We start from the raw sequence: 144,179 nt of genomic DNA on the forward strand, positions 1-144,179 counted from the left end.
GAATGATGGAGGCATGACTGCTTGGCTCTGGAGTCAAAACGCAAGTGTTCTTTATTCATTGCTCTCCAGTATATTGTTCCAACGCATTTACATTTGATACATCACTGTACATCACGTTTACAAAACATGTCCCGGTGACTTTCCGGTGTCGTTTACATTTGCATCGCTGATATCGTGTGATAAGGTGAAGATAAATGACAGGGGGAGCGGAAAGGAAGTGGGAACAGAAAGTGGCTGTCAGCGTATCAGAAAATCTTGATGAGAGAAAGAAACCAGAGAACGATAAGAACTTGGCTGTGGAAGGGTGGCGGTGAGATGTATGACTTCAGTGGCGTAACTACGGGGGGGGGGGGGGGGGCACGTGCCCCCCCCCCCCCCCATCCGCTGGTTGAAAAAAAAAAATTACCAAAATGGTAATTTAAAGGTTAGTTAACTGCTTGTGAAATCGACATGAAAGTGTGATCAAGAAATAAGATATTTTTCTAAGATTTCTTTTAACCATAATCAAAGGAGGTATAGTGTCAAACATTGTTCAAAAAGCCCGGAGCCGACAAAAGATTGTGATTCAGCGTGATTCCTGGTTGGCATTCTGAATATAAGCAGGATTTAAGCAGTGTACTCAGAACATCCGAACGGCAAAGAATCGCTGCAATGTTGCGCAATGTGATGTAGAATGTACACCTTTGTACCTTACACTTCGTTATACAAATATATCAAAGCTAGATCATTGACTTTGCAGTGTTGCTTTACATACTAGTCTATATTAAGATGCCTTGCATTGCCAATAATATTTAAAGGACAACTTCACCCTCATAGACATGTGGGTTGAGTGAATGCAGCAATATTAGTAGAACACATCAATGAGAGTTTGAGGAAAATCGGACAATCCGTTCAAAAGTTATGAATTGTTGAAGTTTCTGCTCAGTCACGGCTGGATGAGAAGACTACTATAGCTTGTGATGTCATATGAGTACAACTATATAAAGAAAGTATAAAGAAAATTCAAGATATTTTCACTTTTCTCACATAATAAATGAACACTCGACTTCTCTCTTTCAGAAGTCAGGGGGAGTAATATTACCCCTAACATAAGTCAGTAACAAGTCGAAGAAATGTGCACTTTATTTAAAAAGTCAAGTTTTGTTAAATTCTCTTTTTATTTTCCGTATATCGTTGTACGCATGTGACATCATACACTGTAGTAGTCCTCTCTTCCAGCAGTGATTGCACAGATATTTTTAAAATTCATAACTTTTGAACGGATTGTCAGATTTTCCCCAAACTTTCACTGATGTGTTCTACTAATATTGTTGCCTTCACTCAATCCACATGTATATGAAGGTGAACTTGTCCTTTAAGACTTGACCTGGGCTATTTCCTAGCTCTTCCATGTATACATAAAAACCCACACACAAACACAAACAATGTAGGGGATGCTCTAAAGTGCAGATTTTGGACATCCTTCCCCCTCTTGATCACTTCGACGCCCCCTCACTGGTCATACCTCCCCCAATCATGAACATAAACATCAGCATTTTTATGGAGTGAAACATGTGACGCTCGTCCGAGTGACGATCGGTGACGAGATAAATTCTCGTTTTTGTGAAAATTTGCAGCACACTTCTGGTCATCTTTAGCCAGTTTACTATGTAAATACACCTTTGAGGAGAGCTACATGGTACTTGGATGGGATATACAGAACATTTTGATTGTAATTCTGAGCCAATGAAGTGTCGCCTGATGACCACACTACTGACCAAGTCACTGGTTAGTCCCACATATACGTGCTGTGATTTCAAACGCTGCCCTTCAACATACAACAGTATATGCTCCGAATTTTTCCGTAAGTGAACATTACCTGTCTTGTTCTGAAATGTTTCCTGCATTCATTATCATATAATGAGCAAGTAACTATGATTCTCATCTAATGGAACAGTTTTTGGAATGCATCGGTATCAGTATATCTATTAATTGTGGATTCGACGCTCTCTATGCCTAGATGGCGGACATTATGCTGTATGATATAGTATCGTCTTCATCACGGAAAATCTCATCAGGGTGGATGTTTACCCTCCGACTACCCTCATCTCTACCCGTGCTAACATACTGCCACCATTCTGATTGAAGATTTCTACTTGTTTCACCATAATCCAAAATGGCGTCCAAAACCAAGATGAACACCGAAGCCACCGTCGTTCAAGCTATTCAAGACTATCTGAAAAGCGATGCCTTTTTCAATGCCATTGGAATGGCCGTAGAAAAAGCTGTCGACAAGCATGTCAATCAACTCATCGAGCGACTGACCAGCCTGGAAAAAAGTAACTCTGAAATAAAGGAAAGATTAGACCACAATGACGCCGTATCACTGCAGCTGGAAACGGATTTGCGTCAAAGAGAAAAGGAGCTTCATGAATTAAAGCACTCCCTAGCGACTCAGGCCACCTCCATTGACAACCTGAAGAGAGCTATGAATGAAGCAGACCAGTACTCGCGTCGGAATTGTCTGAAATTCTATGGAGTAAAAGAATCTGCCGGTGAAAGGACTGATGAAGTCATCTGCCAGATTGTCTCCCAGCAACTTCAAGTACCCCTCACACTGGATGACATCGAACGGTCACACCGCGTTGCTTCAAGGAAACCAGGCATGACGAATGGTTCCTCCGCTACCACTGCTACTGTTGCCACTGCGCAGACTCAGAACAGCGAACTAGGAAAGCGACCGAGAGCGATCATTGTCAGATTCTGTTCCTACCGTAAGCGGAGTGCAGTGCTACACGCTCGTAGGAAATTGATTTTAAGGCTCCGGCATGGCAATTGATGAGGCACTAACTTCCACCAATGAGGATCTTCTCTGGGCGGCGAAACACCACGATAAAGTCAAAGAAGCGTGGTCGATCGACGGCAGAATCTGTGTATTGCTGCCAGCGTCTGGCGGAAAAACGATCAAACGTATAATCAGAGGTCGAGATGAACTGAATAAACTGTGAACACTTACTGATGTTGCATTCCAATTTACTGTATACTTTTTTCTGGAATATAAGAGACATATTGCGTTCCTTTTTTTTTTCTTTCTTCATACTTACCGTACTCAACTCAATGCTCATATATACCCTTATTGATATTGCACTTCTTTTGTGTATCAATGATTTTTTCCCCTCGTGATTTCTTACTGCTTGTATTTCTTTTTATATTCGTGTCAACCCATTTTGTGTCTAATTGTTCGTGGTACTGATTTATGTCATCATACGACAGATGTATTCTATGTGGAAGGCAAAATAGTGTTACATTAAATGTCAATAATTCTGAGTGCAATGATTGCAGATATGATAATATCGATAATGTGAGGAGTCTTCAGGATGAATCTGTCAATGAAGCTACATATCTCTTGCCAGATGAATATAATAACATATCTTTCACCACTGGTAAATCACTTACATTGGTTCATTTTAATTGCAGAAGTCTTAAAAAGAATTTTCATAAGTTTGAAACAATAATTTTATCCGCGAAAAATAAATTCTCTGTTATTGCTCTTTCCGAAACGTGGTTAACAGAAGATGAAGTGATGCCTTTGGATGGGTACTCATACGTGGGTAGCGAGAGAAGGGAGAAACGAAGTGGTGGCGTTGGTTTTTATGTAAGTAATGAAGTAAAGTTTGTAATACGTAAAGATCTTGATGTATTTAATGACAGTATTGAATCAAGTTTTATAGAAATCCGTACAAAATATAAAAATGTTATACTTGCCGCTATTTATAGACCACCTTCTCAATCTATTGCTGAATTTTTACGATATCTGGAGAACTCATTAAGCAAAGTGTGTGATGAGCAGAGAGACTGTATTTTATCCGGTGATTTTAATATTGATTTACTGAATGTTACGTTATGCTCAGATGTTGATAAATATGTTGATGTTTTGAAGACGTACTCATTTAGTCCATTGATACTTAAACCAACTAGAGTAACTGAATATTCAAGTTCACTGATTGATAATATTTTTGTAAATAGACCTGAAATAGTCAAAAGGGCAGGGATTATAGTTACAGATGTAAGCGACCATTTGCCTGTATTTTGTCATTATGATTTCGGTAATATTGAAAGTTCTGAAAAGATTTATAAACGCAATATTTGTGATAATAATATGATGCAATTTTGTGAAAAGTTAAATGAGATTGATTGGAATAATGATGTAATACAGGGGAATGTTGATGATCAATTTGATAAATTTATGAAAGTGGTAACTCAATTTTATAATCAGTGTTTTCCATTTATCGAAAGTAAACGGAAGTGTAATCAATATAAAAAACCATGGTTTGATAATACTCTTAGGAAAATGTGTAATAAGAAAAATGTATTGTATTCGAAGTATTTAAAGAACCCAACAGAGTATCGAAAGGCTGTTTATATTGCATGTAGAAATAAAGTTAATGCTGAGTTACGTCAAAAGAAGCGAAATTATTATTATAATAAATTTAAGAATGTTCATAATGATATTAAAGGTACGTGGAAAATTATAAACAGGCTTCTTTGTAAGGTGAGGGAAAAAGTGCAATATCGCATTTTGCAACCGAACAGGCAATTTCTGTATGATCAATATGCCATTGCTGATACATTTAATGTATTTTTTAGTAATATAGGTTCAAAAATTGTAGATCCAGTTCCATCTACCTCTTCACATTTTACGAAATTTTTATCAACAAGTAATAATCCTCACTCTATGTTTTTAAGGCCTATACAAGTATGTGATATTGTCGAAATTGTACAAAATTTAAAAACAGGTAAAAGTCCTGGATATGATGATATTGATAGTTATGTTATAAAGAAGAGTATTATTTTATTTGTAAATCCCCTGTGCAATATGTTTAATACATCTTTAAAGGATGGTGTGTTTCCAAAGTGTTTAAAGATAGCAAACCTTATTCCTGTCCACAAAGGAGGTGATAAAGATCTTTTAACAAATTATAGACCTATTTCTCTTTTATCTGTTTTCTCGAAGATATTTGAAAGGTTGATATATAATCAGCTGATGAAATTTTTACTTGAAAGAGATATTTTATATTCGAAACAATTTGGTTTCAGAAAAGGATATTCTTCATACATGGCTTTAATGGAATTAAATAATATAATAGCACAGTCTTTTGAAAATAAGAAGTTTTTGATTGGATTATTTTTAGATTTGTCTAAAGCTTTTGATTGTATGGACCATAGTATTCTTATCAAAAAGATGGAAATATATGGTATCAGAGGTACTGCATTGAATTTGTTTCGGAGTTATTTATGTGATAGAGTGCAATATGTGTCCATAAATGGTATATCGTCTACATATCGTTGTGTAAATATTGGTGTTCCTCAGGGATCTGTTTTAGGGCCTTTATTATTCCTTATATATGTTAATGATTTGCATTTTTCAAGTAAGTTACTTCACACTATTGCTTTTGCAGATGACACTAGTTTATTCTTGTCTGGTAATGATATGAATGTTCTTTGTTCAACTTTTAATCATGAACTTTGTTTAGTTAATGATTGGTTTCAAGCAAATAGACTTAAATTAAACGTGGATAAAACATGTTGTATGCTTTTTAAGCCTAGAAACAAATATATTGTAAATGAAGTTGATATATGTATTGATAATTGTAAGATTTCTTTTGTTAAGTCAGTGAAATTCTTGGGTGTAGTAATTGATGAAAAATTAATGTGGAAGGAACATATTGATATGGTTTGTGTGAAGATAAGGAAAACAATCGGTGTTATGAATAGGCTAAAACATATTTTACCGTTCAACATACTTATTAGACTTTATCAAACCTTGATCTTGCCGCACCTTACCTACTGCAATATCATTTGGGGGAACAGTGCAATATGCCATTTGAATCGAATTTTAGTTCTTCAGAAGCGTGCAATAAGAATCATAACGAACTCGAAACCATATTCGCATTCCAGTCATCTGTTTGAAAAATTAAATTTTCTGAAAATATTTGATATTAATAAGTCCCAAACTGTCTGTTTTATGTATCTGTTTAGAAATAATATGTTGCCATGTTTTTATGATTTTGATTTTGTAAAGAATAATGAAGTAAGTAGATATCGTACAAGACGGGGGGAAGATTATAGATTGCCCAATTTCAAGTATGAGTTCTCACGATCCACAATAATATATATTGGCCCTAAGATGTGGAACAGTCTCCCAAATGATATTAAGCATGCAGTGTGTCTCTATATCTGCATTCAAGAGAAAATATAAAGAATATGTCGTAAATTCATATACGTGCAATAATGCCTTCCTGTAATAATTTCCTTTATGCTAATATATGTACATATCAGTAGTTTTCGTTTTGTCTTGTTTTGATTTGTTTTGATTTGTTTTGTTCTTCTTTTTTTGGTATTGTGTCATAATTGTTGCTGTTTACTAGGGAGAAGCCTTGACAGGTCAATGGCCTTTGCTTCTTCCTCCACACCCTGTATTGCATATTATGATTGACATGTTGTCCTGTATTGTTCATTCTCTTTTTTTTTTTAACCAGTTGTGCAAGTTGTGGAAATAAATGAAATGAAATGAAATAAACCGACACCCTTGACTACCAGTGGCGGATCCGGGGGCGCACCGGGCGCCCCCCTCCCCTTAATTTCCAAAGCGAAAAATTATAGCTACAAACGGCAGTTTTTGGACTGTAAAATGTCGAAATTTTCAAGCAAGCTCGCTCCGCTCGCTCGCATTAAATCACTATGCCATTCCCCTAATGTTGCTGCCATCAATTGCCAGCAGTTGAGCCCGATGCGCCCCCCTTAATTTCCAAAGCGAAAAAGTATAACTATACAAACGGCAGTTTGGGGACTTTAAGATGTCAAAATTTTTAGGCTCGCTCGCTCCGCTCGCTCGCGTTAAATCGTTATGCCATTCTCCTGATGTTACTGCCAGTAATTGCCAGCAGTTGCGCCCGGTGCGCCCCCCCCCCCTTAATTTCCATAGTGAAAAAATATAGCTACGAACGACAGTTTTTGGACTGTAAAATGCAAAAATTTTCAAGCTCGCTCTCTCGCATTTTATTGTTGTGCCATATTCTCCTAATGTTGCTGCCAGTAATTGACAGCAGTTGCCCCCGTAAAAGATATAGTTACAAACGGCAGTTTTCGGACTGTAAAATGTCAAAAATTTAAAGCTCGCTCGCTTCGCTCGTTCGCATCTAATTGCTATGCAATTCTCCTGATGTTGCTGCCAGTAATTTGTCGTTATACACCGTCATTTCGTAATCCATGTAAGGAAAACTTACAATGTTGCTCAATGACTGTGCGGTGGAATGTATCACATTCCGTTATGTAATGTAGTCCCCATTAAGTTTGCAGACTGACAGCGTGCGCACACACACATACACACGCACGCACGCACAAGCATACACACCCTCAAAATTACTTTTCCACGAGGTGCCCCCCCCCCCAATGTTTTGACCCACGGTACGCCACTGATGACTATGGAATGAATGAGATATGCTGTTCACTGCTACACCATATATACATAATATTTCTTGTGCAGACACAATAGGGGGGCGCACCGGGCCCCCCCCCCCCCCTTAATTTCCAAAGCGAAAAAGTATAGCTATACAAACGGCAGTTTTTTTACTTTAAAATGTCAAAATTTTTAGGCTCGCTCGTTCCCTCGCTCGCATTAAATCGTTATGCCATTCTCCTGATGTTACCGCCAGCAATTGCCAGCAGTTGAGCCCGATGCGCCCCCCTTAATTTCCAAAGCGAAAAAGTGTAGCTATACAAACGGCAGTTTCGGGACTTTAAAATGTCAAAATTTTTAGGCTCTCTCGCATTAAATCGTTATGCCATTCTCCTGATGTTACTGCCAGTAATTGTCAGCAGTTGCGCCCGGTGCGCCCCCCCCCCCCCCTTAATTTCCACAGCGAAAAAAAATATAGCTACGAACGACAGTTTTAAAAGATATAGCTACAAACGGCAGTTTTTGGACTGTAAAATGTCAAAAATTTAAAGCTCGCTCGTTTCGCTCGTTCGCATCTAATTGTTATGCAATTCTCCTGATGTTGCTGCCAGTAATTTGTCGTTATACACCGTCATTTCATAATCCATGTAAGGAAAACTTACAATGTTGCTCAATGACTGTGCGGTGGAGTGTATCACATTCCGTTATGTAGTGTAGTGCCCATTAAGTTTGCAGACTGACAGCGTGCGCCACACACATACACAGGCACGCACAAGCATACACACCCTCAAAATTACTTTTCCACGAGGTGCCCCCCCCCCCCCCCCAATGTCTTGACCCACGGTGCGCCACTGATGACTATGGAATGACTACACCATATGTACATAATATTTCTTGTGCAGACACAATAGGGGGGTGCACCGGCCCCCCCCCCTTAATTTCCAAATTAAAAAAATATAGCTACAAACTGCAGTTTTGGGACTGTAAAATGTCAAAATTTGTAAGCATGCTCGCTCCGCTCGCTCGCATTTAATCACTATACTATTCTCCTAATGTTGCTGCCAGCAATGGCCAGAAGTTGCGCCCGGTGCGCCCCCTCTTAATTTCCAAAGCGAAAAAGTATAGCTACAAACGGCAGTTTTGGGACTGTAAAATGTCAAAATTTTGAAGCTCACTCGCTTCGCTCGTTCGCATTTAATCGTTATGCCATTCTCCTGATGTTACTGCCAGTAATTGCCAGCAGTTGCGCCCGGTGCGCCCCCTCTTAATTTCCAAAGCGAAAAAATATAGCTACAAACGGCAGTTTTTGGACTGTAAAATGTCAAAAGTTTCATGCTCGATCGCATTTAATTGTATTGCCATTCTCCTGATGTTGCTGCCAGTAATTGCAAGCAGTTGCGCCCGGTGCGCCCCCCCCCCTTAATTTCCAAAGCGAAAAGATATAGCTGCAAACGGCAGTTTGGGACTGTAAACTGTCAAAATTTTTAAGCTCGCTCGCTTCCCTCGCTCGCATTTAATCATTATGCCATTCTCCTGATGTTGCTGCCAGTAATTGCCAGCAGTTGCGCCCCGTGCGCCATGCACCCCCCATTTATTTTCAATTGAAAAAATATAGCTACAAATTGCAGTTTGGGGACTGTAAAATGTCAAAACATTTCAAGCTCGCTTGCTCCGCTCGCTCGCATTTAATCGTTATGCCACTCTCTTGATGTTGCTGCCAGTAATTGCCAGCAGTTGCGCCCGGTGCGCCCCCCTTAATTTCCAAAGCGAAAAGATATAGCTACAAACTGCAGTTTTGGGACTGTAAAATGTCAAAATTTTCAAGCTCGCTCGCTTAGCTCGCTCGCATTGAATCGTCATGCCATTCTCCTGATGTTGCTGCCGGGTTATTGCCAGCAGTTGCGCCCGGTGCGCGCTCCTTAATTTCCAAAGCGAAAAAATATAGCTACAAACGGCAGTTTGGGGACTGTAAAATGTCAAAATTTTCACGCTCGCTCGCATTTAATCGTTATGCCATTCTTCTGATGTTGCTGCCAGTAATTGCCAGCAGTTGCGCCCGGTGCGCCGCCCCCCCCCCCCCCCTTAATTTCCAAAGCGAAAAGATATAGCTACAAACGGCAGTTTTGGGACTGTAAAATGTCACAATTTTCAAGCTCAAAATCGCTATGCCATTCTCCTGATGTTGCTGCCAGTAATTGCCAGCAGTTGCGCCCGGTGCGCGCCCCTTAATTTCCAAAGCGAAAAGATATAGCTACAAACGGCAGTTTTTGGACTGTAAAATGTCAAAAATTTAAAGCTCGCTCGTTTCGCTCGTTCGCATCTAATTGTTATGCAATTCTCCTGATGTTGCTGCCAGTAATTTGTCGTTATACACCGTCATTTCATAATCCATGTAAGGAAAACTTACAATGTTGCTCAATGACTGTGCGGTGGAATGTATCACATTCCGTTATGTAATGTAGTCCCCATTAAGTTTGCAGACTGACAGCGTGCGCACACACACATACACAGGCACGCACAAGCATACACACCCTCAAAATTACTTTTCCACGAAGTGCCCCCCCCCCCCCAATGTCTTGACCCACGGTGCGCCACTGATGACTATGGAATGAATGAGACATGCTGTTCACTGCTACACCATATGTACATAACATTTCTTGTGCAGACACAATAGGGGGCGCACCGGCCCCCCCCCCCCCCTTAATTTCCAAATTAAAAAAATATAGCTACAAACTGCAGTTTTTGGACTGTAAAATGTCAAAATTAGTAAGCATGCTCGCTCCGCTCGCTCGCATTTAATCGCTATACCATTCTCCTAATGTTGCTGCCAGCAATGGCCAGAAGTTGCGCCCGGTGCGCCCCCTCTTAATTTCCAAAGCGAAAAAGTATAGCTACAAACGGCAGTTTTGGGACTGTAAAATGTCAAAAGTTTCATGCTCGATCGCATTTAATTGTAATGCTATTCTCCTTAATTTCCAAAGCGAAAAAATATAGCTACAAACGGCAGTTTGGGGACTGTAAAATGTCAAAATTTTCACGCTCGCTCGCATTTAATCGTTATGCCATTCTCCTGATGTTGCTGCCAGTAATTGCCAGCAGTTGTGCCCGGTGCGCCCCCCCCCCCCCCTTAATTTCCAAAGCGAAAAGATATAGCTACAAACGGCAGTTTTGGGACTGTAAAATGTCACAATTTTCAAGCTCAAAATCGCTATGCCATTCTCCTGATGTTACTGCCAGTAATTGCCAACAGTTGCGCCCGGTGCGCGCCCCTTAATTTCCAAAGCGAAAAAATATAGCTACAAACGGCAGTTTGGGGACTGTAAAATGTCAAAATTTTCACGCTCGCTCGCATTTAATCGTTATGCCATTCTCCTGATGTTGCTGCCAGTAATTGCCAGCAGTTGCGCCCGGTGCGCCCCCCCCCCCTTAATTTCCAAAGCGAAAAGATATAGCTACAAACGGCAGTTTTGGGACTGTAATATGTCACAATTTTCAAGCTCAAAATCGCTATGCCATTCTCCTGATGTTGCTGCCAGTAATTGCCAGCAGTTGCGCCCGGTGCGCGCCCCTTAATTTCCAAAGCGAAAAAATATAGCTACAAACGGCAGTTTGGGGACTGTAAAATGTCAAAATTTTCACGCTCGCTCGCATTTAATCATTATGCCATTCTCCTGATGTTGCTGCCAGTAATGGCCACCAGTTGCGCCCGGTGCGCACCTCCCCCCTTAATTTCCAAAGCGAAAAGATATAGCTACAAACGGCAGTTTTGGGACTGTAAAATGTCAAAATTTTCAAGCTCGCTCGCATTTAATTGTTATGCAATTCTCCGGATGTTGCTGCCAGTAATTTGTCGTTTCACACCGTCATTCCATAATCCATGTAAGGGAAACTTACAATGTTGCTCAATAACTTCGCTGTGGAATGAATCGCATTCCGTTATGTATTGTAGGCTGACAGCGCACGCACACACGCGCACACACACATACACACGCACGCACGCACGCACAAGCATACACACCCTCAAAATTACTTTTCCACGAGGTGCCCCCCCCCATGTCTTGACCCACGGTATACGCCACTGTTACAGTTCAAATACCCTTCGCCATTGACAGTGACCACTGACCATGGAAGCCTACCATTTAAATACCCTTAACCATTGGCAATTATCTTTCACTACCATTCAATTCGTGTTGACGATTTTTCCAGGGGCGGCCGCACAGAAACGTTGTTAGCGCTAACAGCGCACTAACAGCACTGATAGCGACGATTTGGCCGCACAGAAGCATGCAGGCCGTGTCACACCAGCCTTGCGTGCGACTTGCAAAGAACAATTTTGACTACCCGGAGGTCCCCGTAGATATCCGCACATGACAGTACCTAGCATGTATCTCAAAAGTAGTCGCCCGGAGGTGCGCACGCATATTTTTTTACCCGCGCAACCGTGTTTAGGCCCTGTCACACCTTTCCGGGCAAGCTACTCGGGCTTGTTACGTGTAGAGATTTTCTAGCATACCGGACATGAATTCCTGAGGGCGGAAAAGGATTTGTGCGAGTCAGCGCATGTGTCTTACTTGCTGGACGCGTTATACTTGCGAGTATACTGTGTGACCTTTGTACCAGTCACGTGGGGGCTGACAACTTAGTGAAGGAATTCCTCTAATGGAATGGCTGAAATCTCACAGAATTTCATTATCTTGGCTGCATACGGGACTGCGAAGTACCTGCGTGGGAATTGCCTGGGAAGTACTGCCGCTAAGGGTCTCCTACTGGCGTTCTGCGTGGACCTCTACGGGCATTCCCGCGACTCACCCGGAAAAAGTCTTGGTCATGCTCAAAACTTGGCTGCGGTTAAATCGGACTTGCCTGAGCACCTCCGGGCAACTACGCGCTACATAGATACTGTCAGGTGCGGACCAACTGCGGAGAGCTCCTTGGAGTAAATTTGTTTCCCCGCAAGTCAAGCCGCAGAAGTTCCCCCGTACGGTATGACAAGGCATGAATGAAAATTGCAAACATTCTTGTTCGCCCGCTGAAAATCTTCTACGTGCTGGAAACTACCTCCTCGCCACAAGCCCGCGTTATGGTGTGACACGGCCTTTAGTCAAATTCACTAACAGCGCTGTTAGCCTAACAGCGCGAGGCCGCACAGAAGCTAACAACAGTGGTGCTGTTTTATCAACTCACGAACAGTGCCAGGGGCACCGATAGTGACAATGTTAAGCCCCTTTTACACTTTCACGGATACCATCACGGATGACCACGGATCGTCGATCCTGGATCATCCGTACTGTTTCCGGCATGACCGTGTTGACTCCGTGAAGTCATCCGGCATTATCCTTGACCTACCGGCACGTCCGCGGGAAAAATTAAGCTTGCTTAATTTTTCATCCCGGACATCACGGATGAAAATCAATACGAGCTCTTCCTTGTTGGCACCGTCTACTCCGTGTTGCCGCCGTATTCCTTCCTTGTATGCACCGGCTATTCCGTGTTGCCTCCGTACTCATTCCGGTACATCCGTGAAGACATCGGGACGTCGGTATTAGCATCGGCTCCATCCGGGATGAGAAATTCGTGTATTTTGCCAAATACAAGCTCATAAAGTCCATGAAATTTGCTCACATCTTCCCCCATCAGTACAGCCAGCAACACCTCATACTGTTCGAACAATTGTAGCCTGAGAAGCTTCAGTGACCCACACACATTTCCTTGATAGTTTGTTGTTGTTGTTGTTGTTGTTGTTGTGTGTGTGTGTGTGTGTGTGTGTTTTTTTTTTTTTTTTTTTGCTTTGTTTATGTCATGATGTTCCCGCAAAATGAGAGTTTGCAAGAAGAGATTTGCCTGATGTCGACAAGCCCAGGCTTAAGTAGGCTGCTGTAGATTTTCTGGTGTGCTTGTTATTAGCTCTGGAGGCATGTTGCCCGAGAATGATAAAGTATCAAAAGCAAAAGTAAATGTCATATGTCAACATTTTAGGGACATCCGTGTAAAGATCGCGAAGGGACCCAGTTGCATTCGTGCTCTTCCTTGATATCCGTGTTGGCTCCGTATCGTTTCCGCTGTGGTCCGCGTTCGTTCCTTGTCTGTCCGCTTCGGCACCGTACTTGTCCGTGTAGCCTCCGTACCTGTCCGTGTAGACATCCAGTTGGGATCGTATTCACACCGGTATGGAGAGGAAAATCAATATTTTGCATGCCGGAACATCACGGATGACGATCCGTGGTCATCCATGAAGCAATCCGTGAAAGTGTAAAAGGGGCTTTAGTGAATATTAAATTTCTTGCGTGGGCCGTAACTTCAGTTGTCTCCTTTTTTATACCATTTGGACATACTTCAAAATAGATCGACCTAGACCTAATTAAGAATATGGCGGGTAGTGGGCGACTTAGATTTTGCTGTGAAAATTTTTCGTGAAATTCTCTTTATATTTTCCTTATATCGTTCTACGCATATCATACACTGCAGCAGTCTTCTCATCCAGCAGTGACTTCAAAAACTTGAAAAAAAAAATCATAACTTTTAAACCGTTTTTCTGATTTTCCCCAAACTTTCACAGATCATATCAATGTGTTCTACTAATATTGCTGCATTCACTCAACCCACATTTGTAGGTGGACTTGTCCTCCAATAGTGAAATAGGCTACATACCCATTAAAGCCAATGATGATGAACTTTATTATTACAACTATTGTATACATAAATATGTAACTAGAAATGCCGCTATGGCGACTGGTTGCCTCTGCCATTATGCATGATTCTCCCAATTATAGGTCTGTCTAAAGTACGTCTTGACAAAGTAAGATGGCAGTTTCACATAAGTGGTAAAGAAATAAAATGACATGTTTGTCACGTATATGTTGAGTGTCTTTCTTTTCTTTGAAATGAGTTTCATTTGAACAAATGTCTAACCATCTGTGTAACATCATTGCACAATGCTTCCTTACAAGCGTTGTGCCTTATAAAACTGTAGTAGGCCCACTCCACGTAACATTAATCCTTCGTCAGTGTAATCTGGAGCTTTTTGGGGGGCGTTGGTATACGACGTTAAGATTACAGGTACGAGTTTTTGGGGGTTCTTTTTCGTGTGATATAGGTTTATTGGTGTTGTATTATATTCGTATACAAGGTAGGGCCTCATCCACTTCAAGCTCCGGTTATGACTGTCCCCTGGGGTATTGATTTCTCCTTTGTTCACACATGAACACAGTATGCCTAAACATAATTTGTTACTTTGTTTTATACGTTATTAGAAATTGATGTTGTTATAATATTGAGAAATTCTTGTATCGATTTGTATGTTCTACTCTCCTTTTTTTTACATACTGTTCATCACTTTGTTTCCATTTGTTATTGTATCTGGAGAAAGGAAATGCGTAGATAAAACCAAACCACACCAAACCAAATCAACTCTCTTCGCTTTATTCTGCACAATTATGAACAATGCAAGTACAGCTCTGCAGGGCTGGTGGAAGCGGGGGGGGGGGCTTTTTTTTGCACCACAAGGACTACATAGGAGTGGGGCCGACGGTTACAGCTCGTTATTCCGAAGGTTCGATATTCCGAAGGCTCTTTATTCCTAAGATTCGTTATTCCGAAGGTTCGTTGTTCCGAATTTCATTTTCGGATTGGCCAATCTTCGAAATAACGAACTTTCGGAATAACGCCACAAATTTCCGGATTAACGAACCTGTAGGTATAGGGAATTTGCGTGTTTCGGATTAACGACCCTTCGGAATAGCGAACCTTCGGAATAACGAACAGCACCCAGGGCCGACATAGGGTGTCACCATTTTCGGCCCCGGTCACCCCGGGAGTGACGCTAGAAAAAAAAGGAAAAGGGAATGAAACCTTTGAGTGCGGTAAGGCCTTTGTTTTTGCCCTGAAGACCTTTTTTTTTTTCTTTTGTTTTAGTTTGTTTTTGTTTTTGGTTTTTTTTTTTTTTTTTTTTGCCTTTCAGCAGAAGAAACCCGGAAGTGGAATGAGAAAGATGCGCTGAAGACCTATATATTTTTTTAATCATTTTTATTATTTTTTTTTTTTTTTGCTTGTCAGCTGAAGAAACTCGGAAGTGGCAGCCGATGTGCGCTGAAGTCATTTTTGTTTTGTTTTGTTTTATTTTTGTTAGCTCATGAACCCCCCCCCCCCCCCCCCCCACTTTTGAAAACGTGGCGCCGGTGTCACAGGCGATCCGTTCCGGCCAGTCGATAAGTTCCGCCGGAACTTATCGGCGGACTGTGGCCGGTATATAAGATCCCCCAGATCGAATCGGCGGGATTTTTGCCTCACCGCCGATAAGATCCCCCACAGCCGATTCGTTCCGGGTCTCTACCGTACAATGTTTACAAAGTGGTAATGGGGAAACACCCCTTCAGTAAAATGTACTCTTCCAGTCTCCCTCTACAGCCAATGAACTTCTCCAAATCTCTCTGACCAGCCAACCGAACAAAGTTGCCAATTTGAAACCCGGACACCTTAAGCGATTCCTTTTTTCCCCCTCCCTTATCTCTTTCGTCGTCATGGTGGCCATGGTACCGTCACAGAACTCTGCTCTGTAGAGTTCTGCACGATGTGACGTTGGACATGCCAACCTCTCTCTGATTTGAATCATTTTGAACAGAATAACCGAATGAGTAACTGTAATTGGGATGTTCGGCATGCTTCATGTTAACTATTGTAATACAAGGAGCTTCATATTAAACATACTGTGAGCTCAAATAGTCCACCTTCATTTTAAAGGGATAGTACAGTTTTGGTTGAGATGAGAAATAGGCTTTCGAATTTTTGCAAGATACCAAGAAAACACTTATGATATAGCACAGAGCATACCATTTTAAGAGGAATTCAAAGTTTATTTGATGAAAATCGGGTTTGGAATATTAACTGAAACATCCAAAAACAAAGTAAAACAAAGCGATCGTTACAAAGTGTGGGTCCCACACTTTATTAGAATCGTTCTTTTTTGGATATCTCAGCCATTTCAAAACCAATTTTTATCAAATAAACGTTGAATTCCTCATAAAATCGCATGCTCTTTCATATTTCATATGAGATTTCTCATTATCTCACCTAAAAATGTTAGAAACCTGAAATTAGGTCTCAACCAGTTACTGTACGATCCCTTTAATGTCTATTTTCAGGGCACAGAGTCTAATCATTTTAGTTATTTTAGATATAACGACCAATATGATCGCCAACGTCATACATGCATGTTCGTTTGGTTCATTATTTTTTCAGTTGTAACAACTAAAAATGACGCGATGAATTTTGTTTTTGTGTGTTAAGTTGTCTTTATTATATGTTGTGTCCGTGTGTATGTGCATATGAATGTGTGTGTGTGTGTTTTTCTCTCTCTCTATTGGGGAGGCGGTCTATCTATACACAGAGATTACTTCAAACAGGAAAGGTATTCTAAAGAGATACAGTATAGTTTTGGTTGAGATGGGCGATTGAAAATTTAACGTTTTGCAAGATAATTAGAAAGCACATTTGAAATAGAGAGCGTACGATTCTAAGAGAAATTGAAAGTGCATTATACGAAATCGGTTTGGACTGAAAAAAAGACATGTGTAGTGGGCAGATAAGGTGGGTCCATCCTTTAATTAGGGTCTCTTTGTTTATACAATGCGTATCAAAAAAAAAAACGCAACAAGATTTGATTTCAAATTTGTGAAAATTGTGTTAACTTTACACCAAAGTGAGTAGCAACATCTTAAAACCATATGATACTCCTCTTCAAAATGATATTTATGCATACACGGTCATGGATGGCTAAGTAATCATTCTTTTTAGACAATGGGTAAATTGGACTATGACGCGATGGCATACGGGAGAAGGCCTTGGAGTGGTTCAGGAGAACCGAAAAAAGTACAAGAAGGTATATAGGAAATGTGTGTGGTTGGTCGGGCGGTCGGGCGGTTCGTTGCAAAGTCTACGTCGCGAACTTTTCTACAGCTCTGAATTAATTCTGATGAAATCTTGGGTATATGGTGATATTGAGTGAATATCTTTATAAGTTGAATTGAGTTCAAATTTGGTGATGATGAAAGTGAGGTGTAGATTTGTAGGATATATGTTTCTCGTGTGTGTTTGATAGAGAAAGCATTGTTATGGTAATTTAATTTTTTCATTTTTTTTAAATATATTGGGATATGTAGGTGATATAATTGCTTGGTGTATAACGATGATGTATATGAAAGGATATTATCAAATAAATTTATGAGTGGAATACTTATATGAAAGTGATATAAGCCCAAATCAACTATTCTTAAAAATAGCCCTTTATATTCGGCATCGAGATTATTCAATACATTACCAACAGAAACAAGATCCTTAACTTCAATTACTGCATTTTCAAGAGCAATTTCGCACATTTCCTTTGCTAATCATTCTACCTGATTATATTAAATTTATCAAAGTACTCAATGTTTATGTAATTACTATCTCCCAATAACTTGTCACATGTTTGATTTTCCTTTTTTTTTGTCTGTCCTTACACAGTGTATACTCAGTGACTTTTTTCTTTGATTTTTTTTTGTGGCGTTCGTTTGTAATGATTATTTTGTGTTTTTTTTTTATGTGCATTCTCTTCATTGTATGATTTCTATGTTTTGTAATCATTTCACGGCCTTGCTGAAAAACAGCTTATAGCTGATAGCAGGCCTTTTTTTGTATTTCTGGATTTTATTGATCAGATCAAAAAACTTTTTCATAAGTCATATGACACATACATTTTTGACATCACAAAACAAAACATTTGATAGCAGTGAATGATAGTGAAATTACCAGGCGTCTGATCCTTTTTTGGACTATAATCTCTAACACACGTTAACACCAATAACTCTAGAATCGTATACACAGAAAACGAGGGAAAAGAAAAAAAAAGGCTTTTTACCGTGGTTAAATAAATAAATTCAATTCAGTTCAATTCAATTCAATTCGTATACAGCTGTATATCAATAGTTTTTGTATACATGTAGTTGTAAATGTCGGGTTAATGTATTCTTATTATGGTGCATACGTTAATGTATGTTAATGTGAGTGAGTTTCATTTTGTACTCTATGACATGTCTGATTGTGGTGTACCTGTGATGTATTGAATGTAAATTTTGTTGCGATATCCAATGTATAAAGAATTTCCAGAGTGGACAATTTAAGTAATCAATCAATAAATCTCCTCTTCCGTTTATCCTGTTCAGCGTGTAGGCATTCTCTCTCTCTCTCTCTCCTTCCTTTAATTTTGTTTTTGCTCTAATCCTTTCATTCGTATATTCCCCTCAGTTTAGTCATGTCACGTTGTTGTGTCTCTGTTGTTTCTTTCATTTTGTCTTATTTTTTGCATTATGCATAATTACGCACTTGTAATTATAATAAGTATTTTTGAAGATATTTTAGAGTGGCCTAAAATCTACAACCAACGCTTTTTAGTGGACCTCTTAGTTCTCATTTTTACCCTGCAAACATAACTTTGTAATTCCAGTATGTGTGCATATCTTTATTTGTTAATTACCATTGAATGTCATACTTTGTAATGTATACTTGCTTATGTTTGCATTTTTAATTTACTTTGTGTTATGTTTTGTTGAAAGAAAAATGAGAATAAAATAGATAAATGAAATGAAATCCAAATGCATAGCTCCATTTTAGTCCCCTGCATACACGGCATACACATTAACAATTTGTTTGCAGACTATTAGACCAACATTCTTTTTTTGTTTTGAAGTACAGCTGAATAATAATTTTCTTATCAGAACAAAGCTCACCGAAAAAAAAAAAAACATGTTTATCCTTGCTGTACCCTACCAGCAAAACCTCCCTCTCTCTTCCTTCCCACTTCAAGCAGTCTCTTATAAATGTAGGACCTATAACTGTAGTATTATCATGCTCTTTCGTTGAACTGTTCTTTGAAGTTTTGTCTATAAATAAAGGCTAATCGTACACTGTCTGCGCAACGGCTCCAGATGATCGACTCGTACGTATTTGTGCATGCTATTTAGCTAATACATTGTAGGCCCTACAGTAATTCATTTCTTCGCGCCACTTGTACGAGGTTATAATATGATTCATTTAAAGGGAAATTATCAGAACGTAAAAATAGGTTTGTCCTTAATATCATTTAAAAAATGAAGAAATAGCTTTCTTAGATTTTTTTTGGTTTGGTATCAGCATCCACAATACACAGATATTATTTTGTTTTTAATGAGGCCTACTCGCACAACCCGGATAGGATCGGCGGTTGCGGAACGTTTATGCGTACTGCCTATTGTGCGGTATATTCGTTCCGCGGAACTAATCGACTGGATTCGGCCAGTATATCGGTTCCCCCGGAACCCGGAACGGATCGACTGTGACACCGGCCATGCTCTCAAGAAGGCGACAATGAACGAATAACATAATACACGTCACTCACGAAGACAACGATGCACTGCGTTGTGCTACCGCTGCATCAACAAGATGCATCAATCTATAAATAGATCATTACGCACAAATCGCATAGATTTTGCCTAACTCTATGGCTCAAATCCACTAACAGCACCGTAACAGCGCACGTGTCTTACAGCGCTCTAACAGCGCTTTCTGTGCGGTCATTTTCCCCGTGCTGTTAGTGGCTGGATTTATTAGTGACTTGATAGCGCTAACAAACCTCCCACTACAGTCAGACCGCAGCACGTATGCCAATGAGCCGATCCGGCAAGATTTATTCAGCACTCTCGTTGACGATCTTTGCGTTCGAAAGGTGTCTCGTCGTGCGAGATTTTGCGAGAGTTTGACAGGGCTATGGTTTTCACAGTGGAGCGACTTGTACATACATTCATCATGGCTTCAAGTCACGGTAAATTGTTCTGCAGACTCTGATCTTTATTTTGATACTAAATTGCGTATAACATCGGATCTTATCATAACGATATAATCAGTTGAATTTGCGTAAATTTTACCTGCTTTTCACGGAAGATTTTGTCGTCTAAAGTTCGTTTTTGGTTCCTGACCGGTTTAAGAAACTGTTGTTTCTGATTTTGGCTTTTCGTAGAGAGGAAACTTAGATACTCATCATATATTGGAGTCAGGGAGATGCAAGCATGATTTATACTAGTTTTTCTGTTTTGAAATGTCCGTAAAATTCACTCCTAAGCCTGAAGTATGCTCCAAACAAAGTGTACAGTGGCGCGAAAGAGCTCTCTGATTGGACAGTGCTTGCATTCAGCACTTGAACTTGGCTTGAACTACACGCGTGCCAAGAAACCGCAAGTGGCATCAAACCGTTATGTAGCAGCGTAATGACGTAATGCAAGCACTGAATGCAAGCGCTGTCCAATAAGAGAGCTTACTCTTGAGATTGCACGGTTTCAAGCTGATCAGCACTGACATCGATGTATATTTTACTGGTTCCTGACCGGTTTAAGCAACAAATTGTCAAGATGTTTACATGTATAGAAAGATTGAGAGATAGACTACCAATTTCTTTTTTATAATGCATTTTCATTGAGACGCAAAGTGAATTCGGTATTCTTTTGACGTCTTGAACGTGTACTGCACGAATTACTTGTTTCATCACTTTTCAAGCTCAAATTACGCTATGATACTTTTCATTTACAATAATTTGAGTAACATGTGACGATAGTTTACATATTTTCCTTGAATTTGCTACCAAATTTGTGAATATAAGGTGTATTTTTGTTGCCGAAAGCCAAAGGACAAAATCCCCTTCCGCAGCTCATTACGTATGCAAGCCTAGAGCGGGCTTGCAAACGAATTGAATAAATACGAGCGAATTATCGGGTGCTGCGGTCTAACTGACTAACAGCGTTTCTGTGCGGCCGGTACAGGCCTATCACGTCTCAACGAATTTAAGTTACTCTCAGTTACTCTCACAGACACATGGCTGAGGTGGTTTCTCGGCACTACTAGTTGGTTTGTAGTGCTTTTGTCACCCCAAATATACACAACTCTGTTCTATACAAATACATTTGTGCATCGCCTAAAATTGTATTTCTGAAGTGTGTACCAAACGATTTGCTTATTTCGATAAAAAGCTCACCAGTATCTCTCTCTCTTACTTTCGTTTTTTTATAAAACCTGCATGAGGTCACCGTAAGGTTGTGTGGTACATGCCAACATGCCTGAAAAAGGCGTAATTCCAGTATTTGAAACGGACAACCTAATTATGCATCCTCAGTATGGAAAACGAAATCATTTTTCGGTCGCATGTCGCAATCCAAAAGGCGCTGTTGCGGCACAAATTGTTGCCCCTTCACAATTTGTCGCTGCTCGTGCAGTTCCCAATTTTTTACCTCAATGGCGGCAATTTGTGCAGGTAAAATGAAACGTAGCTGCACAAATTGTCGTCGGTCGTTGTCTTCAAGCTGCAGAAGATAATGCTAAGATGCACTACGGATTGTGTGGTTTGGGTGGTTGTTCCTGCGTTATGCTTGGTTGGGGCGGGTATGACTGGTAAATGTGATGTGTAAGTATGTGTGTATGGGGGGGGGGAGGAGGCTGCATGGTATGTGTTGTCTATGGTGTGTAGGTGCGTATATGTGACGTGTGCATTCGTGTGCGCTTAGCTGTGTGTGTGTGTGTGTTTGGAGTATGATAATATGTGTGGAATCTGTGTGCATGTGTGGCGGTTGATGCTAACCTGGCCTAAACACAAACACACGCACAAGCACACACACACACACACACACACACACACAGGCACACATCCACACCCGTCCCTCAATTGACATGAGCTCTGACAATTGTGCTTATTTTTTGTCGGAAGTAATCAGTTTGTGCATGTGTGTTTCATGTTTTTATATTGAACCAGGAATAGGCAGATCCGCTGAAGCAAATAAACGTTGATTAATGTGTATTAGTTTGGTGTTTTTTTGTGTGTGTTATTTTATTTTGTATGAGTTCCTTTTCAATGTTGGAAGACCGTTTAAAAGTCAGATGAATTACTTTCCGAAGCAAGGCAGTTTGCAGGGAGTATGGCATGCTCGAACTCCTGAAGTGTTGTAGTAATGTTATAGTGCTTCTGGGCAACGAGGCAGCAACAGGAATGCGCGATTACGGGAAACATGTTGTTTTATAACTCTTATTTTTCCTTCAAACGACACGACGATGACAAAAATTTGAACATTCATGAACTATACGGGAGACTTGGATCTTAGTCAATACCTTCCTATGTATGTCCCTCTTCTCAGAAGGCGGGTGTCAGGAAAGGAATATATTTGTTCATTTGTGCATAGTAAAAGAAGACATATGATGTCTTGACTTTGTAGAAAACTTTATTAGATCAATGCCTCCTCCATCGAGCTGGATATTATCCAGACAAGAAGTATAAAAGCAACTTAGTTAATTGGATTCAGTTATGCCGTGTTACATCATTGTGTTAGGTTCAGGCAAGCTCATCGGACTGTGAGGTTAGGTTTTATTAGGTTAATGAGATACAGAAACAGTGGGGATGATAGCATGGGCTAGGCGAGTCTAGAAATAGTTTGTTTTGTAAAGTGAATTTTTCTGGCATACTTTTGTCTGGGTCTTATGATAATTGACCTTGGTAGGGCAGGGTAAATAATTGTATCGGCTGTTGGGAACAAGAGATTGAGAAATATTTTAGCTAGCACGTCACATACATCAATCTACGTCGTAGCTCGAAACGGGTTCCAGCCGACGTCGGCGAGCATGACTGTTTAAAAGGCCAAGGGAGCTAGAGTGAACGTCTAGCTGAGGGCCAAGTCTACGGGGGGTCAACCAAAGAACAAGCCGAGTACTGTAATCAAGGAAGCAGCTAGACAGCCAAGGCATTGGAAGACACCAGCGCTGAGGGGAACCTTGCTCAAGAACTCGGACATCCAAGAAGTCAAAGTTATGTAACTATTTATTTTGTGAATTTGTTGTTTCAATATCCGACTATGTCGTAGTTCAAATCAACATTGTTAACACAACCAATGAATGCTGATTCAACTTAATTTGACCTGTCTCGATCTGCATGTTTTTTCTAAGTCAAGTGTATTTATAGCTAAATTAAAAAAAAGTCGCTCATGTTACAGCGGGTTAACCTTGACTCTGACTGTCTGTTCTCTTTCCCTCTCTCCCTCTCTCTCTCTCTCTCTCTCTCTTTCTCTGTCAGTTCCAAATATGTCACTGTTATAAAAATATGTGTCGATTTAAACAGGGAAAAGTGTATGAAATCGATGGAATTTAGGGCAATTAAGTTCTAGCCAAATTACACTCTTCAGCTTGTTCACTCATTGATCATGGTTTCAGCAAGTATTTACCTCTCATTATAACCATACATCTCACGAAAATTTCAAAATAACTTCCCAACTTATACTGATGTTGATAAGAACTATTATTATTCTCCTGGTACAATAGTATTTGCTGCTCATCAGCGTCAGTGGGTGATGTAAAGCAAATCTCAGCGTTTTCTATATATTTTCTCAGATTAAATTTTTACTCCTCTGGTTCATCTCTCCCAGCGCAACAAACATCACGTAAAATATGTAAAATGTGATATACAAATTAAGAAAAGCGCATACCAAAGACGAACAAAATATTATAAAAGTGATCAATGATAATTAGTGTATTTGGGAGTTAGTTCTATATATTTTGAGTAATGTAACCTGCCAAAGTATGTTTGTAAAACTGTTGGAAAAAATGAATGGTATATAAGATATATGAGAACCTTACGTTGGGAGAACTGAAAACTGTACAAACAGCGGGAAGTATTTAGAGTGTTCTCAATCAAAACGTAAGAAAAAATTGTATTTGAGGACAATAAGACACGTCCACCTTCATTTACATGTGGCTTGGGTGAATGCAACAATATTAGTAGAACACATCAGTGAAAGTTGGGGAAAATCGGACAATCCGTTCAAAAGTTACGAACTTTTAAAGTATCTGCGCATTCACTGCTGGATGAGAAGACTACTGCAGTGTATGATGTCATATGCGTACAACGATATATAGAAAATAAAAAGAGAATTTCACAAAATTTCACTTTTTGAATAAAGTGCACATTTCTTCGACTTGTTACTGACATATGTTAAAGCTAATTCACATCTTCAATGGTTCTGTTAAACGGTAAAGGATATCATGTGTCTTTTGCACGTACCCTGGTACTTCCTGCTAATTCTTCTTTCTATCAGTACTTCTTTTCCAGATTTCTCTTACTCTATTCTACAAATTCTGTTGTTCTCGGGTACTTGTGTGACTCTGGTTCCTTAGCTTTCCTTGTTATTCTGTTATTCCTTTTCCATGCTGGTGATATTGCTAATTGCGTGGTCAAATGATTTTAACCTGTTCGGTTGATTGTTTATGGAACCACTGATGAGGTGCACTGGTTCTCGTTCAATATTCTGTTTTGTCAATTCCAATAGCCCACCTGTTTTGATAGATTTGAATTTGAACCCGGAAAGTTTGTTATGATATTTATATTGCACAAATGCCTTTTATGATAATTATGTTGCATGTGTGCCCGCACGTGTGTAGTTCTTTGGAAGCTCTCAACCCTTTTCTTCTATTTTCTGTTTTCCTCTCTTTCTCTCTCTCTCTCTCTCTCTCTCTCTTTCTTTCCTCTCTTGGTTCCTACTAGTGGGCGCACATGCAGTGTGATACATGTATAATGGCGATTATTTATTGAGATAATCACTGTGATATTTGTATATTTTTTTATGAGACAGTCTATCAATGATATGAATGCAATTTCATTCATTCATGCGTAATAAAATGTGCCTTATTATTGTTTTTCACCGTTGCACTATAAGGCTGTCTTGTGAATGACATTGGAATATTATTCATTCATGCATTTCAACTGCATGTACATTGCATACTGCATTCATTGTGAGTTTTGATAAACATCTCTCTTGAGAGGCCTACTCCTTTCTTCCCTTTCCCCATTTCTCTTCTTTCCCTCGGATCCTGTGCTCTCTTCTTCATAATTCCTGCTTTTTCTGGGCACTCTTTGAGTGTAATTAATGCAATATTATTATCATAGGATAACACTGTTGTATTGACAGGTTTTAAAAGACAGCTCACCATGTATAAGTGTGGAATTCTATGTGCTTTTATCGATATGAATCATTATACAAGTTATTTACAGCCCTTTGTGAATTGACTAATGGAATCTTGATATATGTATTTATGTAAAGCATATCACATTGTATGTGTGCCCACATAGGCAGCTTTTCCTGGAAATCCCTCCCCCCTCCCGTCTATCTTCTGCTTCTTTCCCTCTATCTTTTCTCTTTTGCTTCCTGGGCACACATGGACTGTGATTTACATTTACATTACGCAGCATTCATTGTTGCACTCTGTTATTTTATTGGAATAATCACGGAACGTTTTCGCATACGTGTGCATGCATATTTGCATAACAACACTGTATTACAATGTGTGCCCATAGAGACAGCTGTTCTATGGAACCCTCTCCATCCTTTTCCACCTCTATCCTTTCCTTCTTATTCCTGCTCTTCTTGGGCTGCGTTTATCAACCCCTTTTCTCGGCAGAAACAGGTTATCCAAACAGCTTTCAAGGAATTTCTACGAGTTGATAAACGCAAAGCTGTTTTTAAAGCCCTTTAGGAAAGCCTTTTACGAAAGGGTGCGTTTATCAACTCTCCTTTCTCGGCAGAAACAGGTTATCCAAACAGCTTTCAAGGAATTTTCACGAGTTGATAAACGCAAAGCTGTTTTGAAAGCCCTTTAGGAAAGCCTTTTCGAAAGTCCCAAATTTGTGACGATCCAAACAGGTTTCCTAAACAGGTTATCAGAAACCTGTTTGTAAAAGCCTTTCGAAGTTGATAAACGCAAAGCTGTTTTGAAAGCCCTTTAGGTCGCCCTACTGCGGTTACGCAACCATGCGTTTCCGGTTTCTGAAAAGACGCGCGCCACGTAAAGTGCACGCGAGTACGTGTACACAGGTGTATACATACAGCTGTGTGTAATGCACGCATATGCTTGGAACAAGGAGGTGTTTCACCAACAAAGTTTGAGAAATAGAGTAACAACAGTCTCATTCCCTTCGATCCCATGTCTCATGCCGCCACTCAGAAATATTTGAAGTATATGCTAAACTGGAGCTGTCTCACAGATAGGAAGACAATTGATTCATGTGGCATTGTATCATGACTCGTCACTCTCAAAGGAAAACAAGCGGTACATTAATAGTACAGGCAGTCAGGGCTTCGGAAAGGGCTCTCGAAAGGGCTATGGAAAGAGCTTTCAAAAGGGCTATCGAAAGGGCTATCGAAAGCCGTTTAAACAGGGGAAAGTTGATAAACGCAGCCTTGGGCACACATGTGACGTGTGATCCCTGGGTTTCTGTATAATGTACATTATGTACATCACACATGTTTCACTCCCAACATATTTTTAGGGCCTGTGCAATTTTGTATTTATGACTTTGCATTTTTGATATATATTTGTCATAGTCAGACGTCAGCATGTTGAAAAGATTCAATGCATCAATAGTATATTCTAATGTTCTATTTTTATAGTCTTAAACATACCTCTTCATTTCATTAGTATTTCAGTTTAATCAGTTACGATATATCGTTTGATGATGTATCGAATTGTTAATTATCAGTCATTTTTTTTATATGTGATGTGTTTGTTATTCTTGTCGTGTTATGCTCTGTTATCTTGCCAGTGGAGGAAGATTTTCTGTATTTTTTAAATCAGACAATAAATGATTGAATTGAATTGAATTAATATTATTCCCCCTGCCTTTTGAAAGAGAGAAGTCAAGCGTTCTTTTGTTATGCGAGAAAAGTGAAAATAATTATGTTGAATTTTCTTTGTTGTTTCTTTATATCGTTGTACACATGTGACATCACAAACTATAGTATTCTTCTCATCCAGCCTTGAGTGAAAAGAAACTTCAAAAATTCATAACTTTTGAACGGATTGTCCGATTTTCCTCAAACTCTCACTGATGTGTTCTACTAATTTTGTTGCATTCACTCAACCCATATGTCTATGAAGGTGAACTTGTCCTTTAATGGAAAAAGAATAAGAAATATGATATTTGAGGACAATGTTAATTGCTTAATTGTTATATCGGTCACCTCTTTTTTTCCGCGTCTGCGTTTTCATTGTGTACTTAGTCTATGAAGATGTACCGAAGGGGAAAGGTGTGGAAGGGGAATCCCACCCTATAGGGGTATCGCACCCGAGGGAGCTTTTGCATCCTTACAGCTGAAATTCAGCGATTTGGTACACACTTTAGGGAAAAATATTCAGAAAATTCTCGGTCAAAACTTAAGAAAAAATTCATATTTGAGGACAATGTGAATAGTTTATGTGTTGTATCTGTCACCTCCTTTTCTGCGTGTGCGTCTTCACTGTTCATGAAGTCTGTGGAGATGGACCGAGCGGACGGAGGGTGTGGGACAGGGTCCTGGATGGGGTATCCCACCCAGCTCGAGGGGAGGTTTTGCATTTTTGTTAATGTGATATTCAATAATCTAGTGCAGGCTTTTAGGGAATACAAGTGAAATTTGAAATAAAAAAATCATGCAAAAACATGTATATTCAGGACAATGTAAATTGCTAAGCCGTGATATTTTGCGTTTGCATATTTTCACTGCGTACAAAGTTTATGGAAGTGGAAATGGGAGTGTGGGAAGTTTAGCATTTTCAGAATTGAAATTCAACGATGTGATGCACACTATTTTATTTTCACTAAAAGTAAAAAATATAGATATTGATGGACAATTTAAATGCCTTATTTGTGGAATCCGTCACGTCATGTCCCACTACTTACCTGTGTTATAAGTCTATGGTGGTGCACAACGCTCACAGGCATTGGCAAAATAATTATATTCATTACAATTATATAAGTTTTACAGGATTCGGAAAATAGTAACATCAATCACAATATCCTAGGCTAATTGTGACCCTTTTAATTAAATATACATTCATATTCAGTGTCTCTCTTTAGTAACATCTCTTAAAGTGTAGCATGGCGCTGTGGCATAGTGGATACGACTCCCCACTGGATGAGCGTTCGTTTTATCACAATCAGTGGAAATTACCTTTGCTTGATGAGACTTTCGCCTGCTGGCTCTGCAGGTTTCTTCAGATCGAGCGCTGCGAGAAGGACTTCCCACGGGCCGACGTAGCTGGCGCACGCCGATCTGAGAGAACGGGATCGTATATTGAGGAAAGTGAGTATTGCCCCGGGTCTCGATTAAGGTTTTCCCTTGTTGTTTGCGAATGTGAATGGCTTCCCTTATCCAGCGTGAGGTTTTCCCAGAGTCTCTAGCTAGGATGGAACACATCTTCCAGTTGATGTGGTGGTTTTCACTGGCCACATGGTCGCTGATGGCCGACTTGTCAATGTGGGAGGTGGATTCCTTTCTTTTCCCTCTCGTGAAGTAGGATGCACTAACTGTGTCCACCTCTTGTTTGTGTTCATTTTTCCTGGTACCGAATTTCCTGGCTGTTTCTTCAATATAGCTTCTTTTGCAGTTCCCACGTGGAATCTGGTGTAAACGTATACCCCCGCTTGGTCATCGATGGATCTTTTGTCTTTTGGGTGTACTAAGATGTTCCTGAGTTTCTTATGAGGCCTAAATGCTGTGTAGATGTCGTATTTCTGGTAAATTCTTTGCAAGGATTCCGGGGTACCCTTAACATATGGGATGGTTACCAGCTTCCTCCTCTGATTGGTTGGTTTGGTCTGTGAGTTCTTCTTGGTTTGATTTTTCCCCCTTTTTTCTTTTGGTTTTCGTGAAGGACCAGCCAGGGTATCCACATTTCCTGAGAGAGGACTGGATGTATCCTTCCTCCGCCTTCAGGTCTGTCTCCTCAGTGACTATGCAGTGTGCTGAGTGTGCTGAAGACCCCTAATTTTTTGGTGGAGTGGATGGTGTGATTGGAAGTTCAGGTACTGTGCCGTGTGTGTCTGTTTCCTGTAGACGACCATCTTGGTTGTGCCATCCGATCTTTTTGTGATCTTGGTGTCCAGGAAAGGAATGGAGTTATCAACCTCTAGCTCATGAGTGAATTTGATACTGCCTGTGTCATCAACTTTGTCCAAGCGCGCCTTGAGTCTGTCGGCTGTGTCCGCTTTTACGATGGCAAAGATGTCATCTACATACCGTTTCCAAACTCTAGATTTGATGTCGTCATGAGCAGAGGCGATGGCTTCCTCTTCCAAGTATTCCATGTAGATGTTTGCAACGATGGGTGACACAGGGCTGCCCATAGCAGCTCCGTATTTCTGGCGGTATATCTTGTCGTCAAAACTGAAGTAAGTGGTCGACAAGATAAATTCGAGGAGCTTTATGATGTCGTCCACTGTGAGATTGGTCCTTTTGCGTAGTTCAGAGTCTTTCTGAAGTCTGTCCGTCACGATCTGGATGGATTGGTCAATTGGGGTGTTGGTGAAAAGGCTCACGACGTCGAACGAGACCAGAACTTCATGGTCCTCGGCGTGCGCCAGCTACGTCGGCCCGTGGGAAGTTCTTCTCACAGCGCTCGATCTGAAGAAACCTGCAGAGCCAGCAGGCGAAAGTCTTATCAAGCAAAGGTAATTTCCACTGATTGTGATAAAACGAACGCTCATCCAGTTGATTTTCCAATCAGATGAATCTGTTTAGCGACTCCCCACTCTCTATCCGAGAACCCGACTTCAATTCCCGCCCAGTGCTTACGTCCTTGGACGTGATGTTTTAAATTTACCCACCATGTCCAAGGTGCATAAATTAGTACCTGGCAGCGCTAGGGTGATAATAATAGCAGGGCCCTCTGGTAGAGCAGTGGCAACACTGAAGAGGCTACCCTGGATAAAAAAGACATTAGCATTATCATTATTATTGTTATTATCTTTACTATGGTAATATCTATGTAAGAAACTGCAATGTTTGCATAGGACCTCGATGTGTAAAACAGCTGTTATCTGATCGTTTTAACCCTGTATAAATATGTTCAAATAAATGAATGAATAAGTTAGCAAATTAGAAGAAATGTAATAATAATAATGATAATAAGGTCTTCTTTATCAAGGGTAGCCTCTCCAGTACTGCCATTGCTCAACCAGAGGGCCCTGCCATTATCATTACCCGAGCGTTGCCAGGTACCCATTTATACAACTGGATCGAGAGGGACATAGTGGTAAAAAATCACTGGCGGGAATCAAACTCGGGTCCTCCGATTGGGAGTCAAGTGTCTTATCCACTATGTAACAGCGCCCTCATCATATCATTGAATTTCCCATGTCAGTTGACTTGCACAAAAACTTTTATTTTCAACTATCAAGTTTCCATTTTCCACTGGAATGGAAAAACTGCGTCAACTGCTGGGAGGCTGTAATATCCTGTAATGATTTCATGACCTTTAACGGGGGTGAAAACTGTTAATAGTCAGGCTCCACGCCAATATTATACCTCATTGTCAAGTCAACCATAGAAATAGTTCCGTCTATACGAGATGAATCAAAGCACTGATTGATGCATACAATTTTTCGAAAATGACAACTTATCTTCCCACCTTTCTTAAAAATGTTTTGAACGAAATCGATTTTTTTCCCACACACTTTCAAACGGTAACCTGTGGGGAATAATTCTAACTCCATTACTTGTGTAATGACTGTACTTTTTGAGACACTGTTAAACGTTCAATCAATATTGAATATAATTTTGATAATAATATCCATGTGGAAATAGGCAAGTTGCATCACTAAAATTACATTATAAAACTCCACTGGAAACATTGTGTAAGAGGCTCCTAAATGTTGAAACTTCTAGTCTTTTGATAGAACTGTGATAATCCGAAATGGACCTTGACTTTTCTCCCTAGAGGAACTTTCTGTCTGATTTATCCAAACTTGAACCAAATCTGTAACGCTCTTTTCTTTCTACTCGGATAATTTATCGTTTCTAATAACACTGTTGATACTGCGAAATCGTGTTACCCTTTCACATGGATGTGTGTAGTGTTACGATGTAAAAGAAAGGAGAGGTATACCGTATGCAGACAGCATGAAGCAGCGCAGAAGTGGAAAATTTGATACCAGTACCGCTCTACACCTAAGTTTAGGTTTTTAAACCAAGCACCACCGCCCCCCCCCCATGTATGTACATATGAATTATGAGTGTATGCGCAAGAAGTCTCCATGAGTTGGTCACAAACATCCTGCCTATTGCAGTTGATTTATAGCAATTCGTAGAGATCACGTATGTTCATCATCTCGTGCGTGAGGACGCTGCCTCGACTGCTCAATCCTCTTCATCATGTCAGAAATTAGAGCAAGGGCGAACTTATTGACGCAAAATGATGTTTCTCCCTACTGGCATGTGTTATTGTAAGCGACTTAATTAAATACACGATTCAGAAATGTACATCTAAACTGACACATTGCCCTTATAAACAGTGGAAAAGATTACCCTCTAGAGACACTTTTCCTGAACCTCTACGTGTCCTTGTCCCTCCATTTCGCCATCTCCCTCTTCTTCCGCACCCCATTTCTTTCTCATTCTCATTCTTTCTTTTTCCGTCGTGTTAAACTTCAGTCTCTTTTCAAGATAATTCAGAATATGAAAAATAAATTCAATCAAGATATATAGAATGTTAGAATCTAATCGTACCATTTTTATTTTCGAAATAGCGATGAACACGGTTTCATTCACAAATGCTTGTAAAACAATACACTAACGTCATCAGCTTACAACTACAACATATTTTTGTTCGTTTTTTCGAAAATTCATCAACTCTTAAGCATTTCCTCTTACAAATTTATCATTATTTACTCATTAGAGTTTTCAACAATTTGAGGTGAAGGGAATAATTCATTCTTCTGTAAGTTATATGAAACCTGGATTTTTTAACGGATACTTGTGTGCAAGATAACAAGAAGAATGTGAAAACCTTGTCTTTACCACCTTATTTACTTTGAGATTGACACTGTGACTGACCGATAGTCCACAGAGACAGTTCATTTCTTCCAAATATATTGCTACTACGGTAGCAATTTTTTCGCAAACAATATGATTTTACATGACAAGTCGTCAGATCCAGAGTACTATTACGTATTATCCGGGTAAGAGTTTATGATGATTTAGAACTTGTTACGAGATTGTCCTGTAGTTTTTTTACCGAGCATGTTCAGATTTTTTTTTTATTTGTGGAGTTCCATATGAAATACAAAATCTGGCCCGTAAAATAATGAAATCTTTCGTCATTTAACTAATAATTTTGTTTCTAAAACTATATCTCACATTCCCTAAACATCTTTTTTAATTATCTCCTAACTTTTCACACGAAGTTGCCTAGAGGGAAAAAAAAAGTCAGAAAGCGAATTCAAAAGATGATTTCAGAAAATGAAATGAACGAGACTCATTACGATACCATCTGCAATTGAAGAGTACAAATGCCATGAGCGCACGTGCAAGGTGAACTTGTATCTGACAGTCTAAAAGCACAAACGTAGGAAACAAACAGGATTTATTCGAATAACTTGACTTCCATGATATAACAAAGAGACTGGCTCTTTGCAGCAGAAGTAGTGCGGTACCTCAGCTAGATAAATGGACATCTTTCTTCCTTAGACGGCACCTTACTTTTTGTCGTCGGCAGTGGACGCAGCTTCTTTTTCTGGGTGAGGCAAGTGATATGGATTTGGCACGGCCTTTATTCCACAGTCGATGATGCGGACAGGCTGCAGCGGGAATCCAACGTCGTCTGTCTCGATCTCTGCAATTTGTTCCACTGTTTCCTGGAAAGAGGATGACAGATACAGAATAGACCAATCAATTTGACTATTCCGCGTGCGCTTATGGCGCACCGTTTGACCAATAATGCCGATAAAACACTGTTTATCGACGATAAACAGTGTTTATCGAGCGAAAAACACTGTTTATCAAGTGTTAAACAGTGTTAATCGAGAAAAACTATGTTTATCGACCGATAAACAGAGTTTTTCGTGACAAACACTGTTTATTGACGATAAACACTGTTTATCAAGTGATAAGCAGTGTTTATCAAGATGAAACTCTGTTTATCAACTGATAAACAGAGTTTTTCTCGATAAACACTGTTTATCGGCGATAAACAGTGTTTATCGAGAAAAGTCTGTTCATCGACTGATAAACAGAGTTTTTCGCGATAAACACTGTTTATCGAGTGATAAACTCTGTTTATCAACTGATAAACAGAGTTTTTCTCGATAAACACTGTTTATCGGCGATAAGGGAATCGAGCGAAAAACTGTGCTTATCAAGTGATAAACAGTGTTAATCGAGAAAACACTGTTTTTCGACAATAAACACTGTTTATCGCCGATAAACAGTGTTTATCGAGAAAAATACTGTTTATCGAGAAAAATACTGTTTATCGAGAAAAACAGAGTTTACCGACCGATAAACAGAGTTTTTCGTGATAAACACTGTTTATCGAGTGATAAACTCTGTTTATCAACTGATAAACAGAGTTTTTCGTGATGAACACTGTTTATCGGCGATAATCAATAAACACTGTTTATCACGAAAAACTCTGTTTATCGGTCGATAAACAGAGTTTTCTCGATAAACACTGTTTATCACTTGATTAACAGTGTTTTTCGCTCGATAAACAGAGTTTATCAGCATTACTGGTCGAACGGCGCGCCGTTTGACCAATAATGCCGATAAACACTGTTTATCGCCGAAAAACACTGTTTATCGGCGATAAACAGTGTTTATCGAGCGAAAAACAGTTTTTCGTGAATAAACACTGTGTTCGACAATACACTTACGCCGATAAACAGTGTTTATCGAGAAAAACACTGTTTATCAAGTGATAAACAGTGTTTATCGAGAAAAACTCAGGTTTATCGACCGATAAACAGAGTTTTTCGTGATAAATACTGTTTATCAAAAAACTAGTAAAAAAAACAGTGTTTTTCGCTCGATAAACACTGTTTATCGCGGCTTTATTGGTCAAACGGCGCGCCATATGCGCTGCCTGCTTTGTCACTGGAAGATTCTGAGACGTTGATGAGAGAAGTGCATGAACTTCATAAACACTTGGCATCTATGCATGAATAAACCAATCGAAGGACTTTATTTCTCTGGACTGATAATTGAATTAAAATGATGATAAAAATACATTAATTAAATCGTACATTCATTAAATCGTACGTTCATTGAATCGTACACCATATTCAATGTGATTAAGACTATATGCTCAGTCAAATTTTGCCAGCAAGAGTTCCTCAAAAAATGCACAGTCCCCTAAAAAGATTTATGAAGTGCTGATCTAGACTGCGAATGTTGCAGAAAAGAATGCAAATGAATTTCTAACAGAAGTACTTTGTTTTAACAAAAGTTCTTTTTTGTGTGTTTGTTAGCTGTGCACGTGTACTGCTATTTCATATCATTCCTTTGTCACACATTGACATAAACATTTTGTATGAGAGATTACTGACGATAGATAACTTAGATATGATTAAAGACTGTCTTTCAAAAAGGTGCTAAATCCATTTTTCATCAAATTATACACTTTTCTTGACAGAATGACAGAAATGTATTGAATTTAAGCTCACCTGAGCCAAAGGCTCAAGTTAGCTATTACGATCATCGTCTTGAAAACCTCATGAAGGATTTTCACCAAACTTGGCAGGCAGCATCCCTAGGGGGGTGAGGATCTCTTGTTTTACACCATACACCATACCCCCCTCCCCTCCCCCCCCCCCCCCCCAAGGGAATCTTTAAAAATCTTCTTCTCTAGAACCGGGAAGTGATGTAGCTTAGTTGATACTATACTCCGCCTTTGTATATTTGTATTCTTATCTTCCTTCCTATAATCTTTTTTTTTTCTCTGTCTCCCCTCATCTGCGATCTTCCACTAGCTTCCATTGTGACGTGTGCTCCCCTGCTTTTTTAGTGTTAATTTTGTGCGCTTTATTTTGTGCGCTTCTTGTATTTTCTCTGCCTTCTTAGTTTTCGTAAGGCCTTTTCACACGTACCGAGTTGCTTAATTACAAACTTAATTAAAAACTTGTGTGCAATTAAGTTTCAAATCACCGACCGTGGGTTGAAACTTAATTGTAACCTAAGTTTCAAATCACCCTCCGCGATTCCAGTTTCCATTCACAGGGCAGATTTGCTTGATTACAAACTTGATTTGCGTTGCTTAATTACCATTTTTTTTTTAATTAAGCGAACTCGGTACGTGTGAATGCCCGGTATGTACGGATATTACTATGGACGCGCTACCACTGACGACGCATCTTTTATTTTGATTTACACCATCTTCAAAATAAAATCTGCCATTGACTCGACAAAGCGATACGGGCGAAAATTTGTTAAAACAACATCTTTCACGGAGTTTCCTTAATTATTTCTGTTGTGAACTAATATCTTCGTAGACTTTGAGCAGAAACCTTGTGCTGCTATTCATTCGCATATGGCACACAATCAATCACCTCAAGATCTGCGTGATTATGATCCACCAAGGTGACACTGACGAAATCCGCAAACTTCGCGAGGAACAGGTTATCAATAGCCTTGAATGTCTGCAACCCAATGGACTGAATGTTTCATTTCATTCTTTCCCCGTTTAGCTATAATTAGGTGATCCGAGTATCCTCTCGGATCACCTTCTGTATCTGTACTGAATCTTTCTTCTTTCTTTGTTTCTTTCTTTATTTCTCCTCAAAAGTTGTGCAGAGGTTAGCTCAGAAAGTGCATTGCCTCTCAATGTCAAACTTATACCATATATGTATCATGTCGCAAAGACGACAGCACAAGTAAAATCATAGTGATCAGTCGACCGTGACGTCACTATGACGTCATTATATGAAAACACATTTTCATGCATATCTCATTAATGGAATGGAATATTTCAATGAAATTTACGTCACATATATTTCAAGTCAAGCGAATTCTACTCATATTCTCAAAATTTATTTTTATCTCAAAACGCGCGCGTACGCGCGCGTTGAAATATTTGTATGCTCAAATCGAGCTCAAAATTTTTTGCACACGTTTCAGACCATTTGGAGCATTTTTTGAAAAATTGAAAAAATTGGACGGACGCGTACGCGCGCACACATATTCGCACGCACAGCTAATATGAAATAGAAATTTTCAATTTTTTTCACACGGATCAGATGTCCGAAATGTCAAGGAATATTTCTACCAAGTTTCAAGTCGATCCGATTCAATATGACGTCATACGGGCCCGTCAAAGTTGAAATTCCGCGCGCGCGTCAATGGCGCTATACAGTGCAACTATGCCAAAAAAAACGCCAATTTTAAACCCGATTTTACTCGTCAGGATGGACGGTGACCCCCCATTTTCTTTACATATTCTAAAAGCTGATGAGTTGTACATGTCATTTCATGGGTTGGCAATGCTGGAAAAATGATTAAAAGATATCAAATTTCTTAATAAAGTAAAAAAAGTAAATTTTCAAAATGACGTCATCAAATTTCAAGTTTACTCGAGCGTATCTCACTTATCCTTTGCCAATTTTCATCTAAATTTCTATATGTTGTAGCTTATGAAATGCTCTTTCATAAATGTAATTACATATTTTTGATTAGATGACGACATCACCTCGAAAAAATGGATTGAAGGTAACCTTGTCAAATTTGACCAGTTTACGTGTAATCTCTATGGGAGTGCAATTTTTATGGAAATGAAAATTGACATGACTATCTTTATCGAGCACTAGCTCACTTATGCTTCTGTGAATTTCTCTAAGATTTTAATATGTTGTAGCTGAGACGTAGGGCTATCGTAAGTGTGCCCTTTGTTTTTTCATACGTTGTCGGGATCACGTAAAAAAACTTGGTTGAAATTACAGCTTATCTTCGATGTATTGTAATATTTCTTTCTTTTTACAACTTTATGTGCAATAACTCAAGAAAAACATACCCTATCACCACCATATTTTGCACATGTTTAGTTCATGTCACGAACATTATTTCATAAAATAACAACTACTTAATCAGACGCCATCTTGGGTATGTAAATTAGGGTCAAAGGTCGTAGATGTTTCATCCTGTATCTTGGTGAATACATGTCCTATCTTTCCCATATTTTGCACACGTAAAGACCATGTTACAGGAATCATTTCATAAAATAACTACTTTTTGCTCAGATGCCATCTTGTCTGTGCAAAGTGGGGTCAAAGGTCATATGTACTTCTTTTTCTATCTTCGCTATGACGTATTATCTCTATGGGAGGGAATTTTTTAGATGTGAAAATTGACATGACTCTCTTTATCGAGCACTATCTTACTTATGCTTCGGTGAATTTCTCTCAGATTTTAATATGTTGTAGCTGAGACTTTGCACTATCAGGACTCGAATCATTGATTAAAAAAAATCGGATCACCTTAATTTGTCAGTGATGACAAATTACAATCTCTAGTTCGTCTATAGTCCCTCTTTTTGTCTCTTTTACTTCTTCTCCCTTTCTCTGCCTCTGTGTATTTCTATTGTTATCTTCGTTCCTATTTTCTCTTTTTTCCTCCCTCCCCCTCTTCTGCGATCTTGCACCATCTTGGATTGTTTTCCCTTGCTTTCTTAGTGTTCTTTGTGATGTCTTATTTCGTGCGCTTCCTGTATTTTCCCTACCCTCTTAGTATTCTTTGTGACGTCCTATATTGTGCGCTACTTGTGTGTGTAAGTATTTTATTATGGAAGCGCTACCACTGACGACGCATATTTTATTTGGATTTACACCATCTTCAAAATAAAGCTTGCCATTGACTTGACAAAGCCCTAAATTCGTTAAAACAATGTCTTTCACGGAGTTTCCTTAATTACTACTGTCGTGAATTACTATCTTCTTTGACTCCGAGCAGAAACGGCTTGCTGTTATATACACTCAGCCAAAAAAAAAAAGTAAACACTTTTTCCAGTTAATATTTTTCATAGAAGATTTTGATGAAAATTATTGTGACATATACAATATTAAAGATGATTTAATTGGCTATCGACCTGGGGCGGCCGCACAGAAACGTTGTTAGCGCTAACAGCGCACTAACAGCACTGATAGCGACGATTTGGCCGCACAGAAGCGTGCTGTTAGTCAAATTCACTAACAGCGCTGTTAGCCTAACATCGCGAGGCCGCACAGAAGCTAACAAAAGTTCTTTTAACAACTCACTAACAGTGCCAGGGGCACCGATAGTGACAATGTTAGTGAATAATTTCTTGCGTTCCCTATAACTTCAGTTGTCTCCTTTTTTGTACCATGTAGATATACTTAAAAATAGATCGACCTAGACTTAAGAATGTGGCGGGTAGTGGGCGACTTAGATTTTGCTGATGACGACACAAGGAGACCAAGATACGATCCTTTTCAAAAAGAATGTAAAAGTGACCTTTTCCAGGAAATATCGGTTTTCCAAAGGTCTGCTTTTTGACATTGTAGGTCTTGCTCGGGAAAGAACACTACGGTGAGTGAGTAGGTACCCGTGCTGTTTTTACCGTATCATACCCTAAATACAATCATTGCAACTTAAAGGACAAGACCATCTTCATAAAAATGCGGATTGAGTGAATGCAGCAAGAGGATACATCAGTGAAAGTTTGAAGAAAATCGAACGATCCGTTCAAATGTTGTGAATTTTTTAAGTTTCTGCTTAGTCACTGCTGGATGTCACATGTTAACACGGTGAAGTGGTCCCACCTCACATCCAACTGGACCCCATAGAAGACCAACTTAACGTAGCTGAATATGGGCTATCCAGACATCTTCTCAGATGGAAATGAACAAACAAAAATGTGTAGAACGGTATAAAGAAAATATAAAGAAAATTCAACATATTTTCACTTTTCTCGCAAAATAAAAGAACACTTGACTTTCCTCTTTCAGAAGGCAGGGGATTATTTTTTATTAAGCATTATACCCTTAACATACGTCAGTGACAAGTCGAGGAAATTTCGTGAAATTCTCTTTATATTTTACTTATATCGTCCTACGCATTGTTTTATACACTGTTGCAGTCTTCTTATCCAGCAGTGACTTCAAAAACTTCAAAAATTAATAACTTTATTCTGCGCCATTATGATCAATTCAAATACAGCTCTGCAGGGCCGTTGGAAACGGGGGGGGGGGGGGGTTGCACCCGTAGGACGACATAAGGAGTAGGGTCTATATGGGGTGTCACCACTTTGAGCACGGTAAGGTCTTTGTGTTTGCCCTGAAAACCTTTTTTTTTTTTCTTATTTTTTTGCTTGTCAGCCGAAGAAACCGGGAAGTGGAATGAGAAAGCTGCGCTGAAGACCTTTTTTTTTCTTTGCTTGACAGCTGAAGAAATTAGGAAGTGGCACCCGATGTTGCGCTGAAGTCCTTTTTGTTTTGTTTTGTTTTGTTTTGTTTTATTTTATTTTTTGTTAGCTCATGAAAGCCAGAATTGGGCCCCTCCCCTAGCCCACTTTTGAAAACGTGGCGCCGACTACGAAATTATTTTCCCCACATAAGTTCCGGACCCCAAGTCTACATTATATGAATATTCATATGACTTGTGTCTTCAAAATAAGAGTACGCATGCGCGTGGACTGTTTTTTATATCGCGGCGAGCTAGGAAAAGAGAAAATGAATAAAATGTCGACCTCCAACATTGTGTTGTGCTCGCATTCACAATCAGAGGCAGATCCTGAACAATTACGCTGGTTAGAGGTAAGTAAAAAAACAAACAAGCTTAAAATTACTCTTGAAATCAAAGATAGGCCTTATCGTCATCAAAGTGACTAGATCTAACGTTAGGTCTATATGGACTCAAAAACTTACTCAATTGTTCTTGATCAATAATGGATGCGAAATGCGTGTGAAACTTTTGTATCATTGCTTTTTGCACACACAACGTGCGCATGCACTAGTACTTTTTTGGTAGTTACTTGTTACTTGTTGCAGTAATCCCATTCGCAGCTCCAAGGAAGCTATACCGGGATGCAAATCGTGTCATGTGCCAGTGGAGGTGCCAAAGTGACAAGGTTGTGTGTGTCTCATGTACAATAAAAGCGAGAGTGTCCGTGCAAGTTAAAACATTGGTCCCTTTCTACAGCATGTGGGACCCAGCAGGAGGTTGCATCTTGTTGATGAAGGGCAGTGCAACCTCTCCGAACATGGCTGGGTTTGGAGTGAGTACCACAGATCCTGGTAAATTATTCCATAGTCGAATTGACCTTGGGAAAGTTGCAAATTTGAATGTGTCTATTGTAGCTTTGGGTATGACATATTTGGCTGGGTGGTCATGTCTTCCGAAGTAGGTTGCTGGTATGATTCCCTGAGGAAAAGGCATGCAAACGAGTTGATGATGTATTCGATGGAAAAGAGAGCACTAGGAAAGGAGCCGGCGAGAATAGAGGCTGTCCCATCCTAGGGCTGAAACCAAGGTTGAGGAGGATGTTGTTCTCCTGTAGTCAAAGTAAACGAACCGAGCCGCTGATCTTTGTACCTGCTCGAGTAAGTTAACAGCTGTGACAGTGTGAGGGTTCCATGCCTCTGAAGCGTACTCCAGTTGAGGACGGACTAACGCAGTGTAGGCTCTGGATTTAACCTCTTTAGAGCATGGTGACAGAGTTCTGCGAACGAGGCCAAGTGTACGACTTGCCTTATTCCTGATGTTCTGGCAATGTTGATTCCATCGCAGGTCTGTAGTCACTGTCACTCCTATGTGTAGTAGTAGTACTGTTTGTAGTATGGGGGATTAGTATTATTAATATTATTAACGTCGGGTTAAGTTCTTTCTAGATGTTCTATTTTCTACAAGAGATAATAGCGGGGGTAAATTACAGAATACCGGCAACCAATCACGGAGAGCGCAAATCGCTCTGAAAAGAGCGTAATCACGCTTGCCGATAGCAACCATCAAGAATATTAATCCGATCTGCAATACGGTCCGTGATTCGGCTGACGACGATTGCATTTGTTTACGTGTGCTTTCTTTGGTCTGTGCGGTGAGAGTGTGGTATTCCTACGTGGTTTTCGGGGGTTTCGGGGGTGTACCCCAATAGCGATAATAATGTAGTTCTAGATCCTGACGATGCTCGTCTAGACTAGCCGTTAAAATTTACCCGAATTTACGATGTATACTCACGTTTTTAGGAGTTGAGGATAGTCAGTATCCTAGAAATCGATAGAAATTTAGAGATTAGAAAACAATCACTTATCTAATTGCTGGTGCTAGCTTACAGTAGAGCTTACGCACTGTGTGGTTGCGCTTGACAGCCCACCATGTTGACTCTATGCAGTCAATATATACAACAGTAGGCCCTACACATAACGGGTGCTGTTCGTTATTCCGAAGGTTCGCTATTCCGAAGGCTTGTTATTCCGAAGGTTCGTTAATCCGAAACACACAAATTCCCTATACCTAGAGGTTCGTTAATCCGAACATTTGTGGCGTTATTCCGAAGGTTCGTTATTCCGAAGATTTGTTAATCCGAAAATGAAATTCGGAATAACGAACCTTCGGAATGACGAATCTTCGGACTGAAGAGCCTTCGGAATAACGAACCTTCGCGTAACAAGCTGTAACCCACATAACAGCCTATGCGTACGTGTGGCAGTGGTAGCGCGTATTGAGTCTGCAGAACGCGCGCATGTTTACTAGTACAGTGTACAGTAGGTATAGCAGTTGAGTCGATAAGTATAATATAGTCATATTCATGTGTAGGTTTGGATAAGTAACCGCTGTGAAAAGTGCTTTACTTTGCTAAAGAGTGAAATACTAGGTGACTTTTGGAGGTTCCTCATTGATTCAATCGTCCTCATGAGAGGATAACTTGTATACAATGAAAGTCTTTGTTTCTCAAATGTGTCAAATGTAGCCTACATTAAATGCAAGGATGCACACTGTCAGCTGATTACTGACTGTTTGCAAATGATAAATTGCATACATTGTATAATTATATGCTTATTTTCTCTTTCATGATGATGGTGGTGATGGTAGTGGTGATGATAATGCTGATGACATTGATGTTGATGATTGTTCTAGTGGTGAGGAATCATGATTATTATAATGATCGTGATGATGTTCTATGTTAATGTTGATGTTCTGTGTTAATATTGATGTTCTATGTTAATGTTGATTTTGATGGTTTTTATGTCGATGGTCGTGTTGATGATGATGCTAATTATGATGGCAATGATGCTGGTGCTTCTATATGACTATGATGAATGATGTGGATTATAATGATGATGACTATGATACATTATTCTAATGATCTTTATGATGATATTGTTTGGCATCTTGTCTTCTTCTTCTTCTGATTAAGTCTGCCTCCTTCAATAGACTGAAGATTCTTGCAGACTGGTGCTATTTACATGATAATACAATTTATTTACAGATATTTACAAGCACATAGAAAATTTGACGAAAATACTAGCCACTGTGATCAACCGTTAGACGGTTTCGAAATGATCCCACAGATGGCGCTGAAACAATTTCTGACGACAGGGAATTCCAGTTCCTTACAGTTCTTGGGAAGAACGAATGGCGATGCGATTCAGTTCTCGAATATGGTACCTGGTAGGAGTGTGGTTGCGAGGCTCTCGTTAACTGAGTAGCCTGTTTGATGATATAGTCCTGTGCTGAAAGAGGAGTGAGATTATTGTGTATTTTGTACATCATAATTAGCCTGTCATTTTCTCTGCGCTGTTCCAGAGTGGTCCAATTAAGTTCTTGTAGCATTTTGGTGACACTCGAGGTGTTATGGTAGCGATTTAAAGTGAATCGCGCAGCTCTTCTCTGGACCATTTCCACTTGGTGGATTGGGTTCTTGGTAGATGGGTCCCAAACTGTGGAAGCATACTCAACAATTGGTCGAACCAACGTTTTGTAAGCTGTGGCTTTAACATCAGATTTTATGCGGAGATTGCGTTTTAGAAATGCAAGCACGTTATTGGCTTTATTGACAGTATTGTTAATGTGTTGGGTCCACTTCAAATCAGAAGTGATGGTTACACCCAAGTACTTCACGGATTCAACAGATTCAAGAGGGGCGTTATTTAGATGATACACGTGTTGCACCTTACTTCTTTTCCTGGATATTGTCAAAACCTTACACTTATCTGTGTTCAAATCCATCATCCATTTTTTCGCCCAGTCACCAATTTTGTTTAGGTCCTCTTGAAGATTTTGCGTATGATGTTGATTGTCGATGGTCATGTAAGAAATTGCATCATCGGCAAAAAGGCGAACCTTTGACGCGAGACCATCGGGCAAGTCATTGATGTAAAGTAGAAAGAGCAAGGCCCAAGAACCGACCCCTGAGGCACTCCAGATCCTACCGCTACTGAAGAAGATTTAATACCATCCAAAACAACCCTCTGACTTCTTCCATTGAGAAAACTTTGAATCCATTTCAGACTGATACCATAGTAGTCCAGTTTACGTACACTGTAAAAACATCGGTGTTAGATTTAACACCCGTGGTGTTAAATCTAACACCGATCAAACTTCAATAAAGGACCACACCCACAGGTGTTGAAAATGCACTGTGATGGTGTTGAAAAGTGTTCACCTGACACTTCGTGGTGTTAATTTGACACTGTACCTGGTGTTATTTTGACACTGTACTCTGACATGGTGTTGATTTGATATTTGTTGGTGTTAATATCTAACACCCGTCCAGCTTCAATAAGAGACCACACCAGCTGGTGTTACTGTGGTGTAAATTTATTTTCACATCAAAAATCTAGTATTTTAATGTTTCTTGAGTTTACATTTCAACAAGAAGTGCAGTTACTAAGAAACTCTTCCAGTTTAAAATTTGGAAATGACACCCGGAGGTGTTAATTTAACACCAGAAATGAGCACCGAAAATTTAACACCAGCTCGGTGTTCACTATTTAACACCGGACTTTTTGCAGTGTAAAAGCCGCTCATGCCCAACCTTGTCAAAAGCTTTTGAAAAATCCATGACTATAACATCCGTTTGACGTCCTGCATCCAAGTTCCTATGTAAATCGCTTGTGAAACCAAGTAATTGTTGTTCACATGACATGTTCTTACGGAAGCCATATTGCAGGGGAAAAATGATGTTATTTTCGTCCCCGTGCTTCATAATTTTGCTGGCTAAAACGTGCTCCATTAGTTTACAGCAAATATATGTCAGCGAAATGGGGCGAATGATGAATTATCAGTCATGATCTTCGTAATCACAATCTATTACAACCTATAACAATCGTCCAAATCAACTTAAAGCCACTGGTTAACATTGTGGATGATCGATTTAAAAGATTCTAAAACTGAGCTGCCTGACCTATCTAATTATGTTCAGAAGGATTAAAAAACAACCAAGAATGCAAAAATAATGAAAGTAACTCATTAACTATCAAAATATTTATGAAAATTGTATTTAGTATCGCCTACTATAATAATTCCAGCACAGTAGTCTATGGAGGTTATGTTTCAAGTTTTCGCTTTTTTGAAGCACTAAATGATAACTTTGAAGCATATTTTTACAGCTCAATTTTAGCACCCTATGCAATATTCTGATAGCACTGAGGACCATGCAGCTCAATTTTTTTTTTAATGAGCACAATATTAACCAATGCCTTTAATATCAATGTCATGCACATCATCACTGCTACCACCCACCATCACCAAAACGTCAATGTCTTATGAGTTGTCAATACCAAAAATGCCAGTGGCATACTGATTAAATCTAACAAGCTTTAAAAACTTAGGAAAAAATCACTCCTGAATTACCCTTTACTAAAATTAGTTCGACAGCGAGCGACAAGATGAACTCTGATTGATGGTATGCATCTTTGCCTGTACTCATGCGTATACTCTTATTCATTTTCTCTTTTCCTCGCCGCAATAAAAAAAGTCCACGCGCATGCGTACTCTTAATCCGAAGACGTAAGTCATGAATATTCATATCATGTAGACTTGGGGTCCGGAACTTATGTGGGAAAAATAAAGACGCGCGCCGGCCATGCTCTAAAGAAGGCGACAATGAACGGATAATATCGAACTGTGTACAGATATGAATACACGCCACTCACGAAGACAACAATGCACTGCGTAGTGCTGCCGCTGCATCAACAAGATGCATCAATCTATAAATAGACCATTACGCAAAAATCGCATAGATCAATGGCTCAAATCCACTGACAGCACCGTAAGAGCGCACGTGTCTAACAGCGCTCTAACAGCGCTTTCTGTGCGGTCATTTTGATCGAGCTGTTAGTGGCTGATTTGTTAGTGACTTGATAGCGCTAACAAACCTCCCACTAACAGCGTTTCTGTGCGGCCGGTACTGGTAGGGTTATAAAAGGGGAAACCTCACGCATGAGTGAACACCTTTGGTTTTGTCTTCCAAGGTAGAAAAGTAAAAACTGCAAAAATTGACATATTGAAATTTATTTGCAAATGCCCTCCAAGATAGCAATAATAACAAAAGACCAATTTAACGCAATGAGAATAGCCGAAATAGGTTTCCGTTCTCTCGTTTTTCTTTATATTCTAAAACAAATACAAAGTGGTGAAACTGAATGTGGAAAATAAGAATTTTCTATCACTTCACACGTTAAATAACATAGGAAGTAATCCGGAAAGGTGATAAAATCGACAGAATTTCTTCATTTCACCTTTAATCAAGGAATTTAAGAATGCATGAGACAAATTCAAGAACCAAATGTTATTTCAAATTTTCTTAATTTGGAATAACGTTTCAAATGTAACCTTCTTTGTTACCATTACTTTTTTTCTTATGTCTTTTCACTATGGATTTGACTGAAGATTCTTCACTTTCCTCCATTACTTTTTGCCTTTCTTTATCTTTGGAGGGTTACAGAGACATTATAGAGATCATAGGTTGATGTTTGTGAATCAATTTGGAATTTTATTATTTTGAATTTGTCTTTTGTTGTCATTGTTATATGGAAGAGCATACACACTTCAATAACAACTTATCCATTTTTGCAATTTTTACTTTTGTGCCTTGGAAGAGAAAAACAAATGTGTTCAATCATGCGTAAAGTTTCCCTTTTAATTGACCTGCTAGGTTGATAGCCAATCAAATTACCTTTAACATGGTATATAAAACACCGTTATTAGCCAAGTGGTCTATGAGAAACATGAACTTGAAAAAGTGTTTACTTTCTTTCTTTCTTTCTTTTTTATATAGTATAGTAGTATGGCTTTGCTTCGCGAACGAATATGAAAGGAAGTCCACGTCTGCTGCAGGCGCGAGAGTGACTGATGAGTCCGATGCGGGACAGGCAGGCGCGGTTGCAGCTGTTGCACGGTGTCACATGGGCGGACTTAAATGATAACTCGATCACACTCGTGCCGTTCACTTTTATGTACACTTTATTAAAACAATTTGTGAAGTATTTACAAAACCGAAATCAAGGGGTTGTGACCAACATAAAATACAAAGCCAAAATTCTGTGTGAGATTAATTAAATTACAACACCACCTATGTTCCACAACTGTGTGAACGGGACCTTGGCTTGGTCCGGTTTCACCTGTGATTTCGACTTATCACCTTTTTCCGAATAATTTTAACGACATCACTAGCAATTCACTATCACTATCAATATCACTATCAGACACAGCACTATCATATTCACATCACCGTAGTGCTGATCCTGAGGTGACCAGCCTCCACGCACGACGGTTTCCCGCGGTTATAGTATTCGTCTTCTACTACACTGCTTCCGTTAACATCAGGGTTCTGTACTAACCCACAATTATTATTGATTATGGAAGTACCAATATTCGAACTGTGTTCACATTACATTCACCTCGGAATATCAAACCACATCTTCACAGCATTCTAAATCAAGTCTATGGGGTGGCATACACTCCCGCAGTTCATCTTTCACCTGAGTCGTCAATTTAATGGTCAACATTTTTTCACTTCCAGCACATAACCTCGTGGGTAGACCGTCCGTGGATTTCGAAGTTGAGGTGGAACGCACTCTCCCTGCATGGTCCAGCTCCAAAATGTCGCGAGGGACCCGCGTTCCATACAGTTACTGGCGTCCAAAGGTTCTCCCTAGTAAGGGGCGTACACAGTCGCTCTGCGGGGAATGCGTCTGCCTGGGAGTAGACTCGGCCTCGGCGCCATCAATGACCGGTGTAATTATGACCAAAACGCCTCTTCGCCCTGTCTGCTGTAAAGTTGCAAAAAGGCTGTTGGAGTACGGCTTCTGGCCGCAAACAAAATTGAGCTCTGATTAAACTGTATCAAGGCTGAAGGTATAAGGTGGACGGCTCCTGGCCGCAAACGAAATAGACCTCCGGTTAAAATATCGTGCCAACTGGCGCCTGGGTGTGACTGGTGGATTTCCTGCCACGGAGCTAAAATGAGTGTCCTCCCGACGAAATCAAAATGGTATCTGCCAGGGCCGGCGCAGTGTTTTCAAAAGTCCGATTTCCGGGTGTTATAAAAAAAAGGTCTTCAGAGAAAACACTTAACCTTACCGCCGCCATACTTCAAGATCTCTATCTATTTCTATTTTAGTGCCACTTACGTACTTCCGGGTTGAAAAAAAAAGTGTGGGGGCCCAAAGTGATGACACCTTATGTATTCCTTTGTATGGTGCACAAAAAGTGTGGGGGCCCGAGCCCCCACGGCCCCCACGGCTTCGCCGCCCCTGTCTGCAACGAAAGGATCCAACTCTCTACAGTAAAATACCTACTAAGCTACGGCACTCCTTTTCGAGGCATTTTAAGTATTTGATACAATTAAAGGGACTTGAAATGAAAAACATCTGCAACACACTCCCGGTACTGTAGCTAATTTCTGTCTTTTCTTTATTTACCTAGCTTAGAATTAACATGCAAAAAAAAATAAACTGATGGTCTCAGTCATCGATGGCGCGGCTCGCATAACATTGACACCCGTCTTAACACTCTTTCTCCCTCTCTCTCTCGCTTTCTCTCTCTTTCTCTCACTCTCACTCTTTGTCTCATTATCCCTGCACATAAGAATGATTGCCTAGTTGAATGACCGATATAGATAACATATATGAAATAGCGTGGAAATGCATTTTCAATGTGAAACACGGGAAAATCGGTTGGTTGGTGTTGGGTGCCGAGTTTTTCCTCTGTTTTTTTTTCTATGTCCAGCATTGTTCTGACGTTCCAGCATGCTAACTTGAGTTTGTGTACACCTTTTGAAGGAGGTGAGACCCTCTTATTCTATTTTGTTCTACCGCTTGGAAGATGCCCGTTGGCCGCGGTAAGCCAACCAGGTCAGAGGAGACGAGCTTTGGTTGGGCCATCTTTTCTAGGCCCCTCTCCATGTGGAGCAAGCAGTGCTCTCCCTAAGTCTGCCAGTGACATATTTCACCTGCCGTTTTCGCCCCTTTCCCATCGCTGCAGGACTTGAAGGTGGAGGAGGACGTGGACACGTCCTCGGGCTGCGCAAAGGAGCTTTTAAGTGAAGTACAGTGTGGGCGGTACTGTCCCCACTCATAGACAGACTAAGTTGCAATGAGACTCGGCTGGAGTGCCCGCCCTTTACAGTGATGTTGCCATGTAGACGCAATGTAGTCACGGCACGCACAAGGAGGACAGCATTGACAGGTTTATTCCGTAACAACGGTGTTCAATTGGAGCGTCATATCCCTTTGTTTTATCTCAGCAATGATGAGATACCGAATAACTGTACTTATTAGCGTACCATAAGTTAAAAAATAATAGATAAAATCAGGAACCATTTAAAGAACGCTCACACAATTGAGCTGTTTCATGACTTACACTGATGGAGACTGTAGTATACAGTAATCATCAATAAGAGGAAGTCGGTTTCAGAATTCCAGTTGTGGAGCGGGTGAAATTATCAATTAAAAAAGCCACAATACAGTGTCTCACTGCATTCTAATCGGATTTAAACATGCAAGTATAATATTGATTGCATAGTGCCAACCGTTAATGATAATGACAGTGTGAAGCCATCTTTCTTATTATAGAATAGAACAAAATCTGAGTAAACTCATTGTAAAACTAGAAATGTCGCTATGGCGACTGGTATGCCTCCGCCATAATGCATGATTCTCCTAATAGGTCTATAGTACATGTGGACAATGTGTGATTACATTTTCACAAAATTGGCAAAATATTAAAATGACATGTTTGTCACAAATGTATTGAATGTTTACCTTCCTTGACCTATGTTTAATTGGATGAATTGGAGAGCATGTACTTGGGGATTTAAGAACTTTAACTTGACTTTGACCATTTCATAAGTTTATGCACTGAGTAATTTTCAAGGTATGGAGAAAAAGTGCAATTTCTGTATTGAACAGTAATTTGTTATCATTTTCATCTGGCCTTTGATTTATAAGAGAAGCACTGTCAGGCAGAACATACATAAATTCAGCATGTACTAAGTTTCAAGATAACTTGAGCCACTTCCGAGATATGGAGAAAAAAGTAAGTTCAGCACTTTCACTTGATCTTTGACCTTTTGACCTTTGACCTTCTTGGCAAAAAAAAAATCCCAGAGAATCTCTATTGGGTTAGACATGCATACATCAAGTTTAAAAAAAAAAATATCCTGCTGGCATTGCATAAATATAAGGAAAATAGTAAGATTTTGAAGTATTGCCCTTGACCTTTGACCCCTGACCTTTGACCCCATGAACCCTAAATTCCCTAGATAACCACTGCCAGTCAGTAGATGCATATACACTATGTTCCATGAAGATACCTTGAACAATTTCCAAGATACAGAGAAAAAAGTGAAATTTTAACATTTTACTTGACCTTTTGACCTTTGACCTTTTGACCTCATGACCCCAAACTTTCACCAGAGAATCTTAATTGGGTAGTACATGTATACACTAAGTTTCAAGAAAATATCTTCAGGCATTGCATAGATATGGGGGAAATTATAAAATTTTAAGCATTTGACCTTGACCTTTTGACCTTTGACCTTGAGCATGTGCACCCAAAAGTTGATAGGCACAACTTCACCCCCTAATACACATACATGCCAAGTTTCATTAGGATACCTCAAAAGGTTTTGGTAGTTACCCTGTCCACAAAATTCATTACGGACGGACGGAAGGACGGACGGAAGGACGGACGGACGGACGGACGGACAACCCGAAAACATAATGCCTCCGGCACCACTTCGTGGCGGAGGCATAAAAAATTGAGACATTTAATTGTAACTTTTACTTATAAAATAATGATAATATGATATAATCTTAAACAGAATAGCCCAATAATTTCTCTTAACATCAGTGTAAGCGTAAACTATTATCAATTAGAGAGATATTTTGAAAAATATCTTAAAATCCGCGCCATGACTAATTCCTCTCTTTATAAAGGAAGAACGAGTAACCGTTTAGAATGGATAAATCCCTGTTTAACCCTTCCCCTTTAAAAACTTTTACTCTTAACGATTACCCGTAACTCGGCGAGTTTTCTTTCCTCTGCTGATTTGTAACCTCCCCCGAAGATGCACACTCTGACATCCGTCAGTGACTGGGGAGGTGGAAGTGTTTGGCAACAGGAAGGTCGGTCCGTTTTTTTCAAGATGGACGATTTGTGATTATCAAAGCACATCCGGAATTTGGTGCTTGTCTCACCGACATAGACAGCGCGAGGGCATTATGCACAGATCAGACAATACAGCAAAATACTGGAATCGCAGGTAAGTCTCTGTGGACCGAGGGTGAAATTATTGGAGATTTTAACCGTGGTGTCAGCTTAATAAGGTGTTTACTAATTTTTGCACCTAGGCTTAGCACATGGTGTGTTACCACTCGGTAGTAAGGGTGTTAGTCCGGGAGCCAGCGGGGGTCAGCCTAGCTGAAAAGGTTACCAATTTTTATGTGTATAGCAATTTAGTACATATGCCCCTGAGTATGGAAATGCACGTCTGGCTGGTCATCGGTGGTGGGTGTGGCCAGGAGAGCCACAAAAAGGACCCCCCAAAATTAGGCTAGCCTAGCTGGAAAAGTAACCCCATGAAAACAACTGGAACTTGTTCGTTACACTTACAGGATAGATGAATGACCATTGCCAGACGTTTTAAGTGGTGGGGGGTAGCCGCCAGACGCTCTTAAAGGCCCAACTCCAGCTAGGCTAGCCTAGCTGAAAAAGTAACCTCATGAAAACCACTGGAACTTGTTCGTTACACTTACAGGATAAATGAATGACCATTGCCAGACGTTTTAAGTGGTGGGGGGTACCCGCCAGACGCCCTTAAAGACCCAAATTTTTCCAGCTAGGCTAGCCTAGCTGAAAAAGTAACCTCATGAAACCCACTGGAACTTGTTCGTTACACTTACAGGATAAATGAATGACCATTGCCAGACGTTTTAAGTGGTGGGGGGTAGCCGCCAGACGCCTTTAAAGACCCAAATTTTTCCAGCTAGGCTAGCCTAGCTGAAAAAGTAACCTCATGAAACCCACTGGAACTTGTTCGTTACACTTACAGGATAAATGAATGACCATTGCCAGACGTTTTAAGTGGTGGGGGGTAGCCGCCAGACGCCCTTATAGACCAAACTTTTTCCAGCTAGGCTTGCCTAGCTGAACAAGTAACCTTGTGAAACCCACTGGAACTTGTTCTTTACACTTACAGGATATATGCATGACCGTTGCCAGACGTTTTAAATGGTGGTGGTGGGGGGGGGGGGGTAGCCACCAGACGCCCTCGAAGACCCAATTTTACCAGCTAGACTAGCCTATATATAGCTGGAAAAATAACCTCCTGAAACCCACTGGAACTTGTTCTTGTGATACACTCAAAGGATAATTGAATGATTGTTGCCGGACAATAGCCGCCAGACGCCCCAAAGACCAAACTCTTACCAGCTAGGCTATAGCCTAGCTGAAAATTAGGAAAGTAACCCCATGAAACCCACTGGAACTTGTTCTTACACTTACAGAATAAATGCATGACTGTTGCCAGACGTTTTAAATGGTGGTGGTGGTGGGGGGGGGGGGGGGGGGGTAGCCGCCAGACGCCCTCGAAGACCCAATTTTACCAGCTAGACTAGCCTATATATAGCTGGAAAAATAACCTCCTGAAACCCACTGGAACTTGTTCTTGTGATACACTCAAAGGATAATTGAATGATTGTTGCCAGACAATAGCCGCCAGACGCCCCAAAGACCAAACTCTTACCAGCTAGGCTATAGCCTAGCTGAAAATTAGGAAAGTAACCCCATGAAACCCACTGGAACTTGTTCTTACACTTACAGAATAAATGCATGACCGTTGCCAGACGCTTTAAGTGGTGGGGCGTAGCCCCCAGACGCTCTCAAAGACCCAATTTTACCAGCTATAAGGTTCACATATTTCAGAAATGATAGCAGTGTAATTCCATAACAATACCGCTTGCTTGCGAGTTCACCTGTCTATAATCTATGCATGCCTTATTCTTTTGTTCTGCTTCCTTGAGCCCCAACTCATGCATTCTTATGGCGACTCTCCCATGTCATCATCCTTGTTCATTGCAATTTGTTCTATTTTTTGAACATATTCTTATTCTTCATCCCAATCATCACAAATTCTGAAACTCTGTCCTCAGTATAACTAATTCATAGTTGTACAAATGTAAAAATCTGAGAATCACCCGGAGGTCTCCTTTAATGGGGGAGTTTCTTGAGCGCAAAGGGAAACATGCTTTGAAATATCAATAGGGCAAGTGTTGAGACGAAATACTGTAGAAATATGAGAATATACAGTGCTGTGGTTTTTGTAGAAGAAATAGGGTGTCTGTATTTGTCCTCAGTGATAACCAAAAAACTTATTTGGGAAGGATAATAGACATCAAAAAAAGAATTGCCCAATCAAACATGTCAGGATTTTTCTCAAACATCAGTGTTCTCATTTTCTTTGCAGTGTAAAACAAAAATAAAAAACAAAAAACAAAAAAATCAGGGCCGGGTACAGTATCCGGATGGAAATTGGTGGGATGGGCGTAAACCCGCGGGTATTATAACATACTGACGTGAAAAAAAAAAACAAAACCAAAAACTACTTTCTTTCTGTGTCCTGGGGAGAAATATTCATCAATTGCATTTTGGAAATGTTGAAAATCACAACTTTTGATAAAATTGTGTCCTACAGTATCTCTTCTTATATGAAGGCTTTTTTTAAAAATTAACTTTCCTCTATGACCATGATAAAACAAACATCTGATGATTAAAACAAAAGACAATCAAAATTGGCAAATGAACTCTTTGGACATTAGCAAAACCCATTAACAGTTTTTGCAAACACTTTATACAATTGTCTAATACTCCATCAAGCTCATAAAAAAATACAATTCTACTGCAACAAGAAATCCATTCAGTAAGACTCGTCCTCGGTGTACAAAGCTTAAAATGCCAACTTTTTTGAAAATAATGCCCCAGCTCTTAAATTTACTTTAAAAAGGGGAAGTAAAGCTCAACACCTTTGGCCTATGACTTTTTAGGTACCGTATCACCTTACGGTTGAGGAGATGGGTAAAGAAAAATTATTAACAAAATAAAACTTATAGGAACATGCTTCACATGACCTCATCGTTTTCTTCTCTTAAGAAAGAAACGAAATCTGAAAATTGTTCAAGAGTGTTTTTGAACATAGTACATTGCAAAAGCAGAAAAAATCAGTGTTTTTAAGAAACATAACTCACAACAACAAGGAATTCCTGTCGTGTCTAGTATTGCACGTTTTTGGTTTGGAGGGTTTTGGATGCTAATATTTCAAGACAAGTTTATGCTCCGGCACTTCAATGAACTTAAATGTAAAGTAATGATCAACCTCTCTTGCCAATAAACTCAACATTTGCTGTTCTTCAGTAAAGCATATGACAGAAACATATGAGAAACATGTCTAAAATTCATATGAATAAGCTCACAGCAACAACAAAAATATTATGTTATCTATAAACTAATACTGCATGTACTTAGTTTCGAGGGATTAAGATGCAAAATGTTATGACAAAAGCCCCTACGTGGCTACCAGCAATTAAACATCCTTCAAATTCTTTAGCAAATGAGCTCATGTGTACCATCTTCTTGTTGAGAAGACGAAGATGAGTAATGATAAAATAACCAAACTATCAACTTTCCTTAACATGTTTTACATGAAATCATTATTGCCTTCTCGTAACGAAATTGAAAAAACCAGAACATCTGAAATTGTTCAAAATCACTTCGTGATAACGATAAAAGCAAAGGAAACTTAGTATTTGTAACCACTATGACACGTGTCTACAGATCTGTCATGCTCATAAGAAACGTAACTCACAGGAATATAATTTTATACAGTGAGTACTTGGTTTGGAGGACATTTAGATGCCAACTTTTCAAGAATAATACACCAGCACTGACATTAACTGGTGAAAAAAAAGGAATGCTCAGCTTCTTTATCCAATTAGCTCATAGGTAATTCCTTGTAGTTGAAAAAAACAACGAGTACACATAAAGATATAGACTTCCCGTAACATGTATCACAGGTCATGATCTCCACATTTGCTCCTCTTAACTTAAAAGAAATAAATACATATTTAAATTTGTTTTAAATGACCTTTAAACAATCTGAAGAAAAAAATTATGTGTCTGCAAAGGCTTGACACGTGTCTAATACTGGGTCACGCTCATATTAAACGTAGCTCACAGGAACAAGGAATTCACGTGTGTATAAAATAATACTGCAGAGAGGGTGCAAAGTTGAACCCTTTATTGAGGGTGCGAAAATGTTCCCTTGGGTACATCTTTCCACCCACACTAAGTGGTGCTAGATTGCACCTCTTCTTGAGGGTGCATCTTTCCACCCACACTAAGTGGTGCTAAGTTGCACCTTTCTTGAGGGTGCGATCTTGCACCCTTTACCTTTCGGCGCACCTTTGCACCCCGTGTAGCCTTTACATCTTGGTGCAACTTTACATCCTTTCGTGAGGGTGCAAAGAAACACCCAAAGTTCCAAGATTGTGCCTTGTTTTGAGGGTGCAATCTTGGAACTTTGGGTGCTACTTTGTACCCGCAAGAAAGGATGAAAGTTACACCCTCGGGAGCAACTTTGCCCCCTTGAAAAAGGCGCAACCTCGTACCTTTAGGTGCAACTTTATGCCCGAAGGATGCAAGAATGTACCCTCTCTTGAGGGTGCAATCTTGTGCCTTATTGGTATGATGTTGCACCTATGTGGTGCTTATTTGCTCCATGACTGCTGCAAAATTGCTCCTTTAAAGGAGCAAGTCAGTGTCACTGCCCGCTCCTTTATAGGGGCAATATTGCCCATCATCTCAAGGTGCAACTTAGCATCACATAATCGGGTACGATTTAGTTCCTTAACTACTCTAAACCTTGAATAGTGCGAACTGATGTAAGCCTATTTGCTCAGTATATAACTTATGTTGTTGTTGCACTCTGCAAAGTAAATAGGATTAGTGTTACTTGGATCTTGTGAATCATGAAATGTGTGTGCGTGTGGAATTTGTGAGTTGTGAAAATGTTAATGTAAAAGTTAACTTAGTTGTGTTTGAATAATATACTGAAACCAAAAATTTACCCAATTACCTTTTCAATAAGGTGAGCACTATATCTATCAAACAGTTAACCTTCTCGGCAAGAGTATACATCTGCATGAATTAAAAGGAAGAGGTGAAAATATGATATGCAGTTGTCTGGATACGTTTTATTCAAATCGTCCTTGAATGCGTACTTATTCACATAATCTATAAGAATAACATATGCTTCTTACCAGTACTCAAAGCCTCTAAAACAAGAGCATGCTTCTTACACTTCTAAAGTATACACCATATCTTAAAAACAAAATGTAAGAGGATTTAAGAAGCTGTTTGTATGCATTCAAACGAATCCATATTTCTATCTGAAATCTAAAACGTGTCTTGTAAAAGGGGAATTCGTTTTATAATGACGATGCCAATTGTCTTAAAGTCCTTATCACGACATGTCTTGGAGTTCACGCTTATTGAAAACATGAGATTCTTGGCACGTATCACTATGATTTAAAGAGTTAACTGAGATACGCATACCGTATACGGGCATTTCGATGAAAACATTTAAATGCAAGGTACTGTAAATAATATGAAAATCAAACTTGATACGGCAACCAATAGAGACTATGGAGGACTGCAGTTATAATTGTGTTCAGATATTGTTTTGGGTGATACACGCATGCCGACTGATTTGGGATCAATCCGAGTCCCTCGAGCTGAGATTCCGGAACTGCAATGAGCAAACCATCATTATGCATAACAAAGTGACTGAGAATAATGTATGCACCAGTTTCTGTTTCGTTGTTCTATACACAGAAAGTTGTTTCGTTTTCCAATCCTGTGCAGGCACACAGATTTACAGAATTCAATCATATTTGGCTATAACGCCATGGTCGCGTGCAAAATTAATGCAGCTTATCTAACTTAACCTGTCGTTACTGAATAGGGGACTACTGTATATTCAATTTATACATTATTAATCGGATGATAGAACCTGTCAAAGAGTAAATTGCGGATATCATATATATACCATTGTCAAATTCACTTTCTGTTCTATACATAGTATCAATGGAATGTTATGAACCACTTCAGCATTACCAATCATTATCATAATTATTTCCCTGAAACGGCTGCATTTGTATGAGCGGGAAGAGTGTTGATTCATACATAGCAAGAGTCGTGACTACAAAACTAAATACAAGTATTATACAAGGTTTTAGGACACTTTGAATCATGCCCCCCCCCAAAAAAAAAAACAACAACAACAACAACAACCAACAACTTAGTGAAATGTTGTACAATGTATGCCCTACTTCCATTAACCTATGATCTTTGACCTTTGAATACATGGCCCGCATTTTTTGAACGAATAGGCATTTGGCTGCAACGTAGGTATTATATAAAAGAAAAAATGTTTTAGGAAAATACATTTAACCACTTCAGAATTAATTATGGAACAAATAGCAAAATATTGACACGTTCACTTCTTCCGTAATGACATCACAGAAAACTTTCCTCACCGAATCGTTCTGCCGTAATTCACGAGCAAGTCATGGATATATTAGTTCGATTAAAAGTATACATTGAGTCATTGCAAAAGCATCTGATGAAAAGTATGCTTCAGAACTACATCATTGTCATTTATTCTATAGCACTAATAATATAGAGCTATTGGTCCGCCATATTGCCTAACAGGTCGTTGTCCTCCTATCACTATACCACGTTTGTTTAGCAAATAAGGCACAGAATTTAATTTTGCACTTGTTGCCAAAGACTCTAATCTTCTTTACCGCTATTCTCAGACATGTATGCTGGTGCTGTATGAATTAGAAACGGAAGCTTACAAATATTCACCATCTAACAAGGCAAAAGCGAAGTGATGTCTCGTCCACGTATCGACTTTGTGATTACAGAGATTTTCAAATGGCATATGCCTAGTTCATTGACTTTTTGACTGTTGACGTAGTCAGACTTCACCAATATTAACACTTGACAGCAATCATTAGATGATCTGAGGAGTGAATTTGGTGGTCTAGCTCAAAAGTGTGGAAAGTTATTGAAAGAACACCAGAATACTATGTCGACAGTGTTTATCAGGTGAGATACAAACATAGAACAAGTTCCAGTGGGTTTCAGGAGGTTACTTTTCCAGCCAGGGCTATAGTCTAGCTGGTAAAATTGGGTCTTTGAGGGAATCTGGCGGCTACCCCCCCCCCCCCCACTTCTTAACGTCTGGCAACGTGGCCATGCATATATCCTGTAAGTGTAAATAACAAGTTCCAGTGGGTTTCATTAGGTTACTTTTTCAGCTAGGCCAGCCTAGCTGGAAAAAGTTGGGTCTTTGAGGGCGTCTGGCGGCTACCCCCACCACTTAAAACGTCTGGCAATGGTCATTCATTTATCCTGTAAGTGTAACGAACAAGTTCCAGTGGGTTTCATTAGGTTACTTTTTCAGCTAGGCTAGCCTAGCTGGAAAAATTTGGGTCTTTAAGGGCGTCTGGCGGGTACCCCCCACCACTTAAAACGTCTGGCAATGGTCATTCATTTATCCTGTGAGTGTAACGAACAAGTTCCAGTGGGTTTCATGAGGTTACTTTTTCAGCTAGGCTAGCCTAGCTGGAAAAATTTGGGTCTTTAAGGGCGTCTGGCGGCTACCCCCCACCACTTAAAACGTCTGGCAATGGTCATTCATTTATCCTGTAAGTGTAACGAACAAGTTCCAGTGGTTTTCATGAGGTTACTTTTTCAGCTAGGCTAGCCTAGCTGGAGTTGGACCTTTAAGAGCGTCTGGCGGCTACCCCCCACCACTTAAAACGTCTGGCAATGGTCATTCATCTATCCTGTAAGTGTAACGAACAAGTTCCAGTTGTTTTCATGGGGTTACTTTTCCAGCTAGGCTAGCCTAATTTTGAGGGGTCCTTTTTTTGGCCCTCCTGGCCACACCCACCACCGATGACCAGCCAGACGTGCATTTCCATACTTAGGGGCATATGTACTAAATTGCTATATACATAAAAATTGGTAACCTTTTCAGCTAGGCTGACCCCCGCTGGCTCCCGGACTATGTAGTGAGTTTGGTGCTTACAAGCAAATTTTCTGAGATTTGGGGGCTGATGTTGTGCGTGTAGTGGTTGATCTCCAACAAGGTTCCCTAACTCGGGGTCGAGAGCCAGTGTAGGCCATTCTTGCCTGACTTTTTACACGAAAGATTTCGTAGCAGGATGGTAAGTGGTCACGAATGAGAGGCGTGCCTTTTTTTTTCCCTCCAACTTTCATACCGGCATTTAGAAGCTAGTTCTGGTTTTTTGTCTAAATGCCGGCACGAAAATAAGTTCTATCTATGTAATCTCAAAAAGGAATCTTCGTAATTTCTACCTCTAAACGACTATTTTGGGTACCCAGTGTCTTGGTAGCGGCAGCAAAAAAAAAAACAAACAAACAAACAACCACCCCGGATTTCCTACATGTTTCGTACTACCTAGTAAACCAGTAATTGTATGTTTTCATGCATTCGAATGCAACAAATATTCATGAATATGTTTATACTTCTTCCGGTGAGCCCCCTTTCATATCATACTACGAGTACAAACAGTTCACTTAAAGGCGCATAGACCCGGTAGTTGCAGGGGCGCTGCGGCTGTTGGAGGATAGTGCCGATCACCGTTAGCACTGATACGAAGATTGCCAAAGTGAAGCTGTCATCAAGAGTAAACCGCGTAGGTGTTTCTAGGTAACGTTGCCTTCGTTGTCTTCTCTGCGCATCACGCATTCTGTAGTGATTCCAGGGTGCGTGCTTCTTAGTATGACGTCACAGAAGAAGTTTGCTAAGGCTGTTACCATCAGCCGAATCATGAACCGAACTTATCTCAAAAAGCTCTTTGGTGCAGGACGTGTGCTGGTAGCCCTCTTGTTAACTTGGTCGATAACATACTTTCCTGGAAGCAGCTGACGACAAAAATACACGACCTTCAAGAGTTTGAAGCTTGGAAGCCTCCGGTAATGCAAATTTTAATGTCGGAACGTTTGGTGAGTTATCATCACTTTTATCAAACTTTTGTATGGTTTTCATCGTTGAATGTTGGAAATATACCTTTTAAAGCCACATTGTCACGGTGTTTTAGTCAAATGCGTACGCGGACGCACTGCGCAAGTTTCTTATATAGACATACGCTATCGACTCCTCTTTAGCGCTTACGCTTCGCAATCTTCGCAATCTTTGCATCAATGCCACTGAACTCTATAGCCCTTTTTACACTTGTGTTTCTTAACCCCGGACTTTTTCTGACCCAGGACTATCGTTAGTCCCGCACCAATTTTTTCAGCTTTTTGCACTCGCCAATTAGTCCCGTACTATCTCTTGTCCGGGGCTAAGGAGAAAACTGATCTTTTCACACTCGTATTTCTTAGCCCCGGACTTTCTAAACCACATGAATATTCACGATTACGCTGTGTACTGTACACGTACACGCACGTACCGGCAGCACTTGATTACCTCGTTTCTAATTGGTCAGTGAGGGTCGGACTTCGTCTCCGTCGCTTAGCCCAGGATTATTTTTTCGTTCTGTTTACACTCACTTGCTTGGCACCGCAATTGCGGTGCTAACCCTGCTATTTTGCAGGGCCAGATAGTACCGGACTATCAGTGGGGCTAGCCCACTTTGGCAAAAACGAGTGTAAACAGAAAGTGGGCAAAGGATAGTCCCGTACCAACGGTGGGGCTAAGGCCCCCCTTGGCCCCACCGTTGGTACGGGACTAAGCAAAAATTTACAAGTGTAAAAAGCCCTTATATAGTGGAAGGGGCGCTGAGCGCACTTAGCGCGTACTACACACCGAAAAGCCACTACGCTCGTGTTGCACTATGGGTACAAGTTTGAAGTCACCGGAAGTGCTGGCCGGTGGCGGCCATTTGGGGACTTTGCTATAGGGCACCAATAAGGTGCCAAGTGTCACATGGCTATTTCGTTAGATTTTGAGTAATTTTGTCTACAAACTGGCATTTTGAAATCAGTCATTCCGTTGAAGAAATGTTCATTTTGTCATTAAGCCAGTGGTTTTGTAATTACATGTTCATTTTGTCGACTAAAGAGCCATTTCGTAATGAAATAGCCCATGGTATAACTGGCGCCCCATAATTTACACCAAAGTGAATTTCCACTGAGAACCGCACGCTTCTTCTGTGTACCCTCTGCACAACGGTAGCGTATAGTAAACTGGGCGGGGCCTAAAGGTGAGTCCTAAAATGGCAGCGCCAACTAAAGCAAAGCGCTGGCTTTAAGCACTGCACTTCCACTATAGAGTTCTGTGATCAATGCTAACGGTGATCGGCATTATCAGTGCCGTATATAAAGAGAGTCTGGCCAACTCTGAAATTGGACGCCATGTCGTTGCCCAGTGTATTACGCGTTACAGGTTTAGTGTGTACGCTCACACGTAATAATGAAAACCGACCAAATAAGGGGTAATGAACAATGGTTGCTGCGTATGAGCGCGCGTATGAACGCACTTTGGTAACGACATGGCTCATTAAAGATCACGGGACCACTTTTGACCAATCACAGGTTTCAAAACTCATAAGCCGAAAACCGAGTTGGCCAGACTCTCTTTATATACGGCACTGGGCATTATCAGTGCCGTATATTAAGAGAGTCTGGCCAACTCATAAATTGAACGCCATGTCGTTACCCAGCGTACAGTGCGCTTATGGTTTTAGCGTGTGCGCTTTGGGGTTAGCGCAGGCATCCCGAAGGCGCAAGGCAAGAGGGAGAGAGAGAGAGAGAGAGAGAGAGAAAGGGTGTAGGTTGGGGGACATTCATTCCATCCATGTTGAACAAAGCCAACAATCAATCATTTTTACTCATTTAAATAGACACAAGCACACAGGTATATAAACAACAGGGAAGCTGTTTAAAGGACATAATTCCTGAATATAAATAATGAATTATTGCTGTATAGATAAAAGAAGAATTCACAGTATGTCGTGTCGTAAACTTTTACTAGACTGTTAGGCCCCTATGCTATATTGTATATTTAGCAAGTTGTCCAGGGAACAAGAATATTGTATAACAAAATGATACAATGTATATATATCTACAATTCTAGCTGTACTGTGTACAGACGATAGACGAATTTCACAGTTTTACTGTTTCGCACATGAATAACCATCAATTACCATCCTATTTAGTACCATAAACTGACATGAAGGCCTACTAGTATAAGTAGGCCCTAATTCAAGAGGAATACACCTATGTACAATGTATATACAACATGAAACGTCATCGGCAAGTGCATATGATGGTATGTAAAATGATCTCAAATTGTTTTAAAATAATTTCAAAAAAAGACCTGTAATTGAACAATTGAACAAGCACAAGTACCTGGATAACATAACAATCATGAGGGATATCATCAGTGACATCCGTACCAAATTTTAACTATGATCAGGACCATTGAATGGATATGAAATGAGTTTTAAAAAAAGAAAATGTCCAAATGGCGACCGGTATACCTCCGCCATATTACATTGTTCTTAGCAGATGTAGAGTACGCCTTGACAATGTTACACGACAGTTTCACATATTATTGGCAGAAAAATTTGTCACAAAATTTAATGCGTCGAGTGTTTACTTTCCTTGAACTAGGTGTAAATGGATGAGTTTTATTTAAAAGAGAAGTATTAAGGAATTTGAGCATTTTTTACCCCGTAAGTTGACCAATCTATTTTCATGGCAATACTTTAAGCGGTTATTTTACAAATCTGCGGAAATTACTGTCATTTTAGTATTTTCACTTGACCTTTGACCATCATGGCCAAAATCTTTCCCTATGCGTCATTGTGTAGTAATGGTGGCATGCAAATACCGCGTTTGGTTTTATGTTTGTACATTGGGTATAATCTCCAAGGTATGGATGAACTGGGTAATAATATTTCAACAATAGATAGCAGAATTTTAACATTTTACCTGACATCGATCCTTGACCTTTGCCACCTTCCATGACCCCCCAACCCCTCCCCCCCCCCCCCCAAAAAAAAAGAAAAAAAATAAAATAAAATAAAATAAATCACGAGAGAATCACGGTCGGGCAGTAAGTTTCGTCTGGAAATACATATACTCACCTTCAGAAATTGTATACAGATATGGGGGAAATGGCAGTATTTTAAGATTTTAACCATTATGATTTTGACCGTTCACTTTGAGCATGTTTACACAAATGTTATATGCTTAAAAAAACTTCGTCCACTCCCACATGCACACAATCATGTCAAGTTTCATGGCCAACGGTTTCAACAAAATTGATTACGAATGAAGGACAGACAAATGCCTCAGGCGACACTTCGTACGTTATAGCGGTGACATACAATCTTAATGTGAATCAAAACTTGGATAGTCTGAAAGACACCGCGAGGAATCCAGAAAAAAAAATCATATAGTTTTCCCGTCACACTCAAATTTCCCACTTCTTTCCTTCGTTTTTGATCTGTCGGAAAGCGGTGCATCATTACACTTGAGCCAGGTCGGTTAGCGCAACGCCATGCTGCGCAGGAAAGGCATGACGAATTTTCAGTTTATCGCAGTAAGATATCAAAATATCTTTCGTATACTTCAATAAAATAGACAACGGCAAGGACACTGCACCGTGACTGATATTGGGGATGTCCGGAAGGCAAGCAATATTAACGCGTAGCTGCGCATGTTCAACAATGGGCACTGCGTATGAACTCTGCTCACGCCCCCGTGATTGACTTTGGTAACGACATGGCGCCTGTAGATCACGGGACCAGCTTTTGACCAATCACAGGCTTCAAAACACATAAGCCGAAAACCGAGTTGGCCAGACTCTCTTAATATACGGCACTGGGCATTATCAGTGTCGTATATTAAGAGAGTCTGGCCAACTGCTAATTTGGACGCCATGTCGTTACCGCGCGTATTACGCGTCACAGGATTAGCGTGTACGCTCAGACGTAACAAAATAACCAAGCCAAATAAGGGGCAGTTAACAATGGGCGTTGCGTATGAGCGCACTTCAGTAACGACATGGCGCCTGTAGATCACGGGACCAGCTTTTGACCAATCACAGGCTTCAAAACACGTAAGCCAAAAACCGAGTTGGCCAGACTCTCTTTATATACGACACTGGGTATTATCATTCAACAGCGCCCTCTACACCACCGGGACTTTGCGCCTTTAACATACCTGCCCGCGAAGGTGTTACACGGCCTTTAGCTGTTGATGTATGTCTGTCTGCTTATAACCGGAGGGCCAAACCCCAAAAACTCGCTTACTTAACGAGTGAGTTCCACTCTCTCTACAAACTAAGTAGACCATGCTTATTTTCAAGTTTTTATTGTAACAAACAACATTCCACTGGTCTACCTCAAAAAATTTGTTGCGAAAGCCTCCAAATCCAAGATGGCCGCCATATTTACTGAATTTCTTATTTGAAAGATAGAATTCGATAGAAACATCAAATTTCAACAAATTTGATGTCATATGAAAGAAAATAAAATTTTCTACAAATTGATACCATTTTTGTGGGTTATTATGATAAATGGATTGAGATTTTAAGGGAAAAACACTCATTTTTTTGATATTTTTCTGAAAAAAAGGAAAATCATGAAAATGCTTGATTCAGCATAAATCGGAGAAAGACTGAAGGATTATCTTGAAACTTTTCAAGAATTTTGTTTGATATATAATTAATATTTGGAGAAAATTAAGGGGCCAGTACCACTTTTGGTTCAGGAGTAATAATGTCTCAAACTTGAAAACTCACTATGTAAAAATGGCCACTTTAGTTGTGACCAAGACCTTGTTGGTCATAATAAAGTCTGCGCACGTTAAGACTACCACATGCACCACTGGCACTGGCACTTGTAGCAGTGCCAGTGCTGAGTGTAGTAGTCTTGGCAAACGCAGACTTTTTCTTTGACAAACAAGGGTTTGTGCCTGCAAACTAACTTTTCATACCAAGTGGTAGCTCAGGTGACGCTGATCGCTATTATTTCAAAGTAGATTGTTCTGAAGCAGATGAGATGAAGCAAAAAAAATTCAAATAGAGGTAGTAGCTTGAAACTTGGCACCAATCTTGTTATAGATAGTTTAAGACAGAATTTAGATTAACCACTGAAAAAAAATCAAGATGACAGCCATCAAAGTTGACATAGTGTATTGCGCCAAATTGAATGTATTATTTCGATTTTGATACATTTTTGTCTGTTGTGCTGTCTATTTATATGATTTTTATATATTCTGAACATTGTAATGCTATTTCAAACCATATTAGGTATTGTATTTGGTTCAGGAGTTATAATGTGTCAAACTTGAAATCCCATTTTACATAATATCATGTATTTACACGCATCTGTTCCCAAAGACGTCACAGAGGGTCAAATCCAAGATCGTGCTTACTTTTCGAGTTCCACTCTTTCTATAAACAAGACCATACATAATATTAAACATACTAAGCAATGTTCGGTAAGTACACCTCAGTAGATTTGTTGCCAAACCTCCAAAGTGCAGATGCGGTCCAATAGGGCCGCCATTTTTATTGAATGTAACATTTCAAATATAAAATTTGATAGAGACATTGGATTGCAACAAATGTGATGTCATATGAAGGAGAGTAAAACTTCCTAAAAGTTGATACCACTTTAGCTGTGTATTGTGATATATGGGGGATGGCTTCTCTCTTTCTTTCTTTTTTTTTGGGGGGGGGAGTAAATCCATATTTTTCTGTTGTTTTGAAAAAAGGAAGAAATGTAAAAATGCATGATTTAGCATTTATCAAAGAAGAAGTGAAGAATTATTTTGAAACCTGCGATTGAGATTGAGATGTACTGAGACTGAGACATAATTCATATTTATGGAATTATACAGGAAATATCATACACTGTTGACAAGTTAACATCTAAAACTTGAAAAATTATATGTATGCATTATAAATTCTGCATACAATGTGTTTACATGGTCACATGTAATACTGTAATGGTCTAGTGACTTGCAAGTGCCCGCAAACTAACTTTTCATGCCAAGTGGTAGGTGACGCTGGTCGCTATTACTGTAGCATTTCATAGTAGATTGTTCTGAGGCAGATAAGATTGAACAGAAAGTATTTTCCAAAAAGAGATAGGAGCTTGGAATTTGGCACAAACTTAGCCAATATGTCATATTTAGCGACAAAAATAGTATTCACACAAAATTCTAGTAGATATAAATACTAGTAATACTAAATATAAATGCTAGTAGATAGCACAACAGACAAAATTGTATCAAAATCGAAATAATACATTTAATTTGGCGCAATACACTATGTCAACTTTGATGGCTGTCATCTTGATTATTTTTGAGTGGTTGATCTAAATTCTGTCTTAAACTATGTATAACAAGATTGGTGCCAAATTTCAAGCTACTACCTCTATTTGAGAAAAATATTTTTTGCTTCATCTCATCTGCTTCAGAACAATCTACTGTACTTTGAAATAATAGCGATCAGCGTCACCTCAGCTACCACTTGGTATGAAAAGTTAGTTTGCAGGCACAAACCCTTGTTTGTCAAAGAAAAGTCTGCATTTGCCAAGACTACTACACGCACCACTGGCACTGCTACAAGTGCCAGTGCCAGTGGTACGTGTAGTAGTCTTAACGTGCGCAGACTTTTTTATGACCAACAAGGTCTTGGTCACAACTAAAGTGGCCATTTTTACATAGTGAGTTTTCAAGTTTGAGACATTATTACTCCGGAACCAAAAGTGGTACTGGCCCCTTAATTTTCTCCAAATATTAATTATATATCAAACAAAATTCTTGAAAAGTTTCAAGATAATCCTTCAGTCTTTCTCCGATTTATGCTAAATCAAGCATTTTCATGATTTTCCTTTTTTCAGAAAAATATCAAAAAATGAGTGTTTTTCCCTTAAAATCTCAATCCATTTATCACAATAACCCACAAAAATGGTATCAATTTGTAGAAAATTGCATTTTCTTTCATATGACATCAAATTTGTTGAAATTTGATGTTTCTATCGAATTCTATCTTTTAAATAACAAATTCAGTAAATATGGCGGCTATCTTGGACGCCATCTTGGATTTGGAGGCTTTCGTAACAAATTTTTTGAGGTAGACCAGTGGAATGTTGTTTGTTACAATAAAAACTTGAAAATAAGCATGGTCTACTTAGTTTGTAGAGAGAATGGAACTCGACCTCTGTTTTTAGCTTTTGGCCCCCCGGTTATTAATGACGAACTCACCATGCCCTCGACTACTTTTCCGAAGACAACATGCTTTCCGTCGAGCCATCTTGCTCTGGTGAGCAGAATGTAGAACTGCGAATTGTTCTTGTCCGGCCCAGCGTTCGCCATGGCAACCCATCCGGGGCCCCAGTGACGAATATAGAAGTTCTCGTCTGCGAAGAATTCCCCGTAGATGCTCTTTCCTAGAAGGAGAATAATTTTAAGTTACCACTTTCATATATGATCTGTCAAGTGTATTCCGATGTAGTAATCAAAACGACTCAAAACAGATCTTTTCATTTAACTGTTCTTTATCATCAATCACATCAGAAGCTTTTGCGGCGCAGAAGAATATTATTATGTCTATAGGTTTTGCGCTTTATAGATTGATATATTATTGTTAGTAGTAGTAGTAGTTCATCCGTTGTAGACCGAGAAAACACAAATATCTGATAGCATATTTAGGGAAGTGACAATACGATGCCAGTATATACATCGTTTCATTCATGAGGAATACGATGGTTCCGGTGGTTCACTGTTGTTTTGCGCGCATATGCTTTTTCTTGTGCAGTTGTGTGTATGTTCAACCCAATGTCAATAAATTTTCATAATGTTATTTTGATTGGAAACAAATTCAAACAGATCTAAGAAGATTTAAAAAAATAAAGTTTAGTGACTGTTAGACTTCTACCTCCTCCGCCTTCCACTTTCCCTCCCCCCCCCCCTCAATCTTCGGGGGGGGAGCTCATTTTTAACAAATTGATATTGTATCACCGTAAAGATGTTATCTGCCACTTTTGGTGAAAATTCGTCATAGATTTTTCAAGAAGACGGAGAAAATTTGAAAAATCCCCCTCCTCTCCTTCACCCCACCCATCCCCGGTCATGGCACCCCTGCACCCGCCATAATCAAACATGAGATTTCAGTCATAAATATCTTCATAGCACTAACTTAGTTCTCCTTTTCGGTTCCACAGGAGATTTTTTTTTTAATCCAACGTTTAGGGATTCTGAGGCTTCAACACCCCCATCCCCTCCTGTTCAGTAGGGGGGGGGGGAACTCATTTTAATAAATCAAGATCAAGTTAGGTGAAAATAAGTCATAGATTTTTCAAGAACATACAGAAAATGTGGAAAATCCCCCTCCTCCCCCTCACACCCCCCCCCCCCCATCAGGGCACCCCTGGATCTGTCATCATCAAACCTGAAATTTCAGTAACTATGTGTGCATACCATTAACGTAGTTCTATTTTTTTTTTCGGTTCGACAGAAGAAGATTAAAAATGCCACAGATTAGGGATCTTAAGGTTCAATTCCCCCTCCCACCCTCTTGGCGTTGGCGGGGGGTGGAGCTCATTTAAAAAATAATAATAAAGATCATATCACCGTAAAGATGATATTTGCCAAGTTTGGTGAAAATCCGATGTGAGATTTATCAAGAAGATGCAGTAAATGTGGACAATCCCCCTCCTCTCCGTCACCCCCCCCCCCCCCCCGATCAGGGCACCCTTGGTTCCACCATAATCCATGAAATTTCAGTCATTAATGTCTTCAAAGCAGTAACTTAGGTCAATCTCGGTTCGACAGTGGAAGATAAAAAAATCCAGAGTTCAGGAACTCTCAGGCTTCAACTACCCCCTCCCCTTCGGCGGTGGGGAGGGAGCTCATTTTAACAAATGTTTAAGATCATATCACCGTAAAGGTGCTATCTGCCAAGTTTGGTGATAATCTTTCGTGAGATTCATCGAGAAGATGCACCCCTAGACCCGCCATAATAAAAAATGACATTCAGTCATTAATGTCTTCAAAGCACTAACTTAGCTCTATCTTTTTCGGTTCGGCAGATGAATTAAAAAAATCCATAGTTCAGGGACTCTGAGGCTTCACCCCCCCCCCCTCCTTCGGTGGTGGGAGGGGGGGGGGGGGTGGGCTCATTTTAACAAACTACGATCATATCACTATTACGATGCTATCTGCCAAATCAGGTGAAAATCCTTTGTGGGGTAGTATACAAGAAAAATTTTGAAAATGTTTTTTTTTTAAAGACAGGGGGTTGCTATAGACTGGTGGTGGCTAAGACATGTGATAAAGCAGGGAGGTGAGCTGACCTCCCTTGGTAAAGAAAGTAATGGTTCATCCGCAGGTTTGATTGAGAGTTTCTCGTGATTATACATGATATAGGTGAAATGAACGGTTTGCACATTTCCCGGCAAAATTGAACATTTGCACATTTCCCGTTGATGAAATTTAGAGATTTGCACATTTCCCGTCGAGACGTTTCCATATTTCCCAGCGTTTGCACATTTTCCGGCTCCACAGACCCCCTCGTGGTTCGCCCCAGGTGACTGCAACGGTATCAACCAGGCACATTGTGCCATACCAGGGAGGTGGCCATACACTTGAATGAATCAGTAACCTCCCTGGTCGGGCTATGCATGTCATATACTCTCTAAAGTAGGCGTTTTCACATCAGCCCGATAAAAATCCAAGCTCGAGATATTTTTCGCGATCGCAGATTAGCGTTCTATTTCATTTCCTATTCACATCAGCCCGAACATTATCAAATAGCGCGCTAGTTCGCATTAATCATTCTGCTTTTTCTGAAATTTCCCGAGTTGGACTCGAGAAAATTTCTCGATCAATTAGCGCGCTAATTTGCATTCACATTATCAAGTAGCGTGCTATTTCGTGATCGGGTTAATTTCCCAAGTCAGAAAATAGCGCGCTATTTCGAAACATCGGGCTGATGTAAAAACGCCTTCTGTATAAATGCCCTGTATTGTACTTGCAGTTTGATTGCAAAATATGGAACGTGCATATTATTCAAGGGAAATCATGAATTATCCGAAATTTAATTTTACGCTATGTTAGACCCAGATTGAAAAACACAAATGCCGTGTGCGTCAATATACATGCGTAACACATTACGCATGTATATTGGCATACTTGTACATACATGCATAATGTGTAGTGCAATTTCGTTTACTTTATGGGCCTTCGACTTGAATAACAAATTATCAAAATAATGATTATGATATATAAATTTATGAAGCACAGAACATCTGTATAATATCATTCTGGGTTGCACGCAAGTGCTTCTTATATGACTAACGATGGTGAATAGCTGAATAAATTTGTTTTATCAATTTACATGTTTGTGAACTCTATTCCATCCCAAATGATAAATTCCCTTTTTGTCCCCCAAAACAGGTCTGATTAAGAAAGAAATCTCTGAGGACTTCATACAGGAGGCTTCTCGGAATGTTGAAAAGGAAGAATGGAAAACGAACAGCTGGCAGCTGGTTTCCCTCCAGAAATACATGTAAATGAATTCTCTTTAACCTGCAATTTCTGAGGGCACACATGTTGTCATGAGGATCCCTGACCAATTTGGAGACTAAGAAGTCTCCAAATTGTTTGAAGTTAGAAATGAGGACTTTGTCATTTTCCCAAATTATAGATGTGACTGTATATGTGAATACATCAGTATCTTTTTTGTTTTATTGTGCCCTGATAATTTGAAAAATTGTTCAGTTGTGAGAAAGATATAAATAAAATCAAATATTTTGAACTAATCGTCCCCTACATTATTTTGAAAGAAATTCGAAATTTCATTCATGCTAGCCTTGAAAAGTGATGAATAGATTACCATAAAAATTCAAATACAGTTCATCTTAAGCAATTTCTAAAAATTAATGAAAACATTATTTTTCCGAAAGAATGAATCCATAATTAGAAACGTGGCAATCATAGATCCTTCTTCATCACTCTACTTCAAAATGTATTCATTTTTTCTTTCCTTCTTCTCCTTTTTAGGAATTACAAAATGATGAAGACTCTGCCAGCAAGGCATCATAAGATGGAATGCAACACACAAGATGACGGAGAAGAAGCAGGGGCAGGATGATGAGCAGGAGCTGAAAAAGGAGCAGGAGTAGGAGATGCACAAACTGCCAAAGCTATACCTAAAGCGCGGTTCCCACTATCACGATTGGCGCCGCAACTCAAATCGTGGTCTTAATCGTGAAGCAATCGTGGTGATCTTATTAGATCGTATCAAATTGTATCAGATCGTGAGGTCAATCGTGGCAATCGCGTTAATCGTAGAATATTTTTGGACGATTTTTCTACGATTTTCTACGATTAACACGATTAATTTTTAGTCGTGATCATCGCATCAGATTGTCTTGGATCGTATCAAAACACAGCAAATCTTATCTTATCGTGCTTCTTAATCGTGTTAATCGGGATCGACTTTTTCACTTTTCTTCTGCTTATTTTTTTTTGCACTTTTGCCCTTATTTCACTCGCAAATCGTATATATTTTGTATTCCGTGAGGTTGAATAGGGGAGGGGTGGCACAATGAAATATAAACTAACAACACCACTGAAACATCCACCAGAAGCAGAATGTTTCACATACCCCACAAAGTAACTTTTGTGACTTTTGTTTTTGAAAAAAAAAAGACTTTTGTACGGTCACTCATGCATGACTATAAAGATCACTGTCATTATTTTTCACATAAAAGTTAGTCAATAAGTGTAGCAATACCCCTGCGAAATAATTTTGCTTGATCTTTTGCGCTTTATAGATTGATATATTATTGTTAGTAGTAGTAGTAGTTCATCCGTTGTAGACCGAGAAAACACAAATATCTGATAGCATATTTAGGGAAGTGACAATACGATGCCAGTATATACATCGTTTCATTCATGAGGAATACGATGGTTCCGGTGGTTCACTGTTGTTTTGCGCGCATATGCTTTTTCTTGTGCAGTTGTGTGTATGTTCAACCCAATGTCAATAAATTTTCATAATGTTATTTTGATTGGAAACAAATTCAAACAGATCTAAGAAGATTTAAAAAAATAAAAAAAAAATTTTGTTTTATTGTGCCCTGATAATTTGAAAAATTGTTCAGTTGTGAGAAAGATATAAATAAAATCAAATATTTTGAACTAATCGTCCCCTACATTATTTTGAAAGAAATTCGAAATTTCATTCATGCTAGCCTTGAAAAGTGATGAATAGATTACCATAAAAATTCAAATACAGTTCATCTTAAGCAATTTCTAAAAATTAATGAAAACATTATTTTTCCGAAAGAATGAATCCATAATTAGAAACGTGGCAATCATAGATCCTTCTTCATCACTCTACTTCAAAATGTATTCATTTTTTCTTTCCTTCTTCTCCTTTTTAGGAATTACAAAATGATGAAGACTCTGCCAGCAAGGCATCATAAGATGGAATGCAACACACAAGATGACGGAGAAGAAGCAGGGGCAGGATGATGAGCAGGAGCTGAAAAAGGAGCAGGAGTAGGAGATGCACAAACTGCCAAAGCTATACCTAAAGCGCGGTTCCCACTATCACGATTGGCGCCGCAACTCAAATCGTGGTCTTAATCGTGAAGCAATCGTGGTGATCTTATTAGATCGTATCAAATTGTATCAGATCGTGAGGTCAATCGTGGCAATCGCGTTAATCGTAGAATATTTTTGGACGATTTTTCTACGATTTTCTACGATTAACACGATTAATTTTTAGTCGTGATCATCGCATCAGATTGTCTTGGATCGTATCAAAACACAGCAAATCTTATCTTATCGTGCTTCTTAATCGTGTTAATCGGGATCGACTTTTTCACTTTTCTTCTGCTTATTTTTTTTTGCACTTTTGCCCTTATTTCACTCGCAAATCGTATATATTTTGTATTCCGTGAGGTTGAATAGGGGAGGGGTGGCACAATGAAATATAAACTAACAACACCACTGAAACATCCACCAGAAGCAGAATGTTTCACATACCCCACAAAGTAACTTTTGTGACTTTTGTTTTTGAAAAAAAAAAGACTTTTGTACGGTCACTCATGCATGACTATAAAGATCACTGTCATTATTTTTCACATAAAAGTTAGTCAATAAGTGTAGCAATACCCCTGCCAAATAATTTTGCTTGATCTTTTGCGCTTTATAGATTGATATATTATTGTTAGTAGTAGTAGTAGTTCATCCGTTGTAGACCGAGAAAACACAAATATCTGATAGCATATTTAGGGAAGTGACAATACGATGCCAGTATATACATCGTTTCATTCATGAGGAATACGATGGTTCCGGTGGTTCACTGTTGTTTTGCGCGCATATGCTTTTTCTTGTGCAGTTGTGTGTATGTTCAACCCAATGTCAATAAATTTTCATAATGTTATTTTGATTGGAAACAAATTCAAACAGATCTAAGAAGATTTAAAAAAATAAAAAAAAAATTTGTTTTATTGTGCCCTGATAATTTGAAAAATTGTTCAGTTGTGAGAAAGATATAAATAAAATCAAATATTTTGAACTAATCGTCCCCTACATTATTTTGAAAGAAATTCGAAATTTCATTCATGCTAGCCTTGAAAAGTGATGAATAGATTACCATAAAAATTCAAATACAGTTCATCTTAAGCAATTTCTAAAAATTAATGAAAACATTATTTTTCCGAAAGAATGAATCCATAATTAGAAACGTGGCAATCATAGATCCTTCTTCATCACTCTACTTCAAAATGTATTCATTTTTTCTTTCCTTCTTCTCCTTTTTAGGAATTACAAAATGATGAAGACTCTGCCAGCAAGGCATCATAAGATGGAATGCAACACACAAGATGACGGAGAAGAAGCAGGGGCAGGATGATGAGCAGGAGCTGAAAAAGGAGCAGGAGTAGGAGATGCACAAACTGCCAAAGCTATACCTAAAGCGCGGTTCCCACTATCACGATTGGCGCCGCAACTCAAATCGTGGTCTTAATCGTGAAGCAATCGTGGTGATCTTATTAGATCGTATCAAATTGTATCAGATCGTGAGGTCAATCGTGGCAATCGCGTTAATCGTAGAATATTTTTGGACGATTTTTCTACGATTTTCTACGATTAACACGATTAATTTTTAGTCGTGATCATCGCATCAGATTGTCTTGGATCGTATCAAAACACAGCAAATCTTATCTTATCGTGCTTCTTAATCGTGTTAATCGGGATCGACTTTTTCACTTTTCTTCTGCTTATTTTTTTTTGCACTTTTGCCCTTATTTCACTCGCAAATCGTATATATTTTGTATTCCGTGAGGTTGAATAGGGGAGGGGTGGCACAATGAAATATAAACTAACAACACCACTGAAACATCCACCAGAAGCAGAATGTTTCACATACCCCACAAAGTAACTTTTGTGACTTTTGTTTTTGAAAAAAAAAGACTTTTGTACGGTCACTCATGCATGACTATAAAGATCACTGTCATTATTTTTCACATAAAAGTTAGTCAATAAGTGTAGCAATACCCCTGCGAAATAATTTTGCTTGATCTTTTGCGCTTTATAGATTGATATATTATTGTTAGTAGTAGTAGTAGTTCATCCGTTGTAGACCGAGAAAACACAAATATCTGATAGCATATTTAGGGAAGTGACAATACGATGCCAGTATATACATCGTTTCATTCATGAGGAATACGATGGTTCCGGTGGTTCACTGTTGTTTTGCGCGCATATGCTTTTTCTTGTGCAGTTGTGTGTATGTTCAACCCAATGTCAATAAATTTTCATAATGTTATTTTGATTGGAAACAAATTCAAACAGATCTAAGAAGATTTAAAAAAATAAAAAAAAAATTTTGTTTTATTGTGCCCTGATAATTTGAAAAATTGTTCAGTTGTGAGAAAGATATAAATAAAATCAAATATTTTGAACTAATCGTCCCCTACATTATTTTGAAAGAAATTCGAAATTTCATTCATGCTAGCCTTGAAAAGTGATGAATAGATTACCATAAAAATTCAAATACAGTTCATCTTAAGCAATTTCTAAAAATTAATGAAAACATTATTTTTCCGAAAGAATGAATCCATAATTAGAAACGTGGCAATCATAGATCCTTCTTCATCACTCTACTTCAAAATGTATTCATTTTTTCTTTCCTTCTTCTCCTTTTTAGGAATTACAAAATGATGAAGACTCTGCCAGCAAGGCATCATAAGATGGAATGCAACACACAAGATGACGGAGAAGAAGCAGGGGCAGGATGATGAGCAGGAGCTGAAAAAGGAGCAGGAGTAGGAGATGCACAAACTGCCAAAGCTATACCTAAAGCGCGGTTCCCACTATCACGATTGGCGCCGCAACTCAAATCGTGGTCTTAATCGTGAAGCAATCGTGGTGATCTTATTAGATCGTATCACATTGTATCAGATCGTGAGGTCAATCGTGGCAATCGCGTTAATCGTAGAATATTTTTGGACGATTTTTCTACGATTTTCTACGATTAACACGATTAATTTTTAGTCGTGATCATCGCATCAGATTGTCTTGGATCGTATCAAAACACAGCAAATCTTATCTTATCGTGCTTCTTAATCGTGTTAATCGGGATCGACTTTTTCACTTTTCTTCTGCTTATTTTTTTTTTGCACTTTTGCCCTTATTTCACTCGCAAATCGTATATATTTTGTATTCCGTGAGGTTGAATAGGGGAGGGGTGGCACAATGAAATATAAACTAACAACACCACTGAAACATCCACCAGAAGCAGAATGTTTCACATACCCCACAAAGTAACTTTTGTGACTTTTGTTTTTGAAAAAAAAAAAAGACTTTTGTACGGTCACTCATGCATGACTATAAAGATCACTGTCATTATTTTTCACATAAAAGTTAGTCAATAAGTGTAGCAATACCCCTGCGAAATAATTTTGCTTGATCTTTTTTTTTTGAAAAGTGACATTATTTTAGGGGAGTTACCTTTCTGTTGTGTGTGTATATTAGTTTTTTTAAACACTGTTAAATAAAACAATGAATCAAGCCAAACCAACCAAACTTTCAATACCCCATGAGATAACGACATTTTGAAATAAAAATGCATATGATACATACTATGTGAATATTTAATCATACATACTATGTGAATATTTAATCAAACACACTAGCAATACTATCAGTTCGGCCATCTTTCTTATATTAAGCGTATATAGCACATGATTATGTTAGCATTCGATCACAAAGATCCCATCCTTTTTTTACCTTTTTTTTCATCATATTTTCTTCATGTATTTCAGAGGAAGATGAAAACATTTGTCTTGATCTTTTTCTTCTGGGGAAGAGGGGGCAATGACCTGATCTTGTGTATATTCGGGGGTTTTCGGGGGGAGGGGAGGGGAAGGGTGAGCACGCCGATTCAATAATCTATTTCTTCAGGTTAAATTAGGGGAGGGACTATCTGAGGTTGTGGCTGGCTTAGGTGATGCTTTCTATCTGATGATAACGTAATTATCATTCGCAATACTGCAAAGGTCACGTTGTCATCATCCTCCTCCTGTCAACCCTTGCCATCATCAATGGTTGTGGATAGTAGGTCTAATCATTCTGTAGAAGTTAAGGAAACGATAAAATCCATTGTCAGCCGGGCTATGATTTCCCATTCGGGTCCAATCGCACTTTAAATGGAGGTCGCTTTTGATCCCGATCGTGAAAGATATCGTAACTTATCTCAACAGCCCGCATTGGTTCGCGGTATTCGTATTGGAACGTATCAGAACGTAGCTGCACGCACCAAATTGCGGATCCCGATCGTAATGATCGTGGTAGATCGGAATCAATCATGGATTAATCGGGACAATCCTATCGGATCGTATTTGAACGGGAGACCAGATCGTGACAGATCGTATTGCTTGAAATAGAATAATCGTGACCATATCGCATCCAAGCGAACCGACACGTATTGACTCGCATAACTTCTTGTACAAAATTGTACACTATTCAGCTATTACTCTTATCAATGACAGTTTTGTCGGATGAATAGTTTTTGAATTATTAAGAATCAAAAGTGGGAAATGTTTTTTGAAACACCTAGTATATATATATATATATATATATATATATATATATATCGCCAACGTTCGTCTATACTAGGTTGAAATGAAATATGTGGTTTCATTCTATATTCTCTTGAGGCATTTTGTCTTTCGCGTCGAATAAAACACCTTTAATTTCATACCAAAGATTAGGGAAAGGCCGGGTATGTTGAGCCAATTTTTGTTTTTGCTTTGATGTGATTCATGTGATTCATGTGATTCATGTGATTCATGAAATAATCTCGCCTCTTACTTATATTTTCAATCAATCTTTGTCTACTGGTAAAGTTCCTCAAAAAATGAAAGTAGCCAGAGTTGTTCCCATTTTTAAAAAAGGGCGAAAAGACCGTGTCAATAATTATCGCCCCATTTCTCTTTTAACTTCTTTTTCAAAGATACTCGAAAGACTTGTGTATAAACGCACCCTTAATTTTTTTCTTCAGGCAAAAATATTTACTGAATCTCAATTTGGATTTCGGAAAAAACATAGTACAACTCACGCATTACTCAAGTTTATTGATAAGATAGCTCATGCTATAGATGATGTTTCTCACACTGTCGGTGTTTTCCTTGACTTCTCCAAGGCATTTGATACAATAGACCATGACATTTTACTTTATAAGTTAAATCATTACGGAATTCGGGGAAGGGCGCTAGAATGGTTCACTGATTATTTAACGAATAGAAAACAATTTGTAAGTATTCACGGTCACGATTCCCAACCAAAACTGATTTCTTGTGGTGTTCCACAGGGTTCCTTGTTAGGCCCACTTCTTTTTATTTTATATATTAATGATATCCAGAACTCCTCTAAGATTCTCTCCTTCGTTTGCTTTGCAGATGATACAAATTTGTTCTTCTCTCATCAAAATCCTGATGCGCTTATAAACATAATAAATAAAGAACTTGTTTCTGTCCAATCTTGGATTTTTGCGAACAAATTATCCTTAAACATTGATAAAACTCAGTATATGTTATTCAGTAATTCGCTACCTGTGTTACCTCTCTCTGTCAAGATAAACAACATTGATCTGTCACAGGTCAACAATACAAAATTTTTGGGTCTTCATATCGATAGTGATTTATCTTGGAGAACCCATGTTAATTATGTAAGCAGAATTATTGCTAGAAATACCGGGGTTCTTAACAAACTTAGCTATTATTTTCCAAGTAATATTCTACAGAGCATATATTCAACTTTGATATCTCCCTATCTCAACTATGGGATTCTGGCGTGGGGAAATGCTTCTAAAAACCTTATCGATTCGTTATTTCTTGTACAAAAACGAGCTGTTAGAATTGTTAACCACACTGGATATTTATCCCACACGAACGAACTTTTTGTAAGTAATAAAATTTTGAAAATTCCCGAGTTATTTTATTACAACGTCGGCCTGTTTATGTTTCAATTTTCAACTGGCCAATTACCAGACGTATTTTCCCAAATGTTTACAAGAAATTATACAGTTCATGATTATCCAACTCGTCAACGTTACGCATATCACCTTCCACGTACCCGAACAATTTTCGCGAAAAAAACCATTATGTTCGCTGGGCCCAAATATTGGAACGAACTCCCTATGGAACTTGTAAGTTGTACCACTGTAACCTCATTCAAACGAAAACTGAAGCAATATCTTCTTAGCAGCTACATTGTACGGCATGCATAGTGTATAGTTCTTGTTGCTCTTTACTGTTACCCCTTGTCTATCCCACCTTAGTCCGGCGGGATCCTAACCATGAACACTATTTTTGAACAGTCTGCCTATTGCGCTGTTCATGCACCTATTGTTCCACTCGGTTATCGAAACTCTCGCGCGTGACAGCTGTCGGTTACTATGGTCACACGGAATGCTTGGTTTTAGGACCCATGCTGGAATGTTACTCCTGAGCTTTCGGTATTGTTTACATTCACGACAAATCTCATTATCCCACCTTCTACTTATGTATTTATGACATACAGTTACGCCATTTTCTATACTCTGCAACACACCCCTTGAATCTCTGCAGTTGTTGTTCACTGCTGCAACATGTGACCTTTCAGCTTTCTGTTTTTCTGTATTTTTATTTAGTGATATATATTTAATTGGATTTTTTGTTTTGTTTGTTTTAAATCGGTTTCCCCAGATATAGTTGGTCTTAAAAAACATCCGTACTTTAAACTTCCCCTAATCTGATTACTCACGGGACCTGCGGCTGTACAAGCTAATGCTTTTACGCAGGCCCCATCATATTTTTTTTCGCATTATGACCACAGTGTAATTCGCATGCATACAGACCTCGTGTTTATACCAAATCAAACTTCTGTACATTCTGATGAAGTCTCATCTGAATTATGTTTTGTATAATTTTCGTATTTATATACTTTATTGTGATATATGTGAGAAATATGAAAATAAATTGAAATGAAATGAAAATTGAAATGAAATGAACAGATTTTCTTGCAAAAATAAATATCTTGAAATCTTATTTAATTCTTTGCAAATATTCTGTAGCTAGTTTTTACTTGCTATCCCCACATAGGTCAGTATGACCTATGAAAAAAACTAAATGGTCAGTTGGATCAACTTGCCCCGCCTATGGGGTAAGTTGATCCAACATGTATGGTAAAGGGGTAAGTTGTACAGACTGGGGTAAGTTGAGCATTGATCAAGATTGATTAATCAATTACAATATTGTTTTGCTTGAAGTTATTTTTTAATGCAGTAAAGTTCAACAACACTCAAACAAATAATTAACTTCCGTTCATGGTTAGATATGCAATTATCACTAGGAAACAAATCGAGTTGCTTTTATGCTATCATAGATGAACAAAACAAAGATTGTCAGCTTGGTACAAAAAGTCACCTCCATCCATTTGTCATAGCTTCAGGTCTGCTTAAGCAATACATGTGAGAAGTAGTGTTGATCATTAGCTGGAGCATGCTAACTTCAAATATTGTTCATGTGCAGGCACAGTTTAGTGAATGAAATAATTATTTCAAACACTTCCTGTTCTGTTCCTATTTCAATAAAGCTAAAAATAAATAAGTACCCCATATATAGTACACCATTGTCCCAATAAACATAAGAAAAGTTCAAACAACTGTTTTGTCTGAAGAAAAATCTTGTTACTACAAAATAGATGAAATACTACTTTCTATCCGTGTACAAAGTTACAAATAAATTGATTCGTAGGAAAATCAAAATTGGCAAATTGGTAAGGAAAATTAGTTCAATAAAGCAGCCAGTTTCAAGTTGCATGTTTGTGTGTATAGTCTGACGATGGACTCGCGTTATGACCGGGGATATGACAAACTCCTCAGATTCAGTAAAAATACTTTTGTATGTGGAGAATAAAAAGATAACGAATTAAGAGGAAAATCTAAATGTAAGGACAAGTTGAGCCATGGCTTAACTTGCCCCGTAGGGTCTTGCTCAACTTACCCCAGCCCTAACATTACAGATGTTTACAGGAATACACAAATTCTGTGCATCCATTATTTCAAAGGCTATGATAGAATAAAGACCCATATGTGCACTTCACAATCATCATCTAATGTCCTGATTATAGTTGTGATTCATATGGCAAAATCACTTCATGTGTTTCACACCTTTTTACTTTGTGGTCGAAAATTGCATATTTCATTCTGTAACAAAAGCTTCTTTTTCAATGTAGAAAAAAATATGGTAGGGTCAGGGGTTATGGCATGGGTCATCAACAAATGGCACCACTAGAGTGTCTGACTCCTTTATATTTGGGCTAGGGGTGGTTGCTGAACTTACCCCTATGCTCAACTTACCCCACCTTCCTACTGATGTCCCAATAAATATACAACATTATGCATTACATTTCAATTTTGCCTTATCTGGATGACACCACGCTCCCTTGTCCGCCTGACTTTTGCTAAATGGATAGGTTATCTGGTCCCATTCCTCGAAAAATTGTACTGTTATGAATCTTGTTAAACAGCGAGAAGTGATATACTTCACTTATTAATCTTGCTTTCATTAAATTTCATTTCTGTTGATCATTACAAATCTAGATATCGAGCGTAAGTTCATACTTCATGTTTGTCTAGTACACACATTTATGATAGATCTCCGTGCACCAGGTGTGATTCAGATCATAGAAATGGCATTCTTAGCTAATGGGTGTCTAGCTTTTAGGACCGGTGGTTTTTAAGAATTAATGAATACTGAATACTCATTAGGAACCCTATGTTACATACAGAAGATTCCAGTTTGTATAGAAGAGGTAAAGCGTTGCTGTTTTGCTTCTCATTATATGCTTTATCAAGTCTAGTTTTTGAATATCTATACCCATGCTGTCACATAAAAATTTCTGCCCAAAAATTAGGATATGGATCTTTTTATAAAGGAGCTGGGTTTTCCATCATCTTGCGAACATGAAGTCACTTTTGTTCCCTTGACAGATAACATCGATCAAATAGCTACCTTATAAAGAGGCCTTCTTCCGTATATAAAGATACTGAGTTGTGCGTTTTCTGCCAGACTGATACTGACAGTAGCACTCTTAGTAAAGCGAGTGATAAAGGACTCACAATCGTCAAGGGTGCTGCTTGTATGAGAAGAAAACTTAAGGATTCCAAGACCATGGTTGTTATCAGTCATCTTCAGAATAATTTATTAATTCAAAAGATGCATCACACAAGCTCGGTTGGCACAAAATGTGTTACGACCATTTTATAGACAAAAGTAAATTGGACGTTTGCGGAAGCAGTTGAAAGGCATTACTCCTGTTTTAAAAAAAAACACGTGCTCACTGTGCCAGACCTTATCTTCCTTCACCAGTAGACAATAGGTTGAAATGTTTTGACACTGGCCTGCGGCCTGCATTGATTCTCTATAGCTCCAGTCCTGCAAAGTTGATTTCATGTGATTCATGTGATTTAAAGTGCATGCGAAAGAAAATAATACAGAACGTCTCAATGAAAATGTCACAGATCAGGCCTACGATGTACGGCAGTGTGTGCATGTCAGCAACAATATGATGTCGTAATTTCTTGCATGAATGTAGATTGATTCAGCTCGAATGAAAAATTGACTTTTTGACTCAGAAATGCTATTTTCGACAGCTGAAGCACAACGGTTTTAACGACTGAAGTATTACAAAGTCATCCTTCGTTTCTGTTTTCGAGATTCCAGATTTTTTTACAATGTTATTTTTGCTTGAGCCTACAATGTGGGTGAAGAGATAAATAGAAAGACATTTTATGTTCGCAGACGAAATCTATGAAAGTTGCAACTTGATTTTACATTCACCTGCAGATTGAAAATGTATAGAAATGTAGGGATTTGATTGCCTGATAACTTATCTTTTTGTATGACGCCATGATACACTTTGATAGTACCACTTTGTTTTTGGTGGAAAATACGCATAGAAAATGGGCAAATATAAATTTACATGATTTATTAGGCAAATGAGATAATACAGGGTGTTGTTTAGTAGTTACAGTTAATTTTTGTATCTCTTTATCACATCAGGAATCATGAGCAGGTCTTGATGTAATAACTATTATGGTACAAATTCATATACTGCGGCATTGCAATGTAGAATCTCGATACTTGCCCAGTCTACAACCTCTTGCATACCAATTTGCAAACATATTTCCGTAAGTGTGAATCAGCTTTTCTTGATTAATTGATTCCATTTCACTTGATTTACCTTGGACTCTGACGACACTATGTGCATTTTGTTTGCCCGATCTCTTAACTGTTTTTTTCAGTACGCCAAGGAACATTTTGATAGCAGGACTTTGTTTTAGGGAAAAGATATGCATAGAAATGGCCAAATATTTGCATAATATATTATGCAAATTAGATAATAAAGACATTTTTCATAGCTGTTGTTAGTTTTTGTATCTCTTTATCACACCAGGAATCACAAACAGGTCTTCATATAACTATTATGATTCAGATTCATACATCGGGGCAATGTCTTGTAGAAGCCTGTCGTTTCTATAGCCTTTTGTATACTATTTTGCATACGTTATTGCAAAATTGTTATTCTTTTTTTTCTGCATTGGTTAATTCCAGTACTTGATTTTCCTCGGACTCTGATGATGCCATGTACACTTCCTTTAACCTAATAACTTATATATTTTCCACTACGCCAAGGTACACTTTGATAGCAAGACTTTGTTTGAGGGGGAAATATGCGGAGAAAATGGCCCAAAATGTGCAGAATTAATTATGCCAATGAGATGTGTGTTCTTTTAATACCTGTAGTTGGTTCTTGTACCTCTTTTCACACAAGGAATTGTGAACCGGTCTTGATATAATGATAACTATTATCAAGATAATGATTCAGATTCATGTATTGTGGCAATGGATTGTAGAATCAAGAAACCTGTCAGGTCTTTATCCTCTTGCATTCCAATTTGTATAGATATTTGCATAAATATTATTCAGTTCTTTTGAATTGATTGATTGCAGGACTTTTGATTGGACTCTGACTACACCATGTACACTTTGTTTGCTTGTAAAAACTTGTAAAAATGATACACAGAAGTTAAGTAGTACATGCCTATGCTGTAATGCATTGCTGTATCTGGTAACTCCTAATTTGCATATTCCACTTCTTAATTTGCATATAAGTAAATCATTGATTACCTGCTCAATGTCTTACTATTTCTATTACTATTTCTGCGTTTCTGTTGAGATTTCTTGAGAATCAAGTCATCGAAACACCTCAAAAATCGGTGAGTCGGCGGCCATTTTGTTTATGCAAATTAGATGGTCTTAGACTCAAAATTCCACTTGGGAACCGGAATTTTTGGATTTAGCGTACCTGAATTGTACAAAATAGATCGGTTCCCAACTTTTACTTAAAAAATGCCTGTAACATTCATATTTTCCCCAAATTCCACTAGACTATACCGGAAAAATAAATGAGACTTATCAAACCCAGAAAGTGGCAGTTACTCGCGCAAAAAGACATTCAGCAGGCAGTCCTGAAGGTGGCACTTGAAGAAACTGATGTATAGACTTACTTCTTTTATTTATGTTTGACAAATGCAAGTTTGCGTGAACTTTACTTACATTCAGTAGAAGCTTACAATAGTTTGATATCTGTTTTCCCATTAACCTCAACCACAGCTACTCTCGAAAAAAAAAATTTCATGCACAAATTTACATCGAAATCACCATGTGCCAAATCTCTTTGAAAATCCAAACAGCAGAAGAATTTCAATCTGCAAGGTTTTTCATGATTTTAAGGCCATCATGCACTGTTACTCTAGCAATGCACGTTCAACTTTACATCAAGTGTACCAAATTTTCATTTGAATTGCTGAAAAACTGGGGAGGAAAAATCCACAAGCTTTTTCCCTGTTTTATCAAGTCCATAATGTTCTGTTACAATGGCACACTCTTTACTGTTTAGAAATGTATTTTGGCACAACTTTACATAAAGCTCAACATGTTTACCAAACTTTGTTTGAATGGCTTAAAAACTGGAGAAGTAGACAAATCCCGAAGCCTTTACACAATTTGGGGGGGCCATAAATGCTGTAACCATGGCAGCACACTTTACATCGAGCTGAAGATGTAAACCAAATTTCTTTTGAATCGCTGGAAAATTTGAGAAGTAGTTCAAGAGATGTTTTACCCAAGAGTTGTATGAATTGTACTTTAACAATGTGTTACTGGTGTGGCATCATATTTCTCTATCTCCACAAGAATGTGTCGAGTGAAAAGACCTTGTATAGTCTGAAGTGTAAGCTAATTTCAGTATACCTATGTGTATTAAAGTAAAAGGCTTCATGCTGCTTGAAGGAGTATTAAAATCTTCTTATTTCATTAAGTTCAGTGTACAAGACTATACTCCATGAAGTAGTGTAAGCTTCTCAATCCCATGTGCAGGATAGAAGACTACAAGCTGTATGAAAAACTGTAAGGTTGTCACTTCGGGTGCACGTCACGAGACCGACACCCACAAGTCATACAGCCCACAAGTCATACATCTCACAAGTCACGCAGCTCACAAGTCATACAGCCCACTAGTTTTACAGCCCACGAGTTCGACACTGAGTAAATAAAACCCACGAGTTCGACATCAAGTAAAATAAGCCCACGAATTATACAGCCCATGAGTTCGACACTACACACGAAAGGCTCACGAGACCGACACTATGCAAACAAAGCCCACGAGACCAACACCACGCTTAAAAGGCTCGCGAGACCGACACTAGGCAAACAAAGCTCACGAGACCGACACAAGGCAAAAGAGGCTCACGAGACCGACACTAGGCAAAGAAGGCCAACGAGACCGACAGGATGAATAGTGCCACCTATAGTCCAATTAATTGTATAAGGTGTCCAGATAATGGCATAAGAAAGATATGAGAGATGGAAAAGGAGAGTTGCTAGGGGATTATCCCGTCAATAGCCCTCCCTCGTCCCCTGAAGTGTTCAAGATTTTTAATTGTATTTGCGCGTTTGAGTGTTTGTGAAAAAAACCAAAATTCAGTAAAAGTGCATGATATGTTTCACTATCAATTTCGAAAATGCCAAAACACCATTGTTTTCCTTTCCGCAAACCATATACCGGTATACACCTGCTTAGAAAAAAAAAAAGAAGTGATGTGGACATTCAGATCAACCAACTAGAATAATACCCAGGTGTGAAATGAAGTTTACAACAGAATATTTCACCAAATGATCGATGTTGCAGTGATATAATGATATAATCGTGTATTAAGGTAGCTTTAAGCATTCGGGGAAAAAAAGATGCATCAATGGAAACAGCTATTCTATTTCATGAAAAATGTACCGTTTTGAGGACAATAATTTTACAAATACAAGCCACAAATCGAGGTGAATCGCTGCGATATGAAACGTTTTCATCCTTTAAAATGTCATACATTATAGTTACAGAAAAAAAATACAACTTGAACTCTAAGCAGGCGGGTATGAGCAGGAGGATAGGATATCTAATAAGGAATACTTGACTAGTGCAGCGAGAAAGAAAAGGGCGAAAAAAAAAACTTACATCCTGTCCACCGTCTATCTAGAAATTGGGAAAGCCTGTTAAAAATAGCACGATGGCATATAAAATCAAACCATACTTCGTTCTTGTCCTCTATTATTAAGAAATTTTTCCATACTTTTTTTTTTGCTGGGGTCCCAATGAAGAGGACAATTTTATTTTTAAAAAAAGATATATATTGGTAACAATGTTGCTCCCGGTAGCGTTTTTTTTAAGACGGCACAGATTGGGGCATGGCGCGTGTTAAACCTATGGGAAAAACGTTGGGTTAGGGTTTTTGGTTATGGTTAGGGTTAGGGTTAGGGTTAGGGTTGGGGTTAGGGTTAGGGTTAGGGTTAGGGTTAGGGTTTGATGGTTAGGGTTAGGATTAGGATTAGGGTCAGGTTTAGGGATAGGGTCCCCGATAGATTTTTAGTTTCCCCAATCTGTGCCGTCTAAAAAAAACACGCCTCCCGGTAGTGTGACAGAACTACCCTCTAAAAGCCACACGTGTAGAAATACATAGTTACTTGATGTCGTTGATAAGTAGATGGTGTGCTGTTCGCGCTGAATTATTTTTGCAGTTTCGGCTTCTCATACGTAGGCTAGTATCAGCGCATCAAATGTAGCGGTGATTGTGTGTTAAATGTATGCGCGCGCGCAATATGTAGTACAACCGTAGTGTGATTTCCGGCCTTCCATAATGGGCTAGAAAGATGGCGCACGAACCGACGGTTTGCTCGCTCGTGAGTCTAGCCAAAATGCAGAAAATGTGTAAGATTATCTCACGATAGTCACAGAATTCCGGGTGGAAGTTCTTCCACTGATAGTTCTGCGTAAGTTTACGGTTATTTCGATGTTCATAATTCTTGATAAAAGAAAATTTAAATGCCTTTTGTGTGTCCGGATATCATGAACGGTCTAGCGTAAGTGACGCTAGTGTAGGTTATGTACGGTGCATATTGATATAGCGTAGGATTGACAGCTTCGCATTGTGTATTGTACGTTGCGTGTAGAGTTACTGTAGTTGTAGCGTTGTAGATTCGCATTGGTTCTTTGTGTTATCACTTGGCCGTGAGCTGATATGATGTGTAGAGCAGTATTCAGAACTTGATTTATATGGTGGTAATACATTCTGAATTAATTCACAACTCCTGTTAAGATAGAGTTTGATTCATACAGTTGAGCAACTCGGTTTGTTGAGTAATAAGACTTCCAGGTGAAGATTCAAAGGTAGATATTAGGTTGGATTTGAAACTAGTAATGATAAAGACTAGTGATAACTTTGTTGTTTAGGCAGTTCCAGTCTAAATAATGCATTTAGACGTTAATATGAATAAAGGACTGTCTTGTGTGTTTCGAGATACGTGCTTTACGTATTACATTCATAAGTATGTGGTTTGATGTATGGTAGCGTACAAGCTGAAATATTTTTATATTTTTATGTGATATGAAGTGTACGTTATTAAGGCATCTTAAGCAGCTCTGGCTTAAGGGAAAGTATAATTTACCTTGCTTAAATGTACGAAGGCAAGCGTAGTGCCACACATGTAGGCATATAATGTGTGATGTAAGTTATTTTGCATTTTCCATACAATCCTTTGCAACTTACTGTATTATTTCTCAGCTTGGGACAGGATCGCAATCGGAATGCGTCTGGAAGGGTTAAGCTTCTAGGCTTGGAAGATCACAAGTCTGCAAGTCTGGTGTAGGTTCTTTACATGCATATCACGGCCTCTAAATATTATTTTTCTTGTAGACATTGCAATAGAACATGAATATTGCTACAGTGTCACCTACAAAGTGTAATAACATTGATACAGTGTGACAGTGGATGGATGACATTATAAAGCTGCCATTTCATAACGTGTAGTGAATACATGCATGGATACAAAATGTGTATGTATAATGATGCAGTACAAGACAGTGTACTATTGTTTGTTCAGAAGAAGCAAATCCTTTTGTGTGTTAATGGAGAATTATATCCATATACATTCAATTTATTGTGATCCAAAGAAATGTATGTTTGATATATTCATACAGTGTATCATTCATTGTTTCACTTACAGTTTTGCCGTTTCACATACATGCGCACACGCACTTAGGCTTGCGCATAGACAACAAGGAGGAGAATTGATTAAAGACAAGAGTGCAACGTTCGACTTGACTGTCTTCGATTTTATTCTTGTTGTGCATGTGTATACGGTTAGCTGACTGGATAGGATCTAGTGCTACCGGTACCTAGAAATCTGAGGCCAGCAAAGATGGTGCTGTTCAATTAGTTACAATATCTCGCTCGATAGCGTGACGAAATTGCACCCGCTAGTATGTGATTTTCCCCTTCATAGGACACCATGTACAGATAATTGACATGTAGATGGCGCTGCTCATCCTGTCGGTGTTGTGAGCCTTCTTTGCCTAGTGTCGATCTCGTGGGCTTTCTTTGCTTAGTGTCGGTCTCGTGAGCCTTTTGTGCGTAGTGTCGAACTCATGGGCTGTATGATTCGTGAGCACTGGCGTAGCCAGGGGGGGGCGATGGGGGCGGTCGCCCCCCCTAAGATTTGGACCGGGGATTTGGGAGGCGGAAAAAAAAATGCGTGTATACTGTATGCATGCACATGAAGCGGGTCTCCTTTGCAACCTTTCATCAAATAAGATATATATTTTTTAATATTTCACTCAAAGTGTGCACCAGATCGTTGAATTTCAATTCAAAATATGCAAAATCTCTCGTGCTTGGGAGGGGGTATCCCCCTCCCAAACCCTCCCCCTCTGTGCCTCTTTCCCTAGCCAAGTACACTTTTTAGATTTACAAAAAATTCTGAATAATTCTGAGTGCACAAGACTTATCACTTATATTCCGAAAACTTAAGGTTCCCTCATGTATCTTAAGGGGAATTTCCCCTTTTAATCGACCCTTTCCTCCCTCAGCCCCCCCCCCCCGAAAAAAAAAAATCAGTTTTGTTTTTTTTTTTTTTGGTGATTTCTCAAATGTTGATTCCATCAAATATGCGTATACGAGATATCTCAATTTCAACCTTAAAAAGATAAAAGCTCCATCGGAAGGGAAGGGTGGAGATGACACTCGCCCACGCCTTCTCCCTGCTCGCCCCCCCCCCCCCCCCCCGGCCATGCAAAGAAGTAGACTGTGGCTATACCCAGATCGCTTTATTTCAATTCTAAAAACGCAAAAGCTCCGCGAGCGGGAAGGGGAATCCCCCTTCCCCTAAGCTCTATACCTCACTAGACTTTATACATACGCACAGATGGTGCACATTCGGAATAAGTGCTAAATTCCGTGATTTTAATTCTTCGATGAAAAAGTATTGCACCAAAAATTTGCACCAGATCGCTGAATTTCAGGTCTGAAAACACAAAATCACCTTCGTGTGGGAGGGGATATGCCCCTATCTACACCCTCGTGTGCATGCTTTTTCTGTTTGATTGCTGAACAGACAGCGTTCATGATATTCAGTGTAAGAATTAATACAAGAAGACTAGTGTATCTAAATTATACCATTTTATGGGCAAATTGTTCAATAATAATCTACACTAAAATATACTGTAACCTTAAACAAGTGGGACTGTTTCAACTCGTTAAAACACGCAAAAACATGCATCAAATTGCACCATTTGCAACATCAAAATGCAAAAAGTTCTCGCCGTGGGAGGGGGGACTACCCCCTCCCACACCCTCCCCTACCCCCTCGCTCGATCCGCTCGCTCGGGTTCAGTCACGTTCATGATATTCAGTGAAGAGAATTAATACAACAAGTGTATCTAAATTATACCATTTTATAGGCAAATTGTTCAATAATAATCTACACTAAAATATACTGCTACCTTAAACAAGTGGGACTGTTTCACGTCGATGAAACACGCAAAAACATGCATCAAATTGCACCATTTGCAAAATCAAAATGCAAAAAGTTCTTACCGTGGGAGGGGGGACACCCCCCTCCCACACCCTCCCCTCCCCCTCGCTCGCTCCGCTCGCTCGGGTTCAGTGGCGTTCATAATATTCAGTGAAAAGAATTAATACAAGAAGTGTATTTGAATTATACCATTTTATAGGCAAATTGTTCAATAATAATCTACACTAAAATATACTGCTACCTTAAACAAGTGGGACTGTTTCACGTCGATAAAACGCGCAAACACATGCATCAAATTGCACCATTTGCAACATCAAAATGCAAAAAGTTCTTACTGTGGGAGGGTTGGACACCCCCCTCCCACACCCTCCCCTCCCCCCTCGCTCGCTCCGCTCGCTCGGGTTCAGTCACGTTCATGATATTCAGTGAAAAGAATTAATACAAGAAGTGTATCTAAATTATACCATTTTATAGGCAAATTGTTCAATAATAATCTACACTAAAATATACTGCTACCTTAAACAAGTGGGAATATTTCACGTCGATAAAACGCGCCAAAAACATGCATCAAATTGCACCATTTGCAACATCAAAATGCAAAAAGTTCTTACTGTGGGAGGGGGACACCCCCCTTCCACACCCTCCCCTACCCCCTCGCTCGCTCCGCTCGCTCGGGTTCAGTCGCGTTCATGATATTCAGTGAAAAGAATTAATACAAGAAGTGTATCTAAATCATACCATTTTATAGGCAATTGTTCAATAATAATCTACATCAAAATAAACTGCTACCGTAAACAAGTGGGACTGTTTCACGTCGATAAAACGCGCAAAAACATGCATCAAATTGCACCATTTACAACATCAAAATGCAAAAAGTTCTTACTGTGGGAGGGGGGACACCCCCCTCCCACACCCTCCCCTACCCCCTCGCTCGCTCCGCTCGCTCGGGTTCAGTCGCGTTCATGATATTCAGTGAAAAGAATCAATACAAGAAGTGTATCTAAATTATACCATTTTATAGGCAAATTGTCCAATAATAATCTACATCAAAATAAACTGCTACCATAAACAAGTGGGACTGTTTCACGTCGATAAAACGCGCAAAAACATGCATCAAATTGCACCATTTACAACATCCAAATGCAAAAAGTTCTTACCGTGGGAGGGGGGACACCCCCCTCCCACACCCTCCCCCCCTCGCTCGCTCCGCTCGCTCGGGCTCGGTCGCTTCGCTCCCTCGCAGACTAACCGCCCCCCCTAAGATGAAATCCTGGCTACGCCGTTGTTCGTGAGCCGTATATAACTAATGGGCTGTATGACTCATGGACCTATTTTTTATGTCGGTCTCGTGGACCGTATGACTTGTGGGTGTCGGTCTCGTGGGATGACCCCGTCACTTCACCCTGTTTGACTGAATTGTTAACTTAAAAGTTAGACTAAATTTCCAGTTCATGGAGCAATTTCTTGTAACTTTGACTTTGTCAGTCCACTCCTCTGGTCAGTCCATCATCTCTGACTGATATGCAGATACTTTGGAGTCATTGACGAACTGGGCGATGTCAAGTTTTTGTGTCCTTAGTATACTGTTGACAAGGCCTTTACTGGATGACAGGTTTTGTTTTCAGTTGCTGTAAAGGGTTATGTCTCCACACCCCCCCCCCCTTATGTATCTAGTGCCTTCACTGGATATCACTGCAAGAATAATTGAGTTGGTATTGATAAGAAACCAAGATGGTTACATCAAAGTTGAGGAGGTGACTAAGATAAATTATTGAATTGTTCTCTCCATGTTTTCTAACCTTAATTCAACTTGACAATGGAACATTTTACAATTTTTGCAAACTTATTAATCTCCTTAAAATGTATCTGTACCCAGAGATCTATATTTGAGAGGTGTGAGAGCATGTCTTAAGAATTCTAGAGAAAATTATATCCCATCACAAAAAATGCCAAAAACTGTGAAATATTAATTTTAATAAATCAGCACGCACTAGTGCGCTCTGCAATAGTAGCCAAATCTGAAAATAGTAGCCGCGCGTCGACCATCTGTGTGTGCACGTTTCCTTCGTTTGCCTCCGTCTGCAAACAGTATATCGAATACTGTCTATCGGTATCGCCTGGGTGGACACGCATACACGTACGTGTGTCTTTCCAATGCCCGAATAGCGCGACATGACTAGTTGTGTACCGAACTACTAGACAGCATCGTAGCAGCGGAGCCCGGCCTGGCTGGCCCGCCCGCCGGATGATGCGCCCGGTATAGGAGCTTAGCGTTTGACGATCACGACTCGATCGACTCTTGATTTACGTTAAAGACGCCCATTATCTGCGTTGCACCACTTTGCCAGAACACCGGCTTGACCGGCTTGTAAACCCGAACGCAAGGTTGTGTGAAGAACACTTCAAGCCAGCTGACTTTCGACAGCCATTCCGCCTTCACACATCGTCGACATTGGACTGTACAGAACATCATCATCAGAACTCCAGAATCAGGCTGAATTTGCATGCTATTCCCTCAGTTTTCATCAAGCCCGTTTGTCTCGTGAGTAGACTCAACAGTAAGTAACTGAGGTAGACAGCCCTAACCAAAGATCGTACGATCTTTGCCGTAACTCATGATGAATGATGAAAATTTGAAATTGACACTGAAAAGTGTTAGTCACTAGAATAGTTACTAGAGTAGTCAGAAACACTCACTAACTGTCACTAACCCTAATTATACACAGCCCAGTCGCTGTATGTAGGTACGTAGCGACAGGGCTGTACAGGCGGGACCATCTACCACGAAGAGAGCTATGCAATCTGATTCCGATCGCTTTGAATTTTGATACTTAAGATCATTTTTGTCACCTCAAACTCATCTAATACAATCTTCAATAATGAGGCTCTATATCTATGCTATCAGTATTCAAATATACGTTATGAAACTTACCGAAATTGATGATTATATCCAGCATGTCCAAACGGTACATTGTCTTTCACGCCAGGCCAATTTGAATACACATACGTACACGTCATGTGAATGCCCCATAGAGAGGTATGCTATCGACCGTGCTGCTACAGTCAAGCAGCGCACGCACGCATAAGATCTCTCCGCAGCAGACGACGTTAGGCAGTAGGCCCTACGCAATACGATATAGGTTCTGTAATACAGTACGTTCTCACCGCATACGCCGCGCTCGCTTTGGAGCATGAAGGCGCCATTTTGAATTCTGCAACGATAAACTCCGGACGCGAATATTTCTTTCGTACATGGAAACGCAATGGGACATAAATTATTCATAAGTTGAGTTGAAATTTTGAAGTGCGCAAGCGCGTGGACTTGTCTAAAATTCTATAGCTTGGCCAATTTGTACATGATGAACACTCTCGCATACTGTACATATTTACATACATGATCACGTGTGATCACTGCGTGCGTACGTACGCAGTATACGTGCTCGCTATTCAGCTTACATTCGATTCGCAGTTCATGAGCGCCCTACGTAACCCCGCTGGAAATATGCGGAGCGGAGAGCATCGTGATTGTCAGCCAGGGCAGACGGCGTGGATAGGAGAGCACGTACATGCGTAGTTCGCGTGAAATGTACAACTTTACAAGTCACAACCTCCATAGGCTTGGAATTGATGCCACATTACCACTATTCGTACATGCATAAATGGCCAAATAAGAGCTCTTCCCAAATGTTTTGCACGACCTTTTTATGGATCGGGTAGGTCCTACTACTACTAGTGATCGTAAATACACCGTTACCACAGTAGGCCTACACCTAACTATACACAGCCCAGTCGCTGTACGTAGGTACGTCGCGACAGGGCTGTACAGGCGGGACCACGAACCACGAAGAGAGCTCTGTAATCGGCTTCCGATCGCTTTCAATTTTGATACTTAAGATCATTTTTGTCACCTCAAACTCATCTAATACAATCTTCAATAATGAGACTCTATATCTATGCTATCAGTATTCAAATTTACGTTATGAAACTTACTGAAATTGATGATTATATCCAGCATGTCCAGACGGTACATTGTCTTTCACGCCAGGCCAATTTGAATACACATACGTATACTCGAGTACGTGATGTGAATGCCCCATAGAGCTGTATGCTATCGACCGTGCTGCTACACTCAAGCAGCGCACGCACGCATAAGATCTCTCCGCAGCAGACGACGTTAGGCAGTAGGCCCTACGCAATACGATATAGGTTCTGTAATACAGTACGTTCTCACCGCATACGCCGCGCTCGCTTTGGAGCATGAAGGCGCCATTTTGAATTCTGCAACGATAAACGGCACCCGGACGGTCAGGAATTGCGCCAGAAATTGTCATTTTTTTTGTTCCACGGACTTATCGCAAGGGCTCTCTATGGACCCGGTGTGGTGAACAATTCTTCTGTAATGCAAGCATGCATTTAGCGTAACGTCTTCTTTGTAGAATAAAAGTATAAATTTTCATAAGTTTTTTAGTTGCGTTGAGGTTCCCCACTTTGAAGCTGCATGCCTCGCCTGTCAGACGCTGTATTCGCACAGCGTACTTACAGCGTCTGGTCGGGCTAGCCTACACCGTACTTGGCTATGATTTAAGAAGCGGTCGTGTATTCACAATCGACTTCTCAGTGCTGCCAGTGAACATGGTGACTCGAGCATCTCGAGTGCACTTTCGAATTACAACGATAAGATCATTACCAATCCACATGTAAACTAATAATGGTAGACCGAACTTCAGTAGAGTCTAGTTCTGTGTTTTCAAACATATTAGACGTACGTGATATGTGAGCGTGATTGTTGTATCCGATGTAGGCCTACAGGGTGCTATGTGTGTGCAATGTGATGTGTGTTCATAGAGCTATCGCAAGCGACAGTTCAGTTTCCTGCGCATGTTCTTGTTCATTGATCGGACGAACCTCGTGAGTGCAGTGACATGCTTACGCACAAACGTTTGTACATGCACAACACACACACACACACACACACACACAGGTATTACTAGAAATAGCTAGCTCGCTACATCGGGCATGCGCTGCATGGGTGCACAGAGAGTAGGCCTGTTCGAGTCGAGTCTGTTCATTGTGTACAATTTGGCCAAGCTATACAGTTTTAGGATTAAGTCCACGCGCTTGCGCACTTCAGTCATTCAGCTCAACTTATGAATAATTCATATCCCATGGCGTTTCTATGTATGAAAAAAAATATTCGCACCCCGGGCGGTCAGGAATTGCGCCAGAAATTGTCTCTTTTTTTTTTTTGTTCCACGGACTTATCGCAAGGGCTCTCTATGGACCCAGTGTGGTGAACAATTCTTCTGTAATACAAGCATGCATTTAGCGTGAGTAACGTATTCTGTTTGTAGAAGAAAAGTATAACTTTCATAAGTTTTTTAGTTGTGTTGAGGTTCCCCACTTTGAAGCTGCATGCCTCGCCTGTTTGACGCTGTATTCACAGAGCGTACTTACAGCGTTTGGTCGGGCTACACTAACCCGTGACGATGTAACGTTAGGTCTAACTCTAACGTTAGATGTATACTCTGTTGTGTGGTCTAGAGGTCTAGTAGCTCTAGTACCTGGTACTTAATTAAGTAACATGGTTAAGCCTAGGTACTAGACCTATTAATGACTAGATCTGGGTGTCTAATGTTAGACCCTTATTACGTCAGACGTCTAACACTGTAGGCCTATAGTACTCAATAGTGAGGTGCCCGCACCTCGCCAGGGGTGCGAATAACGCCACCCTGTTTAAAATTGTTACAAGCGCATTGAATCAAAATTTATGCCCGGGACTGTGTTCAGTATCAGATTTTCCATCGTCGGAGCGTATTGTAATTTTATTTCCAGGGTGCACAGTTACTAGTACTACGGGACTACAGCTTCGAGAGTCTGTGCATAGACGCTGGGCCGGTCCACTGCATGCAATGCCGCACCGGCCTCACGCGCTGGCTCTCTCTGACTTTTCGAGCCATGCATCCGCATGAGTAGATGCTGTCGCGGCTGGCTGCCTGGTGGCCCGGCGGCGCGGCGCGGCAGCACCAACCTAGGTGCGTACGTAAAGATTTGCGTGCGTTTGCGTGTTTTGAGAGCACTAGTACACTGATCGTACAAAAATTATCGAACTATGCAATCGAATGCAGTCGATAACGCCAGGCGACTACTCTTAGATCAAGGCGCATGTAATTTTGGCGTTTTAAAGATTGCTCTATTTCTTTTTACATATTGCTATATCTCTGTATGTGAGTAACGTTGCACTCTTATACTAGTATTTGATAGGGATATTACCAGTACAATAACCTACATTGTCAGAAAAATAAATTTCTGGGTACAGATACACTTTAATGACACCAATCTATATCAACAAGGTCTTAGCCATCGATCAATAAGGGATGACTTGTACAGCGTGTTTCCATTGCCTCATCGAAGCATTTTAGAATGTGAGTCTGACAATGAAATTACTATATGTGTGAGCTAGAAAAATAAACGGGGAATGGCCCATATATCTTGCAACAAATTCTGCTGTAGTTGAAAACAAGAGTTACTGTGCAATTCTGAATTATCAAGAGCATTGTGAATGCAGCAGTCACCATTCTGGGATACTTCTTTCTCCTTATGCAGTCAAATTCTGCTATAAGTGGGTGACATTTTATTAATGCATGCTGAAACAAAGTCCACTGATCTTGACCGCTGATCTCCCCTCTCTGCACAAAATTATGTTTTGTTTTGTTTTGTTTTGTTTTGCGTTTCAGTCATATCGCTATCCGCATCAAAGGATAGCATCTATTACTGGACGTACCATTGGAGGGCTTGAGTCAGGAAATTTTTGTTATTGTTTTTGCTACATTATGTGCTACATTTTACCACTTGCCCTGGTCATTCTAAGCATCTCAATGTTATTCATTTGTATCTTCCTGTTTCTTTGATAACACCATTGGATATTCCTTGCTGAAATCATGTCTGGAAAGTAAAATGTTTGACCAAAATACATGTACAGTGACCTTCAACCTTTGATCTTATGTTGTTGTTTTCTTTCATACAATTTAACCATCACATCTACTTCTCATGTAGCACGCCTAAGGTAGGCACCAAGAAAATCTAAGATGGACAGCAAAATGTTGATACCTCCTGTATTATTTAGGTATACAAATGACAAGATTCACACAGAGTCGGGATTTCAGTTCAAATGCATGTTACAGCATGTTACAGTGTACGCAGTGTCTGATTAGTCTGGACCCATAGCAAATTTTAATATGGTCATTTCATTTGGCATGGTTCAAAATATGTTTAAAGAACATCGCTCTGTCATGCTTGTAGGGTATGTTAGATTGCAGCAATTTGTCCCGTCGTGTTTGCTGCAACATGATTTGGGAAATGGTAGTACCATACGTAGTTGTCTCCTTCAAATTGTGATGGCAATGATGACAGTCTTCCATATAGCCGAACTTCTTGTATATGTTGACTGAATTTTAATTTTTGTATGTAGATGAGAAAGGGAAGTTAATGATGTAGGTGTGTCATTTTGTGTGCTATTCTTATTGGACTGTGTCGTCCATACTTCAGTGTATGTGAACTGTATAGCACAATTATAATATTGCTAGGTTAAATACTGTAGTACTAGTTTTCCCATTTTATGCTTTGTTTTGACAGTATATTGAAATAATTTAAGCATGTTTTAGTGTACAGCATTAAGAGTGAATGATGAATTGATATTAAATTTAATGACTTGAATATGATATCATGCCCTTTATTCTTGTCATTTTCATTATAATTATGTGAGTCTATCAGTGTTGTAAATAAGTGTGATTCCTGGCCTTACATCTGAGTACTTAAAAATGTCTGCTACAATGCTCATCCTGATTTTGTAGGCCCTAGCTACTGCGCAGCAGAGAAGACAATACGATTCATACCTTGGAGCATTTTCTGTCTTCTAATATTCTCGAATATTGTACACGTGTATGTATGTATGTATGTATGCGCTTTGAGCACTCTGTAGAGTGGATTTAGCGCCATATAAATTCGTATTATTATTATAATAGTAATATTGGATTGAACAGCTGTTTATACGAAGTATTGGTTTGCCATTAATATGCATTGATTGATTCTGCATTAGTTATATAAGAGCTGAAAAGCACCGCTGTTATCAAATGCTTCTCTAATGGTATACATTTTTGTGAAGCTGCCTTTCTTTGTAGTATTACATACCATTCTATGCGAGGACCAAATAATCATTAGCCAGGTAGTGCCGTGAAAAGAGCTAACAATACCCGAAATATCTTACTCTTCAATAGCTAGCAATGAAAAACATTCTCAGCGAGTACTCAAATTGTTGTGAACTTTACCGATCGAGATCAACTTTGTGTCACCTCAGCGCGCGCTACCAAATTTGTATTGTGCTTTCATCCTTGTTGTCCTCCTGACTTTGTTTTTAGTTGGTTTGCTGTTCTACTGTATCCCAATTCTGCTTTGAATGTCGACGATATCTAAATCGAATTTAACAAAACGTCAACAGTAAAAAGAAAACTGCCTGATTGTACGCAACATGTACATGTACATGAATACGATATGCTTACTACGTACATAAGAAGAAGCAACACTCGCTGTGCATTGTTGGATAATGCATTTTGATTCTTTTTTTCGGTCACCGTTGAGACTGTAAAATTTCGCGTCTTTTTCGAGAAAATAAAGCGAACGAATTATTGCGATCTGGATCACGACCACATCTCGCAAATATTTTGGTTCACACTGTAGAAATTTCTAGATGCAACGAGTTACTTTGACCTCAGTGACGCTAATTTTTCACTGTTATGGGCCTCTCCACGTAGCAAAAATAATACTGTAAAAGAAAAATCGGATGCATTGGTCACGTCTGCTTGCACAATGTAGAACACACCGTCACACATACTACATGCAATGCACATTATGTACAATACATATATGTGTGTCTGGTATGTTTATGCCAAAACAATATTTTATGTGTCTCTACCGTAGGCTGTTTTCTATTCAATTCAAATTTTCATTCTTCTTTTTCCAACAAAACGTAACATAGAATAAATTTCAGGAATTACATTGTAAACATAAACATTCGACTTTGCAAAAGATAAATGATACAGCCAAACATTAGAATGCATACTGGCAAAAAAAAAAAAAAATACACAGTTACGCTTCAGTTGAGAAAAAAGAGAATTGAGAGGTCAACCAAAAGCAAGCTTGTATATTATTAACCACAATATACAAGCTTTACACTGTTATGCAGTGTAAAAGGAAAAAATACAAGTTTAGAACATTTATTATGATTATTATTGGTTGGTTCTAAAATAACCCAACTTGGAAATTGCCGGACATTTACAGCTATGAAAAAAATTGTCGCAAGGACTCGCCACAGTGATGACTCCCAGTCGCCATCGAAGCCTATCGTTTACATGCATTTGTCATAGAAAGAAAAAAACATGAAATTCACAGGTTGTTCAAATTCAGGAATGACATCTTGCAACACTTTAGCTAAAAAGTTATGACCTGTTAAAGATAACATGTGTTACAATAAATTTTGATTGCCTTGTGTCACCTTCCACATAATATGGCGCTGTTCGGTCAAAAAAGAAATTAAGTAATATTGGATTTACCTCCTGTTCCATCACCTTCGGTCACGTCACCCATCTGTATCACGAAGTCGGGCACTATACGATGCACTTGAGTATTGTTGTAACTCAGTCGTTTCTGTGAAATAGTACAAAGATATCTACGGGTACTCATTAGTGTGTTTTCCTTCCCTTTGACCATTACATCCTTCTCTCTCTCTCTCTCTCTCTCTCTTTCTCTCCTATGATGTTTACTTCTTCAAATATACCATCTTCACAATCGACGCTGTCAGTGTCAAGATTCAACTTACACTGCAAAAAACATCGGTGTTAGATTTAACGCCATTGACAAAAGCGAAAACACATATGTGAGTGAGCGAATCCACCACACTCAACTTTTCCTACAGACAGGAGTGTTAGAATGAAATGATGTAAACAAAGCACGGGATTATACAATTTCGCCTGTGCTGGTGTAAATAAAAAACCAGTGCTTTGCCTCCTTTTTTTCAATGGTATCCAAGTATTGCACACGACGACTAGACGAGTTAGTGTATGATATTATACCTCGTGCCTGCAGAGGATTTAAAAACACTTTAAAAAAACTTTCTGATAATGCTTTATCTCTAAAATGACGAAAGAGCAGGTGCATTGCTTCAAAAACGATTCTTTCCTCCTGCACAGGTCCTTTATTTTTAGAATCAGACATTATAATCAACCTATTGCGATTAATGGTTTTAGTAAGTAATGCCGGTATTTACTGCTGGAGGATTATATTATAATATTTCACCTGCAAATTCCATTACTGCTTTTGTATAAAGTTCCTGTGTATTTCATATTGGCCGCCGACCGATCAGTGTAGCCGGTTTGAAACCGCCCGGAATCGGTGGCTCATCAGTGGTGTGATACGCCGCGGTGACGCGATCGTGATTTTGCATTTAATTCTTGATCGGATTCCCTATATCAGGGTGAAAATCGCAACATAAAAGTGGATTTGCGGATGGACAGGTTTTATTCCGTGGAGAGGTGTGGATGAGTGGTAAAGTACTCTGCCTCTCACTCCATCCCAGCGGGACAAATTCTCTTTTTTTTTTTCTCTTTCTTTTTTGTTGGAGTTGAGTTAAACTGGTATCTCAACTTTTAGGCTATAAAGCGTGACCATTTCATACGATAACGTCAACTTTATACATAGGCATCTTAGTAATGGAAATTAGAATCATAGCTCATATTTCAGAAAGCCTATTTCAGGGTCAAAGTGATCCTTAAAACACTTCAGTATCATATTTGATTTTGTTTGTGCGAGGACCTCGTGCAAAATATACAGTTACGGAGCCTGTAACGCCGATTTACTCCCACACGCGCACACGCGATTTCCCTATGTTTTGCATCTCAGAAACCGTTTGATTAAACGTGCTCAAATTTTATATGTATGTATGTTGTATTTTGTTCTGTAAAATTTTGATTACTTCATTCTTTATTATAACAGCACATTTTTCTAAATGTACTGCTATGATTCGTAACTATCCCCTTTTCAAAGCTAGCTATCATGGTCAACAGAAATCTAGTCATCCCCACCCCGACCCCCCCCCCCCCCGCGTTTTACCTAACTCGTCTAAGTGGCGAGTTTTAATGTCTCATCGCTATTAGATGCCTTTTAGAAGATATACAGCTGTCTTTATCTGGAAACAATGGTTTCCTTGCCTTCGGAAAACAAAAATAAATGGATGAGTGGCTAATGTATTTTGTACTTTCCTACCAATGCAAGGTCAATGAACACTCAGATTCCTGAATTTATTTCTAATAAACTACTTTGTCTCATACCCAACCCATTTTCCCGCATGTATATATTGTGGGGCAAGTCTATAGTGTTTACATCGATAATGCAACATTGATAACGTAACCGTGAGACATTAACCAAGTGCTTTTAATGAGCCGGGGTTCCGCCGGGCAAAGGACAGATACACAATTGCAATGGATGTGTGCACCAAGTCGCAATGGGTGCAAGTCACGAATCCGGCGCCCACGAGTCATACAGCCCACAAGCTAGACACTTTATACCCCCATCTCTCTAGACGGCGATTCCGCTACGATCATCAAAAATCGACAAAGCGCGGCGGATCGTGGCTTGATCGCTTAAAAGCCCCCTCACGCCTGAGCGAATGTAGGGGGACAAAGGAGGACGAATGGGAAAAACGCACGAAATGCGCGCGAATTCAACGATTTCAAATAAAACTGCCTTCAAATCATCCGATTATAAACTAAAGTCAAATATGATTAACGAACGGTAAGCGAAGGATAAATATGACTTGCGAAGGATAACGATTTTTCGGTTCACTTCTTTGAGTAAATTTATTCATTTCCAGTTTTATTTAACCAGGGTAGCCTCGTCAGTTATAAAACTGCTTTCAATGAGGGCCCTGCAAATGGGTAAAAACATACAAATACAACGCATGACATTTGAAAACAAAGGTTTACAGATAAAACTGCAACTGACAAAACATAAGTTCAAAAAATAATTACACATTTGATAACAACAAACTTAGAATGTCTTTAAACATAATCATTAATACATCATTAAAAATATACGTTATATTACACACACATATCTAAAATTATCATATAATAATTTCCATGAGTATAATAAAATGAAATGTTCCTTAAAAACCAATTGCACAATGCATAAACGGATAAAGTGTTTAATCTCATTTCTTATTCCCAGAATCACTCCAGTCATTACACAGATATCTTAACAGTAAAACGGGCGGAGTACGAAGAAGAAAAGAAGAAGAAGAAGATTTGCAGAGGAAGAAGAAAGATGAAGGAAAAGGCAGTAGAAGAAAAGAAAGAGATAACTAAAGGAGGAAGTAAGAAGGGAAGGCACTCCTAAAGCATGATAAAGTAAATGTGAACGGCTTACAAACAAACGTCAATACCAACAAAATCTGCTACAATCGAGAAACAAAACACATAAATCGGATTACACTGTTTTTTACAATTAAGGGATGGGCCGCGTGTGTCCTCTCATTGATACTCGTAGTGCACTGATTGTATTTAGTTGCCTTTGCTCAGGTGTGAGGCTGTTCCATTCTTTGGTGCCCACGTACTGGAAAGTGCGTTTGCCACTATTATTCAAAATTTGACAACCACCTTCAGATAGAGATGCATTTGTCTTTGACCTAGTACCTACTGTGTGTGAGGGCTTTGCAAAGCGTTGTGACAGATATGGAGGCGCGATGTTGTTAACGCACTTAAATACCTCACACATTCTATGAACATGTCTCCTTTCTTCAAGGTTCTGCCACTTTAGATTCCTGAACATATCAACAATATGTGTTCTAGGGTGAACACCCACTATCATCCTCGCCATTCTTTTATGCAACAAATCCAACTTTCTCAATAGAGCCAACGAGCAGTTTGAGCATACAAGATCACAATAATCGAATTGGAGCATTATGAGCGCATTGCACAATACCCTAAACACTTCATTTGGAACACATTCTTTTGCTGTCCTTCTCAAAAAACCAATCTTCTTAGATATCTTTTTTGCGGTATAACTTACATGTCTTTCATATGTTAAATGTTCATCTAGCAGTACACCCAAATACATAAACTCTGTTACTCTTTCGATCTCTGTATCGTCAACTGAAAGTTTCATATTACGAAAGTTTTGAGTGCGTTGCCTTGATCCAAAAAGCATATACTTTGTTTTACCGGCATTCATTGTTAATTTAAGTGTCTTCAACCAATCATTGACAGCACTCAAACCTTTCTGCATATCATTCTGTAGTTCCGTTGTTGATGAACCTTCAAATAATAAAACTGCGTCATCAGCATACATGTGGATTTTACAGTTGACTTCTGTCACTGCTTCCGGGAGCAAATTTATATACATGACAAAGAGCAGCGGTCCCAAAATCGAACCTTGTGGTACACCGTGCTTAATGATCATACAGTCAGACAAGTCTTTACCAACCTTGGTTTTCTGCTTCCTTTCAGTCATATAAGACGAGAACCATTCAAACTCTTTCTCTAATATACCGACATTCTGTAAAACATGTAATGATATATTATGGTTCACTGTGTCGAACGCCTTTTTAAGATCGATAAAAAGTGCACCAGTCACCTTTCCTCTGTTCATATTTGTTAGAATATAATCGGTAACATCTAATACCATTGACTGTGTGCTATGTTTTGGCCGAAAACCTGATTGCTGATCACAAAAAAAAAAAAATCAATAGTCTGTAAATAAGCATACAGTTGTTCATGGACCGCTCTTTCTATTACCTTCGACATTAGAGGCATAACAGATATTGGTCTATAATTCTCAATTTCGTCACGATCACCACTTTTATGTGTGGGAGTGACTACTGCAGTATTCCAATTATCAGGAAACTTACCCGTCATCAATGATACATTTATCACGTGAGTTAAAGAGTGTGTAATGGCTGAACAACCTGCTTTTAAAAGTTTACACGTAATACCATCAACGCCTACAGCCTTTTTACTTGGCATTGTGCGAATCTGCTTATCAACAATTGACACATGAACAGGTTGAAAATGGAAGCGAGATTCATGTGAAATTGCTTTTGTGTAAGAAGGCATATCATCAGTATCAAATTTTTCTGCTAATTTATCTGCAACAGACACAAAATATTCATCGAACTCATTAACTAATTTTTCTCTGTCATCTGACATGGGCATTGTGTTTCTTTTTTGTAAATCGTGGCTTCCCTTATTACATTCCACAATTTAGTTGAATCATTTTTATTTTCAGTGATCTTTTTCGTATAAAACATTTTCTTCAAATATTTGCTCATGTTATTAACTTTATTTCTCAAATTCTTTGTCTCTCTCCAGTCAGATTCAGTTCGAGCCTTATAGAAAACAATAAATCTCGCTTTCTTCCAAGTTCAATCATCTCCCTAGATACCCATGGGGCTGTATAATTCGTGCGTACACGGATAGTCTGGAAAGGAGCATGAATATAACAAACTTCATTAAATAAAGTTGTCCACAATTCTAGTTCCTCATCTACGTCTTCACATTCCTCAACTCTGTGCCATGGTTTCCGCAGCAGATCTAGGAGAAATTTTCCTTCATCAAAATTCTTAAAATTACGGATACGAGCATATTTCACTGTTTTACTTTTACAACATTTTGTATTCCTGCTTACAACTACCATAAAATGATCACTCAGACCAAGAGGAACGACATCCATTTTGTTAATAGATTCAGAGCGAGAAGACAATACCAGGTCAATGCATGTCTTCGAATTTTCAGTAACTCTTGTTGGAGATGTTACTAGTTGCTTCAGTTGGTATTCACAATATAAATCACCTATTTTAGTATTTTCACTCGCACATAATACGTTATAATTAAAATCCCCAACCACTAAAATATCATTAGATATCATTTCAGTCGAGTCCAATATTTTTCTCAATTGGTCTAAAAACATATTATCTTTTCTTGGGAAATATATTACACCCAGTACAAAAGATTTGCTAGACGTCAGCGATATTTTTACCCAGCAAGACTCAAAGTCAATGTCAGTAACATCTGTAATATTGATCACTGTGAATGAAATCTTGTCCGATATGAAGAGAGCTGTACCTCCGTGAGTGTCTTTCCCTGGGCGGTCATATCGCACAAGATTATAGCCATTTATTCGAAGCTCGTTGTCTAATATGCCATCGTGCAACCATGTCTCACTAATGGCCATTACGGCGTACTTAGCCTCAGATGATAAAATGCGTATATGTTCTATCTTTGGGCAAATACTCTGGGAATTTAAATGAGCTATACTGAGTCCCGATGTCTTGCCTTGCATATTTATATTACAGTGAGAATTCGGGCATCCAGTATCAGAAAACGAATGTCGAGGGTAACTTAATGGGTTAGCAGAATCACGACATTGATTTACGCTGTTTTCTTTCCTAGTTGATTCTATTGGCGTCTTTGGTTGAGGAGCATTCTCGCAGTCTCCAGGCTGTCGATCCAATCCCGTGGAAACACGCGGCCCTGTGGTTGCCTTCGTCGAGGGTTTCGGTGCCCGTGAAAACCCTGTTGTTGCAGCTGTGGTAGTGAAATTCTCCGCAGGTGGCGTATGAAGTTACGGGCAAGTTGTACAACACCGGCTCTGTTCAAGTGAACGCACTCTCTGGCCAGGTGAGAGCGAGGTCGAATACTTCCATTGTCAATCACGGAGTATCCTCGCTGATTGGCTACATGTTTCGGTTGGGCGTTGACATTCTCGATCATTGTTGATTCATACGGGCTTTCGTCATTGCGATGCGCTATGGTTGAAAGCACTATCTCGTCGATTGTCGTTTTGACCTCGTCGCACAGGGATGTAATTTTCGCCATAATATCATTTTCATCATCCTCTCTGATATTGTTGCCTCCCACGTGGAGAAGCAGATGCCGTGGTTTTGATCTCCCCTCATGTTGTATTGGGTCGAAAATATCTTCGACGCGCGCACCAGGTATGCATTTATTCTTTATTGTGAGCACCGAAGACAACTTTGAAGGTTGAATGTATTTTGTTATCGAGTCCCCAACAATGAGGACGTCGACTTTTTCACTTGGTCCTGTTTGATCACACTGTGTTTGATGCCTGTAGATGTAGTCGCCCATTTGCGACTCAAAGGACGGGACAGAGTCTTCTGCGATTTCATGATTCAATCTTTTGTGTGTGCTTACTGGGTTGACGATGGGTTCTGGATTGCGGTTTGGTGTTCTTTCCTCCTCCCATTTCGTGTGATGCCTGCGGATATAGTCACTCCTTTGGGCTTCAAAGGACGGAACATTATCCCCTGTGAAATCGCTAGTCGATGTTTGTTGTGTTCTTACTGGGCCGAGGGTAGATTCTGGTTTATCACCTAGTGTTCTTTGTTCATTAAGGCGATTGACCTGTGTTCTCAGGTCTTCGACGTCTTTTGTTAGTTGAAACACTGTTTGCGTGAGATTGTTGGCGCATTCAGACGAGAGAGGTGTGATCGGTGTTTTGTTCCGCTCATCGGCGTCTGAAGGGTGGTCAATAGGATCTCCTCGCCACTCGGTGTCATTGGGGGCATTCTGTACTGAGCTACTGTTAGGTGACGAAGAGCTATTATCTATGGATGTGGTCGAGTCGGTCTCGTGGCAGCCATCTTGAATTGCTTGAAGACAGAAATGGCGAGCAATATCCCGATTGACATTAGGGTATATGGTATTCAGTTCTGAGGTCAAATATTCTTCAACGTCAAGTACAGCGAATGAAATATCGTTCTTGGTGATGTGAAATAACGCTGACTGAATACTATTGACAGTTATATGTTTGGGCAGTTTGTACTTGAAGTCACTGCAGCCGGGCGTTCCAAAACAGGTGTTAGTTTTCAGTTTTTGCTTCTGTTTCGATTTTGCCATAGATTAACTGGAGTAGTCATATATCTGGATACCAATATCTTCAATCAGTATAGTGTATATCGGCGATAGAATCAACATTACCGTTTCCGTCTGTTGCTCGATTCCGTGTCACCCGATATCCGTTTCACACTGATCGTAATATGTGGGACCACTGTAGGTATATACGCAGTCAGTCGATGCTGATGATGACCAGAGGCTTATGCTCAAAGTTCACGTAGATTCACTTTTAAGCAATTTCGGTGTAGCTGACCAATAAGGATGACTATTCCAGGCAACATTCAAGCAACATTCAGCCAATATTCAGGTAATATACTAGGTAAATTCAATGTAAAATCCAAGGTCCCAAGGACAAGGTCCCACTCAAGTCGGTTTCCTTTGAATATATAAATTGCGGCCGAAGGCGAGCGAAGGGGTGATATGACCCGATAAGACGAACGAACAATGAGCAATGGCGTGCGATTGGAAACGAAGACGAAAAAATAGATCAGGCGTTCTCGTACGTGTGTGCGCGCTCCTCGGGGAGTATAAAAGCGACCAGGTCCGTCCAGATTTCAGTGCGGCCAGAAAAATCATCCACGCAACATGAAAGGAAGAAGTGAACCTATACTGATACACTGGTGCAACTCTGAAGTATACAGTGTTCCATGGCAGGACAGAATGGTCCCCTAGATGTCAAACCAAGTCAAATGCCAGAGACTGGGGGGGGGGGGGGAATGTTACAAACAAAGTTGTGTTTGTATTTGAATTTGTGTTGTGTTTAACTGTTTATTATTGAGTATATGAATAAAAGAACCACTCATCAAGTCCATGTGGGTTCATTTTTCATAAATAAAAAAAAGCAACTAAATATTATTCTAATTTGTTCAATAACGTTATAAATGACTAAAATATATGGTATATCATTGTTAAGCAAGTTTAAATGTACAGTTTTACTAAAAGTACCCTTCAAGTTACTCGTGGGGTTTTGAAACTTTCGGGTGGAATGTTTATAAATGACTAGCGTGGTGAGCGGCTGGTCACAGAGAGCAGCTCAGCATTCGCCAATTTTTTTGTCAGGTCATTCGCTCGTATTCGTATCACTTCGAAATCCATAGTTTGTCATAGTATCTCTTAGACTTACCTTCGTGTATGCATCGCTATTCAAATTTACTAAAAGTCCATCTTGGTTTCGCTTCGCATATAGAAGATGGCAAGCGAAAATACGTTTGTCATAGTATCTTCGTTTCTATGCGCAAGTCATATTTAGTCATCGTGTTGCTTCGTTCAGGGTTCTTTCGAGATCGGTCCACCTTGGCAAAAGCGCGATGAGGGACTACGCGTGACAATAGCACTCGAACGATAAACGAACGATTACCCCAGACTAAATAAGAGATGCAAATTCAAGCGAATGACAGACGATTTTTCAATTCGTCGGGAAATTTTAAACATGTTCAAAAATCCCGTGCGAATTTGAATAATCGCAACTGTTAGTTCAAAGGCCCCCTCACACCTGAGCGAATTGCCTGAAATATGTCTTGCTATGGCTGGCGAAAGGCATTTTTTTGAAAAATCATTTTCAATGGTAATTGATAGTAAATCGTATTTACCCTTCGTGTTCGGGTTCGTACACCTTCTCAACTAACAGTTGCGATTATTTAAATTCGCACGGGATTTTTGAACATGTTTAAAATTTCCCGACGAATTGAAAAATCGTCCGTCATTTGCTTGAACTTGCATCTCTTAGTCTGGGGTAATCGTTCGTTTATCGTTCGTGTGCTATTGTCACGCATAGTCCCTCATCGCGCTTTTGCCAAGGTGGACCGATCTCGAAAGAACCCTAAACGAAGCAACACGGATGACTAAATATGACTTGCGCATAGAAACGAAGATACTATGAAAAACGAATTTTCGCTTGCCATCTTCTATATGCGAAGCGAAACCAAGATGGACTTTTAGTAAATTTGAATAGCGATGCAAACACGAAGGCAAGTCTAAGAGATACTATGACAAACTATGGATTGCGATGTGATACGAATACGAGCGAATGACCTGACGAAAAAATTGGCGAATGCTGAGCTGCTCTCTGTGACCAGCCACTCACCACGCTATATATAAACATTCCACCCGAAAATTTCAAAGTTTCTTCAGAAAAATGGAAGATGCAGCCCGCCTCATTTTTGTGTTTCTGTGAATGTATACTGCCCAATGCAATTGCTCATGTGTATCTATGTGTGTTCTGATATTTTTTCTTATTCTTTGTCTTTGTACTTTTGAAATTTGTATTCAATTTTTATTAGATTGAATGCGGAAATAAATCAAATCAAATCATATCATATGATCAAATCAATATGAATGAAACTTGTTCATTTTTGCAAGTTTTACTTTTGTGCTTTGGAAGGGAAAAAAAGGGTGTTCACTCATGCGTACAATTTCCCTTTGTATTAATCCACCAGGGTGACAACCAATTAAATAACCTTGAATATGGTATATGAAACACCAGTACTGTATTAGCCAAATAATCCATGAGAAATATGAACTTGAAAAAGTGTTTACCTTCTTTTTTGCTGAGTGTATATATATACACTCAGAAAAAAAAAAGGAAACTTATTCGAGTTCATACTTTTCATAGAAGATTTTGATGAAAATCAATATATATTACATAATACCAAATTGAGGTAATTCAATTGGCTATCAAACTAGTAGGTCAACATAAAGGGAAACGTTACGCATGAGGAAACGCATTTGTTTTTGTCCTCCAAGGTACGAAAGCAAAAATTGCAAAAATTGACATGTCTTTCATTTGGAAATGCCCTTCAAGATAACAATGATAACAAGAGACCAGTTTAACATAGTGGGAGACATGAATGAAATAACAAATATAAGTTTTGGTTCTCTTTATGTCTCTATAACCTCAAACAAAATCAAAGTTAAAAAACTAAAGTGGGAAAATAAGACTTCTGTCAATTCAAACTTCAAATGACATAGGAAGTAAGAGCACAATGATGATTAAATGAACAGAATATCTTCATTTATTTTTTTTATGTCGTAATTTAAGAATCCATGAGACATTTAACAAACAAATATGATTTATAATTTTCCTAATTTGAGAAATTTTTGTTTATATTGCTTCTCCTCGCATTTCATTTTGATATGGATATGATAGAAAATTCTTCAGTTTCCTTTAAAAGGTAATCACCGGATTATTTCTCTGGCTGCACTGATATCTGGACGGACGGACCTGGTCGCTTTTATACTCCCCGATGAGCGCACACACACGTACGAGAACGCCTGATCTATTCTTTCGTCTTCGTTTCCAATCGCACGCCATATCAAACTATTGCAAATTGTTCGTTCGTCTTATTGGGTCATATCAACCCTTCGCTTGCCTTCGGCCGCAATTTACTCAAAAAAGTGAACCAAAAAATCGTTATCCTTCGCATGTCATATTTATCTTTCGCTTACCGTTCGTTAATCATATTTGACTTTAGTTTATAATCGGATGATTTGAAGGCACTTTTATTTGAAATCGTTGAATTCGCGCGCATTTCATGCGTTTTTCCCATTCGTTCCCCTTCGTCCCCCTACATTCGCTCAGGTGTGAGGGGGCTTTAAAATCTTCTCCATCAAATCTTTAGCGGTTCAGAAGCGCGGAGGGTCGCCACCATCGCCATGGTCGCCGCCAAGTTTTGAACATGTCCAAAACTTCCGTAGCGAGGTCGCCGTGGTTTTAGAGCGTATCACAATCGCCTCACGAGCGCATTAAAAGCGCCACATTCGTAGCTCTGACGGGGTAGCAAGGCGTAACTCAAGCGCATCGATAGCGGCCCCCATCGCCCATGAAAAGTACCACTTTTACAGTATTACGTCACAGGAACCAACCATGAACGAAAGAAAGTGATGCACCAGACCAGGAAGGTTGACATGGAGAAAAGCGTATAAAATACCTCTTCCCACGTACACTCAGTACGAATCTACTCCGTTTATCAAATTGTTTGTTTGTCATATGCTTTTGCAAGTCAATGAAGATAAATTAAGTTGTGATCTTTTCAAATATATCTCCATAAAATTGTCTCATTGTAGGATACGATTTGTAGTTTGCGCGTAAGCCGGTTCTTTAATATGATATACATATTTGACCCTTTTAACTGAATGGATGACTTTACTATTCCAGTGCAATTTCACATCAGGTTCTAACTGGTGTGTTCTAGAATGCTAAGATGTGAGGGTAAAACCATTCTGCATATCCATGTTGGTTTGACACTGACACCTGACTTAAGAAATTCAATCATGAAACCCATTTTATACCCCGATCGCTTGAGAGAGATCTCAGCATGAGACCGGCGTAAACGAATATCGCAATATAGTCGGCCTGGAAATGCGGCAACAACGTGGCGGAGTCGTATTATCTATCATCGTGGCGCTATCGCCTACAGCACAGGTTGAGCGTGAAGAAACCGTTGTGTAATCGCCTCGGCGTGTGCGCAGCCGACACTTTTCAACTTTTGTGTATTATAGATACTCTAAGAATGGTTCTTTTATTCAACATTTCAATGTAAGAAAACAAAAAAAAAATAGCTCCCGTGATTCATAAATCAAAAATCGGATATAAGAAAGATGGCGAAGTACGATGTTATGTCGCAGAGAATTTGACTGTTAGTTATTGCAGGAAAGAAGTCACTATGTAAGACACAAAGGGAGTGATTATATCTACGCAAGCACACCGAAAAGCAGGGTAGTGTCAATTTTGGGTAAATTCATCGACCACAAAAACCAAATCCCTTCGAATTAGTAGAATTGCTTTTCTGTTTAATACATGTAACTACTAACCATTCATACGTTTTAACCAACAGTCTATTATCTCAAGGTTTAATCAGCCTTATGCAGTCTACCAATCAATTTACTCTAATCTGGGAACCTCAATTATTTTAGTCAAAAAATATCATGAAAGTCACTGTGGAATAGCTACGATGACTTCGTTTCTCTGGCCAAGACAATTTTGAACTATGACTTTAGTGTCAATGAAGGTATGCGTCAAGGATTATCCATCGGGTTCTTGTAATCCATTTTCAGTAGGGCCTATATAAATTTGAATATGAATTCTGTACATAAAATTGCATACGAAGTATCTGTGAAACTGATTTACATCTCTTCCCGTCAAAACACTTAATCTCTGGCCTTCAGAGCATCATTCTAAGCATTATAATTGCTTTTTCGTTGAAACCTCAAAATATCATTACAGGACATATTTCTTTTCAAATTTTACATCTCTCTCTGAAGCCAAAATTCTATGCCTGGAAATTTGGGATCATACCACGAGCAAGACAACCACGAGTCATACAGTCCACAAGCTAGATATATTAAAAAAAGAAAACCTGCGAGCTAGACATTAAGTAAAAGGGGCCCATGAGCTATACAGTATAGAGCCTTGTTTGCTTAGTGTCTAGCTCGTGAACCGTATAGCTTGTGGGCCTATTTTACAGCATGTCGAGCTCGTGGATTATATGACTCGTGAGCTGTATAAGTCGTAAGCTGTTACGTTTAGCTCGTGACGTGTACCCGGTAACTTTTTTCCCGTCCGTTTCTCTCCCAAAATGTAAAAAACTAAAACTCTTACGTCCTGCCTCCAATTTCCCCTCACTAGCGCTGCGAAGTTCTGTACAGTAACTGGACAGGTGTCTCCAAAGAGGGCGATCACGATTCGACCAGCCGGTTCGTCATCGATCTCTACGTCGAAGAAGGCCTTTTTCGTCACCAGCAGGTCATTCTCGCTGTTGCGATCCGGATCGTCCCATGGCTTGGTTCTTTTCTTACCGTGTCTCTTGGCAGCGTCGATATCTTGAACGGAAAAGGCCGCGACGAAGACGATGGTGAGTAGGCCTTTATTATGATGGAGGAGCATGATCACCTGTTGTACAATTGATTTTCCCAAGAGTGACAGTAAGGTCAAAAAATTCTTCAAGCATAAAAATGCACACAAACCTAAATGGAAGACAGAATGAACTGATATGCCATGAAGATACTCGTATATTATTATTTTTTTTAATGCCTTTAGGATTGAGGAAACCAGAGTCGAGCGCGACGGTGGTATATCTCCGCTATCAGAAAGTGACACATAAACATACTAGGTCGTAGTCAAAACCATAGACAGTTATTACGAGACAAATCAGTTGACTGATATAGTTTCATGGTACTATAGCAAGAGATCGTCCCTCCGATTTCATTCTTCATTGTAAGGAGAGAAAAGCTTTGAATGATGCGCTGGATCAGTATCACTTTCCTCATTTTTCTTTTCCTCAAATATGATGGTATAACCGCGTGTGATTTGCTCTAGTTTTCTTCAAGTTTCATCAAAACCTCTGTTGATAAAATATTCGAGAAAACAAGCCGAACATCTTTATCATTCTTTAATCTAACCCATGATGGCAAAAAGCATGTATCGCTTGAGCCTCAAATCAGCACTAACAAACACCAGGGAAGAAAAGATACTCACCGATTGATTCTTCTTTTCCCACTCCTTGCAATAATGTCTTCGAGCGAGGAGAATGCGCACAGAAGTAAGGAAACAAGAGTCGAACGCGACGATGGTATAGAGCTTAGTGAGTTCAGGGTTTTGTTGAGGATTTGAGCCAATGGGGCAAGGAGCAGCTGTTGCTTGGGTCGTTTGGCCTAGGAACGTGGTTTGCTCTGCGCTCTGGAAGCTGTTACATTGATAAGCGCTTCTGTTCCAGCTGTGGGACCGCCGGTGAAAATAATCCTTTCGAATCTAAGAGTGTCTAAGTGTTTTCTAATCTTACCTGCGTCACCGACAAAAACAACCTCAATAATGCATTTTTCATTGCCAATGCAAGTTTTTGTTTTTTCTTTTATCCAAGTGAAGTTTTATTTGGTACTTAACACATAACAATCCTTGAAGCAATCACAACTGGGAAAATACATGACAGCGATTACGTTATTGTTACGATATGTTATTAAGTATCTTGAACTAAAATTCTCTGATTCTTGCATGATATTGACGCTTGAACTACAAATTTGCGTGCTTTACATATATCCTGATGTGTCATATCGAAATTAGACTGCATTCGTAAAGTATTTACAGGCGTTTCATATTAAGATTATACTAGCATATCATAGAAATGCCTAGGCTTTAATCGGACACTTGGGCGGAAACGTTCCGGAAGGACGACAATGTCTTTTACAACTTGCTGAAAGTCTTCACGAATTGAACAAACCTAAATTACTGTATTATTGTACAGCACACAGAATACCTTGTAACCTCTAATATAGGTTTTTCCCGGTCAATTTCATAATTTTGTCATTCAAATTCATTAATGTGCATTCAAATTCACAACAGCGCACGCACGCGAAAATATTCGGGCATTCAAATTCAGAATCCGAGCGATCAATTTCATTTATGGGCGTTCTATTTCGTTTTCGTGAAATCAAATTCACGATTGGGCATTCAATTTCAAAATGCGAGCACCGACTTTCCTACTCGTGCATTCAAAATCATGCGATAGTCATGTGATAGTCCCAATGAGCTTGTTTAGAGCGTTCAATTTCATTTTTAAGCAATCAAGTTCTTACTTCGTGCAATCAATTTAACGAGGAAAATGGAGTAGACTTTGTAAGAAAGGAAAAAGGGCCGACACAACCAATGAAGGCTTGTATATAGTGCAATTATGATTGCTTACAGGTTCTACATTGTTCTCTGTTCATGTATTCTTTGTTTTCCATCTCAATAAATTTCAAATTGTATTGTCCAATCAGCAGTGCATCCAAACAATACAACGACAGTTTCATCATATTTCTTGATGATACTGCATGCTGACAACGCCCCGACACCAACCACATAATGACAATTCATCAATTTAAAGACAAACTGACACACAATGATCTCACATAGTCCCGCAAAAGTAAACCAATAAGACAGCAATACACAACATACAAGACGAATAAAATGTTCATGTATTAGTTTCAATATAGTCGATTTTTTTTTTCCTCGAAGGGGTCACCCAACCCTCCGTATATAATGCTCGTCTGTAGGCCTTTACAGTGCCTAATGTTTGTTTGTTTGTTTCATTTTCCATCAAAGAAGATGGCTGGATAACCTATACTCAGCTGCAATAGCTGGTCTTCCATATGGGGTCCACTTGGATGTAAGGTGGGACCACTTCATCTGGTTAAACAGCTCTCACACATGGGACCTCCATTTTATGTCCAATCCGAGGGACATGTGCCTGTATATTCTTGTATATTCAAAATTTTCAGTGAACAGGTGGACCTCTACTGCAAAATAAATAATCATTATAAATCCCAATACATTCAAAGCCAAATGAAAAACAAATGCATACACGGCCCCAAACTAAATTCAGGTAATTCTTTTAAATTAGACCCCGTTTACAGTGCGAGGCTCGGCCCGCCTTCATTTGAGTGTAAACGCGCAAAAGGCCAAATGCGGGGCCAAAAATGGCCGCGCATTTGGCCACGCTCTGAAGGTGGTCTCGGCCGCGGCCTTTTCTCAGTGTAAACGCAAACTGGGCGAAATGCGCGGCCAATTTTAGTCTGGCTTCCAAACCCTCTGCCCGTACGCGTATTTTTTATTTACACGCAAGCCTATGGCTTGTGGCAATTAAATTCATTGAAACCGCTCCTGATGCGTCTATGCTTACTCCGCTCGGGTTGTGTGTTGCGAAGAGTTCTCCGCTCGCGACGATTCGATTCGTACACTCAGTGAGTGTGTGCACGCGCTGTGAAAGTTTTGCTCGCCGTTGTAGACCTGCATCCAATTACTATAGTAGTACGTGTATAAATACGTATAAAAACGGGTGAGAGAGCGAAAAACAACATAAGGAAAGAGATAAAAAAAGCAATGAATTTTCTGTGATATCTCATCAATCATGCACAACAGTGATCAATATTATTGCGGGTTCCATGGAAGACCACAACTTTATTGGTGTATGATGGGGATGAGTAGGCTCCTAATGGGCTACAGTGACCAAAGTTTATGTAGTATATAGGCCATATATATATATATATATATATATATATATATAGTCTATAAGTCCAAACATGTTGCGAATTCACGTATTGGCTACAATATAATAATGTGGGGGAGGGAGGGGGGGGGGGGACCGAAGGTGAAGCCAATCCTGCCCGACCCCCCCCCCCCCCCCACCGATATTGAAACGCATATCGACCAATAGGCTTACACATGACGAGTAATGTATAATGTAACACTTTTTCGATCTCCGTTGATTGATGACTGAAATATTGACAGGAAAGATTGAAGGGAAAAGGAATGGAGAAGAAGCGCATGGATGGAAAGCTTGAAGGGAGAGTAGTTGAAAGTTATGGAATAGGCTATACAATGGTATACATGTATCAGAAAGTTGTGAAATAACATGATCGCTTAAATCTATATACATTATGTACATGTATTTATTTCTCAGCCTCCAACCCCCTCTGTTATATCTGTTGCTATTAAAGGCCCCTAAATTTATCTTCATAGTTTATACTGATGGTATATTATTTTGTTTCTCAAACCTGCCCCTCTTTTCTTCATACTACTTTCAAAGACTCACTCTGCATATTAATTTTCCGACCTCTCTCGACCTCCTCTTTTTTCAAATGCATAATTATGACTCCTGTATTTTTTCCCTTCCTCGATCACTGCTTGAATTCTCATACAATTTACACTGTATTTGTTTCTCATACCGTCTCTCTGTCTCTCCCCTTCTCTCTTTTCATTTTGAAACTTTACAATGTTTGTTTACAAGACCACTTTCTACTCTCTACAGTGATCAGTTTGTCTAGAAACATGTTTAGTCAGTGCAAATATGTATGAAGGAAAATTACACCACTATTGCATGAATTCATTATGCATTTTATTCACTTCTTTATGTTCAAGCACTTTTTTTCATGACGGTATACTGAGTATACAGATGTAATCTGATCCTCCAATATCCAAGAAGTATTGGAATACAAACTAGAACTATCACTCAATGTTGTACTAACACAGTTACTGACATTTGCCATATCTCAAGTCAATTGCTCAAAACCTGAGTGAGTAAGTAAATAAATCAACAATTTCTATGATTTTCATTAAAAATACTGTTACCATGGCAACACAATATTTGACATTAAGAAAAAAATGAAGTTTGCCCAGTTCTATCATAGCCGTCACATGTGCCAAATTTTAAGTCAAATGCTCAAAAACTGAGGGAGTTAAGTTAATCCATAATATTATTGTATGATTTTTATTCAAAATAAAATTATGCTGTCACCATATTGTGTCGAGCCCACTAATGTCAATAATATTCGACCACTAATGTGGCTGTCGTATCTTTAAGCTATATGCTTATTTTACGACAGTCTTCTTCATTTACACTCCCGATCTTGTGCCATAATTCAGTGAGATCATTTATTTCGAATGGTTCGTGTTCTCTTACTCTTTTCGTTAATCTGTACACGTATCTCTCAGTTTTATATTCGAATGCACACACTGTATGTTCCATTCTCTTGTAAACAACAAGAAATGACTACTTAGTATTTCATTTTTGTAATAAATGATCGATGCAGAAAATTCCTAATAAATTAATTTAAATTTGGATCGTGTAATGTCATAACCACCACTATAAACTATATGTCATAAGACGTCGACGACAAAAGTCATAACAACCACTAATGTCACGACACGTCGAAGACAAATGTCATAATGACCACTATAATGTCATAACATGTCGACGATAAATGTCATAACAAGTCGACCAAAAATGTCAAAATTTCAATTTTTATTGCAAATGTGATAACACGTCGACGACAAATGTCATAACGACCACTGATGTCATAACATGTCGACGACAAATGTTAACCACAAACGTCATAACACGTCGACGACAAATGTCAAAATATAAAATTTTACTGCAAATGTCATAACATGTCGACAACAAAGGTCATAACGACCATTAATGTCTTAACACCTCGACGACAAATGTCATAATGACCACAAATCACACGGGACAAATATCAAAGTCGGATTAACCACAAATATCATAACACGTCGACGACAAATGTCAAAATTTCTGTTTTTACTGCAAATGTCATAACACGTCGACGACAATGTCAGAATCGAATTAACCACAAGTGTCATAACGCGTCGACCACAAATGTCAGAATTTCCACATTTACTGCAAATGTCATACTGCGTCACAGGGGAGGATCCAGGAATTCTGTAAAGGGGAGGCACCTTTACAAAATCAAAGGTTGGTGCAACCTCCTCCCTTTTTTGATTTTATCAAAAATAGAGACGGGGAGGGGCGCCGCGCCCCCTTTAGATCGGCGACTGCGTCAGCCACAGGTTAATAGCAAAACCCAATGCTTGCATTACAAGGAGGCGACTTTTCAAAACTATACAAGCTGGCGCAACCCCCTATTTTTTTCTTGTTATTTCTGTTGTTTTAACAAAAACAGAAAGGGTCATCAAAGGGGGTGCGCCCCCTCTCAACCCGTGATTGCGTCATCCACAAATGTCAAAACTCATTGCTTGCATTTCATGGGCGGATCCAGGAATTCCGTAAAGGGGAGACACCTTTTCAAAATTAAAGGCTGGCGCACCCCCCCCCCCTTGTTATTTTCCTCTTTCTTCTTTTGTTTAAACGAAAAAAGAAAGAGAAGAAAGGAGTGGGTGCGGCAATCTTTACTTTTGCAAAGGCGCCTCGCCTTTTCGGAATTCCGTGATCCACCCCTGTAATGCAGCATTGGCTTTGCCATTAACATTTTTGTGGTCGTGTAACACATCGTGTTATGACATTTGAAGTAAAAATGGAAATTTTGATGACGCAGTCGCGGATCTCTAAGAGGGGGCGCGGCGCCCCTCCCCCTCTCTTTTGCTAAAACAAAAGAAATAAAATTAAAAAAGGGGAGGGGGTTGCGCCAGCCTTTGATTTTGTAAAGGCGTCTCCCCTTTACGAAATTCCTGGATCCTCCCCTGTGACGCGTTATGACATTTGTAGTAAATTTGGAGATTTAGACATATTTTGTAGTCGATGTGTTATGACATCTGTCGTCGACGAAGTATGGCATTTGCAGTAAAAACGGAAATTTTGACATTTGTCGTCGACGTGTTATCACATTTGTGGTTAATCGGATTTTGATATTAGTCCGACGTGTTATGACATCAGTTGTCGTTATGAAATTTGTCGTCGACGTGTTATGACATTTGCAGTAAAAAATTGATATTTTGACATTTGTCGTCGACGTGTTATGACATTTGTAGTTAATCCGATTTTGACAATTGTCGTCGACATGTTATGACATTAGTGGTCGCTATGAAATTTGTCGTCGACGTGTCATGACATTTGCAGTAAAAATTGAATTTTTTTGACATTTGCAGTAAAAATTGAATTTTTTTGACATTTGTCTTCGACATGTTATAATAATTAGTGGTCATTATGACATTTGTCGTCGACGTGTAATGACATTAGCGGTCGTTATGAAATTTGTCGTCTACGTCTTATGACATAAGTGGTTGTTATGACATTACACGATATAAATTCAAATTAATAAGGAATTTTCTGCATCGATCATATATTACAAAAATGCACTGTTCCTGCTGAAAGTACAGCTTGGTTTGATTTCATTATAATTGTATTTTGTTGAATCGTGGATTCTGTAATACATGCATGTGATTTGATTTATCATGAAATTGTATTGAATATGGAATCAATAAAAGATTATGGAAAAAATGAAATAGTCATTTCTTGTTGTTTACAAGAGAATGGAACATACAGTGTGTACATTCGAATATAAAACTGAGATATACGTGTACAGATTAAAGAAAAGAGTAAGAGAACACGTCGATTGGGAACCATTCGGAATAAATGATCTCACTGAATTATGGCACAAGATCGGGAGTGTGAATGCAGAAGACTGTTGTCAAATAAGCATATAGCTTAAAGATACGACAGCCACATTAGTGGTCGAATATTGTTGACATTGATGGACTCGACACAATATGGTGACAGCATAATTTTATTTTTAATGAAAATCATACAATGATATTGTGAATTAACTTAAAGGACAAGTCCACCTTCATATACATGTGGATTGAGTGAATGCAGCAATATCAATAGAACAAAGCAGTGAAAGTTTGGGGGAAATCTGACAATCCTTTTCAAAAGTTATGAATTTTTAAAGAATCTGCGTAGTCACTGCTGGATGAGAAGACTACTACAGTGTATGATGTCATATGCGTACAACCATATAAAGAAAAATAAAAAGAGCATTTCACAAAACTTTATTTTTTGAATAAAGTGCACATTTCTTCGACTTGTTACTGACATATATGGTGAGGGTAATATTATTCCCCCTGCCTTCTGAAAGGGAGAAGTCAAGTGTTCTTTTGTTATGCGAGAAAAGTGAAAATATGTCAAATTTTCTTTCTTCTTTCTTTTATCGTTTTACTCATGCATGGGCGTCACCAAGGGGGGTGCGTTGGGTGCGAACGCACCCCCCGTCAGACCCTTTAAAAAAAAAAAAAAAAATCAGTCTGCGAGCGACCTCAACGCCGGACCCTAAATAATTATTATTTTCTATCGATTTTTTTTTTTTGAAATTTTGCATCGGAGACAAAGAAAAAAATCGTGGGCAAAAACAATTCGCACCCCTGGTTCTGGCAGCACTGATTTTATACATATCTACTAGTACAAGTGTATTCTATACAGTGTTTACTATTTAGATAGATTTTGGACATCCTTCCCATGCGTGGTCACTTCGACGCCACCTCGCTGGTCATACCTCCCCCAGTCATGAACATAAACCGACACCCTTGACTACCAGTGGCGGATCCAGGGGGAGGGGCGCACCGGGCGTCCCCCCCCCCCCTGCCCCCTTTTAATTTCCAAAGCGAAAAAGTATAGCTACAAACGGCAGTTTTTGGACGGTAAAATGTCAAAATTTTCAAGCCCGCTGGCTCCGGCGCTCGCTGGCATTTAGTCGTAGTGCCATTCTTCTGAAGTTGCTGCCAGTAATTGCCGGCAGCTCCACCCGGTGCGCCCCCACCCCCCCCCCCCCCTTACTGCAAAAAAAAAAATATATGTATATATATATATAGCTACAAACGGCAGTTTTTGGACTATAAAATGTCACAATTTTCAAACTCGCTCGCTCCGCTCGCTCGCATTTAAATTCTCCTGATATTGCTGCAAGTAATTGCCAGCAGTTGCGCCCAGTGCGCCCCCTTAATTTCGAAAGCAAAAAAGATATAGCTTCAAACGGCAGTTTTTGGACTGTGATTAATGTCAAAAATTTCAAGCTCGCTCGCATTTAATCTTTATGCAATTCCCCTGATGTTACTGCCAGTAATTGTCTGCAGTTGCGCCCGGTGCGCCCCCCTTAATTTCCAAAGCGAAAAAATATAGCTACAAACGGCAGTTTTTCTATTGTAAAATGTCAAAATTTTCAAGCTCGCTCTCTTCGCTCGCTCGCATTGAATCGTTATGCAATTCACCTGATGTTGCTGCCAGTAATTGCCAGCAGTTGCGCCCGGTGGCATGTTGCGCTCCACCCCCCTTAATTTCCAAAGCGAAAAAATATGGCTAAGAACGGCAATTTTTGGACTGTAAAATGTAAAATTTTCAAGCTCGCTCGCATTTAATCATTATGCAATTCACCTGATGTTGCTGCCAGTAATTGCCAGCAGTTCCGCCCGGTGCGCCCCCCTCCCTTAATTTCCAAAGCGAAAAAATATGGCTAAGAACGGCAGTTTTTGGACTGTAAAATGTAGGGCCTAAAATTTTCAAGCTCGCTCTCTTCGCTCGCTCGCATTTAATCGTTATGCAATTCACCTGATGTTGCTGCCAGTAATTGCCAGTAGTTCCGCCCGGTGCGCCCCCTCCCTTGATTTCCAAAGCGAAAAAATACGGCTAAGAACGGCAGCTGTTGGACTGTAAAATGTAAAATTTTCAAGCTCGCTCGCTCCGCTCGCTCGCATGTAATCGTTATGCTCTCCTGATATTACTGCCAGTAATTGCTAGGAGTTGCGCCGTATATGCGCCCCCCTTAAATTCCAAAGCGAAAAAAAATATAGCAACAAACGGCAGGGTTTTTTTTTTACTGTAAAATGTCAAAATATTCAAGCTCACTCGCTCCGCTCGCTCGCATTTATCATTATGCAATTCACCTGATGTTGCTGCCAGTATTGCCAGCAGTTCCGCCCGGTGCGCCCTCCCCTTTATTTCCAGAGCGAAAAAATATAGCTCCAAATGGTAGTTTTTTGACTGTAAAATGTCAAAATTTTCAAGCTCGCTCTCTTCGCTTACTCGCATTTAATCGTTATGCCATTCACCTGACGTTGCTGCCAGTAATTGCCAGCAGTTGCGCCCGGTGCGCCCCCCCCCCCCCCCACCTTAATTTCCAAAGCAAAAAAAAATATGGCTACAAACGGCAATTTCGGACTGTAAAATGTCAACATTTTAAATCTCGCTCGCTCCGCTCGCTCGCATGTAATCGTTAAGCCATTCTCCCGATATTGCTGCCAGTAATTTGTCGTTTCACGCCGTCATTCCATAATCCATTTATATGCAAATTGTTCAATAACAATTTACTTAAAAATGCACTGATACCTTAAACAAGTGGGACTGTTTCAAGTCGATAAAACACGCAAAATACCTGCATAAAATTGCACCATTTGCAACATCAAAATGCAAAAAGTGCTCACGGTGGGAGGGGGCACTCCTTCCCACATCCTCCCCCTCGCTCACTCCTCTCGCTCTTGCTTGGCCGCGTTCATGATATTCAGTGCAAATATTAAAACAGGAAGTTTATTTGGATGATACTATTTTATAGGCAAATTATTCGATATTAATCTACATCAAAATATACTGCTTTACTTTAAACAAGTGGGACTGTTTCAAGTCGATAAAACAAGCAAAACATGCATCAAATCCCCCCTCGCTCTCTCCGCTTGATCGGGCTCGGTCGCGTTCATGACATCAGTGTAAGAATCAATTCAAGAAGTTTATTGAAATGATATAGTTTATAGGCACATTGTTCAACAACAAATTTCATCAAAATGTACCGCTACCTTAAACAAGTGGAACTGTTTCATGTCGATAAAAACACGCAAAAAGCCTGCATCAAATTGCACCATTTACAACATCAAAATGCAAAAAGTTCTCACGGTGGGAGGGGGGACAACAGGCACTTCCACACCCCCCCCCCCTTGCTCGCTCCCTCGCATACTAACAACCCCACCCCAAGATGAAATCCTAGCTACGCCGGTGCCCTTTCCCCGCTTGGTTTCCCTCAAAAACAGTAAAAGTCTAGGGATTGAGAGCTTCCTATATTCCAAATGTCAGTCAAAAAAAAAAATCTCGTTACATTAGGGTCAAAACGCACCCCCCTTGAAAAAAAGCTGGTGACGCCCCTGTCATGTGACATCACAAGCTATAGTAGTCTTCTCATCCAGCCTTGAGTGAGCAGAAACTTCAAAAATTCATAACTTTTGAACGGATTGTCTGATTTTCCTCAAACTCTCAATGATGTGCTCTAGTAATATTGCTGTGTTCACTCAACCCACATGTCTATGAGGGTATGAACTTGTCCTTTAACTCCATCAGTTTTTGAGCATTTGACTTGAAATTTGGCACATGTGACAGCTATGATATAGAGCTGTGCAAACTTCATTTTTTTCTTAATGTCAAACATTGTGTTGCCATGGTAACAGTATTTTTAATGAAAATCATAGAAACTGTTGATTCATTTACTTACTTACTCAGGTTTTGAGCACTTTACTTGAGATGTGGCAAATGTCAGTAACTGTGTTAAAGTACAACATTGAGTGATAGTTCTAGTTTGTATTCCAATACTTCGTGGATATTGGAGGATCAGATTACATCTGTATACTCAGTATACCTTCATGAAAAAAAAGTGCTTGAACATGAAGAAGTGAATAAAATGCATAATGAATTCATGCAATAGTGGTGTAATTTTCCTTCGTACGTAATTTGCACGTGACTGTTTCTAGACAAACTGATCACTGTAGAGAGTTATAGAAAGTGGTCTTGTAAACAAACATTGCAAAGTTTTAAAATGAGAAAGAGAGAAAGGGAGAGACAGAGGGAGTATGAGAAACAAATAAATTGTATGAGAATTCAAGCAGTGATCGAAGAAGGGAAAAAATACACGAGTCTTGCATTTGAAAAAGGAGGAAGTCGAGAGAGGTCGGAAAATGAATATGCAGAGTGAGTCTTTGAAACTAGTAAGAAGAAAAGACGGGCAGGTTTGAGAAACAAAATATACCATCAGTCTGAAGATAAACTTACGGGCCTTTAATAGCACAGATATAACAGAGGGGGTTGGGGGCTGAGAAAAATTAATAAATACATGTACATACAATGTATATAGATTTAAGCGATCATATTATTTCACAACTCTTATGCATGTACATGTACCATTGTATAGCCTATTCCATAACTTTCAACTACTCTCCCTTCAAGCTTTCCATCCATGCGCTTCTTCTCCACTCCTTTTCCATATTTCCTGTCAATATTTCAATCATCAATCAACGGAGATCGAAAATTGTTACATTATACATTACTCGTCAGCATGTGTAGGCCTATTGGTCGATATGCGTTTCAATATCGGGGGGGGGGGGGTGGGGTGGCGGTAGGCAGGATTGGCTTCATCGATCTTCAGTCCCCCCCCCCCTCCTCACATGTTGCTACGAATACGTGAATTCGCAACATGTTTGGACCTAGAATATAATGAGCGTTAACTATATAATCTTTTGTCACTGTAGCCCATTAGTGGCCTGCACATCCCCATCATATACTAATAAAGTTGTGGTCTTCCAATGGAACCCGCAATAATATTGATCACTGTTGTGCATGATTGATGAGATATCACAGAATATTCATTGCTTTTTTATCTCTTTCCTTATGATTCTCTCTCTCCCCCTCTCCTTCTTGTCAGATTTTTTGTTTTGTTTTGTATTGTCTTGTTTTTCGCACTCTTACCCGTTTTTATACGTATTTATACATGTACTACTACAGTAATTGCACGGATGAGGGTCCACCACGGCAAGCAAAACTTTCACAGCGCGTGCACACACTCACTGATGAACGTGTACGAATCGAATCGTCGCGAGCGGAGGGTTCAGTACCACAGAAATACTCACAGAACTCATCGCAACACACAACCCGAGCGGAGTAAGCGTAGACGCATCAGGAGCGGTTACATTGAATTTAATTGCCAAAAGCCACAGGCTTGCGTGTAAATAAAAAATACGCTGCCCGTTGCGGTCCGGAGGTGATGTCATAAACCCACAGTTGTACTATTTCGTTATTCAAGATATTAACCCCCTCAACGTCGAAAACTAGTATAGTTTAAGGTGGTTTTGTCCTGCAAAGGATTTTTCCTTCGGCAAAGGCCTTTGCCCGAACGGCGACTTCGTCGCCACGGAATCCAGTTGGCAAAGGGTCTGAAAACCAGACTATACCAAATTGCGTTTGTTTACAAGCAGAGTGCCACTACGACAACATATTGAAAGGTTTGAATCAAAAGCGCGGCCGAGCCCGGCAGTGTAAACGGACAAAATTGCGAGGCCCGGCCTCGCAACTGAGGCTGGGCTCGGCCGCGGCTCGGCCCTGCCCCGCACTGTAACGGGGTCTTAAATGTAGTTATTTGTAACATTGTTGCCTTTTCACGAATTTGAATGACCGACGAGATTCCGTCGCCAGCTTGACATGAATTTGAATGCTCGTTGATGAAATGCGTGCTCCTCTCTTAAATTTGAATGCTCCGATAGTGAATTAGAATGTTCCGATAGTGAATTTGAATGCTCCGACAGTGAATTTGAATGCACGGATAGTGAATTCGAATGACCGGATTTTGAATTTGATTGCTGATTCAGTGCTGCGAGCGTGGAATGCGTGAAATCGAATGCACGGAATAGGAACTTGAATGACAAAAGTATGAAATTGACCAGTAAAACCTATAATAATTTCTATCAATACTAAATCCGTCTTGTAAAACTCGAAAAACCTTCAGGAGCAATAATTTGATGCAACAGACATATGAATTCTTGTAAATCATTCTTCTAAAAAATTTATCATCTTTCTATCAATTTTTATGTCAAAATTGTTCCAAATATTCTGTGATCTGAAAGCTTTGTTTTTTATTGGTACGGAAATTGACAGCCATTTTTCTAAAACAGAAAGCTAAAATTTGGGTATATACGGATAAAAGAATACTCATGTCATAATTACAATTGAAAACAAAGATTCCTCCAGATTCATCCAAGTAATATGAGTCGAAACCATACTTGTGAGTTTTCAAGTTTCATCATATATATCTAAGTCAGTTGTTGTGCATCAATAAAAGATTGTACATCTAACATCATCAGACCACCGTCGATCAATTCTTGCATCATAACATTTCGTTTACCTCGATCTGGGCCATTCCACCAGTAATCGTCAAATATTCTCTTAACTTCCTTTTCTATTTTCTTGGGTAAAATAATTGAGGCAAATAAAATCGAAAGTGACCATCATCAAAATGAAAGTGGCTGCGATGTGACGGAGTTGGCGGCTTAAATTGTCGCCCCGTCACAAATTGTCGTCTGGCGACAATTTATGATGAGGGCTGACGGCAAAAATTGTCGCCCGCCCTCGAAACACATTTTGGGGGGTAATATCATTCTTGACATAGTCATTAAAATACCAAATCATAACTTACATGGCTACATCCATGCAAACAAGCCATGTAAAAAGTCACGGTGAGGTTTCAAGGAAGTGTGTATGTGCCCGCGCAAATGATAATTGAGTGTCCGTTCGTGTGTGTGTGTGTGTGCGTGTGTGTGTTTCTTATTGTATATTATGAAAGAATGTGTTTATTGTGTGTTTTGGCTGCGCGTGGGGAGGGGTAAGCTGTTGCTGGCAATAAAGATATATTGATTATTTATCAGCAGCTTTGAGTTTGATGAGTTTGACGGATTTGTATTTGAATTCGGAGTGGTGCTTGCGTGCAGGCGGATGCTGCTTTTATGCATACGGTCCATTAGGCCTATGTCTCAACATTGGAAAGTCGTTTCATCAGGAAGGAAGGTGGTATCGGTTCGGGTGTGTGTGTGTGTGTGAGTGTATGTGGGTTAGTGAATGTGGGTGTGGGATGATTAAGGTTTTGGTTAATCGGGGGTTGGTGGGATGGGGATTTGATTTGAAGAAGGATAGTTATAAATGGTATAACAGATAATGGTAGGATTTAATGTTTATGATAGAATGATGTAGATTTGTTTCGGTTGGGAAGGGAAGGGTTGGTCGGGTTTTTTATGAATGATTTCATTCTAGATTTGTATAATGTATTTGGGGTTTTTTTTTTAATGTATATCCCCTTGTAAGTGAGAAGAAGTTATGTGACCCAATACATTCAAGGGATATAGGTTTGGTGCATGTCAAAACTTTCTCGTGAAGAAATTTTTAGCAGGGTCAATTCATAATCGAGTTATCTATGTTGAAGTGAGATTATTTGTAGTATAAATTGACAAATGGATTTGTTTGTGTTTTGAATTGCATTTGTACCGTTTTTGTTCAAGTTACACCCAGAATGGGTTGATTAATGAATGATTGGAATGAAATGAATTAATATCAAGGAAAAACCAAGAAAAAAAAGTGTTGAGGTGTTGAGTGTTTGTTGGTGTTCGTTTATAAATACGTATGTATTTGCGGTGTGCATATGGCAGTTCGTTTGTGCTAAAATCAACTAACGATTGAAAAATTACTTACGTCGTGTCGAAATTATTCGTTCATGCATAAAGCATGTCAAATTTATTCCGGGACAAAGAATAGTGATATCGAGTTTTGAAGTTACGACTTTTGGAAGAATATCACTGCAGTGTAAAAATGAACAAAGACAGATAACATTTAGTAAAGGTGCCTCGCTCGTATGCCTTTTCTCTCGGTCTCTCTCTCCTAGCCCGCCTCACCGCTGAAATTGACACATCCATACTATGTTGAAATCAACGCCGCTGTGAACTCTATAAACACGTGCTCATACACGTTGAAGGCATTTTCATTGCCACAGTAGTGCCTGCTGCTCAAAAAGTTCGTTCGCACAAACATCAAAACACAAACAAAAACTGACACACGTACGCATACAGGCACACGTATACACACAGACAAACAAACCACTTCCACTATACAGCCACCTCACATGCACAGTTTCCACATTATATAGATGATGACTGGCGGGGGAGGGAACATACCGAATGTTCCACCCGAAGGGTTTGAAATGCTATTGAGGGAGGTTATAAGTCCCGAGATGAAGTCGAGGGACTTATAGCCTCCCGAAATAGCATTTCAAACCCTGAGAGTGGAACGTTTGATACGTGTTCCCGACAACAAAAGTCATCATCTGTTTTATTATATGGGTTAGTCAAATACGTCAAATACGTCAACGTCAACCATCACCTGCACAACTCACTCGATCGCTCGCGCGTATGGCAGGCCAAAGGGAAATGAATTCATCATTTGTATTTATATTCATCTCTGAGGAAATATATTCATCTCTGAAGAAATATATTCATCTTTTGAAATTGTTTATATTAATCTCTGAAGAAATATATTCATCTTGTGAATGTAGTCTATTCATCTTCAACACATATATTTATCTTCTAATAGCGTTTGTCATTCTAAGATATCCATCTTTTCTATATGTTCGCCTTTCAATTTATTCATCATTGTTTATGTTCATCTTATCACTATATTCATCTTTCTAATGTATTCACCTATGGAATATATTCATCTTTTCAATATTTTTGTCTTTTAATTCATTTATCTTTTCAATTTATTTATTTTAATTTATATTCATCTTTTCCATTCATTCATCTTTTCATAATTATATTCATCTTTTAATTCTATTCATCTATTTCTTATATTCATCTTTTTTATTTCTTTTCAATTTATTCATCTTTTAAATTATATTCCTCTTTTTTTTCATTAAATGTCTTTTTGTTCGCCTGTTTAAATTGGCACGAGATGGCGCTCGTATCTATGCGACTTCAGAGCCCTTGATCTGTGCGACTATGTGCGACTCTTATTCATGCATTTATAGCACCTCAGGTTTGTTCGTCTTTCAAATACGTTCATCTCTCAAAAATCATTCGTCTTTGACAACATATATTCATCTTCTCGAATGGGCACGAGATGGCGCTGCTTTCTGCTCTACTACTACTAGCTAGATACTAGTACAGTATACGGTACCCAAAGAGATTTTCCCCAGTGGAGGAGAAAAATCTCTTTGACGGTACCCAATACACCAAGGCTGCGCCATATATCGCCAGGGCCAAGGGCAAGGGCTCTGCATGCTCTGCTCGCGAGGGAACTGAGCTCACTCGTTCGAGCTACTACCTTGTCTTAACCAATAGAAGTGCACGGAGATCAGTTGAGTGGTAAGCCAAAGAAATACGTCTAATCTTTTCATTTAAATTCGAGGGCTTTCATTGAAAATACTGACCGTAGACTTAGATCTTCACCGACTAGTAGTAGTAGTAGTAGACTCTAAGAGTCTAACAGTTACAGTACCCGTACTTACAGTTAGGCTCAGTTCCATGTATGACATTTTTTGTGACTTCTTGTTGAATAGGGTTTTTAACACCCTTTAGCCTTTAAAGGCCTCCGCACACCTAACTTTAGACAGAAATAACCGTCAGTTTCTGGGGAAAAATTACGGCCTTATCGTGAAATCTGTCACCTCTCTTCCCGTGGGTTTACTGCGGCGTTCGGGCTGCGTCGTGGCCCGGAGAAAAAGCTGGGTGTCAAACTGTTCCCATCTCTCCTGCGACTAATTTTGCTGTAATATACAAATTAATTTCTATGAAGCTAGTTTAGATACTTATAAAGTAGATACTTATATTTCCAATTTGTTTACTATGCAAATCTATTACAGGAAAGGTAGAAATCCACTTTTTCCACCAAAGAAAATTAAATATGCATTTTCAACCATCGAATAATTCAGCGTTGTTGACAAGGTAGACATGTCTGAAATAAAATACTGCAGCAGTGAATCAAGAGATGTGATAAGTGATGTTGTACGCATAAAAAATAAAAATAAAAATATCTTATCCATGAAATTCCTCTCCATCAATCGGGGATCTGGTTCACCGTCAGACGGCGTGTGCAGCCATCAAGCACATGGCGCTGGGTGTGTTTGGCTTCGGCTGCGAGGACGCCCTGATCCACCTGCTGAACTTTGTGTGGCCCAACGTGTTTGAGACGTCTCCCCACGTCATCCAGGCTGTCATGGAGGCCATCGAAGGCCTGGGGGTCGGGGTGGGCTCCATCAAGATGTTGCAGTACACTCTACAGGAGCTAGCTCATTCATTCCCAGTCTGCAGGTTCTCTTTCCCTCCTGTGTAGCGCTATTGAAACGTCCTACCAGAAAATCTTAGAATGTTTTGGGATGATGTATGACTTCCGCCATACCTCTGTTGACACGTGGCAATGTGTTAGACGTAATCCCTTCACATGGGGTTAACAAAAAGCCATTGTCAATTTTAAACTCACATTTAGGTGTATAAGTTTAAGCAGGCTTGATTGATTTGCTCAATCTGTATCTACCACCACCATTCTGCTCCCTTAGCCCCAGGTGTAAAGTAGGTCAAAATAAGATAAAACAGGTGAAAAGTGACAGTCCTAAGATTGCCTCGATTTTTGGATTGAGAGTGATGTTAGATAAATGAACAATTACAAAAATAAATAAGTCGTGAAATACAAGACAACAGAAATTTGTGCAATTATGGATATCCCAAATTCTCGTATCATTTGTGTTCTATGAAAATATTGTTCTAGATGATAGGTTTTTATGCCTCCGCCACGAAGTGTCGCCGGAGGCATTATGTTTTCGGGTTGTTCGTCCGTCCGTCCGTCCGTCCATCCTTCCGTCCTTAATCAATTTTGTGGACAGCGTATCTAAAAAACTGTGAGAGGTATCCTAATGAAACTTGGCATGTATATGTTTGAGATGGCAAAGTTGTGCCTATCAACTTTTGGGCGCACAGGCTCAAGGTCAAAGGTAAAAGTCAAGGTCAAATGCTCAAAATTTCACTATTCCCCCTATGTATATCTATGCAATGCCTGGAGGTATAGTCTTGAAACTTGGTGTATAGATGAACTACCAAATAAAGATTCCCCAGAGAGCGCGTTGGGTCATGAGGTCAAAGGTCAAGCAAACATGTTAACATTTCACTTTTTTCTCCATATCAAATATTTCAAGGTATTTCTGGAACTTAGTATATATGCATGTACTGACTGGCAGTCATCATGTAGGGAATTTAGTGGTCAAAGGTCAAAGGTCAGGGGTGAAAGGTCAAGGTCAACTCATCAAAATGTCATTATTTCTCTCTTATCTGTGCAATGCCTACAGGATTTTTTCTTGAAACTTAGTGTATGCATATATTACCCTGTACAGATTCTCTTGGAGGTTTCTTGCTCAAGGGTCAAAAGGTCAAAGGTCAAGTGAAAGTGCTAAATTTGACTTCTACTTTAAACTTATAAAAGGGTCAAAAGTTGGGTACAAATCCTGAAATCCCCAAATACTTGCACTCTTAGACAGTATAGCCATTCATCCAAATAGACCTAGTTCAAGGATAGTGAACACTCAATGCATTTGTGACAAAGCTGTCATTTTAATATTTTGCCAGTTATGTGAAGCTGTCATCACACATTGTCAAGACATTGTGCTATAGACCTATTCGGAGAACCATGCATTATGGTGGAGGCACACCAGTCGCCATAGCGACATTTCTTGTTAATAAATTGTAGTCAGTGTTCCAGGTTCCATGTATTGATGATATAATAACCTCTTGCATGTCACATGATCATACGTTTTGAAAATGTTTTTGTACATTGTGTTTCCCAACTCTCGGGTTTATTCCAACCAGCCCGCAAGGTTCGTGACACATACTGGAGGATCTACAACACACGTACTGCACATTGGGGCACAGGACTCACTGGTTGCTGGATTCCCCAGGGTGCCCAATGATGAGAAGAACCAGTATCTGCGCTATGAGTTGGATTACGTACTGTGATGGCACCGTGCACCGCATGACAATACATCACACTCAATAAACTCATGGGCAAATACTCCAAAGACATTCAGTGCATTGTGCAGAACGGCAATAGTGGATTTGAGGATTTAGTAGAGGCTACTATATAATCCCGTGAGATTTTTGTGCCAAAATTGATTTTTTTGGCTAACTTAGTCAATTTGGGGGTGCTGAATCCAAAAAACTTTGGTTCCATTTTTTCCGACCACGTCTTCAGCCGCCATTTTGAATTTCAAAATGGCCGCCATAGCAAACTGTATTTTTATCCATATCTCATTAAGTGAGCATTGTAGAAGCTTTAAATTTGGTGCAAAATGCATGGTTGAGATGTCAAACACACTGGTATATCTTTTTCTGATATTGTAGATTGTTTTGATACATTATGTAGGCTGCCATCTTGAATTTCAAAATGGCCGCCATAGCAAACAATATTTTGAACCATATCTCATACAGTGAGCATTGTAGAAGCTACAAATTTGGTGCAAAATGCATGGTTGTGATGTCAAACACTCTGATATATCATTTTCTGATATTGTGGATTGTTTTGATACAATTCATAGGCTGCCATCTTGAAATTCAAAATGGCCGCCATAGCGTTTTTACCCATACCTCATGTTGCAATTATTGAAGGAGCATCAAATTTTCAGTAATGTACATGCTTGTGGTGTCCAACGTTCCAGTACAGCTGTTTCCTATTGTGGATCATTAGATACGCCACCATCTTGAGATTCAAGATGGTGGCCATATAAAAGCATATAAGACTGTGGTAAGCGCCTTAGATAAATTTGCCAAAATTGTCCTAGTTTTCATTTTTCATGAAAACATTCATTTTCATTCGAATTCATTTTCAGGTCACACAGAACGACAGCCAGCTCTTAATTCAAAATGGCCACCATAAATTCAGACTGTAAGGACGAGGTTCCAATGACGTCATCAAGCCATCCTGAGGGGCAAAAACTGCATATGGTGGGGGGGGGGGTAGGGGAGGGGTCCTATACCACTTCCCATAGGTGTGGGCAAGCGTGTAAGCATTACATCCCACGTCCCATAATAGCCAGGTATATGTGGTTTGCGTACTGTGTGCTACAGCTATGCGCTTAATACACACGTAATTTGTTTTTGCCTCTCAGGCAATACACTATTTGGTGTCGTGGAACCTCGTTAAAAGTTACATTCAATCCCAGTTATTAAATATCTGTACAAAAGCAAGCATTGATACGATTAAAGGTGATCTTCAAAAACTTGATGCTGCCTCGAGAGAATGAAGACAAACAAGGAAAAGTCTCGCAATGGCAAGAAATGCCATGGTCACCCTGCCAGGCATCCCATTCACAAGCTTGTTTGTTGACCACAAAATGAAACAACTCATCAGGAAGCTCATAATTGCTGGATGTGTTTCTGGAATAACATAGAATGAATAAGGAATGTCAATGAGTAGGTTTTTTCCTGATTGCCCTGTGTGGGTCATCCTCAATTATCAAGACTTCCAAGATGCTTACTGCTTTACCGCCAATGATTCTAAAACTACAAAGGAGCAATAATAGCTCAGTTCTGTGGCACTTTCGATGCATCAAAATTCCTCAATGATTTAGAACACCATCACACAAGGGTAATCTCAAAAATTGTCACTGCATTGAAACTGATGAATATGGTGTTTGGCAATCAGGTTCAAGGATGATATTCTAGAAAGAGATGAAAAGGGAAGTTTTCATGTTCTGTACGAAGAATTTGTATCTGAAAGAATAAAAAAAAAATCTATCTGGGCTAATATGAGAAAGGCCAGACATTCAGCTCTTGCAATTGAAATACACCATTTAAGATTGGATCAAAAGTTATTAAGCTTAAGAGGACCAATACCTTCTTATAACACTACGATACAATTATCGGAAGTTATAAGTTCTACTGTTCTAAGTAATTCCACAATCACTCTTCATCTCATAATTTTATGGCCTTCTCCTCATTCTCACTAACAAAGGTTTTTCATACCCATGCCTTAGAAACCCACAAAACTGAGCCAAATAATCAGCCTGAAAGTTGAAATACTGAGCAGTCAATTCCATCTGACACAGATGCCACATCACGGGGAAAAAAAAGAAACAAAGGGTTCATCGAAGATGCTATGGGAGCTGTCACCCGTCACAACGAGGAATCAGATATCCTCATTCCATTGCATGTATTAGATGCTACTTCAAGAGCAACAGGGAATTTCAGAGATATTGATGATTATTACGTATAGACACTGACATTTTCATTCTCCTAATTGATCTTTGCTTCTCTTTTAATACTGCATCGCATGTTGTCTACTCCATCACTGGAAAAGGAGATAAAAGTACAATTGACATTGTTGAGAGATTATGTTCTGCAAATTGTTGCGAAAAACAAAGGTCTGCTTGGTCATGCCTTTCATGGTGCAGGCTGAAGTTGAAAATTTGAGGATGTCTCAAAGAGCAGATGGATCAAGAATTCTCTAAGCCTTGAATCATGCAGAATGTGCAATGACACAGTCCATGCTTTCCAGAAGTTGGGCGTGGATGACTTCAACCTGGACAATCTCCCGCTTTGCTCTTGTATAGAGTCTTGATACAACACATCCAGAGAACAAACCTCGTAAACTTTCACAACCTAATCTGTGCCTCTACTTACAGGGGAATATAATATGGTACATTGTAGTTATTTTCAGCGGATAGGCCTATGCATAAACTGTGCAATTAAGTGCTTTGAGCTTCCTACACCAACGGTAGCCACAGAATTCATTATCATGTTCATGTGGCACAAAATGCAAATGCAATTGTTTCTGGAAGAATTTAGAACCAATTCTCCCCATTGTACAGCCCTATACAAGTGCTGTGACTTCAAAAACACATGCAGGGAATGAGCCTAGAAGACATAAACTAAGTAAATATCCCATGAATTTTTAGTACACGGTTAATATTGTTTATTTAAACTCTACAACCAAATCGTCTTAATGGGGGCATTTAGTCACTCAGACAGTTATTGAGGCACTTTTTCCAATTCACAAGTTTTACTCAAATGCAAGCTCTTAAAGGAATGTTTCCCATGGCAGCCATTTTGCATTTCAACATGGCAGTGTACCGACTGGAAGCAGTCCCGCTTACGCAATAATAATACTATTTACTAAAGTGATTGACTTACACATAGGTCCTACATGAAAGTGCTCCAGCATGCTTGAGTTTGCAGGGTAAAGATCTTACAGCACCAAATATGGGTCGAAATCCATCTTGAATTTCAAGAGTGGCAGCCAATGCGAATAATCCATTATTACAGAATGTATAATTATGTGTGTGTGTGTTTGTAAAAGAATGTACAATGTACACCACCATAAACATTGATATGCCAAAAAGTTGCTTGCCATTAGCTGAAAAGCAGTCATATTGAATGATAAAATGGCAGCCTCAAAAATGATCTGCAATTTTAGGGAGGGGATCAAAGTGCATCTGAATGTTCAACATCATGAGCCCAGTTTATGCCCGAAATGTGAACTTTCTGTATTGGTTACAACATGAAATATGGGTCAAAATATACATTCTGGTATGGTGGCCATTTTGAATTTCAAGATGGCCACCTATAATATCAAAATGGACCATCATTTCAGATAAAGATGTTTCAGAAAGTTTGATAGCATATGCATGCTGTTTTCCCCAAATTAGAACCTATACACAATGCATATGATATGAGATATAGGCCCAATTACACTTGCTATGGTGGCCATTTTGAATTTCAAGATGGCCGCCAACCAAAATGATCCATCATTTAAAACAAAAATGAATATATTAACATGTCTGACATCATAAGTATGCTTTTTGCCCCAAATTTATACTTTTCATGGTGCTTACAACCTGAGACACAGGTAAAAATACATTTAGCTACGGTGGCCATTTTGAATTTCAAGATGGCAGCCCTCAAATTGTATTAAAACAATATACAACATCAGGAAATGGTGTATCAGAATGTCTGACATCATAAACATGATTTTTGCATCAAATTTGAACCTTCTATGGTGCTCACATTATGAGAATTGGGTCAAAATACAGTTTGCTATGGCGGCCATTTTGAAATCCAAAATGGCGGCTGAAGACGTGGTCGAAAAAAATGGAACCAAAGTTTTTTGGATTCAGCACCCCCAAATTGAATAAGTTAGCTAAAAAAATCAATTTTGGCACGAAAATCTCACGGGGTCCAATATTTCGACATAGCAGACCGTACTAATTCGGGGGGGGGGGGGGCAGGTCTGAGCTGCTCATCTCAAGAAGGTGGTATCCAGCATTTATCAGATCTTGTCTTCATGTTCTTGCGAGAATCCAACCCACAAACCTTACACTTCATGACTCATTTGATTCCCATACAAACTTGAGTCTAACGTGATCTGTGCACTCACACTCAGTGGGTGGCAGATTGTGTCTTGAACCTTGTACGATGTGATATTGTGTCGGTTCTGTGACTTTGGTGAGAAGCCTTGTTCTATAGTAAACATAATACTCTCGATTTGTGGGCTTTAGATGGCAGTGTTAGTACAGTCTGCTATGTCGAAATATTGGGTCCCGTGAGATTTTCGTGCCAAAATTGATTTTTTTAGCTATCTTGGTCAATTTTGGGGTGCTGAATCCAAAAAAACTTTGGTTCCATTGTTTCCAACCACGTCTTCAGCCGCCATTTTGAATTTCAAAATGGCCACCATAGCAAACTGTATTTTGACCCAATTCTCATAATGTGAACATTATAGAAGGTTCAAATTTGATGCAAAAAACATGTTTATGATGTCAAACATTCTGATGCACCATTTTCTGATCCCGAAGATAGTTTTGATATTGTTTTTAGGCAGCCATCTTGAAATTAAAAATGGCCGCCATTGCTAAATATAGTTTACCCATATCTAAGGTTGTAAGCATTATGGAAAGTATAAATTTGGGGCAAAAAGCATGCTTCTGATGTCAGACGTGCTAATACATAATTTTTTTTTAATGATGGGTCATTTTCATTGGCGGCCATCTTGAAATTCAAAATGGCCACAATAACAAATGTAATTGGGCCTGTATCTCATATCGTATACATTGTGTAAGGTTCTAATTTGGGGCAAAGAGCATGCGTATGCTATCAGACATTCTGAAACGTCTTTTTGTGAAACGATGGTTCATTTTGATATTGAAGGTGGCCATCTTGAAATTCAAAATGGCCGCCATACCAGAACGTATATTTTGACCCATATCTCATGTTGTAAGCAATAAAGAAAGTTCACATTTCGGGCATAAACCGGGCTCATGATGTTGAACATTCAGATGCACTTTTCCCCTCCCTTAAATTGCAGATCACTTTCGAGGCAGCCATCTTAACATTCAGAATGGCTGCTTTTCAGCTAATATCTCTGGTTACAAGCATCTTTTAGACATAATTATGAATGTTTATGGTGGCGTACAGTATACATTCTTTTTTAAGAAAAACACACATAGGGCCTATACATTCTGTAATAATGGATTATTCACATTGGCCGCCACTCTTGAAGTTCAAGATGGATTTCGACCATATTTGGTGCTGTAAGATCTTTAAACTGCAAACCCAAGCGTGCTGGAACACCCATGTGTAAGTCAGTCACTTCAGTGAATTGCGTAGGCGAGACTGCTTCCTATCCTGTAGGTACACTGCCATGTTGAAATGCAAAATGGCTGCCGTGGGAAACATTCCTTTAAAAGCACTACGTTCGGGTAAAAACTGTGAATGGGAAATCATGTGATTCTGACGTCAAAACAAATGAATTTCAAAAGAACCTCTTAAAGGACAAGTCCACCTTCATATACATAAGGATTGAGAGAATGCAGCAATATTAGTAGAACACATCAGTGAAAGTTTGAGGAAAATTGGACAATCCGTTCAAAAGTTACAAATATTTTAAGTATCTGCGCAGTCACTGCTGGAAGAGAAGACTACTACAGTGTATGATGTCACATGCGTACAACTATATAAGGAATATATATAGATTTTCACAAAACTTTATTTTTTTAATAAAGTGCACATTTCTTCGACTTGCTACTGATGTATGTTAAGGGTAATATTATTCCCCCTGCCTTCTGAAATAGAGAAGTCGAGTGTTCTTTTGTTATGCGAGAAAAATGGAAATATGTTTAATTTTCTTTATTCTTTCTTTATATCGTTGTACTCATGTGACATCACAAGCTATAGTAGTCTTTTCATCCAGCCGTGATTGAGCAGAAACTTCACAAATTCATAACTTTTAAACGGATTGTCCGATTTTGCTCAAACTCTCACTGATGTGTTCTACTAATGTTGCTGCATTCACTCAACCCACATGTCCTTTAATAACTGTGTCTGAGTGACTAAATGCCCCATTTACACGATTTGGTTGTAGAGTTTACAACATTAGCCCTACATTCTAAAAAATCATGGGATAGTCACTTTAATAGATAATGTCTTCTAGGCTCATTCCCTGCATATGTTTTTGAAGTCACAGCACTTTAAGGCTGTACACAAGGGAGAATATGTTCTATAAAATTCTTCTAGAAACAATGACTTTTGCATTTCTTGCTATGAGCATGATAATGGAATCTGTGGCCACCTTTCGTGTAGGAAGCTCAAAGCATTTAATTGAACATTTTATGCATACCCTCTGGAAATAACTACTTATTATATCATATTTCCCTGTAGTAGAGGCACAAATTAGGTTGTGAGAGTTTGCGAGCTTTGCTCTCTGGATTTGTTGTATCAAGACTCTACGAGGTTAAAGTGAGAGATTGTCCTGGTTGAAGTCATCTACGCCAAACTTCTGGAAGGCATGGACTGTGTCATTGCACATTCTACGTGATTCCAGGTTTAGGTACTTCTTGGTCCATCTGCTCTTTGAGACATCCTCAAATTTTCAACTTCAGCCAGCACCATGAAAGGCATGAAAAAGCAGACCTTTGTTTCTTTCGCAACGAACTGCAGAACATAATCTCTCAATAATGTCAATTGTACTTTTATCATTTCCTTTTCCAGTGATGGAGCAAATATCATGCAATGCAGTAAGTAAAGCAAACTTACAAGATCCATGAGGAGAATTGGAATGTCAGTGTCTACGTAATAATCATCAATATCTATGATTTTCCCGTTGCTCTTGAAGTAGCATCTATACATAAAATGGAATGAGGCTATCTGTTTCCTCGTTGTGAGTGACGGGTGACAGCTCCGATGGCATCTTTGATGAACCCTTTGTTTCTTTTCTTTCCGTGATGTGGTCTCTGTGTCAGATGGAAATGACTGCTCAGTACTTAAACTTTCAGGCTGATTATTTGGCTCAGTTTTGTGGGTTTCTAAGGCATGGGTATGAAAAATGAACCTTTGTTAGTGAGAATGAGGAGAAGGCCATGAAATTATGAGATGAAGAGTGATTGTGGAATTACTTAGAACTTATACCTTCCGGTAATTGTATCGTTCAGCAATGACTGGATAATGACAGCTCTATCAGACTGTAGAGCCAGTAGAAATGTTATGAGAAGCTGGTGATCCTCTTAAGCTTAATGACTTTGGATCCAATCTTACATGGTGTATTTTAATTGCACGAGTTGAATGTCTGCCCTTTTTCATACTATCCCAGATATTAATATATTCTAATTCTCCTAGATACAAATTCTTGTACAGAACATGAAAACTGCCGTTTTCATCTCTTTCTAGAAATATCCCCTTTGAATGTTTCCGATAGCTGATTGCCGAACACCACATTCATCAGCTTCAAGGCAGTGACAATTTTTGAGATTACCCTCATATGATAGTCTTCTGAATTGTGGGGGAATTCTGATGCATGCAAAGCGCCACAGAACTGAGCTATCACTGCTCCTTTGTTGTTTTAGAATCATTGGCTGTACGTCAGCAGTAAGCATTTTGGAAGTCTTAATAATTGAAGATGACCAACTCAATGGCAATCAGGAAAAAACGTACTCATTTCTTATTTATTCTGTATTATTCCAGAAATATATCTAGTGTCTAGCAAATCTTGTTTCAGTTTGTGGCCAACAAACAAGCTTGTGAATGGGATGCCTGGTAGGGTGACCATGGCATTTCTTGCCATTGGCCATTGTGAGACTTTTTCCTTGTTTGTCTTCATTCCCTCGAGGCAGCATCAAGTTCTGGAAGATCCCCTTCAGTTGTATCAATGCTTGCTTTTGTACAAATATTTTACTGACTGGGCTTAAATATAATCATTAACGAGGTTCCACGATGCAAAATAATGTGTTCCCTGAGAGGCAAAAACAAACCGCTTTAGCGGGCAGTTCGCGAACCGCATATACCCGCCTGGCTATATGGGATGTAACGCCTACACGCTTGCCCACATGTATGGGACAGTGATATGCCCCCTCCCCCCATACGCAGTTTTTGCCCCTCAGCATGGCTTGATGACATCATTGGAACCTCGTCCTTACATTTTGAATTTACGGCGACCATTTTGAATTGAGAGATGGCTGTCATTCTGCTTGACCTGGAAATGAATTCGGTCTATCTAGAACAATTTTGGCAAATTCATCTAAGGCGCTTACAACAGTATAATATATTTTCTATGGCAGCCATCTTGAATTTCAACATGGTGGCCTGTCTAATGATCCACAATTAGGAAACAGCTGTACTAGAATGTTGGACACCACAAGCATGTGCATTCTTGAAGATTTGATGCTTCTACAATAATTGCAACCTGAGATATGGGTAAAAACGTTATGGCGGCCATTTTGAATTTCAAGATGGCAGCCTATAAACTGTACAAAACAATCCACAATATCAGAAAAAGATATATCAGAGTGTCTGACATCACAACGATGCATTTTGCACCAAATTTGAAACTTCTGCAATGCTCACTTTATGAGATATGGGTCAAATTACAGTTTGCTATGGCGGCCATTTTGAAATTCAAGATGGCAGCCTACAAATTGTATCAAAACAATTCACAATATCAGAAAAATATATATCAGAGTGTCTGACATCACACCCATGCATTTTGCACCAAATTTGAAGCTTCTACAATGCTCAATTTATGAAATATGGGTCAAAATACAATTTGCTATGGCGGCCATTTTGAAATTCAAAATGGCGGCTGAAGACGTCGTTGGAAAAATGGAACCAAAGTTTTTTGGATTCAGCACCCCCAAATTGACAAAGTTAGCTAATAAAATCAATTTTGGCACAAAAATCTCACGGGATTACATAGTAGCCTCTACTATGTATACAAAGACAATCTCTATCTTTTTTATCATGATGCAGGAAGGTCAAGCGTTTGCTTTACCTGTAACATGACATTGATTTCCAAATCACCCTAGTGTTACATCTGCTTTCATTAGAGTCTCCTATATGTAAATAATTGACATCCAAACTCCTTAGGTCTTTGCTGTTGAATATCGTGAATTTTCATCTTCACAAGTTGATAATGTGTTGTACTACTTTAAAGCAAGGAGTGTAACATAACATGTTATGGTATTGAAGATGTATGGTATGAAGAGGATATGATGAGTGAAACGGCCTGTATGGTAGACCCACTGTAGTACAAGTCTGGCTGCAGAAAAGGCAATGCCACACAGATATTACCGATACAAGATACTTTGTCTGATGGTGCAAAAAAAAATAACCTTCCTTTGACAAAAGATGGGGAAAGAGGCATACCGATAAAATCATTGCAGCCACTTCACTTTATCTTTAGTCTTGATTGGCATGAGCTGTACTTCACTAGGTTTACATTTTTGTTTGTTTGGATTTAGAGTTGGGGGGAGGGGAGAAAGAGAGAAGGCATGTGATGTTCTGTAGACAATATAGTGTTAATTCTGCAGATTCACTACCATGGTCAAAAGAGAACTCGGTAAAGCATGTCACTTTTGTGTCAGGTCCAATGACCAGCTGATCCCAGTGTTTAGTGGACAGTGGGTCACTCTATGGTGATTGTGTTTGCTTTGACATTGAACTGGTCAGTACCAGACAGACTAGTGTTGTACTTACAAATTTTTTTGGCAGCATTGTGTCATTTTCTGTGTCGCATGTGTGGCCCGAGTTAATGTCTAGTCTACCGTGCCAGGAACGCAGCTTCTCCCATTGTGCAAATGGATTGGATATATTATGATATATTTCCCAAATTATTTACGTTGGTTGATCAATAGTTTGGCTGGTTGATCACTATGTTCAGATTTCAACTCATTCACTAGAAGTTTAGGTTAGTAATTATAACTTTTATTTTCTATATTAATGCTAAGCTAATCAATTTTCTGTGTGTTTGCGTGAGAAGCACTGTACATATGTGAGATTTCTAAGTCGTGCATCTTTGATCTGTGTATACAATTCAGTACTTCTAAAAAGGCTTTGGGTAATGTTTAGCTTCATACAGATTAGCTTTCAAATGCATGAAGTACACTGCGATGCCTATTCCACTGCATGACCCATATATGTAGCCGATCACATCAGGTGTGCTTTATGGCTTATATCATATACTGTGATCAATGGACTTTATATGGGTACAACCACATCAGGCCTGAAGTTGTGTGTGCATTTTACACTGTGTCATGATGTGAAAAAAAGGACAGCTAGACCAGTGATATTGTATGACAAGAAAGTTTGCGAATGTGTTTTGGTCTATCCCGTGCTGAAGACTAAGTATCATCTCTCTACATCACAGCTGAGCTTACATCACTCTCGTACCTTTCTGTACAATACCAATTACAATTTTCCATTCATCGTGATATGATATACACAGGATACCCTCTTTGTTACTTTTGTTTCACATTCCTCTGATGTACCCCCTGTTTCTAAGAAGAGGTTGGAGTTTGCCTTACTGTATACTTGAATGGTATTTTGAATTGTTTGTTCATGATCAAGGTATTTCAAGTGGTTTGGTCCCATATGAAATATCACAATTAATTTGTAAATGTGTGAGACTTATTAGGATGTCATTTTATGTTTGCAGCAGTACTTGTTCCACTTGTGGGAGAAGGGAGTTTGGAGAGAGAAAACATTGATTTATTGTCCTTTCCTTGCCATATTGACAAACCACATGTAAAAAGAATGATGGCAAGACATACTTCAATAGCTCATCTTGATATCCAAGATTTGATATTCATATGGGCTGGCTGTCAGTGTCCACACCTAGTTCATTGTTTCACATAGAAATGCATGGCAGCAGTTTGACATCATCCCATGCCATTACAAGTTGGCAAATAGTCTTCATTAAAGTCAGAGGCATTTGGTTGGAAGCTGAAGCTGTTTGCTCTAATTGTAAACTGATCCTGAGGGTAGTGAGGATGCTGGAACATACTTTTGGCGGTGTTTTTCTGCAAGATAGTCTTTTTAAAAGTTTTGGTTCCCTTTATCTCCTTGTTGCCATGATTTCTCAATTGGCAGCCTTCACCATCTTCAGCAAAATGTTAGGTTTGGGTTACTAGTAGATGTGTCAGATTGTTGGCGATTTGAAAAAAATAGCCGTTACTTTGAACATGTTAATTGAATGTACAGATTTACTAATTCATATGTATGCTTCTTGTGTATTAGGAAGATGCAGGATAAAATGAAGATTTTAAGTATGATTTTCCTTTACTGCATAAACTTTGCAACTGTTAGAAAGAAAATGAAAAATAAAAAGTGGAAGCATTCACTCTCAGAGAATTTTGTCCAAGGTAAGTATGAACTCAAGTTAAAAGCTGAACAAGACCAGATTTTCCCCATTGCACTAGCGACACATGTACAATAATTTTTATTATGTACTCTCTAAAAAATATCGAGTGAAAATATTCACTCTTAAAGGAGTGAATACAAAAAAGAGTGAATTTAGAGTGAAATTGGAGTGAATTTTGAGTGAAAATGTTCATTTTCACTCGTTTTAGAGTGACCTCAGGGATCACTCCAAAATCTTCGAGTGACCCCTGAGGTTACTCCCAAATGAGTGAAAATGAACATTTTCACTCAAAATTCACTCCAATTTCACTCTAAATTCACTCTTTTTTTGTATTCACTCTTTTAAGAGTGAACATTTTCACTCGATTTTTTTTTTAGAGAGTACTCATTTTTCCTGGAAGTCAATTACCTGGTACAAAGTATCCCTCCTGGTCCCAATGCATTTAACCCAACCCCCTTCTTCCATTGGGAGTTTTGACTCTGTTTCCATGTGTACTCTGTTTAATTAATGTGCTTGAATACAGCGATTGTAGGTCTTGACACTAACATATTTCTCTGGTCGTCCATTTGGGTCACTGAAATTTTTGACATTGAAACTTTGGTGGCCTGAAAAAGAAATGTAGGAGCCTGAAAAAAAAAAGGAAATACACAATATCATTTTGAATTTAAGCTGCCAGATCATGCCAACAAAAGATAGCATTTCATGAAATTTGCTGCCCTGACGTCTTT

The 144,179-nt window shown here is 39.3% G+C and overlaps 1 protein-coding gene and 1 pseudogene across 1 annotated transcript; one reads left to right on the forward strand and one right to left on the reverse strand.

Annotated features, from left to right (window-relative positions):
* Positions 1–2,825: 2,825 nt before the first annotated feature.
* Positions 2,826–112,607, reverse strand: LOC139708055 (peptidyl-prolyl cis-trans isomerase B-like). The gene is made up of 6 exons (XM_071620038.1): positions 112,323–112,607; positions 99,374–99,467; positions 67,051–67,235; positions 33,004–33,137; positions 25,591–25,674; positions 2,826–2,928 (listed from the first exon to the last, which is right to left on the reverse strand). Exons 1-6 carry the CDS (start codon positions 112,605–112,607, stop codon positions 2,826–2,828), a joined length of 885 nt encoding a protein of 294 aa, XP_071476139.1.
* Positions 112,608–129,894: 17,287 nt separating this feature from the next.
* LOC139708056 (splicing factor 3B subunit 1 pseudogene) lies at positions 129,895–131,789 on the forward strand (annotated as a pseudogene).
* The last annotated feature ends 12,390 nt before the right edge of the window (positions 131,790–144,179 follow it).

This window comes from Diadema antillarum, unplaced genomic scaffold (assembly GCF_040938485.1).
Source record: "Diadema antillarum isolate AM-2024a unplaced genomic scaffold, OU_Dant_1.0 seq00001296_RagTag, whole genome shotgun sequence".
Classification (NCBI taxonomy): domain Eukaryota; kingdom Metazoa; phylum Echinodermata; class Echinoidea; order Diadematoida; family Diadematidae; genus Diadema; species Diadema antillarum.

What these genes read in the sequence shown, in the direction of transcription:
- LOC139708055 (XM_071620038.1), bottom strand. Translation starts at nt 112,607, where the DNA reads ATGCTCCTCCATCATAATAAAGGCCTACTCACCATCGTCTTCGTCGCG. An exon ending in GGGGAAATTGGAGGCAGGAC is followed by an intron (nt 99,468 to 112,322) that starts GTAAGAGTTTTA and finishes ACTATTTCACAG; the next exon opens with AAACGACTGAGTTACAACAA. An exon ending in CGAAGGTGATGGAACAGGAG is followed by an intron (nt 67,236 to 99,373) that starts GTAAATCCAATA and finishes TTCTCCTTCTAG; the next exon opens with GAAAGAGCATCTACGGGGAA.